General features: G+C 52.3%; 32 protein-coding genes across 32 annotated transcripts; 16 read left to right on the top strand and 16 right to left on the bottom strand.

The window, feature by feature from the left end:
• Positions 1-1,811: 1,811 nt before the first annotated feature.
• Positions 1,812-2,210, top strand: SMAC4_02756 (uncharacterized protein; the record flags this gene model as incomplete). The annotated part of the gene is made up of 1 exon (XM_003352274.1): positions 1,812-2,210. The coding sequence occupies one exon, from the start codon at positions 1,812-1,814 to the stop codon at positions 2,208-2,210; it is 399 nt and encodes a 132-aa protein (XP_003352322.1).
• A 93-nt stretch (positions 2,211-2,303) lies between these two features.
• On the top strand, positions 2,304-3,376 carry SMAC4_02757 (uncharacterized protein). Its single transcript, XM_003352275.2, has one exon. It carries the CDS (start codon positions 2,422-2,424, stop codon positions 3,214-3,216), a length of 795 nt encoding a protein of 264 aa, XP_003352323.1. The 5' UTR covers positions 2,304-2,421; the 3' UTR covers positions 3,217-3,376.
• Positions 3,377-3,504: 128 nt separating this feature from the next.
• SMAC4_02758 (uncharacterized protein) lies at positions 3,505-6,122 on the bottom strand (the record flags this gene model as incomplete). The annotated part of the gene is made up of 2 exons (XM_003352276.1): positions 3,505-5,293; positions 5,347-6,122. 2 exons carry the CDS (start codon positions 6,120-6,122, stop codon positions 3,505-3,507), a joined length of 2,565 nt encoding a protein of 854 aa, XP_003352324.1.
• A 202-nt stretch (positions 6,123-6,324) lies between these two features.
• Positions 6,325-7,798, top strand: SMAC4_02759 (uncharacterized protein). Its single transcript, XM_024655501.2, has 3 exons — positions 6,325-6,578; positions 6,719-7,236; positions 7,320-7,798. The coding sequence occupies exons 1-3, from the start codon at positions 6,492-6,494 to the stop codon at positions 7,399-7,401; spliced, it is 687 nt and encodes a 228-aa protein (XP_024511380.1). The 5' UTR covers positions 6,325-6,491; the 3' UTR covers positions 7,402-7,798.
• Positions 7,799-12,477: 4,679 nt separating this feature from the next.
• SMAC4_02760 (uncharacterized protein) lies at positions 12,478-14,812 on the top strand. Its single transcript, XM_066089837.1, has 4 exons — positions 12,478-12,938; positions 12,995-13,140; positions 13,191-14,339; positions 14,417-14,812. The coding sequence occupies exons 1-4, from the start codon at positions 12,600-12,602 to the stop codon at positions 14,553-14,555; spliced, it is 1,773 nt and encodes a 590-aa protein (XP_065946147.1). The 5' UTR covers positions 12,478-12,599; the 3' UTR covers positions 14,556-14,812.
• Positions 14,813-15,089: 277 nt separating this feature from the next.
• On the bottom strand, positions 15,090-16,774 carry SMAC4_02761 (uncharacterized protein). Its single transcript, XM_003352279.2, has 2 exons — positions 16,619-16,774; positions 15,090-16,512 (listed from the first exon to the last, which is right to left on the bottom strand). The coding sequence occupies exon 2, from the start codon at positions 16,118-16,120 to the stop codon at positions 15,218-15,220; it is 903 nt and encodes a 300-aa protein (XP_003352327.1). The 5' UTR covers positions 16,121-16,512; positions 16,619-16,774; the 3' UTR covers positions 15,090-15,217.
• A 451-nt stretch (positions 16,775-17,225) lies between these two features.
• SMAC4_02762 (uncharacterized protein) lies at positions 17,226-19,790 on the bottom strand (the record flags this gene model as incomplete). The annotated part of the gene is made up of 1 exon (XM_003352280.2): positions 17,226-19,790. The coding sequence occupies exon 1, from the start codon at positions 19,197-19,199 to the stop codon at positions 17,226-17,228; it is 1,974 nt and encodes a 657-aa protein (XP_003352328.1). The 5' UTR covers positions 19,200-19,790.
• A 932-nt stretch (positions 19,791-20,722) lies between these two features.
• On the top strand, positions 20,723-23,454 carry SMAC4_02763 (uncharacterized protein). The gene is made up of 2 exons (XM_003352281.2): positions 20,723-21,260; positions 21,677-23,454. Exons 1-2 carry the CDS (start codon positions 21,179-21,181, stop codon positions 22,897-22,899), a joined length of 1,305 nt encoding a protein of 434 aa, XP_003352329.1. The 5' UTR covers positions 20,723-21,178; the 3' UTR covers positions 22,900-23,454.
• A 322-nt stretch (positions 23,455-23,776) lies between these two features.
• On the top strand, positions 23,777-26,059 carry SMAC4_02764 (uncharacterized protein; the record flags this gene model as incomplete). The annotated part of the gene is made up of 1 exon (XM_003352282.1): positions 23,777-26,059. One exon carries the CDS (start codon positions 23,777-23,779, stop codon positions 26,057-26,059), a length of 2,283 nt encoding a protein of 760 aa, XP_003352330.1.
• Positions 26,060-27,346: 1,287 nt separating this feature from the next.
• On the top strand, positions 27,347-32,727 carry SMAC4_12967 (uncharacterized protein). The gene is made up of 3 exons (XM_066091192.1): positions 27,347-27,805; positions 27,870-30,245; positions 30,297-32,727. Exons 2-3 carry the CDS (start codon positions 27,975-27,977, stop codon positions 32,586-32,588), a joined length of 4,563 nt encoding a protein of 1,520 aa, XP_065946146.1. The 5' UTR covers positions 27,347-27,805; positions 27,870-27,974; the 3' UTR covers positions 32,589-32,727.
• A 658-nt stretch (positions 32,728-33,385) lies between these two features.
• Positions 33,386-34,708, bottom strand: SMAC4_13264 (uncharacterized protein). Its single transcript, XM_066091343.1, has one exon. The coding sequence runs from the start codon at positions 34,639-34,641 to the stop codon at positions 33,502-33,504; it is 1,140 nt and encodes a 379-aa protein (XP_065946145.1). The 5' UTR covers positions 34,642-34,708; the 3' UTR covers positions 33,386-33,501.
• A 2,167-nt stretch (positions 34,709-36,875) lies between these two features.
• Positions 36,876-39,121, bottom strand: SMAC4_06508 (uncharacterized protein; the record flags this gene model as incomplete). The annotated part of the gene is made up of 3 exons (XM_003345906.2): positions 36,876-37,458; positions 37,544-37,702; positions 37,829-39,121. The coding sequence occupies 3 exons, from the start codon at positions 39,119-39,121 to the stop codon at positions 37,279-37,281; spliced, it is 1,632 nt and encodes a 543-aa protein (XP_003345954.1). The 3' UTR covers positions 36,876-37,278.
• Positions 39,122-40,325: 1,204 nt separating this feature from the next.
• Positions 40,326-42,200, bottom strand: SMAC4_06509 (uncharacterized protein). The gene is made up of 3 exons (XM_003345907.3): positions 41,086-42,200; positions 40,698-40,743; positions 40,326-40,637 (listed from the first exon to the last, which is right to left on the bottom strand). Exons 1-3 carry the CDS (start codon positions 42,049-42,051, stop codon positions 40,594-40,596), a joined length of 1,056 nt encoding a protein of 351 aa, XP_003345955.3. The 5' UTR covers positions 42,052-42,200; the 3' UTR covers positions 40,326-40,593.
• A 900-nt stretch (positions 42,201-43,100) lies between these two features.
• Positions 43,101-44,424, top strand: SMAC4_06510 (uncharacterized protein; the record flags this gene model as incomplete). Its single annotated transcript, XM_003345908.2, has 1 exon — positions 43,101-44,424. One exon carries the CDS (start codon positions 43,101-43,103, stop codon positions 44,205-44,207), a length of 1,107 nt encoding a protein of 368 aa, XP_003345956.1. The 3' UTR covers positions 44,208-44,424.
• A 117-nt stretch (positions 44,425-44,541) lies between these two features.
• On the bottom strand, positions 44,542-46,457 carry SMAC4_06511 (uncharacterized protein; the record flags this gene model as incomplete). Its single annotated transcript, XM_003345909.2, has 3 exons — positions 46,095-46,457; positions 45,706-45,942; positions 44,542-45,532 (listed from the first exon to the last, which is right to left on the bottom strand). Exons 2-3 carry the CDS (start codon positions 45,729-45,731, stop codon positions 44,542-44,544), a joined length of 1,017 nt encoding a protein of 338 aa, XP_003345957.1. The 5' UTR covers positions 45,732-45,942; positions 46,095-46,457.
• Positions 46,458-46,867: 410 nt separating this feature from the next.
• Positions 46,868-48,410, top strand: SMAC4_06512 (uncharacterized protein). Its single transcript, XM_066090463.1, has 5 exons — positions 46,868-47,013; positions 47,080-47,113; positions 47,198-47,315; positions 47,380-47,654; positions 47,807-48,410. The coding sequence occupies exons 1-5, from the start codon at positions 47,003-47,005 to the stop codon at positions 47,834-47,836; spliced, it is 468 nt and encodes a 155-aa protein (XP_065946144.1). The 5' UTR covers positions 46,868-47,002; the 3' UTR covers positions 47,837-48,410.
• A 1,251-nt stretch (positions 48,411-49,661) lies between these two features.
• Positions 49,662-51,411, top strand: SMAC4_06513 (uncharacterized protein). The gene is made up of 2 exons (XM_003345911.2): positions 49,662-50,066; positions 50,178-51,411. The coding sequence occupies exons 1-2, from the start codon at positions 50,057-50,059 to the stop codon at positions 51,329-51,331; spliced, it is 1,164 nt and encodes a 387-aa protein (XP_003345959.1). The 5' UTR covers positions 49,662-50,056; the 3' UTR covers positions 51,332-51,411.
• Positions 51,412-52,475: 1,064 nt separating this feature from the next.
• On the top strand, positions 52,476-57,918 carry SMAC4_06514 (uncharacterized protein). Its single transcript, XM_066090464.1, has 2 exons — positions 52,476-53,833; positions 53,933-57,918. Exons 1-2 carry the CDS (start codon positions 53,402-53,404, stop codon positions 56,942-56,944), a joined length of 3,444 nt encoding a protein of 1,147 aa, XP_065946143.1. The 5' UTR covers positions 52,476-53,401; the 3' UTR covers positions 56,945-57,918.
• A 357-nt stretch (positions 57,919-58,275) lies between these two features.
• SMAC4_06516 (uncharacterized protein) lies at positions 58,276-62,377 on the bottom strand. Its single transcript, XM_003345914.2, has 7 exons — positions 61,285-62,377; positions 60,487-60,796; positions 60,296-60,369; positions 60,132-60,216; positions 59,845-60,051; positions 59,522-59,782; positions 58,276-59,310 (listed from the first exon to the last, which is right to left on the bottom strand). The coding sequence occupies exons 1-7, from the start codon at positions 61,318-61,320 to the stop codon at positions 58,934-58,936; spliced, it is 1,350 nt and encodes a 449-aa protein (XP_003345962.1). The 5' UTR covers positions 61,321-62,377; the 3' UTR covers positions 58,276-58,933.
• Positions 62,378-64,396: 2,019 nt separating this feature from the next.
• SMAC4_06517 (uncharacterized protein) lies at positions 64,397-68,060 on the bottom strand (the record flags this gene model as incomplete). Its single annotated transcript, XM_003345915.2, has 4 exons — positions 64,397-65,500; positions 65,608-66,944; positions 67,022-67,550; positions 67,916-68,060. 4 exons carry the CDS (start codon positions 68,058-68,060, stop codon positions 64,545-64,547), a joined length of 2,967 nt encoding a protein of 988 aa, XP_003345963.1. The 3' UTR covers positions 64,397-64,544.
• Positions 68,061-68,671: 611 nt separating this feature from the next.
• On the top strand, positions 68,672-70,567 carry SMAC4_06518 (uncharacterized protein). Its single transcript, XM_003345916.2, has 3 exons — positions 68,672-68,989; positions 69,078-69,245; positions 69,420-70,567. Exons 1-3 carry the CDS (start codon positions 68,742-68,744, stop codon positions 69,706-69,708), a joined length of 705 nt encoding a protein of 234 aa, XP_003345964.1. The 5' UTR covers positions 68,672-68,741; the 3' UTR covers positions 69,709-70,567.
• Positions 70,568-71,736: 1,169 nt separating this feature from the next.
• Positions 71,737-73,495, top strand: SMAC4_06519 (uncharacterized protein). The gene has a single exon (XM_003345917.2). It carries the CDS (start codon positions 72,012-72,014, stop codon positions 72,810-72,812), a length of 801 nt encoding a protein of 266 aa, XP_003345965.1. The 5' UTR covers positions 71,737-72,011; the 3' UTR covers positions 72,813-73,495.
• A 4,520-nt stretch (positions 73,496-78,015) lies between these two features.
• Positions 78,016-79,332, top strand: SMAC4_13263 (uncharacterized protein). Its single transcript, XM_066091342.1, has one exon. The coding sequence runs from the start codon at positions 78,083-78,085 to the stop codon at positions 79,214-79,216; it is 1,134 nt and encodes a 377-aa protein (XP_065946142.1). The 5' UTR covers positions 78,016-78,082; the 3' UTR covers positions 79,217-79,332.
• A 3,155-nt stretch (positions 79,333-82,487) lies between these two features.
• On the bottom strand, positions 82,488-85,344 carry SMAC4_13262 (uncharacterized protein). Its single transcript, XM_066091341.1, has 3 exons — positions 84,558-85,344; positions 83,897-84,512; positions 82,488-83,874 (listed from the first exon to the last, which is right to left on the bottom strand). Exons 1-3 carry the CDS (start codon positions 85,251-85,253, stop codon positions 83,753-83,755), a joined length of 1,434 nt encoding a protein of 477 aa, XP_065946141.1. The 5' UTR covers positions 85,254-85,344; the 3' UTR covers positions 82,488-83,752.
• A 974-nt stretch (positions 85,345-86,318) lies between these two features.
• On the bottom strand, positions 86,319-89,114 carry SMAC4_06520 (uncharacterized protein). The gene is made up of 2 exons (XM_003345918.2): positions 88,139-89,114; positions 86,319-88,043 (listed from the first exon to the last, which is right to left on the bottom strand). The coding sequence occupies exons 1-2, from the start codon at positions 88,482-88,484 to the stop codon at positions 86,734-86,736; spliced, it is 1,656 nt and encodes a 551-aa protein (XP_003345966.1). The 5' UTR covers positions 88,485-89,114; the 3' UTR covers positions 86,319-86,733.
• A 319-nt stretch (positions 89,115-89,433) lies between these two features.
• SMAC4_06521 (uncharacterized protein) lies at positions 89,434-90,587 on the top strand. The gene is made up of 3 exons (XM_003345919.2): positions 89,434-89,872; positions 89,949-90,067; positions 90,147-90,587. The coding sequence occupies exons 1-3, from the start codon at positions 89,761-89,763 to the stop codon at positions 90,321-90,323; spliced, it is 408 nt and encodes a 135-aa protein (XP_003345967.1). The 5' UTR covers positions 89,434-89,760; the 3' UTR covers positions 90,324-90,587.
• Positions 90,588-90,593: 6 nt separating this feature from the next.
• On the bottom strand, positions 90,594-93,949 carry SMAC4_06522 (uncharacterized protein). Its single transcript, XM_066090465.1, has 2 exons — positions 93,487-93,949; positions 90,594-93,330 (listed from the first exon to the last, which is right to left on the bottom strand). Exons 1-2 carry the CDS (start codon positions 93,819-93,821, stop codon positions 90,912-90,914), a joined length of 2,754 nt encoding a protein of 917 aa, XP_065946140.1. The 5' UTR covers positions 93,822-93,949; the 3' UTR covers positions 90,594-90,911.
• Positions 93,950-95,434: 1,485 nt separating this feature from the next.
• On the top strand, positions 95,435-97,506 carry SMAC4_06523 (uncharacterized protein). Its single transcript, XM_003345921.2, has 4 exons — positions 95,435-95,757; positions 96,162-96,493; positions 96,569-96,876; positions 96,961-97,506. The coding sequence occupies exons 1-4, from the start codon at positions 95,548-95,550 to the stop codon at positions 97,470-97,472; spliced, it is 1,362 nt and encodes a 453-aa protein (XP_003345969.2). The 5' UTR covers positions 95,435-95,547; the 3' UTR covers positions 97,473-97,506.
• A 678-nt stretch (positions 97,507-98,184) lies between these two features.
• On the bottom strand, positions 98,185-98,436 carry SMAC4_13261 (uncharacterized protein; the record flags this gene model as incomplete). Its single annotated transcript, XM_066091340.1, has 1 exon — positions 98,185-98,436. One exon carries the CDS (start codon positions 98,434-98,436, stop codon positions 98,185-98,187), a length of 252 nt encoding a protein of 83 aa, XP_065946139.1.
• A 356-nt stretch (positions 98,437-98,792) lies between these two features.
• SMAC4_13260 (uncharacterized protein) lies at positions 98,793-102,668 on the bottom strand (the record flags this gene model as incomplete). The annotated part of the gene is made up of 1 exon (XM_066091339.1): positions 98,793-102,668. One exon carries the CDS (start codon positions 102,666-102,668, stop codon positions 98,793-98,795), a length of 3,876 nt encoding a protein of 1,291 aa, XP_065946138.1.
• A 134-nt stretch (positions 102,669-102,802) lies between these two features.
• SMAC4_13259 (uncharacterized protein) lies at positions 102,803-105,160 on the bottom strand (the record flags this gene model as incomplete). The annotated part of the gene is made up of 2 exons (XM_066091338.1): positions 102,803-104,277; positions 104,404-105,160. 2 exons carry the CDS (start codon positions 105,158-105,160, stop codon positions 102,803-102,805), a joined length of 2,232 nt encoding a protein of 743 aa, XP_065946137.1.
• Positions 105,161-105,416: 256 nt separating this feature from the next.
• SMAC4_13258 (uncharacterized protein) lies at positions 105,417-106,630 on the bottom strand. The gene has a single exon (XM_066091337.1). The coding sequence runs from the start codon at positions 106,561-106,563 to the stop codon at positions 105,430-105,432; it is 1,134 nt and encodes a 377-aa protein (XP_065946136.1). The 5' UTR covers positions 106,564-106,630; the 3' UTR covers positions 105,417-105,429.
• Positions 106,631-106,892: the final 262 nt, after the last annotated feature.

The raw sequence follows: 106,892 nt of genomic DNA, 5'->3' as shown, positions 1-106,892 counted from the left end.
CATGTTTCCTGTGCAATTGTCTGCTATATACCTTGGCTACTCAGGAAGGCGGCAGTTTTGCAGCTCTGTGCCTTACCCTCCCCCCCGTCTTTGCTTACCTACCTAGTACTGTAGAAACTGGAGTTGTTCGCAATTGACAATCTCCTCTTTGAACGCTGAGTAGGGGGCGGAAATTTGGCAGCTGTATGCTCGGTCTGCTAGCATATGCGTCTTCCAGTTAGTGGAACCAAAGGCCATTGCCTTCAACGTTACCTACCGTAACTTACACACATTCGAATGCACAGCGGCCGACCTGATCCTGCCAGCTACCTGCACAGATCTGCTCCCCGTCGGGTGCCTAGAAAGGGAAAATTAATTGCGAACGACTCGAGTTTCTACGGTAGGTACCTGTGAATAGACATGTTGTGTCGGATGCCTTATGTGCACGTGTTATGGAAGACATACAACGAACGCTACCTCTCCGTGTTATCTTTGGTTCTCAGCCCTTAAAATGCTATTCTCTAGGTAGGAATCACTCATCTCTTGAGACCTCACCCTCAAACGATGACCGGGTCGTACAGCAGAAGGGACCTACCTGAGAGTCCAGGTCCGACCCTTAGAATTGTGATTGACTCGTCTCTGAAAGTTAGCATACGACGGTAGTCGGTGCAGTAACGAGCGAGTCACAACGGTCATCACGTCTGGCAAGTCCAGACTGACCCGTCCCAAATCTCTGCGGAAACCTTACCGAATAATCTCGGGAGATCCGGCTTTGTAAAATACCCTTTGAACGCTGGGCAGGGCATACACAAAGCCCAGTCAGCCAGCATACACCAACATATGTGCCCGATCAAACAATTAGTAATGCCACACAGTGGTGATGGCCGGCATGCGGTGTTGGGGTTGACATGTGCTTGTTCCACTCGCTTCTCATATCCCGATTATCCTGTTTCTTCCCGCTCATTCAGGGTCGTCGTCGTCGTTATGCCCCCGCTCGAGCACACAGTCAACGAGGCTCAATTGAACAGTCCCCAGCTCAAAAATACAGCCCTCCAGTTTAACTCACATACATTCGCATGTACAACTACCGGACATGCCTTATACTTGCCCTATCCTGCCCAGCGCTCAGAGAGGAGATTTACAAAAACGGATCCCCCAAGATTATTCGGTAGACTTATGGCACACAATCGAGGGCTAAGGCTTGGAACCCTGAAATCAATACCCCGAGTCTTTGCGGTACGTAAGATGATAATTTCGAGCGCCGTATCTCGTACCGCGTAGATTCGAGCTATCGGATTTCAAGAAACCTAGGAACCTCTTTCTAAATCTTGAACTAGCTGCCTTAGGGTCGGGCTTAAGATGAGAATTCCCAAGGTTGTTAAAACCTGTCATGGGGCTACCGCCCGGGCACTATAGCTCTGGTCGTGGACCAGAGCTGGCATGTACGCTCGTATCCCTCCGCCCCTCCTAAGGTACCTTTTCTTTCCTCTTTCAACACAAGCTTGAAGCTTCTGTCACAATCATATCCAAACGTGCCTTACCTACACGATACAACCGCTCAGAAAGTATTCGCAAGAACCAAAACTGCATAACGAGTGAGAGCACTCCAACCATCCAGTCAGGAACTTTCGAAGCTACCTCTACTCTTCATCCGCAACATCATTTGAAGTCCCTGGGAGCATTGGGAGAAGTAAGTGTCTTACTAACCTGGCACCTTTCAGTACCCAGCAATCAAGCTAACAAATGTTTTCGGCATTGGACCACAAATCCTACCACATCGCTACCCGCATTATATCAACTACTTTTGCGGCTCAGTCGACAATACCGTAGCGATGTCGACTTCGGTGCACTCCGGAAACACTACACGCCTTCCCTGCGATCAGTCTGCCCTACATACCTCCAAGCATTTGCTTACCGACTCCGAGTTGGCATTAATGCGAGTAAGCGAAGCAAGGCGCAAGATGCATCAAATGAGCATCCACAATCGCAGGGCATGGGGGACAGCGGTCGAATTTGCAAACAGCAAGATCAAGGCAGCAGAGGCCGAGACCAAGTACTTTCGATATCTGGCCGAGACGAACCAGGCCGAGGATGCCGATGTGATGGAGGAAGTAAGGGATGCTTCCCTATTGGTTGAGAAGGCAAACGCCACTATGCTCGAGAAGCGTCTTTACCAGAGACAAGTCAACAAGATCACACGCGGAGAAGCTGTCTCAACATCACTTGCCTAGTTAAGCGCGTGTCATCTCGGAATGGGCAGAGTCACCCAAGTCGAACACTCCCAATTCAGAAGGTCTCTCCTCAAGGCATATGACGCGGGGATTAGCAGGCCAGGCCTGCCGGAAATAATCGATCTCGTCTTCGATTGTGCAACCGGCAGCTATCAAGTGGCGTTCTCCATGGTTGCAACATACCTCGTACCCCCTTCAGTTTGGCCCTGAAATGATGGCCGCTCTTTTTGGACAGGAGGCCCGGTCAGACCTACTCTCTGCACGCAACTGCCTCATCCTACTACACGAAGCAGAGCGTGCCCTCATCTATGGGGCCATAGCGATCGTCCCTGACATCGAGGATGGTGCGTCAGCCGACGAAGGGGCGTTGGCGGGATGGGCAGCCGCATGCGGTCACATACGAGGATATAAGTGGAAGGTCATTGATCCGGAGGCCGAGGACTTTCTGGATATGCCTTTCGTGCCCACCCCTACAGACGACAATCCTGGAATGACCATTCAGGAATTGGACGGGAAGGCACTCCATTTTCGCCCAGAGTCCACTGTCCGCCCAAGCGTGGACTACATGTACTTTTTCTTTGTACTTTCCATCCTGAAGATGGCAGGGCGGAACCATATCGACAGGGACAACCGGTCGCGGATTGAAGATATCGACTCACTTAGGCTACTGGTTGGGAAGAAGGCGTGGACTGCAGAGAGTCAATACCTGCATCGGGCAATGGTAGAGGCCTTGGGGCTGAAAGAGGAGCTAGGCAGTGCCAACGACGATGAAAATAAGTACAAGCAAGAGGTTGCACTTTTGGCAATCATTAGGACGTTTGAGATTCAGAAGACGAGGTTTGAAGAGGAATGCGAGTTGGATTTGGGGGAAGGAGAAGATGATGTGGCCGATGTAGACGAAGATGGATACGATTATTGGGACGTCGTGGAAGAAGCTCCTTCGAACCTGGAGCTACAAGATTGGGAGGACATCGAAGAATACGATGTAGATGAGGATGCTAGCTGATGATGATCACCCGGCAACTTGCCGTCCAACACAAGAAGGAGAGATGAAGAAAATAGGAAGAAAGAACTTGATAATGCCAGATATGCCAACCGTGTTTGGGTTTCGATTCTGTTCTGCCACCACAGTGTCTATTCATTGAGCAATGCAAACTACCAATCCTTTGATCGCCTTTACCGAGCCGATAGTACCAATCCCAAGCCCCGACCTAATACCCAAACTTCCCAGCACAGCCCCGTGACAAGCCCAGGGTCCAGGCCAGATTTTCCTCCAGACAATCAAATGCGAAGCCTAGAACGTACACTCCCTCACCCTCCCTCCACCTGTCCCTGTTCCTCCCACTCCCGGCAGTTCATACTCAACCCACCTCGCCGCGCCCTTCCTCCCCGGCACCAATATGCTTCCCGGGTTCATAACATGACACCCCTCATACGTCACGCAAAACGGCGGCGCCGTGGTATCCACTAACACCATGGCCGTCGGCAGCGGGTAGAGGTACATAGCGGAGGTATAATCCCAATGTACCGGGCGGATGGCTTGCCGGAAGGGAGCGAGGTATCCTTGATCGAGAATCGTCTTCACTAGCTTGCGGGCGGCAAGAACGTCGTATGGTATGGATGGGGGTGGGAGCATAGTGGTAGCCTTCTGGTTAGGGGCCGGGGCCGGATCAACGTCCATAGCGTCGGTCATGGTCGTGTCTGCCATGTCTTCGTCGTCGGCGTCCGGAGCGTCGGGGAGGGAGGAGGGTGGGCATTGGTTATCCATCGCCGAGTCGTCGTTGTCGTTGTTAGTTGATGGTTCCGGCTCGACAGTGGCAGCAGCTTTGTTCGTGTTCTTAAGACGGACGGAAGCTCGTCGTAGCCGGGCCGAGATGTCATCTCTGAACAAAACCATTTCGTGACTGGGTCCGAAGAGGGTTATCCTGCTTGGGTTGGTTGTCCAGACGGCTTCGCCACCTTTTCTCTTGCCAGCGTCCTTTTCTGTCTCTTTGCCTGGGTTGGCAAGCCCGGCTTCGGCATTCGCTGCTGCGAATACCCTCCTGATACGGGAAGTGAAGAGATCTGGCACGGGTTTCCTGGGTAGGGGAGTTGCCGCACCGCCGGAGAAGGCAGACACCCACCCGTCGTTGTCGCCCGGCACGAAGACAAAGGTGGCCGTCGTTAGCAGACTGGGGAAATCTGCTAGTGTCGACGCCAACGCGTCGAAAAACTCCTTGTATTCGATGCTCCCACCACTACCGCCCCTCGCCATAACAGCATGCTGTGTGAAGTTACCCGCTAGCACGAACGTCATGGGTGTACACCCTTCGGGATCACTAGCATAGAGACCCAAGATCTTCCTCAGCGCCTGCAAACTCCTCGGTTGATCTAGGTTCAGTTCGCCAATGATCACCGCCCTACCTCTCGACGGCCTGCCATCCTCCAACAGAGCCGACTGCCGAAGGATTCTGTGCTCCAGCTTGCGCATCTTGGACCCGACTGCCCTCTCGCTGCCTACCCCCAGGAAGTCGATCCAGCCGAACCCGCCGCCAATGGTGTGATCAGCGCCGCTGCCGTCGGGTCCACTAACCCCGAGGGTAACACGGCGCTTTTCGCATGGCGGCTGGCCGATGAAGAAACCCTGGAATCGACCGCCGATGGTACCACCTACACCGCTGCTTCCACTGAGACCATTGCCCATGGTCATGGTTTCCTCCTCTTCTTCATAGACGCCGTCGATGAGTACCATCATTCCCGGTGTGAACCAGGCAGAATCTTCGGGGATGGCGACAGCGTGGGAGAGGTCGAGAACGATGGTACCCGTCAGGTCGCTGATGGCGAGGGAGCCAGTAGGAAGAACAACGAGCATGCCCAGCAGCATGTGGTGGGTGCCATGGCGACCGAGCAGGTTGGCGATCGGGGTGATCTTGTGGGAGGAGAGGCCGTTGGCGTTGGTTTTTTGACGCAGGCTGGAGCCTTGGACGGAGGAGGATTGGAAGGCTTCGTTGCGGAGGATACGCTGATGGATGACGTTGTAGCGGTTGCGGAAGGCATCGGTTTTGTGGGAGGCGGCTGGTAATAACGAGGGTTTAGAAGGGTCCCTACAAAGGTTAGCTGTAATTTCTATGTGCAGGTGGTAATAACCGGGACATACCTCTCAAAGTGTTTCTTTCCAACATTATATGTCAACCGTGGTTGGTCAAACGCATGTATAACCTTGAGCCACCTCCTAACATCCCTCACCGAGTCGTCTTCCGGCTCTTCTGCGAACTCTAACCCAGACATGCCAAAGCTGGCGTTGCTATCATCTCGGGTTAATGACTGCACAGGTCTGAGTCCCAATCGAGTATGCGCATGTTGTTCGTCTTGCTCGGGCTCCAGCAAAAGACTGTTTTGTCTGCTCAAGCTTCGTGGCCCGGTCAGAATCTTTCCTCCGCTCATGTTACCCTCGAGGTTCTTGAGAATGTCCTTCAGCTCGGGGCTGTTTCCTTCGACAATGACGCCGCCGTTGCGGTTCTTCCAACTCCTTGCCACCTCCTCTAGCACCTTTTCGGCTAGGCCTTCTTCTCTCCATCCTGAACCACAGTGTCTACCGATAAAGGTTGCGAGTTCTTGTAGGGCCGTCGAGGTAAGTGTCAGGCTGTGCTTCTTGGTAAACGTTCGGAAGGCGAGTGGTCGTAGTGTCGCTGGAGGAAGAATGATGGGGAGGATTGCGGCTTTTGTGAGAACTGGAGGTTGGAACGGCTTCAGAGGGTGCACTGGAGTAGCGAAGGCGGGCGAAGAGGAAGGTATCGGGTTGTATGGGCCTGCTGCTGGGTTCTTGGGCGCAAAGAAGCCGGCGGCTGGTTGTGGTTGTGGTCGAGGTGTTCTCTCTTCGGCATTCGTCTGGCCGGATTTCGACCGTTTTGGGCGGGGACTTTGGACGATCATGTTAACTCTGATTTGTGTGCTTCAACGAGACTTCAATAAGACAAGAGACAGGTACAATTGAACATGTGTCAATGTACATATGATGGTGATATTGCCGTCATATGTCACTGTTCTGGAAGACGCGTAAATTGAGAAACGAAGCAGGGGACCAGACGCGTTCTGGTGGGGCTCTCCCCAGATTTCAGCCAATACAATCTCCACAATGTCAGGAAGAAGGCCATCAAGGGCCACCCTAGTTGCCGCCGGCAGCACTAAAGAGGTACTTAGAGCAGGTACCTAGACGCACTAACACCACCAGAGTGACATCAACTAACTTTTGACGCCATCACTAACCAACTCATCCTCGATTTCAGGAAGAAGTCAATCAACATGTTGCTAGCTACAAGATTCCGTTTGGCTTTTAAGTTACCAGAAGCATTCCGATCGTTTACAACTTTGGCGTCGAACCCCAACATCGTAAGCCATCCACCTCCACCAACAACCCCACCCCTCACTTACACCACTATCACCATCATCACTCCATGCTCATCCTCATCTGTCCCTTCCGACATCACCAAATCTCACAAATCACACTCCCTACTAACACACCACCACAGAAAGTCTTCCCCCTCCCCAACAAAACAGGCCACCTCCTAACCCTCCTCCCCACATCACCCCCCTCACCAACCCTCTCAATCGGCACCACCACCACCCTCCCTCCAACCCCGCAATCCTTCACCACAAACCCGCACTTCCTTTCGATCCTAAACTCCGTCCTCTCGGAACACGCCTACTCCGACCCCGGTCTGCAATCCCAAGCCCAAGCCTTCGCTTCCCCAGCCGGTTTTTCGTTTCTTCCCGGATCAGCGGGTGCCAAAGCAGGCGGTGCCGGAAGAAGGACAGGCAAAAAGGGCAACGACACTGGCGCCGGCGGTGCCTCAGCGGAGGGAGGAGCCGGAGGGGCAGGGAGAGGAGGATGGGTGCATCTGAGCGATGAGCGGACGCCGGTGGATTTTGGAAGGATTGCCTGGCCGGAGGATATCTTTGGGAGTGTGGAGGTTGATGGCCGGGGAAAGGTTCTGGAGGGCACGTTTCAGGGGAGTGGGACTTATAGGGTTGTTACTAATCAGGGGATGTGAGTATTTCCATGATCTGGAGGTGATGTGAGGAGGCGGTATATTGACTGATGTGTTGCTAACTTTTGGGGAATGTTTACAGCTTGGGACTTGGCCCGTTTTTGATGGAGAAGTTGGTTGCGAGATTGAGGGAGGAGGAGGCGAAGGAGAAGCAAAAGGCTTGAAGTGTGCTCTCACAGTAACTACGAGGATTGTGAATGATAAGGACGGCGAGGTCATGAGGGTGGGTGTACGATGAGCGAGCGGCCATTGCATTGTGTCACTATTCTTCACACTGTTGGTCCCAAAATGGGAAGACGTATGTCTTGAGCCCTGGTCCAAATTGATGAGGAATGCACAAGGCCGTTACTATCAAATAATCAACCGGAAAGACCTAACATCTTCATTTTGGCAATTGTGAAGGGCAGAAGGGATGTGAGCGGCAAAGAGATTCAAAGTTGATTGACATGTCTTGAGTAGGTGGAGGTTCCACGCCCGGCCTGATGTGGAAGGTAAAAAAAAACGGGCGAAAATGAAGAACAAGAAAGATGAAGACAGATATGATCACGGCAAGAATATTTCAAGTGCAAAGTCCAAGAAAGAACTCAAGACAAAAAAGAAGCGAAAAAAAACATACAACACCAGGGATTCGCTGGTCGTCACCGACCCAACTACTAGTCTGGCCCTCACTGGCTTATCTATGGGAGAGCGGACGGGATCCCGAGTTTTCCAGTGGGTATGGTCGTATGTGCTTGTTCCTTAGGAACACTGCCCTTATAAAATCAGGGCAAAAGGTAGGGGTCTAGGGGTCGTAGTCTTGGGTGTATTGTCCATGTGCTGGCTCTGTTCCCATTTGGGCTTACAACTCCCCAGTTTTGCGAAAATGCTTTCGTTTTGATTCTTCACCTTGAAGTACGTGGATCCCGCCAATCTGCTTCTCAAACCGCTACACTCCCGTAAGAAAGCAACCTTCTTCCGCAGCAGTTAAATATTATGGTGTCGACACTTCCCGGTGGCCGCTGACGATATCGAATTGTAGCTTGGCGATATCATGCTTTTGCTCCCCCTTTTGCCTTTTGTTGTGAGATATGTACGTCTAAGCCCGGTGATAAGGCAAGGCAGAGGCAGCAGGAAGAAGAGGCAGTGTGATATGGTACAGCATCAGACTATTTTCAGCTTGCTGCCGAGCTACGCGTTGGTGGGATCTCTTTTGGGACTGACTGTGGACAGTAAGAGATTGGTGCTGTATTTGGACTGGATTTTCCATACTCGTCAACGTTGAAGTGTCGTCTCCATATCTGGATCCTAGCGTATCTGCTGGGAAATGTGAAACGTTCCGTGGCTGAATATTTCTCGCGATTTTGAGCATGCGCCTGAAATTTGACACTCTGCATATTCATACATCAAATGTGGTGGTATACTTTCCATTCCTGGGAAGATAGGTCCTTTCTAGTTCCCGATGTTCGGAATCAGGATATGCAAAGAAAATGGGTACCTGCGTTTGACGGTTATTGTGGCTCAAAAGGGAGATGTGTTATCAGCTGCTTCGGCTGTCAAAGAGGGAACACGAGGCAGTATCGGTTAGGGCTCTTTCAACGCCAGACTTACTGTCATCGTCAGTAGCTCAAAGGTCTTGGATGTCTAGTGAGCTCCATGCGAGGCAATGGAATGCCACAGTCAGCCAGCTCGGGTTGAGAAGTTGCACGCTGCTGCCCCCACTTCCCTTTAATCTCCTCCATCCTCAGTCCTTCATCTGCGCCTCGTTGAGCTGTAGAAAGGTTCAGTATCCGCAGGTAGACGATAAGTATGGTACATAGACGTAGTGTAACATATCAAACGGCGCTTTCTGTCAGTATCGGGCACAGCTAGGCTGAGCTACAGCAGCTGAATGCATCACCGGTAGTAAGGTAGGTAATAGTCAGTTCTTGGCCTACCTTAGATAGTCGAGTGGCACGACCTCTCGGGACCTAATGTAAGGTACTGGAGGATTTCGCGCAACCTCAAGATGCATTAACGTTGGCGTTAAGGCTGATTTCCATCGTTTACGGGGTATGCATGAGAGGCGCTCGCGCGGTAATGATCTCCTCGGGTCCCGACTCCTCTTAAAGGGATAGCCTTCTGCATCAGAGGCCCGTTGATGCGAGTCTCAACTGCTGGACGGGTATGCATGAGGGTTTCCGAGACACCACGACTGCTCGCTCGAGTCAAGTCCCTTGGTGTTTATCCTGTCAGGAGAAGCGAGTTGTGTAAGTCTCGATCCATACAGGTGCTTTTAGCACAAAGCTGCGGAGACTCTAATTGAGATACTGGACGTGCTGGTTTGTTCATTCGGAGATTGACCCCTTTGATGGACCGGACAGCACGATACGAGCCTATCATTCAACGATGTGTAGGGGAGACCCGAGATCCGGTAAATATTCTGTGTCTAGTTAGCCATCGGCTTGATAATCAAGATTGTAGCCACATTCCATGTAAAGTATCAGCATCGGGTAGGAATTCTGCAACAGCAAACCGAGTGGCTAATGAAATGAATTGGATTTTTGTTAACCCTTTGCAAACCTGAGAAGTTTACCATCACTTGACGGTGTTTCGCTATGTCCCCGCTAGGGCCTGCTGCTGTAGTAAGGTTAGAGTTAAGATCTCGGGAAAGTTTATTCCTCGGAGATTTTGAGTGAGACAAGGAAAGAACCAAGTCTCTGGGCCCAATGCCCAGACCCAACAACCCGTACCACCAGAGCAAAACATCATGGAGTGATTCAGGGCAAATCTTTCCATGTCATCCAAATTGACCAATCCAGATATTTTCATAATGAGATACGGCTGACTGATACCAAGCCCTAAAGGCTGAGCCATGAAGAACAGCCAAGTCCGAAAAACGAACGGGAAGCAAATGTTCTCCGGGTAGTCGCTCGCCTTTGCTGAACGGTTACACACCCGCCCTGGATCAGGAATCTCTCCGTGGTGATTTATCTTTCGTATCCGAGTCCGGCATCGTGAGATGTCTCGCGCGCGCCGCTCCTGTGGCTGAACCCCCTCTTTGGAATCCTCAAGGCAACTGTCCTCTTCGGTTTCCGAGCCGCTGGAAGCGACGGAGTCTCAGAAGTCAAGCCAACAAAACACTCCCCAAGTCAGCCACATTGGAGGGTCGGTGGCCAAAGAACCCCGTCTCTAGTTGAGCGAGATGCCGGTCTGAATGCCGGTGCCCGAGACACTTGGTTATTCTGTCCACTGATTTCGCTCCTCAATATCCATGGCGAACGCCTCCCAATATCCCATTCCCTGCCGGCGAAGGGAACAAGCTTTCCCATGGTCTCTGTTTCTGCCTTGCCTGGGTAGATTATTGATCGCCTCCTGATCGAATTTGGGGGGTTATAGGCAGTCGAGCTTGACGTTGGAACCCGCGGATCACAAAGTCCGGTATTGTCGAAGTCGAAGTCGAAGGTGAAGGTGAAAATCCCCGACGGGCCCGAGTCTCTGAAGCGCACGTAGAGCAACGTGTTCCTGAATTCTTGACAGGGTCGATGCGTTGGGAGCACTGTATGACTGCTTGAAGCGGCTTCGTTGGTTATTATTTCGTGTCTTCTCGTTGAGAGATGTTTATGTTTGGGTGAAAAATCACGAGATTCACGAGCCTCACGAATTGGCGGAAACTTGGCAGGACCGGGCATCTCCCGCTTCCGCATTCCAGTTGAAGAGCGCTGTCTTTGTCGTGCCCACAGTGCGATTATTTGGCTTATTATAGGGTCCGATAAGCGATACCACTCATGCAGCTACGGCGATCCACAGGGGTCTCCCAGCAGGGTGACATTAACAGACATGGTATCGCGCCAAGCAACGCCCAATGAAACTCTTCCCGAGCCTCCAACTCAACCTCACCTCATCTTTTCCTCTTTTCTCTCTCTTCCACATTCTCATGTCCTTCTGCATCGACAACACTGCAACGTGGCAACGGTTCTACAGACCACCTATTCCCAATATACAGACCCCTGCTTGGAGTGACTGTTCACGGCTCTTTTCAGGCAATAACCCTCGGATTCACGTCGTCGAAAAAGAACAGCAGCCCCCCCCTCAGGTCGAAGCATTTCCCACCGGCATGTTTGTGCAAACGACCTTCCCGTAAAGCTCGAGGATCGCCTTGAACCTGGCAAGCACATGATACTAAGCTTAACTGGACATCAGTCAATGATTCTTACAGAAATATGTACTATCGATGACAAGCTCGCCCCAGTTTGGTTTGCTTCTCATCCTCCTTTCCCCTCATCTGATGAGCCCTGCAGCCACCACCATTCTTTCCATATACCAGACACCCTGACAGATGGCTGATACGTTTATAGACCTCACGTGTAGTTTTGTATCTTCCTCTTTGACTATACAGTTCCCCTCTGTATGTATCCGAGCGACCTATTGGTGTCACCCTAAACCAGGTCTTACACACCACATGCCATACGCCTCCGAAGCTTGTACAACTTCGCCTTTCTGTCTTCTTTCGTATGTGAGCTGTCCAAGCGCCCGCCCCTAAAGCTGGCATGGAGTTTCCGCCGCTACCCGGGTGCTCGAAATTGTCAAGGCGAGCAGTTCAAACGAAGCAGACAAAGAAGTGCTAAGCTGTCTGTTTACCGCCAGTCTTCAACCTCTTCACCCCGAACTGGAACAGACTACAGATTTTACATGGTTCTCCCCAGTTCCAGAACCATTTTTGGGTACTGTTTCCACGAGCGAAGTTGTCCTATATGGGTTGATCTCTTCCACAAACAGGATATCAAGTGTGAGCCGGGATGTGGGAGCATCAAATTTGCGACTATACTGTAGTCCTCACTCCTGCACATCTTCTGATCTTTCGCGTAGTCACGCCTCTTCCTACAAGCTTCAGATTCAACACCCAATCAATGATAGGTGATCGTGCCAGGTACGGAGACCCGTCCTGCAGCCATTCAATATTCTGATGCCTCTCAGCCTGGAGCCGCTCACAATCACTGAGCTGACAGCTTGGCTTTGGCTCTTCGGATCTAGAGCCGCATCCTGCACACCCTCCTTGGGACAGTATGGACTGCAAGTGCAGCTATCATGTGGGCAACCCTCCTGATTAGGAAACTTCCGATTATCCTTCGTACCATACCCCTGTGGTCGAATCCATCATGAGCCACCATGCCAACGAAACACAACTCGACTATCTTGTCGTTGTCGGTTCCAGCAAGGCCTCTACCACTCGTCGCTGTTACTTATATACGGAGGTTTCTCTCGTTCCTGAATCATGTATTTGTCCAGTCCCTTTCATCCTCACCCTCTTCGTCGAGCTCTAGGTTCACCTTTGCTTGTCACTTTCCAATACCCTCCTCCTTTCACTGCCACTTTTTTGGCTTGACTCTGATTTCCAACCCGGACCATGATTTGGTCACCCTTCTTTTCCCTGGCATTGTTGTGCTTTGGCACAGTTGCCAGGGCAGCAGTTATCACCGTCAACTGGAACGTCACATGGGTTTGGGCTTCTCCCGATGGTTTTGGTAGACCTGTCATTGGTATCGACAACCAGTGGCCATGCCCCAAGCTCGAAGCGACTGTTGGCGATACCCTCATTGTGAATCTCCACAATGGTCTTGGCAACCAAACAACTGGTCTTCACTGGCACGGTATCAACCAGTTGCAAACCCCTGAGATGGATGGACCTAGTGGTGTCGTCCAGTGTCCCACCCCTCCCGGATCCACGGTTCAGTACAAGTTCTTGGTAAGACATATGTCTCTTCTAGATTCCGGATCGAACCGAGGCTTACATGATTCTAGCTCGATGAGCCCGGCACCTTCTGGTATCACTCCCACGAAAAGGGACAATACCCGGATGGCCTGCGCGGCCCCCTTATTGTCCAAGATCCCAATGACCCCTACAAGGGCAAGTACGACGAGGAGATTGTCTTGACTGTATCCGATTGGTAAGTCTTCCTCTTAAATCTAGGTTAGAAACCATCTAACAACGGCATAGGTACCATCAACAAAGCATCCCGCTTGTGCAGAGCATGCTCAATCCTTCCAACACGCGGTTTGCTCCACCATTGCCGGATACCATCTTGGTTAACGACAAGAAGGATGTCAAGTTCAACTTCGTCAAAGGCAAAACCTACCGCGTCCGTCTCATCAACATGTCCGCCTTTGCCTCGGCCTTCCTCTGGATCGACTCCCACCCGCTCACCATGATTATGAGCGATGCCACATACATCCAAACCGAAACCGCCTACCATCTACACGCCAGCTCCGCCCAGCGGTACGACTTCCTCATCTCCGCCATCGACCGTGACTCCGGCAACTACCCAATTCTGCTTGCTCTCGACATCAACCGGGACTTTCGTAACGCAACCCTGGCCCCCAACTTCCCCCACAACCAAACCGCCTGGCTAGTGATGGACGAAAATGCTCCGTTCACCCGTCTAACCAACAACATCGACGTGTGGCGTCCCGCCGACGACACACACTTCAAGCCGCTCGACAACCTCGCCATGATCCCGTCCTACGACCACCTCGTGCAGTTCGACTTCCGCTTCTGCCGTGACGCCAACGGCTACCCGCGCGCCTGCTTCAACGGCAAGCCCTTCATTGGCCAAAAGGTTCCCTCCCTTTATACGGCGGCAACAGTGGGAGAAAACAACACCAACCCCGTCGTCTACGGCCAAATTAACCCCGTCGTGGTGAAAAAAGGCGACATCGTCCAGCTGGTGATTAACAACCAAGACGCCGGCACCCATCCTTTCCACTTACACGGGCACCGGTTTCAAATCCTTGACCGTGCCCGGCCGTACGCGGGTGACTGGCCCGGTCGCGACGTGAACTACATTTCTACCCCCAACAGGCGTGATACCGTCACCGTATGGTCGTGGAGTCACGCCGTGCTGAGGTTCAGGGCGACGAACCCCGGCGTGTGGCTGTTCCATTGCCATGTCGAGTGGCATGTGGAAATGGGGCTGACGGCGACCTTCATTGAGGGCCCTGAGGAGCTTAGGGGTCATCAGTTCCCTGCGGATCACTTGGAGAATTGTAGGATTGGAGGGGTGCCGACGAGGGGAAATGCTGTGGGGAATACGGTCAATCCGTTGGATACGACGGGGATGTTGACCATTTCGCCGACGGTTTATACTGGGTATGCTTTGCTCTTTCTGGTTTTTGCCCCATTGAGGGTTGATAAGAGTGATTGATGGCTAACTATCTTACTTGCAGCGCCACATGGATCCCTCCTGCCGGAAATACCACCACACCTGCCCGCGATGGCTCGATTTCTTCTCCTGCCCGGAGGAGAGCGGCGTCGAGGCTTCAGGGTCGCGATGCTGTGTTTGGAGATAGCGAGCTGATGATCTAGACGGCTGGGTTTCGTTGGATGTGGCCCCCTTGACCTGTAGCCTCTCGGTTTCGTAGATTGGGTGGTTGCTAGGTGAAATGGAGAAGTCACAAGAGGGATCATGGAATGAATTATAGGCTTATGGAAGGTATATATGGGGTGATTTGGAAGATCACGGCGTTTTTTGTGTATATGTTGTTTTGGTTGGCATTTGTTTTCTTCATCGTTTACGCCTTTTTGAATAATGTTTATACTACTTCTTGGCTACCAGTATTGTGCTTCATCGTTCGAGAGTAATGTGGTTGCTGTGAACGTTGGGTACCCCACCCGGTTTCGGATGTGAGCATGCGTGGTATTCATTTCTCTCGAGTTGCGCCTTCATCGTCTTCAATCCTTCCCTTCCACTTGCCTTAAGCCCTTCTGGCCCTAAAAGTTACATTAGCTGCCAGCACCGAAAAGCACCCATCTGACGCCCCTTTTATCTATAATAATCATCACCGCCAGGCGCCCCCTAAAGCCCCCGTTTAAAAAAAAAAAAAAAAAAAGTAAGGTAGATGTATTAATAATTCATTACAATCATTACCCTAATCCAACATATGCATGGTATGATTTTCCTTTGATCCTCCGGTCTGATCCAGTCCTCCCGCTTAAAAAACCCCCATCGTTTCCCTTCCTGGTTTCCCTTACTCAGTGAAATCTGTACCCGTGCACTCAGCCCTCCACTCCTCCATCTGCTTCCTCTGCTTCTCCTGTACCGCCGCCCAGATGCCATACGCGTCCTTGCCAATGAGCAACCTCGCAGGCAACGTACGGCCAGCATACACGCCATTGCCGCTAAGCGCATCAACAACCACATCCGCGAGCTTGGCTGGGTCGCCAGGCTGCTTGTTGTTAGCGGCCTCCCACATGGCCAGCGTCGTGGCCATCTCCTGGCTGCCGTTCTCGCCCCTGAGCTCGTCGATCTTCTTGGCCGGGTGCAACATGTGGCCCTGGTCGAGGACGGAAGTCCTAAAGTAGCCGGGCTCAATGCAGGTAACCTGCACACCAAGGTGCTTGACCTCACCCGTCAAGGCCTCGGAAAGAATCGAGCACGCCGCCTTGGTGGCGCTATAGAGACCGGCGCCCGCGGGACCGAGGTAAGAAAGGATAGAACCAAAGTTGGCGAGGATACCGGCCTTTTGCGCGCGGAGAACGGGCAAAACGGCGCGACCGACGGACAGCTGGCCCAAAACGTTGGTGTTGAACTGCGCGAGCGCCTCCTCGCCGGAAACTTCCTCGCAGCCGCCGGCGAGCACGTAGCCCGCGGCATTGACGACGATGTCGATGCGGCCCGTGACGTTCTTGGGGTGCGAGACGATGCGGGAGACGGTTTCGGCGAGGACGGCGTCGGGAGAGGTCACGTCGAAGGTCTCGGCCACGCAGGTCTCGGTGTAAGAGGTGAGGACCTCGGGGATGCGGGCGGGGTTGCGGGCGGTGGCGAAGACGATGTCGCCTTGGCCGAGGGCGCGACGGGCGATCTCACGGCCGAGGCCGGAGGAGGCACCGGTAATGAGCCAGACCTTGGGAGTGGTGGTGGTGGAGGCCATTTTGATGATTTTTGTTTTGGAGGGAAGGGTTGAGATTTGAGTTTGAGTTGTGATTGTTGTTGATGAATGAGAAGAGAAGGGAAGGGAAAAGAGATGTTACAAAGTTGAGACACACGAAGAAACGGGGATGTGGCTTTTTATAATTCCCGTATTTCTAGCACAAAAAGGCCATGGGCATGATGAACCCCCGCCATCGAGATCTCCATCAAAAAGCTAGGTGCCCGTAATTCCGCACTTTCAAAACACATACACGGCCCGGCCGTTGTCGTTCCGGGTCGGGGTCCCGTAACGGTGGGTTCTGTGTTAACAGAATTTCCCCGATCTTCTCCGGTGAACCAATTGGTCAGAAAGAGCGCCCCTATTCGCTGCTGTTCGCTACTGTATAGGGGCTCCTGTCAAGTGTCAGCACCTCAAGCTGCGGGAACTGGCCCCACGGCGGTCTAGGGGGACAAGCTAGGAGACTCCTTGTTTGTGCGGTGTCAATGGATTTCCACTCACCGTTATCCACGTGGTGTGGACCTATGTAGGCGCCAGTTTGGATAATATTATTATGGATGCTGTGTTGGATTCCGGGTGAATCATATTCATCAGATGTGATGCAGTTTTCCTGTCCGTCCTGTGATGTCCATATCTTTTTTTTCGTTGCTGCATGTAGGGTGTCCGAAGGATTGCAGGTGGGCACGGATGCTGGGAAACAGATGGGGACTCTTCGCTTCTCCTGGTCACACTTGCGAGACTTTTCTTTACCCCCAATTCAATCTTCAAAAGTTCATGATCAAAATGTTGGCCCAAATTTGGGTTTCGGGCTTCTCTGGTTTAAACACGTCAAGGGACTGGTGGAGAAAGATAGGCGTCGGTAGGGCACTCAGGGGGATGGTCCCAAACACTAAACTTGGTGCCAAAACCCCTTTTCTCCCATTCCCGGCGGTATAGAAAGTTATGTAGCGATAGAGGTAAGTTGAGCGGAGAGGATGATGGGAGAGTCGGAGAGAATGACTCCTCACGGGAAAGCGGCGAAGAAAACAAACAAAAGGATAAAGAAGGAAAGGAAAAGGATAAATGCGAGTCAGTAACAAATATGAAAACCCCCACGATCACCTGTTTTTCAAATACGAACTTGTGACTCCCACTCCTTCACAAAGTCGTGCAGTGACGACAGATATCCAATGTGAGAAACATAACCGTCAGGTCTCACCATCACAAACCCGCCATGACCATTGTCCAATCCAAGGAGACCATGGACCCGACCACCCGGGTCCGCATATGAAGCAACGCCGCTGTCCCCTGTAACCACCTGCAGCTCACCATCGCCCAGCGGACGCAATCGCCCCTGCCCCGCGCTATCACCACGATCCTGATCCTCTGCAACGTGGTAGAAGAAATGAAGTGAGCACTCCCTTTTGACGACCGCCAATACTCTTTCGCCCGCCAGTGTTAACCCCTCAACCGTCACCGCATTGCTATCACCAGTTCCTGTCCCGGAGAACAGCAACAAGTGCCAAGATGCACCTCGACAGATTCGATGCAGGCTCGTTTCTGTTCTCTCCTCCAACAGGGGCAGGTCCGGAACTCTTCTCCCTTCATCACCAGGGGCATATCGCCCATCTGTTCGTCCTACCTCTGCCCGTCCTGGGGTTAGCTCAATCACCTTCCCATCCGGCAACCTATCACCACCTCTTATCTTCATCGATGACGATTCCGAAGACATGATGTTCATCCCAACCACACAGCTCTCCCCCGCACCACCACCATTCCCCTTCCCCGAATAACGATAACTCGTTCCAAACCCCGAAATAAACCCATAAAACCTCCTCCTAACCCACTTCACCGCAACCAGCCACGGCAAAACCCACGGCAACACCGCATTCCTCACCTTCAAAATCCACGGACTCGCCGCCGCCGTGAAGCTAAACATCCTATCCGTTCCCTGCAGCAGCGCCCTGCCCACGGGGTAGCGTTCAGCATGATAGCTATCCAGCAAGGCCTCCCTCGCTTCCTCGGTGAGCTTGTTGTGGTGTTTAAGGACAGAGGCTAGTTTCCATCCCAAGTTGATGGCATCTTGGATTCCAACGTTCATCCCCTGTCCACCGGCCGGACTGTGGATGTGCGCGGCGTCGCCGGCGAGAAAAAGTCGGCTAGAGCGGTAGCTGTTGACGCCCCGGTGGTGGAGGCGGAAGCGGGCTAGCCAGATGGGAGAGTGCACGGTTCCGGAGCCGGGAGGGGCGAAGGAATCTAGGAGGTGTTGGAAGTGGGAGAGGGTGGGGGGTTCGTCGGGTTGTTCGCCGTGTTGATGCTGCGGCTGGGATCCAGGAGAGCCGGGAGCAGTGGGCTGAGATGGTGGTTGCTTGGTGACTGAGCGGCCACCTGATGCGATAAGGCGGATGAGACCGTCTTCGTTGTTGTCATTGCTGTGGGGTGAGATGGGGAAGAAGGCTAGTAAGCCGGTGTCGCCGAAGCAGATGGTGAAGCGGTCTCTCGCGACGTTGGAGTTGCGGAGGCGGGCATCGCAGAGGATGAAATCTTGTGGGTAGGTGTCTCCGTCGAAGGTAACGTCCGAAGCAGAATGTCGAACCACGCTATGGGCGCCATCACAGCCGACGACATACTTGGATCGGATCGTTGTATGACTACCATTTGGTGTCTTAAGAGTTGTGGTAACCCCCTTGTCATTTTGAACGATATTCGTGGCGGTATAACCCCGTTCAACGGCTTTGCCATACTCGGCCAGGGCCTCTTCCATGAACTTCTCCGTCTCGGCTTGGGAAACCATCAAAGGCAAGGGGAAGTTGGTATCGGTGATGTCAAGATCGTCCATATCTACTCTGGCTACTAGCTTTCGGTTGATGTTCATCACGGCGCCACGGGCAATGGTGCCTTTGGACATGAGCTTGTCGACGACGGGTCCATGGCGGTCTAGCAGTTCCAGAGTACGAGGGTGGACGATCAAGGCTCTGCTGTGTTCTGATCGGGTTGGGCTTTTGTCGATGATGCGAAAGGATACGCCTTGTAGAGCCAGTTCGAGGGCTAGAGTTGTCCCTACTGGGCCGGCTCCGACTATGAGGACGTCGCAGTGGTCCATTTGGAGGTAAGGCGGTGCGTTGCAGTGAATGATGTGTAAAGGTCAGAGACATTGATCGATGATGATGATGATAATAATATGTTGTCAATGCTTGGGGTTGAATAAGCTCCCTATACGACTTGCTGGTAGTAGACATGATACGATTAGACCATTTATAGGAGGTGACTTCGTGATATCAAGGATGTGTGAAGTCATCGCCATGGGGCAGCTGACTCTCACGGACATGTACGGAATGAGACTTGTGTTCGTCGCCAATGGTGTTCTCTTCGTGACTGTCAGCCGGATAGATTTCCCTCCGAGCAGTATTCTGCATAGGAAGATGTCGCATCTCCCGTCGTTGCTATTACTGGTGATCACAGAACACTTCCTTGGAGAGTAGTCATCATTGGTCTTGGCGATGGCTGAGTACGGAAATCCCAGGAGGTGGTCGAGTCCGACATTTCCCGCGGCAATTCTTTGTAAGTGATTTAGGTAGGAATCGAGTTCTCGTACAGCTGTCACTATTCCCAGTTTTCTGAATCCAGTGGTTGGAAATGGCAAGTGACAAGATGGGAGGTCGGAATAAGGCGAAACATTCGTGCGATGATTTTGCCAAAATTTGATGATATAAATGGTTCCCGTGAACAAATGATCACTGATCCGATATTCATGTGTTACTGGTAAATCCGAAAATATGTGTAGAAAATGACCATTGAGAAAGCACAACACCAGATATCGAGGGTTGACGACAAGATGGCAACAGGCGAAGGTGCTCCACGTGTCAAAAGGTGCCTGCCGGAAGCGAGCTACGCTGGAGTGGAGACTTGCCGCCGGCAACCTGTCAAGCAAGCAACCGCCGCCGCTTGCAGCCTACATTGGCAGTTTGGCGGGCAGTGACTGGCTTGACGGCTGTCCTGCAGCTGCACATGAGGGACCCCACTTAGAATTTCGCAGCTTGCACTCGTGCACAGACCATGCCCTTCCCAGCACAGGCCACTTCCCAACACCTATTTAACCTCGTCCATCCCGTTAAATTTTTACCTGGTTTTTTCTTCTTTTTTTCTTTAGCTCTCTTTGCCTTTTGGCTTAGATCAAGTGTAGTATCTGTTCTTTTCAGTTTAATCTCTGAAAGTGCTCTACGGAGTACAATCGTGATTATTCTAATTTTTGCAACTCGGTCGGTTTTCCTCTAGGCTTGCCTATGATTACCGGCCACTGTGTCCCTGGTATTACACTGTCTCCAGGTGACGCGAACTACATCTTGCTTGTGCTCAACTTTTCTTCATTGCAATCTCAGGCCAAGTGCTTGGGGTGTGAGGAAGAAATCTGTTGCTTCGTGTCTTTGTCGTCGCGAACTTGTAGTGTAAGGTGAAGATCTTGATTGTTTGGACTTGCATGTGCCCAGGACAAGCGCTGTGTTGCAGATGGCATCCCTCCATGCTGTGATGACATTTTGAACATGTCGTTGGTCGCGCCGGGCCGCAATGTGACGCAACCTCCACGGATAATGATTTTGGAACCAACTCGTAGTCTCGAACCAATGTTGGCGATGCGACAAGTGTTCTTTATATTGTGTACAACGCATCTAGCATCCTTTTCCCCCTTCCAGCCGAAATGGCCGAGGCATGTTTGGCGACGGATGGAGACCTCAAATTGATGGCACTAGGCGACTGAATTATGCAGGGAACAGCGGTCCATGATGCAAGTTTCATCCAAACCACTCTCACTCTCAGAGAGCTGGACGGAGCAAGCAAATCAGACAACTCATTGTCAAAGTGTCCAACTCGGCTGTGGAACCGTCATCATCCTCTGAACCTCAACACCACCATCTTTAGCATCACAGCTCTTCCTCAGTCGGCATCGCTTTATTTCCATTGTTGAAAAATTGTATATCCTTGCTATTGTTCAGCCGCATTCGCTTTCAATCCCCTGACCGCACCCGACCAGCCAACAACATACGACCATCATATCGCCACATATAAACGCAACCGCACTTCACCATGGCAGGAGGCTTAATGAACTCAATCCATGCCCCGAAGGCGCATCAACCACCGCCTTCCTCATCGCAACCCCAATCTCACCGTGAGTCACCCAGCACCTGATCCGAGCCCACTCCACATCCTCCTATCCCATCTTGGCCTCATCTCCAAGAGTCACGGCCCGGCACGCATGGCCTTCAGGATACGGACAATAAACCTGTGACAGACCAATCGGTGGACTGCCGATGGGGTTATAGAAGGTTATTCCGCGTATGGACGGCGAAAGGCACTATGATGTCGGTCGTTGAAGCTATTCCAGCTCCCGGACATGCATGTCCTCAGGGGTCGCCAAATATGACCTGAACAGATATGTGGTACTATGGAGACCATATACCGCATTAACGGGGGATGTCTATAGGCTTCAGGTCTCTCATACCAGTTGCCGGAGACGTCCCATCAGTGGCCCTTCCACTGCATCTTATACCATGACCTAATGACCCGTAGCTAACCTCTCTTCAGATTCTCATGACGAGGGCGACTCCTTCCACGATGGTCCAGGCCCAAAGTCCAAGAGGAACCGGCCACCACGCAAGAAGCAACTCATGAAATACATCCCAAAGCCGGACCCCGAGCCTCAGCAGCAATCACCACCAGCAGCGGCGGCGGCAGCAGCAGCATCAGCGCCCGTTAAGCCTCCTTCTCCACCAAGGAAGACATCGCCTAAACGACAGACGCAGGCTCAAGCTCAACCAAAGCCACCCGTCACCGTCGCTCCCAATCCTCCACCTCCCATCACCACGACCACCTCCATCCCCATCAGGACCAACACCTCTCCCATCGCGAAATCACCCACCACTCCCAAATCCCCCGTCCGCGTTAGCCCCTCCGCCAAACACGAACTGATTCGCTACACCAAGATCGTCCGCCGCCTCAAATGGAAGCTGCCCTTCCTAGCATCTGGCTACGCCCTCGCGCTTAAGGGGCGCGATCCCAAGCACGGCGACGCCGTCATCAGCGGCGTCGTGCTCAACGAGGGGGAGATCATGTTCAAGCTTGATTTCTTTGAGTACTACATGCTTATCGAGCGCGCACTGGTGCATTTGTTGGGGGTGTTTGGGATTACAGTTAGTGGAGATGGGATTCGCGGAAAGGGGTTGGCGGGGAGTCGGTTTAGTGGGCAAGGTTGTCAGGCTGGAGGAGGAGGAGGAGGAGGAAGGGAGAGTAAGGGGGGTAGCCGTGGGGGAAGTCCTAAGGAGGGTTCACCTAATCGTGCTGTTGCGGCGGGGGAAGCGGCTTCTGGGAATGGGGGAAAGTTCCAGCATCGGTATCACGCCCATGTGCTGGAAGCGTTCGATTCGCCTGTTCACCCACTACATGACATCTTGGGCAAGGGGGAAGTGCGCAAGCAACTGCAGCGGGCAAAGGACTTGCGTAACCGGTGGAAGACGGCTGATTCGGAGGCGGAGGAGGATGAGCGGCGGAAGCTGACAGCGCCGCTGGAGAGTTATGATGTGGAGAAGATGCTGGAGACGATCTTCCAGGGGTTTGACGCGGCGTTCTTGATTGCCGAGTGGCATGTCAGAGACAAGGAGGGTGGTTTGGAGAAGGGCGCGCAGTCCAAGTCGCTGAACTGGGCAGATGATGATGATGAGGATGGTGATGCGACCATGATGGATTGGGCGGCGCAGGAGGCTGATCAGTGGGAGTTTATGGTGGATGCTATGGATTGGGAAGCTGTCTGAGCTCCCTCGTGGTTACCTAATTTGTGATGTAGTGTTGGGAAAGCTAACGGGCTATATAGGACTACTAAAAGCTTTTTGTATAATTATCTTTATGGAACTGAGAGCGTCAATTTTATAGCATTCTGGGCAGGGTGGGATCTCGGTCTTGATGAGGTGGCGATTATATCAGATGAAATGGGTCTGGAAGAGAAGGATCTAGTCACCGGGTAAGCTCAACATTCGTCCGTGGAAGAAAAAGAAGACACTAACAATTCCCATCTTCCGACGAGTGAGCGAAAACACCTTGGCGCTCGGAGTATTTTCCAACAACTTCCTCTCGCATCGAGTCGTTTGTTCGGATATCTCCCCACACTTCAAGCTTAAATCTTACCACGACGGTGGGCAGCGAATGGGATGCCTCAATTGCGCGCTTACTTGACCACTATGAACACTACAGTCCAATACTGGTTGGTTTGTTAGCTCGAGACTTCTGGTCAACTTTCCGAGGCGTTTCATCATCTCATTGAACCGTTTTGCTCTATGGCTAAAGGGTAATCTTGCCTTGCATATGCTGTTTGGGAATCTAATAAACTATATAGAAACTTGTTGATAGAGTTTGGGACAGTCCGACTTTGATCTTGTCCAGTCTAATAGAGGTACCAAGCTAACAAACAAACCAGCATTAGATTGTACACTCCCCTCCTCGGCCAGAACTCCTTCCTCTTGCCGTCAACTTCTTTCCACAACAATATCTGCTCTATCGAATCATCCACTCATTTTTCATCTCGCCGGTCTGCTTTGCCTCCGACCATATCTGACGCCTTTATATCTGATCGGGTGTACTGGCCCATGGTATCACCACTGCCTATACCCATGCCATCCATACCCAGGCAAAAAGATGGCCACAACCAATGAACCTCACTTCAGCTACGACTTGGTGCCCCTCGCCGATGCCGCGACTCACATTCGCCTGCTTGAGCTTTGCCCGGTTCCTGACAATAACGATGAGCTCTACTGCAAACTGTACTCTGCGCCCATCACGGACTTGCCAAGGTACAGCGCTGTGTCATACGCATGGGGCGAGAACACCAAAACCCACAGCATCCGGATCGTGGACTACGACCGGGCAAAAACATCGACGGAAGAGGGTCTTCAACACAAGCACGTACACACGTCTATCCTCCCCATCACATCGTCACTAGATACCTGTCTACGCCAATTCCGTACATACAAGGAACTTCGCTTAACACCTCTCTGGATCGACCAAGTCTGCATCAACCAAGATGATGATGAAGAGAAGTCATGTCAGATTCAACTTATGAAACAGATCTACTCGTCGTCAAATGAAGTTTACGCCTGGCTCGGTCTAGATGCTGATGGCTCTGACGAGGTCATCCAAGCCTTCTGCCAGGTTGCCGAGTGCATGTGGGACTCCGGACTCTTTGGCGGCAAACGCTCGACGAAATGGTTTCCTGCCCCTCGCGCCATCTTTTACAACCGGATAGAGACCCCCGAGGTCCAAGCTTTGTTACGAAAGGTTATACCGATCGTCGTCCCGCTGTTGGCTGAGAAGAAGATATTGGCTTGGTATAAGAGACGCTGGTTTTCCCGGATATGGACCATCCAGGAATTTTGTCTCAACCAGTACACCTTCTTTGTCTGCGGCGACAGGGCAGTCCTGGATGAGATAGTCCTGCTGGTTTGGGAACTCTTTCTCGTTCTTCCCGACTTCAATAATGACAGAAGATTCCGGAACGCCTTCAAAGACAACCATCCCGAAATTCTTTCTCTGAAAGATTCGCTACCGGCAAGCCTGATCCCGCCTCCGATGCAGCATCTGTTCGGAACAAAAGGGTCGTGGAAGCGTGGGAAACAGACCACGCTACGAGAACTACTCGAAGATGTATCCACGCGGCTTGATCTAGGCGACAGCCGCGTCGACATTCTCTCTACCAAATACCGTGACAGAGTATACGGGCTGCTTGGTCTAGCGAGCGATGCCGAGGAGCTCGACATTCGGCCGGATTACAGCAAAACGACCACGACGGCGCAGGTGCTCACTCAGACAGCACGCAGTATCATCAAAAAGGAAGGTAGCGTTTACATTCTCCGCTTTGCACAATTTCCCAAACACAACGTCGAGGATGCGGACGAGGATGGACATCAACAACACCCGGAACAACTACCGTCATGGGTCCCCGACTGGGCCAACGGGACGCACTACAGCTACCATTTCATCGACAACATCTACTCAGCCTGCGGCAAGTTCTCGAACCAAGTTGACCTGATCCCTACACCTACCTCCACCCCTTCGATCCTCGGACTCCGGGGCTTGGTGGTCGACGAGATCGAGGCCGTATGCCGGCCATGGCGTCAAGAGTGGGGTTTGGAGGGATATCACCGCTACATCCTGCAGTACTTTTCCATTATCAGGGACATGATGCGTCGCTCGGCAGAAAAGATTTCTAGCTCCGGTGACGACGAGATATACCCCGACAACCCGACAAGACGCAACCAAGCCTTCTGGCGCGTACCCTTAGGTGACTTGTACATTAACGGCCCCAGGAAAAGAGGAAGGGCAAGCGCGGAGGATGTTGTCCCGGTATTTAGGGAGTTGATTGATCATTGCAAATTTTGCTTTGAAGTGGATGAGGAACAGCAAGAACTACGAGAACAGCAACAACAGCAGCAGCAGCAGCAACAGCAAAGTGACAACGACAAAGACAACGACAACCCTAGCGACAACAAGCCACCATCACCCGAACTAGACCAGGAAACCCTCGACTTCCTGTCCAACCGGTGGGAAGACCTTCGCGCCAAAGGATCCTACCTCCACAACATGATGCACATGGACAGGAAACGCCCCTTTCTTACGGGGAAAAAGGGGTACCTGGGAATGGCTCCCGGACATGCGCAACCTGGTGATGTTGTGGTTTTGTTGTGTGGGGATAGTATTCCTTATGTGCTTAGGCCTGTCGCGACCGGAGCCGGTGACGGGGATGGAGGTGGAGACGGGCATGGAGACGGGCATGGAGATGAAGATGGAAGGAATAACGGAAGGTACTACACTATTGTAGGCGAGGCATATTGTGATGGGATCATGGCTGGGGAGTTGGAGGGGATGTTGGAGGAGGAGGAGGAGGACGATAGGGGAAAGAGGCAGGATTTCTTTTTGGTTTAATGCACATGACATTGGGGTGGGTTTATAGGCATATCTGAGGCACACAATAAGCACATACGACCATACCCACTGGAAAACTCGGGATCCCGTCCGCTCTCCCATAGATAAGCTAGTGAGGGGTAGCTTATCTATGGGAGCGGGAAAGACAGGAAACGGGTCCTGACACTGCGGCTAGATCTTTTACACGGGTAACACCAAGATTGCACTCGGTCAGAAGACCATTCCTGGTTGGTTCTTTGTACTCCTCGGCCCAGTTACGTGTATGCAGATGAGAGCGTGGCAAGGGAGTCTCTCGCTGTTGTCTTGTTGGATCACGATGGACCTCCTTCATGTACCTACCTTAACCTACCTTCATCTGCCTGCATCAGCCTACCTCTTCCCTTCCATCCTGGCATATCATAAACCATAGCGGTTGGCTTACAACACACTGCTGGCGCAGCCGCCAACACCTTTTTAGACGAATCGATTGGCTGAGAGAGCTGCATGCCAGGGGTGCGAAACAAGGTGACGGCGGCGTTGAGAACAACAAGGCAACCACAGCTCTAGCTCAGAATACTGTACCCGAAGCTCAAAGGCCAACTCGCGTATCACAACTTCAAATTATGATATTTTCTCGGACGATTTCAGATGAATGTCATCTCGATATATTGAACACTGACAGCGTTTATTATTGTCGGTAGGGCTAACATTGCCGGTTTACCAAGCAAGCCCCTGACATCTGACCCAAACCAGTTCGATGTTAACACAAAGCATTTGAATCTGAAGTTTGACAACAAAATTGCCCTCCAGACAGGATAAGATACACTAACTCCACACTGAGTTGCGTTCTGGGACAGCAGCAAACTCCCTTCGACATATCTCGGGTCTTCCTCTCCTCGATCCCACCGTCCAGCACATTCTATCTGGGCCTTGAGGGCAAAAGCCTCAGCCGCAATGAAACCCTCTCCCTCTTGACGGTACTCGTCCTTCCCACGTAAGCAACAAGCAATGTCGATGTCCAAACCCTCGGCGACTCTGCTTTCACCACTCCCTGCGTAGGCGGAAATACCCTCAAAGCCATCCTCGAGGCCTTCCTCTGTTGTTCCTTGCGTCTGATTCTCTTCGTTGAGGCGTCATCTTCAAGGGTTGGTGGTGGAATGAGACGGTTGCGAGGACGCGGCGGGCCGCTGCGGGGCGCCACGCCGAATTGAGCCCACCCTGGGCCCGGCAGTTCTACGTTCCTGGGCAAAACTTTCTCGGTGCTCGCCGGTAACCTAACCCGCTGTGTTAATGTTGGGATTTCGTTTTGAAGCTTAACATTCGAAAAGTTCGTCTATGCCCACACCTTCCTTTCCTCACCTCATCGTTCCTGAATGTACCTTCTTCCCTGAAGCTCACCGTGACTTCAACCACGTGATATGGAGGGCATCAGAGCGAGCAAGCATCCAATCAAGACCATCTTTCCAGAGCAGCTCTCCATTACAGTAAAGGCTGACCAACGCCTTTCCTTTCCGGGCTCCTAATCATCTATGCCCAACCATGTACCCAACGCGATATTGGCGAGTCTTCTGCTTGCAAGACAGCTGTGCCGAAGAGGCTGTGCCCGATACCTCTGCTCAGTTCGCGTTGGGCATGGTGGAAGTCCTGCGGGATTGGTGATCCAGGCAAAGGCAGCGCCTTGAAACAAAGACAACAACAGCAACCACCTTCAAGGCTCCCAATCAAACCCACCGAGATATATGCTACGAATTTTGTCAGTCACTTGTAGTAAGTATTTCTCGTCTTTCGAGCAATTTCCCTAGTTTCAACTGCTGATTTACTATACCTACAGTCCCACCAACATAAGCCGTCCGCTCGCGAAGCCTGCGAGCCTTTTCCCGTTATCGAACATTTGTAGGATTAGCTGCCGAGGGAGCTGAGGCTGGCGGACTCTACAATGCGACTTCTGGAGCGTGACGATACCGGCGGGGTCCGACTGACGGAGGACCTACCCAACGACAAGATTCCACCGTATGCGATACTTTCACACACATGGGGTCCCGATGAGGTCCTCTTCAGAGACATGACGGACGGTACAGGCAAGAACAAAGCAGGCTACGCTAAGATTCGTTTTTGCGGAGACCAAGCTTGGCGCGATGGGCTGAAATTCTTCTGGGTCGACACATGCTGCATCGACAAGTCTGACAGCGTTAAGGTTCAGCACGCTCTCAACTCCATGTTCCATTGGTACCGCAGCGCGGTGAAATGTTACGTGTACTTGGAAGACGTCTCAACCCATCAACACAGCGACGGCCCCGGTTGGCAACCGGCCTTTCGAGAGAGCAGATGGTTTTCCCGAGGATGGACCCTCCAAGAGCTCATTGCCCCAACGATCGTCGAATTCTTCTCTAAAGAGGGCGAGCGCCTGGGAGATAAACAGTCTCTGGAACAAGAAATCCACAGTATAACCGGAATTCCGCGAAAAGCCTTCCAAGGTGTCCCTCTACCTGATTTCAGCGTCGCCGAACGGATGCGATGGATCGAGAAGCGTGACACGCAATACGAGGAAGACAAGGTGTACTCTCTATTCGGCATCTTCAATGTGCACATACCGGTTCTCTACGGTGAAGGAAGGGAGAAAGCATTGAAGCGGCTGCAGGACAAGATTCACGAGGATTACCTCTGTCTGGCAAAATTGTGGCCCACAAACCCGCGTGACCCGCACGTCGAAAAAAAGCGGATTGAGCTGGCAAAGGGTGGTCTGCTGGCTGATGCTTACTGCTGGGTCTTCGACAACCCCGACTTTAAGCGATGGCGCCAGCTGCAGGAGAGTCGCCTGCTCTGGATCAAGGGAGATCCAGGCAAAGGCAAGACCATGTTGCTATGCGGTATCGTCGACGAGCTAGAGCGGCGTGTTGTCGCTGACGGCGGCAACTTGGCGTATTTCTTCTGCCAAGCTACCGACTCGCGCATCAATAACGCAACTGCTGTGCTACGAGGCTTAATCTACCTACTTGCCCACCGGCAACCACGCCTGCTCTCACATTTACCGGAGAACACATACCCTTCCGATGATGCAATGGCATGGATCGTCCTGTCTAAGGTTTTGCGCGAGATGCTAGAAGACCCAAACTTGAAGGTCACCTATCTGGTAATTGATGCTCTGGACGAATGTGTGACAGACCAACCGCGGCTTCTCAAGTTGATCGTCCAGATATCATCTGTGTCTGCTCGTGTCAAGTGGCTTGTATCTAGTCGCAACTGGGTGCAGATCGAAGAACAGTTGGCGATCGTCGCGCAGCAGTCCAGACTCAGCCTCGAGCTAAACGCTGAATCCGTCACCACTGCCGTCAGTGCATATATCCGCCACAAAGTCCTTCACTTGTCGCAGCAGAAACAGTACGACAGCACAATGCAGACGGTTGTATATGACTATCTCTCTTCTAATGCGAATGGGACTTTTCTTTGGGTGGCCTTGGTCTGCCAAGTACTTGCGGACCCGAGAGTTCAGAAGTGGCAGACACTAACAAAGTTACGGGCATTCCCCCCCGGATTGGATTCCCTGTATGTGCGGATGATGGAGCAGATTATTCAGTCCGATGATGCGGATCTGTGCAGGCAAATTCTTGCCATCTCCTCTATTGTTCGCCGACCCATCAGCCTTCAAGAACTGACCACTCTCGTCGAGATGTCAAACGATATCTCAGATGATCCGCAGTCCCTGCAAAAGCTTATAGGGCTTTGCGGCTCGTTTTTGACATTTCGAGACCAGACTGTTTATTTTGTCCACCAATCCGCCAAGGACTTTTTACTTGGCAATGCCTCTGATAAAGCTGGCAACCAAGCTTCTCAGGAGACGTTCAAGTGGATTTTTCCTTCTGGGAAAGAAGATGTGCATTATACCATCTTCTCGAGGTCACTTGATGCCATGTCTACAACACTGCGACGCGACATATACGGCTTAAGCGCACCGGGATTTCCGAGAGATAAGGTCCAAGTACCGGATCTGGACCCGCTAGCGACGGTGCGGTACTCGTGCGTCTACTGGGTTGATCACTTGTGTGACTCAGTTTCTGACACGAACACAAAATGGCATGATCATTTACAGGATAATGGGGTTGTCTGTACATTCCTCAAGACAAAGTATCTTTACTGGCTGGAAGCTCTAAGTCTACTCCAAGCTATGCCTGCGGGCGTTGTTGCTATTAGAAAGCTCGAGAGCCTACTAGTAAGTACAAGTCTAACTCCGCCTAAGGAACTTGGTCTAACTGAAATACAGGGAGATAATGATCAGTCGCAGTTGTCAAAGCTTGTTTGGGATGCTTACCGGTTTGCTCTATCAAATAAGTCAATAATAGAGCAAGCTCCACTTCAAGCATACATATCAGCGCTTGTATTTGCTCCAAGGAATAGCTTGATAAAGAGAAATTTCAGAGCAGAAGAACCTGAATGGATTCGAACTAAGCCGGCTGTGGAATTAGATTGGAATGCATGCCTTCAGACCCTAGAAGGCCATCACGACTACGTTAGTTCCGTGGCCTTCTCGCCGGATGGCCAGCGGCTTGCGTCCGGTTCAGAGGACAACACGATCAAGATCTGGGATCCGGCATCGGGGAGCTGCCTCCAGACCCTAGAAGGCCATCGCGACTACGTTCTTTCCGTGGCCTTCTCGCCGGATGGCCAGCGGCTTGCGTCCGGTTCAGAGGACAACACGATCAAGATCTGGGATCCGGCATCGGGGAGCTGCCTCCAGACCCTAGAAGGCCATCGCGACTACGTTCTTTCCGTGGCCTTCTCGCCGGATGGCCAGCGGCTTGCGTCCGGTTCGGATGACCACACGATCAAGATCTGGGATCCGGCATCGGGGAGCTGCCTCCAGACCCTAGAAGGCCATCGCGACTACGTTCTTTCCGTGGCCTTCTCGCCGGATGGCCAGCGGCTTGCGTCCGGTTCAGGGGAAAACACGATCAAGATCTGGGATCCGGCATCGGGGAGCTGCCTCCAGACCCTAGAAGGCCATCGCCGCTACGTTCGTTCCGTGGCCTTCTCGCCGGATGGCCAGCGGCTTGCGTCCGGTTCGGAGGACAAAACGATCAAGATCTGGGATCCGGCGTCGGGGAGCTGCCTCCAGACCCTAGAAGGCCATCACGACTCCGTTGGTTCCGTGGCCTTCTCGCCGGATGGCCAGCGGCTTGCGTCCGGTTCGGAGGACAACACGATCAAGATCTGGGATCCGGCATCGGGGAGCTGCCTCCAGACCCTCGAAGGCCATCGCGACTCCGTTCTTTCCGTGGCCTTCTCGCCGGATGGCCAGCGGCTTGCGTCCGGTTCGGATGACCACACGATCAAGATCTGGGATCCGGCGTCGGGGAGCTGCCTCCAGACCCTAGAAGGCCATCGCAGCTACGTTCGTTCCGTGGCCTTCTCGCCGGATGGCCAGCGGCTTGCGTCCGGTTCAGGGGACAACACGATCAAGATCTGGGATCCGGCATCGGGGAGCTGCCTCCAGACCCTAGAAGGCCATCGCCGCTACGTTCGTTCCGTGGCCTTCTCGCCGGATGGCCAGCGGCTTGCGTCCGGTTCGGAGGACAAAACGATCAAGATCTGGGATCCGGCGTCGGGGAGCTGCCTCCAGACCCTAGAAGGCCATCACGACTCCGTTGGTTCCGTGGCCTTCTCGCCGGATGGCCAGCGGCTTGCGTCCGGTTCGGAGGACAACACGATCAAGATCTGGGATCCGGCATCGGGGAGCTGCCTCCAGACCCTCGAAGGCCATCGCGACTCCGTTCTTTCCGTGGCCTTCTCGCCGGATGGCCAGCGGCTTGCGTCCGGTTCGGATGACCACACGATCAAGATCTGGGATCCGGCGTCGGGGAGCTGCCTCCAGACCCTAGAAGGCCATCGCAGCTACGTTCGTTCCGTGGCCTTCTCGCCGGATGGCCAGCGGCTTGCGTCCGGTTCAGGGGACAACACGATCAAGATCTGGGATCCGGCATCGGGGAGCTGCCTCCAGACCCTAGAAGGCCATCGCCGCTACGTTCGTTCCGTGGCCTTCTCGCCGGATGGCCAGCGGCTTGCGTCCGGTTCGGAGGACTGCACGATCAAGATCTGGGATCCGGCGTCGGGGAGCTGCCTCCAGACCCTAGAAGGCCATCGCGACTCCGTTCTTTCCGTGGCCTTCTCGCCGGATGGCCAGCGGCTTGCGTCCGGTTCGTATGACAAAACGATCAAGATCTGGGATCCGGCATCGGGGAGCTGCCTCCAAACGATTCCTACTAGTACTCTGATAACCGATATCTTGTTTGACCCTACCAGTCGCTACGTACTTACCAATATTGGACGTATTAACATAGTTACAGAAACTACCGAAAGCGAAGTTGTACTAGAAATTCCAGAGAGCCATGGCTATGGCTTGGAAGAAGATAGGTCTTGGATTACTTGCAACGGCCAGAACGTACTTTGGCTGCCACCAAATTACCGACCGTCTAGTTGTTATGTCCAGGGACAGATGATATGCTTCATCTGCAAATCGGGACTGATTTGGTTTATTGGCGTCTCGCAAGATATATAATGTATTCCATGCCGTTCTTAATTTCTTTCTCTTTATTTCTTTTTTCTAGCGTGCCACCAGAAGGGTTTGGGAGGACCGGTAAATTTATAGGAATTATGTAGATTCTGGTATCATCTGCTGTTGTCAAGATGACGTATTTTATTTTGAAGAATCAAGGCTATTCCATCCTTTGACTCTCCTTTTGCAGGTGCCTGTGCGGTCCAGGTGCCACGTTATCACCGGGTTAGCCTGTGACATTGTCGCACTGCACGTCCGCGCACACGGACAAGTTGTGCCAGTGGCTAAGAGTCTGACCGAGGTGAGTTTCGCGGCCGGAGGCCGCCAGTCAACTTACCGTGGAGCAGGAGGAAGAGATCCTGTTCATTTGTGAGATCGTGAGATGAGGGTATCGGACCAGTCGATAGCGTGCCTCACTTGAGTACTATCCGTGCTCTATGTGCTTTGTGACATGCCCGTCCAAGACTTTCCACCATCATCACCGCACGCCGCCCTCATTATCGCCTGCACCATATCCTTGAACAGCTCTGTCTTGACCTCTGCCACCAACTCCCATCTCATTTCGGCTATCAGTTCCTTCTTGATCTCCCACCGCATCTTCTCCATCAAGTCGTCCTGCATGTCGGCCCACAACTGCGACTGCTGCTCCTCCGTCTTCTCCATCACAAGCTCCCTCGCCTCGCCAAACAATTTGTCTTCCAATTCCCATCACACATCATCCATGTCCTGGTCGATTTTACCCTCCACATGACCGATGATGTGCTCCGGTTCCTCCGTATCGTATCGACATGAAGTGTGATCACATGCGGGTCATGCCCTTTGCTCCGGAGGCACCTTCTCGGTTCTTTCTGACAGCAAGGTCTAGGTCAAAATTAACCACCCGTTCTATCGCCTTTCTCCCTATCTGTTGTAATCTCTATAGCTCGCTGATGGCCTCATCATAAGCTGCTATGATAGGCTTGTAGAGTTGGTCTGGCTCTCCTGCAGGGGTTCCAATGTTTACACTTGCATCTTTGTCGTAAGGAAAAAGAATCTTCCTGATCCTCATACAAAGCGGTTTAACCTTGTCCAATTTCTCTGGGAATTCGTTCACAATCCTTTGAAGCCCACTTACATACATGTCGCCTTCCTTATTCATAGCAATCTGACTGAAACTTCCGATCTCCCATCGTTGAAAAACGCTCTCCTGAGGCGCCTTCTTGTTGCCAGAAAATCCGTTATACCACGATTGGCGCGCACACATCCAAAGAAGGACATAGAAAAATGATTCGAGGTCATGACGATATGTGTGGTCGATGTTGCGCAATACTTCAATCGCCATGAACTGGATCGTGCCAGTTATTTGTCGCGCTCCGCTTGGGCCGCTACTTTGTGCTTTAGCCATGTCAAGGTCGATCAGCATGCCCTTGAAGCCATCTGCTGTTTCAGGGTCCGTGATGATGATGTTGTTTGGAGAGATATCGCGGTGGAGAATATTGCCAGCGACGAAGAGAGATTGGTGCGCCTTGATCGCATCTCGCATCGATTCTAGCAGTTGCTTGATATCGGTAAACTCGCTGATGACGCGACCGGCAGGTGAGATGACGAGGCAGGAATAGATCCGATCTTCCCACAGGTCCTCGCTAGGCGTAGATAGGGCCGGCTTGGTCTTGCTTGTCGACGACGACGGCTGGATGCTCAGCTTTCGATTTAGCTTCTGGCTATCGGATCGCTGCCTCTTATTGGATCTGGATACGGTGTCGGTGGCGCTAGATGACGACTTGCGCTTATTGCCCGATATACTAGTGCTTGTTGAAGCCAATGAAGGGTCGTCCGCCCCGTTCTGAAACCGGTGAGCCGTTGGGAACTTCAGTTTCTTCCGTATTTCTGCAATGGTAGCGATTCGATGATGCGCTACTATTCCAGCTACCCCTTTAACACCCTTTTCCTTTGCTTGCGTTAGGTGGTCTACCTCCGCCGTCCGTTTACCCGATGCCCAAGCGAATTTGACAACGCTGTTGTTTTCGGTCGTATAACAGGTAGTTCCGCGACTTACAATGGCCTTCTGGCTATACATCGCCCTATCCAACCTGATCCTCGTTGCTTGACCGCCTGTGTCGTTTAGCGTAATGTAGCGTTTTTTTTTTCCTCCCTCGATAACTCGCTCAATGAAGGTATCCAGGCCCATCGCCTTAGCATCCATCGTAGCATAGCCGACAAGAGCGCGCGCAAACATGTCCGTGTTTTGGTGAATATCGAAGAACCCGGAACTATACGCCCCAGCCCGATCGAAAATCCAGAGCTCCATCTTGGAGGCGCAGAGAAGGAAGGCGTGGACGAATCGACGGGTCGGCTGGTCGGCGAATACCTTGCGCACGTAGCGGGAGAGTTGCAGGAAATCCGTCTTAAACCTGCGTTCACTGTGTGACTTCTTTTGCTCCCCAACAACCAGAATGTTTTTGTATTCATAAAGGGTACCCGCTTCTGTAGTTGACGCTTGGAAGAATATATCCATCTGGTCTTTCCCTTCTTTAAACTGGTGGGCAGATGCGGTGGTATGGAGCTTGTTCGGTGCCCCGGCTAGGAAGCGCTCTTCCAGGGAGCAAAGCCATTCCCAGACCGGCTTTTCATCAGGAGTGGCCGGGAAGCCCGTCCATTTCGTTCCGTTATGGGCTGTCTTGATCTTCTCTAACATTGCCTTCTGTTCGTTGCGCCAGTTTTCGAGGTCGAAGAACTTGTCCAAAAAACCCCCTACACCGCGGAAGGTGCAGTTTTTGATCTCGTGGAACAGTTCCTTTTCCACCACCTCGCACGTTGCACTATCAGCAAGCCGATTCGAACTGGTCTTGACAGGCGTTCCTTTGAACGTAGACGGAACTGTGGGGCGAAGACGGGGAGTGCGGGGAGTCAAGGTGTCGAGGAGACTGAAGACGGCAGCCCAAATGGCAGTGTCGTTGGAGTTGTCGACGACAAGGCGGACGAGAGGGCGAAATGGGTCGAGATTCGCTATCTTCCCTCCTTGGAGATCCTGTTGTATAGGGAAAAGTCTGGCTGCCACATTACTGTTTCCGTCGGAAGAGGGTAGTTTGAATGCTGCGGAGGATCCGACAAGCGCCAGTAAAAGGGATGCAATAGATTCCCGGTACGCATCGTCGGCTTCGTTGGCGTCGCGCAATTTGTCTCGAACGCGGTCAAGTGTATCACCGAGCGGGCGTTCGGAAATGATCTCCTTCTGTTCTTCTAAAAGAGTCATTTTGAGAAAGGACGTGCTGGGAATTGCTAATTGTGTGGAAAATGGATGGGCAATGAAGATGGTAAACAAACAATGCTGGTTATTGAAAGGAGAGTTGGAGTAAACAAAGACCCACTAATTATGGACCCAGACATTGGCGTGATAGACCACGTGATGCTGGAAACTATTGGGTTCCCTAGTTAGCTAGCTCAGGTCCGTGAATGAGATGTTCAGATTACTAATAAGAATAGGTGCAATTTTCACCAAAATCTGTTACGGTTCTGCACATGACATTAACACCACTGCAGTAGTCCAAAATAAGGTGATTGGGACCGCTAATATTGATGGAAGATGGCCAGAGGTGCCAGACTCACCTTTTGAAATCTGACAGGTTGCGGAGGCAGCGAAGAAAATCTCCGGACTGTAGGCAGCTGCAGAGCGTAGCAAGGCCAAGGAGTCATTGGAACCAATCAGATCCACATGAAGACCGCCAGATAGGTACCTTATGACAGGCTGGGGTGCATATGCCCAGACGGCCAAACCTACAAAAGATAGGACGATGTTCTGCTTGCAAGGCAGAACTTGGAATGCACACTATATAGCCAATGTCAACCTGTGACATACCTCGAGGCATTCGGAACAAGGCTCGGTACGTACCTCAAAACGTACCACACCTCTTTGGCAGAAGACAACCTTCCTTCTACAACCAAAAGCCTTGGCGCCAAGTGTTAGTCTTAACGCTTGGTTGCCCGCAAAATTCTTAACACGTCTGGGGTAGACAGGGTTGGAGATGCAGAGCTTTTCTGCAGGGCGCAGTCCGGGCTCTCTTGGCCGACTGCGCCGTCGTGGAGGGCGAGGCTCTCTTGGCCGACTTTTCTCGTAATCCGCCCAATTGTATTCGTTGTTTTAGCGCCGCCTCTCCATTCCACCGTTTTGCCTCCGTCCGAACGATATGGATATGGGAGCTGGTGGTTCAGTCTTTTGACCCTACCACGTGATGAAAAGACCCGTTTCCTGACCTTCCCGCTCCCATAGATAAGAGCAGTGAGGGCCAGACTAGTAGTTGGGTCGCTGACGACCAGCGAATCCCTGGTGTTGTATGTTTTTCTCTGCTTTTTTTTCGCCTTTAATTTGAACTTTTTGTCCATTTTGTTCGCCTTCAATCCTCTCTTTCTCTCTTAGTTTTTTTAATCCACTCTCGTATTTGCTTTCCCTGATCTGTCTTGTGTAAAAACTCTAACAAGCCGCCAAAAGATGTACCTAACACAAACCACAAAGGTTCAATCACTACTGACTCTCCAACCTTCGATATACCAACTTTTGGGTGCACAGAATCGTATCGTTCGTTCATTGGCATCACGGCTGTCTAGCTGTCGACAGGAAGAAAGAGAAATAAACAGCGCAATCCCTTGACCCAAGTTCTCATATCCCATCCATCCCTTTGTTAGTAAGGTTGTTTGTTTCCTCAGCTCGCCCACTCACTCATTGCTGCTCCCTCAGCTTATACTTCAACCTCACCGGCGTATCCGGTCCACTAGACGTATGGTTGCTCCTGTTCGTCTCCGGGGCTTCAGACATGTGTCTTCCCTTTGCGTCACACAGTAAGAAGTCAAACATCCCGACGAAGTTGGCGACGAGGATGGTGATTTCGAGTTTTGCCAGCTGTTTTAATAGAAAAATCATGTTAGGTCCCCTTCACTAACACCGGAGAGGAAGAGAGGGAAAGAGAAAAAGGAAGAAGTCTTACCCTCATGCCCAAGCACGGGTGTCTTCCCGCTCCCCAGCCCAGGAAAGCCAGCGGCTCCTTCTTATCCTCAGCACGATCGGGCAGGTAGCGGCCTGGATCCCAGCGGAGAGGGTCAGGGTAGATGGATGGGTTGACGTGGACGTCGTCTAGGAGGTAGGTCTGTTGTGGTCAGTTAGTTTGTCGTGTTCTTAGAAAGGATGAAAAAGAAAGAAAGGAAAAAAAAGACAAGGAATTGTAAAAAAAAAAAAAAAATTAAAAAAAATAAACGGGAGAAAAAAAACTCACAGCAAAACCCCCATGCGGCACCACCTCCCCCTTACTCCCCAGTACCACATCCTTCCCACTCACATTTCTCCTAAACGAAGTTCCCACAACTTGTAGTCTCGTCGTCTCCTTCAGACACAACTGAATCACGGGGAACTCAGCCTCCCACTCATCCAGCGTCAGACCAGCCAATACTTCCCCAACACTCTGTTTCTCGCCGTTCTGTCTATGTCTCCTCAACGCCCCATCAATCTCTTCCCTCACCCTCCCAACCCACTCCCCATTTTCTTCCGCAGCCAAATAAACAACCAACCAACAAACCATAGTGCTCGTATTCAGATGTGCCGCATACAAACTCGCAATGATAAAAATAAGCACCTTCATCGCGTCCTCGCCGTTATCCATAAGATATTGCATTGCATCATCATCATCACCTTCTTCTTCTTCTTCCTTTCTTTGTTGTCCTCCCACAGTCTCCCTTTGTCCGCGGCGGTGTTCAAACTCATTCTTGACAGCAAAATACAGCTGCGCGGAAGCGGTCATTCTTCGAAAATGGTTTGGCGTCGGCAGCCATGGAAAAATAATCCGGATGGGAGAGGTGGATTTGTCGATTATTTCGAACCACTTCAGCGATTTGGAAAGCATGGGTGAAGAAGAAGAGGCCCACGAGGAGATACCCAGCGTGCGCATGGTTAGTTGGAAGATTAGGCGGTTGATTGTGTCGAATGGGTCTGTCATGGCCTCGTTGGTGCCGGCTGGGGAATTAGAGGAGGCGAGGGCTAGCTGTTCGAGAGTTGCGCGGACGTCGGTAACCACCAACGGGAGGGATTTCTCGAGAGACTCGCTCTTCATGAAATTGAACAGGTACTTGGCGAACCACTTATCTTGCAAATCGTAGTGCATCTCTTTTACCGGTTTGCTATCCTCGGGCGTGGGCGGGGTCACGGTCAGGAAGACTGCGTACCCTTTCGTCATGTTGAGCGCTTTGTTCTCGAAGAAGGCGCGGCGGGCTTCCACACCGGAAAGCCCGACGAGGTGATGCCTGCCAAAAAAAAAGCTGAAGTTGCCGGTTTTGGAAGATAGGATGCCTTCGTTGTAAAAACGGTAGCGGTCCGTGAAGAACCGGAGGGAGCCGAGAATGGGCCAGTCCGATGCTTTGAAGAGGGGAGGGGTGTTGGAGGGGAGGTGAGGGCGCCGTTTGGTGAGTGAGGTGAGAGCGTAAAGGAGGAGGAGGATGGAGAGGAAGGTGAGGATGGTGGGCCAGTCACGGAGGGTTTGGGTGTCCAGCTTGGTGAGAAGGCGGATGGAATCCATGATTGAGGTTTGGCCGAGGGCCAGGTGTGAGGTTCTTGTGGTGTGAGGTTTTGGATATTCCTCAGATGTAATGAGGATTAACAAGGTTGCAAAGAGCTTCACTCTCTGGTTGGAAGAGAGATAGCCTGAAGAACTGCAGATTTGATATCGACATGGAAGCTGCCCGTGATGCCTCCTTTTATGTTCGTTGAGTTCGCTTAGAGGAATAAGCGAGTATCTGTGCCGCCCGCTCATTCACTTGGAAGTCCGCCAGCACACACCATCACAAGTATGGATGTGCTTCTCATTCGCGAGGAACAATTTCCCCTCTCCTCTTGTCAACATGTCGTTGGCACCTCTTTTCCTCCCGAGTCTGCACCATTTCGGAGTGAAGTTCTACCTCGTGCTCTGTCGATACTGAAGTTGGTTCTTCATCACCCCCCTCTTCTTCTCTTCGTGGCGTTGCTACCCCCCTCAGCGCTTGATAGTTGCTGTATCGAGGTCTTAAAACCAACGAAGACTCGTGGCGTTGCTCTTGGTCTCGGCGCTTGATGAAAGCAGAGCTGAGGTGGTGAATCCAAGGAAGACGCTCCACCAAAAAGATATCACGCCTTCCCGATTTGGCAAAGGGTTTGAAGGGAAGAAGAAACGTGGAATTGGCTGTCTCTTGGGTGTTCGTCTCGGTCAGTGACTGGAGGTAGGACCAAGACAGCAAGCGTGATATCGTCTGGGCGCAGAATGTGTGCTTTGTCTTTTGAGCCACGCTGTTTCCTATAGTGGGGACGATCGTATGTGTGTTCTCACAACTGGACATCATCTTTTGTGACTCTTTTACAGAGGTGGTTGCTTTCGGTAAGACAGGTAATTGTGGATCAGGTAAACTCGTCGGCGTGGTGTATACACCTTCTTCCTTCTTTGTAGTCTCGTGGGCTAGAAGCCATCTTATGATAAGTCTCCGAGTTCGTTATATACGCACTATGCTCACAGCACGTCAACTAACATGGCGTTTTGTCATGCAACGGCGGCGAAGAATGGGCTAGCCATAAGCGTCGAGCACGTCATGAGGCTCCTCTCCACGCCTAGATCGTGCTTGCTCATAGCCAAACAATGTAATCACCCGGTAGATCGACATGGACCCCAACTCCCGAGGAATGTTCATGCGAGAAATTACATCTACGATGGGAACCAAGATGCGCCGCACCAATGAGCTCAGCCTGAAAAGAGACGGCGCTCGGCCGAAAGGGAAAGTATTCGTCTCAAACTCGGAGGCTCACCTATTCTTTAACCGATTTGTGGACTTCAGAAGTCCGAGGCCGATAGATTTCAGCCACAGAAGGAGTTAGTGACTTAAAGAGAAGAGGAAGCCCAGAGACACCATAGGTCTGTTTGCGAGAAAGAAACCGTATGTAACGTTAACTGAGCTTGAAGTTCAACCTCTTGTTCGATTTGTACTGTTCTGGAAGCACTATCATCACCATGACATATCGCCCCTATCAGTGAGCAGCATCGTCCGGTCCAGTACCGTTCCTCTCTCCAACTGCACGACATAGTCAGTATCAAATCGAAATCGGCAAAAAGCCACGAGATAAAGACTTACCATCCAGCGCAACAAGGAAGCGGCTCACGCAGTTGTAGCAGGCGATCTGTTCGAGTCAAGGTCAGCTCTCTGAGCACTCCTCTAGGAACTTCTTGCCCGTCACCCGCCCAGGTTGTTTTCAGTCTTCCAAACTGGATCAAATTTCCCGTCCTCTGCTCCTTCCTCAATCTTTCATCGCTCCCTCCCCATTCTTTCCCCACACTTGCCTCACCCTTTTCCTCGCTCTTTCCTGACTTTCCCCACACTCTTTCCCTACCCCGTCACTTCCTTCTCTTCCATCGGTCTTTCCACTTCTCACCCATTCGCCCTCTACCTCTTTCCCAGCCCATCAACCCACGCCAAACACAAACTCCAAAAGACCTCCCGAACTCGAAGGGGATAAACTCACAATAGCAGTCAACTCCACCACCTCCCTCTCGCTAAACAGCCCCCTAACCTTCTCAAACGTCTCATCCCTAACCTTCACATTCCTCGTCATCTCATCCGTAAAGCACACGGCCGCCCACTGCCTCTCATTCAGCCCACCCTTCTTCTGGTCCCCCTCCTCAATGAGCAGCGGTTCCTGCCTCTTGACCACACCCAGACCATCCTCGCCCTCGCTAACGCCCGCCTGAACGGCAAGGGGCGCATGGTGGTGCCACTCGTACCAGGCGCCGTTGCAGACGGCCACGCGGGAGATGGCCAGCTCGCGCTCGTCGGCAGGCAAGATGGTTTGCGTGCGGATGGCGCCGAGAAAGGAGTTCCAGCCGTCGGCGACGGGCGGGGAGTGCAAGAGGGTCAGGTCAAGCGGTTGGAGAGGACGAGGGGCACGGCGGGCGGTGATGCGGTCGACGATGGCTTGTTCGGCTTCCGAAGAGGTGGGCGGGGGGTTAGCGACGTAGGGGAGACGCATTTTGGTGGTTGGGGTGGTGGTGAATAGTCTGGTGTTGTTGATGAGTGGCCGTGTAAGTCGTGAGTACGAGGATACCCGGTGTTGTTGTAGTGAGCCGCGGAGGTGATGTCTTAACGTGAAGGACATTGGGTTTGAGATGTAAGAGGGAAGGAGAGTGAGAAGACAGAACGGATGAAAGGAAATAGCTTGATGGGTTGACAGCTGCAATGCATGAGTACTGTAGGTATCATCGGCTTCGCTTGAAGCCGGTGACGCAGGTCCGTCACACACCCACAGATCCGGGCCATAGCCGGCATCCCGCACCCCGCCTTTCCTCCACAATGATCTCCGCCAACTCCCCACATCTGGGGGCCGGCGGTCGGCAGCGGGGGGTTGCGGGGAATCTCTTGCCCGCTTGTCCGCCGTCCGGAAGGAGGGGTCGGCAAGTGGACGTGGGCCCGGAGCTTCAACGTCAACGGCCATTTCACCGACCTAGCGAAATTCAACCTGTATTCATCTCCAGAAAATGAGTGCCGTTGTCGACAGCTCTTACCGTCAAGAATACCTGGTAAAACTACGACAATAACAGTGCATGCACCTGAATGAAAGACAGAGGTGTAGCATCCTATCTCGCGAAGAACAGAGGCAAGCTGCTCAATCTAGGTACTCAACACCGATGATGCTCGGCTTGATCTTCACCACATATATATATATTCTCTTCACACAGACAGACATGACAGCCGTTTCCATACAAAACCAGAAAATCACATACGACCATAGGCACCCGGGAAACTCGGGATCCCGTCTGATCTCCCACGGATATGCCAGTGACCGCCAGGCCAGTAGAGGTAGCCAGACCGGCGACGACCGGCGAATAACCTGGTGTTGTATGTTGCTTCCTTTTTCGTCTTTTGGTCTATGGAAAGCTTGAGGATGCCGAGGGCAGATTCGAGCTCTTGGGTACGCCCAGGAGGGTAAGATGGGAAATGTGCGGTTGATGTGCGAGCATCGAAGCATGCAGTCTTTCTGACTTCAACTCGCAACATCCGGACTGGCCATAAACGACCCGTTGAAATAATCTAGCCATTTGACCGATCGAACCAACATCTTCTAAAGTCCATGTTGAAGTTTCCCCTGATGCTTTAGAGACCGAAATGATCTCATGGCAGACAATATCGAGGTCGAAACTTCAGGTTCTCCCTTTACATAGTCGACAGGCAACTGCGTTGGCAGGAGGATGAAGCCTTTCAGCGCGAATGGTCTTGCAGAGGATCCGATGCCTAACGCGAAACGAGTAACTTCTAAAACTGAGGTTAAATATTAAGACGCTTGAGGGAAACGATAGTTGATGACATTTGCGAAAGTTGCGAGGTTGATCAATGTTGATATGGGGATGTTCAGGGTTTAGTCGAGATCACTCACCGGGCAACGGGCCGCTCTTGGTGTTGGCTTTCAGCGGCACAGTGTTAACAATATTGCCTCGTGCTTATCCTGTCTCGCCTGTGTGGGATAGTACCTTGGGTCTTGGCGCCATGCCTTTCCCAGCGAATGTGCCCCTCCATCCGTCGCAATTGCAGACAACTGAAGCCAACGGAAAACAAAAGTTCGCGAAAATCAACAACCACCACCACAATTCCACGCGCAACCACATCACCGACTCCGATCGCACATTCAAACCAGCACAAAATCCCGAAAATACCATTACCAAATTGATGGACACCTCCCCCCAATCACCCCCCACCAAAAAGCGCAAAATGGCGACCGACACGATCGCCGCCGCTGCCCCCGCGGCCATCGAAGACCAACAAGAGCACCAATTCCCCCTCCCCACAATCCTCACCCACCCCTCCGCCACCCCTCCCATCCTCATAACCCAAGGCGCCGAAGGCCGCCTCTACAAGACAACCTTCTTCAGTCCCAACATCCCGTGCGCGCTCAAATACCGACCCCCCAAACCCTACCGGCACCCGATCCTCGACGCGCGGCTGACCAAAGCGCGGCTAGCCTTCGAAGCCAAAGTTCTCGAGCGGTGTCGGCGCGAGGGCGTGCCCGTGCCCGCTGTGTACGCACAGAACGCCGCGGCGGGCTGGATCGCGGTGGAGTGGATTGAGGGCGCGCCCGTGCGGGTGAAGATCAACGAGTGGCTTGGCCAGCGGCCCCGAAACGAGGAGGAGGAAAAAGAGGCAGACGCAAAAGAGAAGGGCCCGCTCGTGGAGCTGATGAAGAGGATTGGTGCGGCGATAGCGGGACTGCACAGGACGGGCGTGGTGCATGGGGATTTGACTACCAGTAATATGATGTTGAGGCCACCTGCCAAGTCTACGACGGACCAGGGGAAGGAGACGAATGGGGTGAATGGGGTGGGAAGTGAGGAAGCACAGGAAAAGGCGAAGCTGTTGGAGGGAGATGTGGTGATTATCGACTTTGGTTTGGCGAACCAGAGCCAGTCAGACGAGGATAGGGCGACAGATCTGTATGTCCTTGAGAGGGCGTTCGCGAGCACACATCCCCGCGCGGAGAACCTGTTTGAGCATCTGCTGGAGAGTTATAAGCAGACGTTTGGCAAGAAGGGAGTGTCGGTACTGCATAAGTTGGAGGATGTGAGGATGCGTGGAAGGAAGAGGAGCATGATTGGTTGAGGGTGTAGACTTTCTTTGCACGATATGGCGAGAAAAAAGATACCCAGGGGTTTATACTCAATACACATAAACGAACGATTGCCATGATGGTTTGTCCGTAAAAAGGACCTTGATCGCTGAAGCTGTCAGTCAACTTGCTGCGAAACGTGCAAAACCAGAATCCCATTCGTTCCAAGAAAAATGAAGACAACGCAATTGGTATCAATATCAATAGAATCAAAATGCCTGCCTGCCTGCCGCCGCCATCCAAAAACTCCCTTTCGACCCCGAGCTTTGCTACGTTGGGTCCGTCTTGTATCTTCTATTACCCTAGCCCCTACCATACTAAAGTGCCTCAATTCAACTCAGCACCAGCGAAGTATCCCTTATTCTCAATCACGCCCCTATTCCTCACCACAGCTGTATACTTAATCACCCATTGTGGCGTAAGGTTTCCGCTTAGGCCCTCGCTGCTCGTCGCCTTAGGATCAGCCAGCAGACCCGCTCCCTGAGGGCCGAGGAGCTCCCTCAGCGTCCCCTCAGGCAAGATATCCGTGCAATCGCTATGCACCAACAGTTCCACGTTCTGTTCCTTGGCCAGCTTCGCCAGCGGCGGCGGCACGTTGCAGCAATTCTTGATGTTGATCTGGTCCACGGCGGGCGGGACCTGCACTCTTTTAATGAACCTCGCCAGCTTCTCGGTGCCGAACTCGGAGATACCTAGCCTCTTGACACGGCCCTGGGCGTAAAGCGCCTCCTCGACAGCCGCCTGCCAGGTCGCGATCTCGGCCTCGTCGTCGCCTTGCGAAGCGTTCCTCTTGTCGGCTTCCCACTCGCAGTCGCCGTCGAAGGACATGCCCGGGAACGAGACGACGAGCAAATCAACATCTGAGATCCCGCCAAGCTCTTTTTGCACTAGTGACAGCGCTTCCGATGTGTAGGCCGCCCGCCGCGAAACGTCGGGCGTGGTGGTGGGCAGGAAGAAGATCTTGACGGTGATGTCGTACTGCGACCGCTCTTCGAGCAGACCGGCGGTTTCCCAATCGATGCGCGGGACATAGATTGTGTTCTTCGTCTGGTCTTGCGCAGTCCAGTAGAGGGGGCCTGCGACGGGCTCGGGGTTGCTGCTGTTGCTGCTATCGCCATTTGTGGCTTCGTGGACGCCATTGTTTGTGCCATTGGTCGTTGTAGTTGTCGTCGTCCCGTTCACGTCCACGTTTAGGTTCTCGATCTCGTCGGCATAGTCTAATTGCGCATCTTGAAAGCTGACTTTCAAAGAGTTTATGAGTTCGAGGTTGGATGCGCCGGGCTTGCGGACGATGGAGGGGCCGCCGGAAACGATGTTTCTGAAAAAAGTTTGAGCACACAATTAGCGATTGGGTCCAAACGGCGGCATAGTATTTTCCCTAGTTTCTCTCTCGAGGTCGCACACGTAAAGAGACAAGAGACAAACACATGCCCTGCCACACGCCATCTTGCCTGACACTGGAACCACACAATGGGAGAGGGAGGGACGTACCCGGTAGAAAGTATTAACTTGGCCATGGCTGCTGAATCTGAGGAGCCCTTTTCTTTCGGGAATGAGTTAAAAAAAAGTAAAGGTTCGCCTGGCGCAAGACGAATCTATCTGCCTCTTGAACTTTAGACTTCTGACTAGTGGGGTCCGACTTGTTATGGTTCAATGGAGCCTAGAACCGATTATTAATGATTCATGGGCATGGGTCCGGGGTTTGGTGTTCCGATATGGGAGTTGCTTCTGTTGTTTGTAAGCTTGTGATGCCGATGGTAGGGGAATGTAACTGGAGATAGGAAAGGTTAAAGATACAGATGAAGGTCGAAAATGGCGAGGAGATAAAAAACATTGTTGAGAAACTGAGCGTGTATCAAGCAGAAAGACAAGTAGAGTACCTTATCAATGTGGGATATCTGTAGGATATAAATCGGGGATCTTCATCCGACTCTCGGACCTTGACCTTGTGCTAGGTGAAGCATGCCTCTACCTAAGGAAGGCGCCAGGAGCAAGCACAAGTGCATACAGTCCAGTCGAACTTGTCAAGGCCGGAAATGCACATCGCGAGCATTTCCCAGAATACCGGCAGCTAAGCCAGCTTCGGCATCTGATGACTGCCGGTTGCGTTCTCAAGCACACTTCGGTGTATATAAACGCGGGATGCCGTTGAAGGAGAAGAGGGCGACAACCAACCAGATGTTTGACAATGTCTTGTTGTGGGAGAGAAAGGCGAAGAGAACGTGGGGAGCCTTGTACTTCTCCCACGCTGCTGTTCGCTTGTTACAACCACTAACACTGAGGAAGAGAACTATTTGAGTCATGCCGGCCGAAGATGACATAAAATCAACCAAACACCGCTGAAAACTGAGAAATAAACAACTAGAGATATTGTATCTTCAACCTGGTTGTTGAGGCATTGTTGCGCTGAGAGGTTTATCCAACAATGGCAACAGGAGGTATCGAGTCCAACTCCCAACCCTTGTCTTGTCACAGGCAATCATCGAACTAACGCTTCTGTTAAGTGTTGGCGCACTAAAGCACACAATACGCACTGTAGTGCCGCCTAATAGTACTCTGAAACTGAGCAGTAGCAGATACACTAACAGCGTCCGTACCATGCAGAGCCCCACTTGCCTTCGCACATTGGACGGCCGTCGTCCCGCCCCTTTGGACAGCTCCAAGGAGTCCAGGCTGTCGGCGGCGTGGTGTCCTTGTCCAAATTTCCCGCCCGTGACAACACCTCCATGATCACTTTGTTGACTCCCGCTCAACGTGATCCTGGGTAGTTCGAGGAATCATCGTCATCATGGCTATCCAGTATGTACCCCGTTTGCCGCGATTTTGCTATTCGCATGGAACCCAAGCTAACCCAAAGCTCTGCAGCTATCTAATCCTCCTTTCGCGCCAGGGCAAAGTGGTGCGTCTAACCCGCCGCGGGCGTTGCTCTCGTCCCCAACCACGGTGTCCTTCCCCCAGCTGACCGCTCACCTCAAATATCCAGCGCCTGGCCAAATGGTTCACCACTCTGTCTCCCAAGGACAAGGCCAAGATCGTCAAGGACGTTTCCCAGCTTGTCCTGGCTAGGAGGACTCGCATGTGCAATTTTCTCGAGTACAAAGGCAAGAAGCTCCGCCAGTTCTCCTGAGTCGCCGGATGTGGCTAACTGTCTTTGCTCGTTTGCAGATACCAAGATTGTCTACCGCCGATATGCCTCGCTTTTCTTCATCGCCGGATGCTCCTCCGAGGACAACGAGCTGATCACCCTCGAGATCATCCATCGCTACGTCGAACAGATGGACAAGTACTACGGCAACGTCTGCGAGCTCGACATCATCTTCTCCTTTACCAAGGCCTACTACATCCTTGACGAACTCCTGCTGGCGGGAGAGTTGCAGGAAAGCAGCAAGAAGAACGTCCTACGATGCATATCGCAACAAGACTCGTTAGAGGACATGGAGGTGCGTACAACTATTTCATTTGGAGCCGTGACCGCTTGCCCGGACAGAAGCCTCATTCTTCCTGCGTTGCTATGCCTACACGCTCCCCACCCTGTTACGACCCCTAATGGCAAACCACTGAACTCACTGACACATTTATTGCACTTCCTCAGGTCGAGGATGAAGTTACAAAGATCATGTAAAGGCTGAACAGGCCTTGTGGTGTCTTTTTCTCCATAATCATCACCGACCAGGACCGAAGTCTCGCAAAACACTCGCGATTGCCACCCACTGGTCGAGTTCTACTTACCCTGGCAGCACACGCTAATGCATACTGAATCCCTGATGCAGGATGTGGAACAGGTTGAGAACGCGCTCAAGAAGGTTGGAATTCTCTGAAGCAGTGGCAGCAACCACATTCCCTCCGATAGGTGACGGCACCGGATGGATAGACGAAGAGGGGCGACCCGAAAGCACAAGAACACGACATATGCAATCAGGGAGGACAATAATAATCGCGCCGAGGGAAGAGAAGGGTGTGGCGTGGTGGCAGGACGTCTGGGCTACAGTCACCCATTAGGAGGGAGCAAACTCCCTTTCCTTAATCATATAGATATGGGCATTGTAGATTAATGAGCTTGCCAAAGCTGAGCCACTCGGAGGCCGGATACACCACTGATGTCCTGGTCATGGACGATGGCGGGAGGAATCAAGTGGTTGCATATCCGGTACACTGGGCATGGGCTCGGCGTTGTGCTAATTGACAACAACGATTCAACGGCGCGTTGCCAATACCGATCCATCCGTTCTAACCTCGCACGCAGTCGGGTACATGCGCAGAAACAGGTCGACTCACTCGGGGGACGTTGGGTTGGCATTATCTTGATGCCCACCAAAGGTTTGTCCACATCAGCGTCGCAAGCAACGCTCGTGGCGGGTCGAGAATACTCTATTCGTCAGGTGGTTGTGGTCGATGATTAACATGAACAGCGTTCAGGCCGGGACACACACCAAACATTGACACACATTGACACACATTGACACACAGGAACTCGTTACGATGACTGGAGGTTTCCAGGCGGAACGGCGGAGTGGGAATGGAGACATTGTGGTGACAAGGGAACGCCGATCATTTAGGGGGTGCGACTCCACCCGACTCGAGGAGCCAGCAGGCGCATGACCGGGGTTTTGGCGGGTCGACCCCAGCGTCACCCCAGCAATCCCCAGCGAGCCAAGGCCAACGTGGGCTGGCGCAAGCAGGCCACTCACCCGAAAGGTCACCCACCTGTTACCGTCAGCGTCAGCGAACTGGCTCTGGCCCTGATGGCACGGCTTGAAACGTCAGATACCTAACGAGGGCCCCCGCGTGAGGACACTGGCTGGAGGGAGTGGAAGGAGCGAGACCGCAACCGGGCGGGCACCAGCATTGGATGATGAGGCCCTGATTTCAATGACCAACAAGAGGAGCCAAGCTGAACATCCACGGAAGCGTCAGTGTGCCATGGCCGTATGCCGAACCGATACCCGGCCGTTCCCCTTGGTTTGACTCGGTTTGGAAGGAAACGTTAACATCACATGGGATTCATCTTTCCAAAGATGTCCCTCCTCCCACCTTTCCCACCTCTTGTTTGCCAAACTGATCTCAACCTCACTTCAACCAAGCAGCAGGACATCACCCAGTGATTCCTCAGATATCTGACGATATCATCACCCTATTCCATATCAGGCCAACTTACAACAACAACCCCACTTCTAACGTTCTACCTACACCACATCTACCCTTTCATTATCTGGACTCGACATTGCGCTAGACATCATACATCCCGTGTCTCTGCCTTTGTTCACATTCTGGACTTAGTCAGTGAACTGATAGGCACGATTTCCATTATCCCAGCTTAACCGCTTTCCCCCGAACTCACGGACTCGTCGGAGGACCTAGATAGGTCACATCATCCCCCGTTCACCACCAACCCTGTTCCCACTTCCTCCGCACCGCCTTTTCCGACAACAATAATAACACCTATTTCCAACATCAACGTTTCGCATCAATCTGTTGCGCCATCACGGATCGACCCGGGATCAAGAATCACTGGTTGAAAATTCCTACAAACAATAATAAAGCGGGTATATCTCCCAATATCCTTGCGGTAACTCACTCTACCTTACATTCAAACAACTCCCATCTGGCGATCATTCGACCCCTCCCACTTCCAACCAACGACCACAACGATTGCGGAGCTGGGTCTGCCACTTGTTCATCGCCCTTGTTACGACTCTCACCGTCTCCTATTATTCGTCGCACCACATCGCGAATATAATACATACACCACCTGCAATCACCGCACTTTCCCCAGGTTCTTCCATCACCTAACCCTTACATCAATCACGTTTACAAGTCGCATGCCAGCGCAACCACCGACAAAATGAAGGCAAGTATACGTCGTACCGGTTGGACCGGGCACCGCTACCCTCCAAATACCAGAAGCGGTTGATCGTCGAAAGCAATATTGACCCTTTCACAGTTTCTATCTCTTCCTGCGATAGATGTTGTGACGAGCGCTCTCAACTTCGACACACCAGACTGTCACATCACTGGCAGCTGCGATCTCTACACAACAAAGGCTGCGGGTTCCGATAAGCGTCTTTACAAGAACATCCAACAGTCTCTCCAAACCCAACATGACAACCTCATCAAGTTTGGCAAGTCACTGTCACCACCTCAGCGCGAATCAATCGCTGAGACAATCAACTTCGAGCGGTCGTCACCGTTCGGCTCCCTCAACGAAAAGGCGAACCGCAACACCTACGCCTACCTAATAGCCACCCTCAATGCGTCGCATCCCGACTACGACTTCTCGAATGTCCTGCGACCCGACGACTTCAAGCGCGAGAAGGAGTTGCGCCGTGTTATGGCCCACATCGATAGTACCCTTCAAAGCGTGCGGCCCAACTCGTCCTACTTGGACGTTACAATACCTCGCATGGGCTCCTCGCCCGCTGCCGCCTCCAGCTTTGGCTCCTCGGGCCTCGCTATGTCACCGGTCTGGGGCCCCGCCATGTGGGCGTCCATCGACAAAGAGATGGACCTCAAGGACTGCTCCATCTTCTCATACCAACCCGTCGACGCCCCCTTTGACGAGGAAGAAGGTGCCATCTGGGCGCTCCACTACTTCTTCTTCAACAAAACTCTCAAGCGCGTCTGCTACCTCTACGTGCGCGGGATGCCGGTCATGTCCCATAGTCCGAGAATACCGGGTCACCACGCCATCATCTCCGCAAAGGGAGGACTCGTGCGACCCCGTCGGGTCCTCTACGGGATCGACGAGGAGCTCGATGACGCCGGAGCCAACAAGCGCGCTCGGTACTGGCTCGGAGACCAGTTCGCCGAGCGCGTCATGGCGGATGACGACGAGATGGAGGCCGATGACGGTCTAATATGGAACCGCGATGCTGATGGCGATTTCAACCATAACTATCACGATGATGTCGATTACGACTATGATGACGAAAGTCTGGGGGATTTCGAAGAGGACGAAGAAGACCTCGAAGACGGTGCGAATGCAGATGACAACGCCAATGACACTAAACAAACGACTTCGGCCGCCACCAATAAGGGGGGCTCAAGTTGGCGCTCTCAGAATGTTCCGTACCGGGGGGTCAGTGAGGATATCGCGTCGAGGATGGAGATTGATGTCTAGACCATGTCAATCCCAATCCGCACCTTGCGACGCTGATGATGACAGTCATCGACGGGACTGTCACCTCATGTTTCTTCTTGTTTTCTTTTTGGTATTGTTTTTTTTTTTTGATCTTTTTGTTTTTGATGACAAACCTCATTGCGCGCGGGCCTATGGGAGCGTGAGAGGCTCCTGAATTTTCGAAGATACCATGGTGTTGGTTGGTTCGCGCGCGCTCGCATTGTCTTTCTTTTCTTGGGTGTTTTCATCTCCTTATCATTTGTCGTATCTTTATTTTGCGTGTACATGGGTTTGTTTTTGCGTTGATCTGTTCTCTCCTTGGTTTTTTTATTTCTTTTTGACAGCACCTGTGCTGTATCACTACTGCTTCAACGCATGACACAATGGAATGGGTATTCGCTGGCTGGCTAGCTTATGCAACAATACATGGGAAGCTCTTTTTTGGGTTAAGACATGGGTGGGAGGCATGTTGATTGACTCAAAACATTCCCTCGGAGTATGGAAGTTGGCCAGCAATGCATTTGGAGAGCGAGAGAGATTTCACGACGGCGTATTCGTGGAACTATGGGAATTTGGGATATGGTTACGTTTTTACTACTGCTACTGATATCTGCGCGCGGAGTATTTCACAACTCTACTCTTTACTCTATCTACAACCACTAAGAGCAACAACCGGGGTTTTCACAAACGGACTTCTTCTGTGTGAACGGAACGGAAACAGGGTTTAACTCAAACAAACAAGTTTATATAATGGCTACTGATTCAGAGGTCTTCTTCGCCTTTCAGATTGCTACAGACGGACGGGGAGCATCTACAAGAATGGAGAAGGACAAGCCTGCCTAATAAAGGGAAAAGTGTCCTTAACGTGGCATGGCATGGCAGTACATGCCGGAATGACTACGCCCTCTGCTGTATTAGTTTTAATTATCAAGTTATTCTCGAATTGAATGACTGTAAAAAGTATGTTCAATACCAAATAAACATGAAAACACGAAGCATGAAAATAGCTTCTCTGGTAAATGTTTCGAACATGGTTGTGGTGAAACTGTAAATCGAGACATGGGAAAAAGGGGGTTTGTTGGCTGAACGATAGTGGTGACGCCTGTGAGGTACCCGTTGTGTACCCCACCATTCGCACAAGCAAGCAGCAGTTAAGGTGCCACTAAAGAAACGGCCCTTGTCCCAGTCAGAGAGAAGAGCGATGACGACAGTGGCCCCCCATCGGACATCGGATTCGTACTGGTATTCCGGCAGTATCTTCGTCCTTTTCCAATCCACTCCATTTTGCTCAGCTTCCACCCCCCCAAGCCCAAAGGCTCCATCGCTAACGAGGTCGGGACCTGCGTGGGATCTTAACTTATCCACCAGACCACCAGAAGCGTGTCCAAATCAGGTCATCTCGATCGCCATCGATTGTGAAAAGGTCCCCGAGATCGTTTGGATGAACGTGTCTGGTCTTCTTCAGCTGAAATTATTAAACTGGCAACCCATCGTCACAAAATTCAAAGACGAGACAACTTTGAAAGCAACACTTCAGTTGACACTTCGATGATAGTGTCTTTTCCTTTGTCATCTGGGTTGTAGGGTAGTGACGAGTACGAAACACCAACGGGTTGAACCATCCCTTCTCACTCTTTCCCAAAGCTCTTTAACAAGTGCCGTGCGTGTAGGTGGAGCATTACCCATCACACAGCCTCCGACATCATCACGCGCCCGAGAGTCTGGCTCTTGACAGCCTTTGTCAAACTCACCGCTCCCCGATCAAAACCCACACCCCGACCTGTCTGAAGGGTCCTCTCTCCGCTCCGTAGCTTCGTTCCGTTTTCGGTTACGGATCCATACCAGACCACCGATCGGAGCCAGTCATCGGTACCCGCACCGACTACCGACCCCGTACCCCGTACCCCCGCCTCTACAGCCAGCCTCCGCCGCCGCACGCACGCCCGCACTTCTGCCGACAGACATCCCCGCCCCGAAGGGCATACCACCGATCGATATCCACACTTTCAATTCTTCCGTTCCGAGCCCGGTCGGTAGATTAGCGGTACCTAACCCAGGTCACCGGGCATCATGGCATCGGCCACCTCTACGGGGCCGTCCGGAGGACCAAAAACCAACAGCATCGTCCCCGCCCAGCTTGGTTTCCTAGCCATCTACAACCCCAGTCTTGGCACTACGGACGAGACGCTCGAAGACCAGATCGTCTACTACGCCTCGGTCACGACACTGAAGGACCAGCAGCGCAGAAGACATCGGTCGGACCGATCATCACGCTCCCGCCGTCATCATGCGCCAACAAGTTCTGTATCCGGAACAACAGCCCCTGGCACGGAAGCCGTTTCGCAAGAGGAGAAGAATGAGCGCCTCAGGCAGATAGGACTGGCCCAGGGCATGGTTGAGTTTGGCAAGAGTTTCTCGGGCGGGAAGGCGGTTAATACGATTGATACCGAGAAGAGTAGGGTGGTGCTCCATGAGTTGGAGCCGGGGTGGTGGATTTTGGCTGTAAGTTTGTTTTCGGTGTTATCCCAAACCACCATGACCTACAACATCAAAGTAAGATAGGATCGCATGAAAACTCACTGACACATCCGAAATGAACAGTCTATAGACCTCACCCGTCTTCCCCTCCCCAACCAGTCCTCGGGAAGCAGCAAAACCCCGGCCTCCCCTACCCAGTCGCCCATCCCTGGCAGCCCTCGCAAAGGAGGAGCCGGCGCATCATCGACAACAGCAACTGAAGAACACCAAAAAGCCGAATACTCCTCTCGCGAACTCAAGCCCGCCGCCCTGTTATTGAGGGACCTGCTCCGTGCCCACGCCTGCTTCCTCCTCCATCACGACAGCTCCCTCTCGTCCTTGTTCGTGCGCGCCCAAAGGCCTAAATTTGTCACCTTGCTCAGCCGCTACTGGGATTTGTTCCTGTCCACCTGGAACGTGCTTCTACATGGCAACCCGGCTTGCAACATCTATGGTGGGATCAAGGTTGCTGCTAGCGGGGAACTTGGTGTGGGCGTGGGAGAAGAGGATCGGGGCTCGGGAGAGAGGGAGGTGCTGGAGGGGATGGTGGACAGAGTCGAGGGACTAGTAGATCTGGTGGTGGGCAAATTTGGAGAACCGGGTGAAGAAGGGAAAGAGCCGACGGAGTGGCTTGGTACCGGAGCGGAACCCGGAGCAGACGATGGTGCAATTTTCTTGGGCACAGGGGCGCTGTCGAGGCAGTCGTTGCGGTCGATCATCTGGTGGATGGAGGATATGTATACGTGGGGAGAGAACGCGTACGGGGTTATTGAGAGCCCCACAGCGACGAGAGTACCACCGAGGAGGCAGCATAGACAAAAGGAAAGCAGGACGAAGATTGCACCGCTTGGGGAGGTCATGTCGCCGGGGTTGAAGGTGTCGGATCTGAGGCTGCCGCCGCCGAAACCAAAGGCAACACCGCCGTCAGAGGCAGAGCAGAGCAAGACGACTTCCGATACAGATGGCAGGCCGTCCGGACCGCCAAGGCCGGTTACTTCGCTGCACCCTTCGACTAAAGGCAAGGATCTGGCAAGTCACACGGGTACGGGGACACCAGCTAGCCCGACGACGACGGATGAGCATGGAGGCGTGGGCCATCTGTTCAGTTACCTGAAAATGGGCTACGGAACCCATTGGAGTTTGGGAATGGGTGGCAGCTCTCAGCCCGCCGAAAGGCAGAAGGACAAGGTCGAGGATCAGAAGCCAAAGAAGCCGCCCAAGGACTCCCAGTTCTTGATCGGTCTTATGGGTGACTTGGACGGTACACCTGCTACTAGTCCCGACGCCCAGCCCATCGATCCCTTTGATATGGAAGATTCGAACTCGCGCCTGCTCTTGCGCACTTTGACCGTCGAGATTGAAAGTGAAGGCGAAAACTGTCGCGCTTCACAGTTTCAACAGGACTTTGGCAGTCATGACACCGAGCTTGCTGAGACCCAGCCCCAGGGTACCAGCACTGGCACAGTGACTGTCACTAATGATGATGGCCATCGCCGCGTCACGACTGTTACAACAGCCAACAGCCCCACGCCGACCCCTAGAACGGGCTCCGTAACCTCTCGTTCCGTGAACCAAACCGGCTTCGGAAACGGGTCATCGCTGGGTAGCAAAGGAAGCGTCGGTACTACGGGTATCACCTCCGCGTCCACCAGCTTCGACAGCCAAGACCGCAACAAGACCAAGAAGCTGCGCGTGGTGGTCTACGTCATGCGTCCCTTCATTTTTGTGTTCCTCTTCCAGCTGCGCACCGACTCGCTCGCTTTCGAAGGCTTCTACAGGAATTTGCACCAGCAGATGGCTCCTCTGCGAAAGTCGCTGTTGCGAGCTACGGCTTACAGGCCAGAACGTCCCTTTGATTCGGTAGCGGGAGGAAGTGGGCAGATCTACGATCTTGTCTGGGACCCGAAGGAGTTAACTGTTCACTCAACGATCCCCAACATCCCTGAACCTCCCGTTCCCGTGGCTGCCGGTGTCGTCGGTGGTGGTGGCGCGGAGACGGCACCGGCTAAGACGGCTAAAGCACCCTGGAGCCGCATCGAAGCGTTGAACACACATAATCAGATTCTCAACATGTTCGTTAATACCCGCGATGATAACCTCACCGGTTATGAGAGGACCTGCAAGACGAGTAGAGGGTGGTGGGTGGTTTGGAACCGGATTTTGGAACGGACTGCTGCTGCTGAGTCTCAAGGACATCACCAGCATATTCTGTCCGTCTCTTCGTCAGGTTCTGGCACGAGGACTGCTTCCCCAGTAGGGGCTTCAGGGTCACCTACAGTTGCCAACAATAACTCCAACAACAACACAGACGAGATGTTCTTCTCCAACGTCAATAAACCCCGGCGCGAAAGAAGAGCGAGCGATCAGACTCTGAGGAGAAGGCGGAGGACGCCTGTTTCTTCTTCTGCTTCCGCTTCGCCTAATCCGGAGGCTTCTGGTCCTTCTTCCACTGCTCCATCTGGCTCTTCCGATCCCACCGGTACTTCTGCTGCATCGGCATCCGCATCTGCATCAGACGACTCCATCTCCAGCATTCCTACAGACCATTCACAACTACCCGAACCTGGCCACGAAGCCGACAACGAGGGACAAGGCGAGGACGCAGAAGAAGAAGAATATGACCACGACGAACATAATTCAAGTGAAACCGCCATGCCCCCCGCCTCCATGCATCCTTCTGCTGCTAGCGGCACTAGTAACACGTCATCATCATCATCTTCGAGAAGAAGGAGGAGGGATGATATGGTTGAGGTTTCTAAAGAAATCTTTTTGATTAGGAAGGCTACTGCGGGAGAAAGTGGGACTGGATTATCTGTTGGTGTTGCTGAGAGACAGCTTGGTCATTTGGGGCATACGAGGGGGGTTAGTAGTGTTGGGAGTTTTGTGAGTGCTGTTGCTGGTGGTAGCACCGGAAAGCCTGAGGCAGACGATGTTGGTGGTTCTGCTGCTGGTGCTGGTAGTTCTGCTGCTGCTAGTAATGAAGCGGGTACTGGTGCTGGAGGTGGCAGTTGGGCAGACGGAGCGACCAAGTTGGCTCAGGGGTTTGGTGTGGATACTAGGAGGTATATTGAGGGGTTGTTGACTTTGAATCGTTGATTGCAAAGGCGAAGGGAAAAGACACAAGGTACGGAAAGGGAAGTGAACGGTGGTGGTGGTAATGACAGAAGAGAGCAGAGCAAAAGTAAGGCACACAAGATACGAACGAACAATCACTATAGTACAGTACAGTACGATACAAAGGTTTAGGCCTAGGTTAGGTTTTATACAACGGTAATGAAAATCAATGGGTATTGGGTATATCTGCAAGTCCAGGCGGTACTGGTCACTTTCCAAGTTCTCTCGCGAAACTCTTATGATCTGAAGCAAATTCCCAAGTGTCGAACAGTCATTGATCCTTCGTCTTGTCTTACGGTCACAAAGCACCCGATCGGTAATCTCTGCCAAAGCCGCGAGTGCCGGCTATTTTGAATCATGGTAACGCCGCAATCCAAGATGAAGGCCGTTCCGCCCAAAGAATCAACCTAGGTGTTGTTTAAGCAGCGGGATGGCGTACGCACGTAACACCTTTGATCCAAACGATCCAACTACCTAGCCAGGGGCAAAGCCTGGTGTATTCCGTCTGGGTGGTTCTTCCATGGGAGCCAGATAGATAGGCAGATGGATAGATAGATAGTTGGGTAGTTGAGTTAGGCATCAAGTATGAAAAGCCCTTCATTCAAAAGTTCAGATCAAGCTGCTGACTGAGTGATCCGGGCTCCGGGTTGGTGTGTCGTATTGGGTTTGATTTTGGGTTTGATCTGAGTTCCTTTGGGCTCGCTCTTTCGGTTGCCCACGGCTGAGGCTGACTGATGGACAGTTGGGACGAAGTCGGATGACGGAGAGGCTCAGAGGCTCAGAGGCTGGCAGGTAGGCAAAATGGGAGGTGGTGGGACTGATTGATTGATTGATGGCTTGTGGCACTGACGACGCCGGGATTGGCGCAAGAGTCTAGGTAAGTCAGTAGGAACGTGTTCTTTAGGTAGGTGGGCACGGTAGACTGAAGAGTCGGTTCAAACAAAGAGAAAGTGGACGGAAAGTGAATAAAGGTGAATAAAGGTTGAATAAAAAGGGAACAAAAATCAAACAAAAAGTGAATAATATAGAAAGTGAAGTGACGGTTCAACGAAAGAGAAGTTGAAGTGGTGAACAGAAATGAAGTAACAGTAGAGACTACTAAAGCTAAAAGAAAAGAGCAAACACTAACCCCAGGGGTACTAATATGTCTGTCTGTAAGCCTCAAGTTATGTGACAAGTCTCTCTCTGCCTCGACGTTTTCCAAGTCTCCTCTCAGTCTCTCTCAGGACCCTTCCGAGCCTCTTCTCACATATGTGAAGCCTACAATTAAGATAACCAAGATGAGGCAGGGAGTATAGTAACTATGATCTTCGTCTAGTTTTCCGGTATGGAAAGGGTTAGTTTACATTGACAGCGATGTTCACTACCCATACAAGCGTGCAGCACCTGAACCTTCCCATGGCATTACACGACATGCTCTGCTCCGCGTAGACTCGCGTAGACGATACAAACATTACGCAGTACACTGAGTACAAGAAATCCACAGGTTCCAGACAAGGGAGGTAACGTAATCGTCATAAAAAGCATCATCTTCTGGCGTGACTTGACTTGACTTTGCTTGAGTTTGGTATCTCCATCATCCCCTTTGTGAAGCAACAACAACAACCGATCGACCGACCCGTCCTTCTCCTCTCCACCCACACTGTCTTGGTCCAATAGCCCAATAACCCACCACCCGCTTCACCAGGCTTCGTGCTGCAAAAACCCATACTTCCATAAAACAGTATACTACTAACTTGCATTCATGAGAATCTCTTTGACAACAACAAAACTTCAACAACTTCATCATAAGGCGTTCGTGCCCAATCCCGTCATCCCGTGCAGCGCAGGGGAATGCGTGCGCCTGCCTGCTATATCAAACTTCATCATCAAAGATGCCATCAATCAACAGGGAAAACATCCCCGAGGGATCGTCACCTTCAGCTCCTTGGGTTCCTCTTCGCTGCTACCGCTTTCAGCTGTTGGGTCTACCTAAGCCTTAGCCGGCGAGCTTCCCTCCTCCTTCTTGGCGTTTTGCTGTGTGCTGTTATCCGCCGCCGCCGCGGCAATGGCAGCCTGCTCCTTCTGGTCCTGGTCGGCAGCCGACGTCTGGGCGGCCTTATCGTTCGCTGATGTGCTTGAGGGGGACTTGGAGACCTGGCTGGCAAGATCCTTGTCCTCCTCTGCGTTGTCAAACATCTCGGTGTCGTCGGCGTCGGTCAGGACCTCAGTTCCGTCGCCGAGGAAGATGATGCGACCCTTGTAGCCACCCATGCCGAAGGGCTTGCCCTTGTTTCCGTTGTCCTCGAGATCATACCCGCTGTCACTATCATCAAAGTTGTGATGCACACCGGGACCGCGGAACTCAGCTATAACGTGGGGAACAAACAGACATGGTATTAGTGTCAAGCTCATAAGAATGGTAGAGAAGTAGAGCGTATGTGCCATCGAAAACGAGCTGGGTTATATGAAGTACACGTAAGGTTTAAGAGGGAGATATAGGGAAATACGGGGAAGTTATGATATGGTGGAGTTTGTGTTATGATGATGAGATCAGTCAGGGGGATGGTGTTTCCCTACCATATTCGGGAGGAGCGCAAGGGCCGTCACCGTTGGCAACGCGCTTGGCAATCTCCTCATACCACTCCTCCTTAGTCCGTCCCCTGAGGAAACCAACAATGATCATGGTCATGTTGTCACAGCCAACGCCACCCGTCTCCGAGTTGGAGGCCAGGCAGTTGTCCATCATGTTTTCACAGATCTTGTCCAAATCCTGCTTGGCGGCAATGCCTCGCCTGACGAACTCGACAACCGCTTGGGAAGACTGGCAATCCCAGATACCTGCAGGGAAAACGTGTGTTAGCTAAACGCGCGGCTGTACACAGGATCTGGCCTTCTCTTACCGTCGCAAGCAAGTACGAGGAACTCGTCATCATCGGAAAAGTCGTGGACCATAACGTCGGGGTATGCGGTAACGATTTGCTGCTCGGGCGCCAGCTCGGCGCTCTTCTTGAACTCAAAATCGCCAATAGCTCGAGAGAGAGCCAAGTTTCCGTTCACGCGACCAAAGTCGACGAAACCGCCAGCGGCAGTGATACGAGCCTTCTCGCCTAGAAAATCACAAACAAGCACTGGTTAGCATGGGCCCTTGTCCTCCCAAGAATCAGCGAGCGCGCGCGCAACTGCGTACCTTCATTCTGAGGCTTGTGGTCGAAAGACAAAGGTTTCGCGCGGCCCTTTACGCCCAGTACGGATCTCGAATCGCCAGCATTGGCCTAAAGTAAACAAATAGGGTTAGGGAGAGCGGTTCGCCAGCCGGGGGGGGGGGTTCGTTTTCTTCCGAGTACAACTCACCACATAGATTTTATCATCGCTGATAAGACCGACGCATGCGGTGCACCCAGAGACTTCCTCCTCGTATTTGGGATCTGCAACATAAGGGGGGCGAATATTAGTTTCCTCGTTTTTTCTCTTGTTTCGCACCGTACACAGCCCGCAGCACACAGCCCACAGCTTGCCAAGAAAAGGGGTTTTCAATATCGTACCGTTCAAAATTGCCCGGTCAGTCGCCAAAAAGCCGTCCTTGAGAGCCTGCTCGTAGTTGCCGGTCTTAAATGTGTCCTGCTTCGCAATGATGTCGTGGATGTTGGCGCCCGCGAATAATGCCACCTTGTCGCCGCCGTGGCCGTCAAAGACGCCGAAGAAGGAGAGCCTTTGGCTGTGTTCCTTGGCCTCCTTGGGGTTGTTGGCTAGTAGGTCGAGGACTGTCGTGTGCGCGTCCTCCATGCTGATACGCCAGCCCTGCATGGCCGACACGCCGTAGATGAGGCGTTCATCGCCGCCAGTTGCCGACGCCTATGGTTCAGAGAAAGACAATCAATCGAGTTAGCCAACTGGTTCTTGTAGCGAAGTGCGTTTGTGCTTCACGTGGTACTTCCGTCCGGCTTGGTCAGCCCAGCGCGCGGGGCAAAGGCGGGGTGGCGGCGTAGGTAGGATTCAGGGCAGCAGCCGATGGCGGTCAGCGGCGCGCGTGTAGGAGCCAGCTAGCATGGGTGCGTGAGGAGGGGGAAGAGAGCAGGACCAAGGCCACGGCGTCTTGTTCGCGAGGACCTGACGGTTGGGCGATCCGAAGGCAGGCGGCAATGAGCAGGACAAACAGGGAGGCAGCTCGGTCGCGCGATTGCGATGTGGTAGAGGAGTGGTTCGACGTGTGTTTGTGCTTGTCTTGTAGCAGGGAGGAAAGATGATGGAGGCAGTACTACTCGTCAAGAGTAGGTAGACCAGGCGCGGGGGACGGACGGCATTCACACGATGAACGAGTGGTCACGATGATTGCCACGCACCTTTTCGACGACGGGCTCAGAAAGTGTCTGGCCCATGATGAGATGTGGAGTGGTGGTTTGGGAGTAGATGTTGGTAGTTTGGTATTAGTCGGCGACGAGGCTCGTGACAAAGTTAAACTTTAATCGTGTTACTTTTGCGGAGGAGAAGCTCGAATATCGAAAGGGGTGGAGGTCTGGTGGTGGTTTGCTGTTCGGGAGTGGATTGCAGCAGATTGTTGGCAAGATTGGGTTCTTTGGCTGGAGGGAAGATGGATGTGCAGCAGCCAGGTCTCTCCTCTCTCCCAGTCTGGTAGTATGGCAGCAAGGCCCTGCCCGTCCGGGTTGACAGGTGTGGGTGGGCTGGTGGGTTGTGGATTGGAGAGCTACGGGTCCAGAACAGCCCCAGATGGCAATCGATAACGGAGACTAACTGCTTTGTAGTACCTGCCGGGTTGCGAGATGTTACTGCACGCTAGAACTAGCAACGATAGTAGCTCTTTCTGCAGATATGATGTTGGGTCGGGTATCCGCGCGTAGGTGCGTAGGGTTCACGAACAGTCTGATTGCTATGTAGGCAGGTAGTGTATGGCGACGGCGACTGTTGGAAAGGCTATGTAATCGCCCGGATGCGAGTCTAGAGGAGTTGCCCTTGTTTTTCTCAGTGGCAGCCTGTGATGGTGACTCTTCTCTTTTGGTTGGATCTGATTTTTCCTTGGCCCGTCTTGGTGCTAGGAGTCAACAGAGTCTAGGTCACTCCACAAAGTAACCAAAAATACCTTTTGACGGGACTGTCGAATAAGGGTAGGGTGTCCGGTACGGTGATGATTAGGGTTTCGGACGGTATGGGATTTTGGGATGTGCCGTCAATTCAAGCAAGATGATCAGGTCTAGAAGCGTAAAGAGCTTTAGGCAGAGATAAAAGGTCGGGTACGATGGGGTTTAGGTATATCTTGCGCGGATCACAGGTTTGGGGTCCAAGTTCAATCTCATCTTGAGACGTACCGATAGGACCCTCTGGTCAGCCTTGCGTTCCCGCGCCCCGGTGAGGCCGACCGGTGGGCAGCTAAAGAGGAACCTAAGTCGTCACCACCTGAGCTCTACAGATAAATCCCCCTGCCCTGCAGAGAAGAAACTGCTGCTGGTCGTGAAGCGGGGTTCCCCGGCTGTTTCATCCCGCAAAAGCCCAGCTGAGCTTTTATGGTAGGTGCCGCGCCGCGCCGCGCTGCTGCGGGTGGACGTTGCCCCAAAGCTGTGAACTATTCTTTCTCGAGATTGTCACGGCATTATTGTCACAGGAGTATTGTTGTTCAGTCTGGACAAGAAGTAAAATGCCTTGTTTGAGTTTTTAATTTGAATATAAGCATTGCAGCAAAGCTCAATGGAAATCTTTGGAGCTTGCGATGTTTCAACCACGAACCCTTCAGTTGATGCTCCTCTCCCCTCTGGCAGCAGCGAGACCCCTAACCTGAGTCCAGTCCTGCACGAAAACTCACCAACCCCGAGCCGCCGAGAGACAGAGACCCAATGTGGGGTAATGAGCTGCAGGGGTGCGGATGCCTCCGCGGTTGGTAGGTGTATTTCTTGTACAGGACCTGGAGGCATTTTGGCAGGCTTCAGCTGAAAGTGGAAAAAAGCATTTTTAACTTCAACTCGGACGGCATTCGACGAGATCAAACGATGCAGACACGGGCGCAGTTCGAGACAGTTTTCCATCGTTGGTCACGCGATGAATTAACCAATCTGGCTCTTTAAGTATTTCGATGCCGAAGTTCGTTGTGGGAAAGGCGCGCGGGTAGCTGGGAATGTTGTGCGACTTTGAGTCGAACGAGACGACTCTCAGAGAGGATAATGCTCAAGGCAGTCAGCGCTTCGTTGCCCGTTTGCTGTCGTTGTTTTCTTCGTCAGATCAGTGAATTTTACTGATCTCTTTTACCTACCAGGGCCTTTGAGCCTTAGAGCCTGGGAAGGCATGGTTGTTACTTGAGAAAGGAAAGGCGATGTTTCCTCTTTGGAGGAACAACACGCAGTACAGTGCCTGACTATGAGATGATGACACGGAGGAAGATACTTTGGAATGAATGAAAGTTGCTACGTTGGTCAAAGTCTTGAGCTTATCGGGTGGTCGAAAGGCACACTGTGACTCCGCCTCAAGATGGCAGTTCACCCCGCGGATCGCTATTCCCAAAAAGACACCGCTCGACTCTAGGCCGCAAGGCCTAGGTAGCCTAGGTAAGAGCCAGGAGTCATTGCCAGTTACGTACAGCAGAGTGCCGTTCTTGCCAGTGACGGCGGGATAGGTAGCGGTGTCCTCTTTCTGTTGAGGTTCAGTTCTCACCAGGGAAGGCGAAAAGGAAGACGGGATGTCCAAGGCTCCCGAACACAAGATTGGGTTGGCGTCATCGAACCTACAAAATCAAATCCATAATTCCCGAGCCAGAGCCGTCCAAATTCAATCCACTATCCACACTTTCCGGCTTGGGATGGAATTGAAGTTCCAAATTTCGTCATCAGTTCAGTCAGGGACAAAAACTCGCTATCCATCGCATTCCACACGGGCGACACTAACTCTTTCTCTCTCTCTCTCTCTCGCGCGCGTCGCATTCTTATTTTTCGTTCCAAATCCCGTTTTGTTTCATCATTTATTTGTAGCTATCTATGTGGTTTAACGATGAGAGGAGCCGGCAAGCACAAGCGCAGGAATACTAGGGATGAAAAATTGAAGCCCTAAAGCCCAGACAGCTGGGAATACACTACTTTGAGACCGACTGTGCGGTCAAACGATGACGACACACACACCCACCCGGCATTTGGGTTCAGGCTTTTCTTTCATCCCTGACTTCCCTATTTTTCCATTTTCCATGCTTTGGATTCCCATTGCCACATTGCGAGACACTGGAAAGCGGAAACCAATCTCTCTCGTGACCTGTTGACCTGGGCCTTGTGCTACTTGGTAAAAATTGTTATGGGATTGGGTTTCGAACTGAAACCAAGGGAGGGAACACAGCATGAGATTGCATTGGGCTGCTGGCGGCTGATATCATACTGTAGCACCATTTTTCGCCGCCACTGGTTCGTGATGACGGCATTCTTTGGAACTAAGAACTAAAATTTGGGGCTGTGGTAAAAGTAAAAGTATCACAGGTGGGTTGTACAATTCGAGCTGGCTAGGCCTGCTAGGCAAAACAACGGTCACGCCTAAACATTGAACTTGATATCCATACTCGCACAAGAGCAGAGATTGAGGAAGATCACAAAAGGGTAACCAAAACGGGGTATTAAACTCAAATGTAAACCGCAAAATCCGAACTCGCCTTGCTCTGGGAAGTCACCAATGCTATCGGCTGCGGTGGCCGAAACCTCGGGTTTCCACTCCTCGTCGCACTTGCCCACTTGTTTTCCTTATCTCCATCTCCATGCGCATCCCCGTCCAACCAAAACGATGAAGGAGCCTTGGGAAATCCAACAGATCCAAGCGTAGGAGCTCGCGCAGACAAGCCCTGCGACGCGATGGAGGACGCAACACCAAGAGGCTGGGGCCGCGGAATAGGGGCAAACGACCATTGACTCTGTGGGTATACAGAGCTTGCGGCGTCGTTGATGTTGGAGAGCAAGTCCTTGTATGGTGCCCAATTTGGTTGTGATGCTGACCTTGAGCGTCTGTGACTGGGACTTGGTAACAAGCTGTCGCCATTCTCGAGGCTCTGTATCGTCTCATCATGCCATTCGTGACTGGAGGGTATTGTTGACCATGTGCTTGACTGGTGGAAGGGTGAGTCGGATGCTATGTCTGCATACGAGATCCCAAGTGAGTTCCGGGTAGGGCGGTCGAAGCTAGGGGTCGGTGGAGCTTGCTTCCTGTCCTCTGATGGTTTGTGGCTGTTATCATCCGGGCGTCCCACTACTTCAACCTTTGTCGACACTAGCCTCTGTCGTGGGATAACGATACGCCCTGTGCCGACTGCTCTTCTCGTTACCGGTCTTTCATACTTGGGCATTATGGCTCGCTTCGTCGTTTGTGGCGGTGATGGGAAGTCGGGAATGCCTGAGCTGTTAGACTGCTTATTTGATACCAGCGATGTGTCTGGTGTCTTTTCGTGTAAAGACACCTGAATGCTTGATAGACTGGGCAGACCGGCCTGTGTTGTCTTCGCTGCCCTCCCGAACTTCTCGGCAACGCCTTTGATGCTGATGACACGACCCTTGAACCAAGGCCATACCAGCTTTCTCGCAAGCATGGCTGGTTGGAGCCGGAAGTGCCTGAAGGGTCATCGTGAACCGAGCCTATCGCAGGAGATCTGTTGTGGACAGATGGGCCGGAGCCTAGTTTGCTCCAGGATGACTCACCCGTGTATGCAGAGTTAGGCGTGGGCTGGATGCTAGAGATATCACCAAGGCACGGAATGTCGACTTCGACACCGTCCCGAAACGAGTCTCTCGTGTTGCTGTTGCCGAGGAACTCCAAAGTGTTGTCAATGGTAAATCCGGCGGAGTGTTCCTCATAGTAGCTAGTCTCCGATATGTGACTGAGGAGTGTCTGTGTTCTCTCGTGTCGCCGATTCCGTGGGGTTCTGGTAATAGCACCACTCATGAGAGGTGAATCTGTGACATCCAGAAGACTGCTGCTCGCCGGTAGCAGTTCTTCGTTGGTAGGCAGCATCCGGATGGTGCTAAGCGGGCGAGGCACGTCGCCATCGAAGCTATGTTCGCGGCTGGTACCCGATTCAGGGTCACTCTTCCGGTCCTGTTCAGCCAGTGACATCCGACCTATCGTGCTTTGCGTGTTGTATGGTCCCGTTATCTGCTCCATGGAGCTCTGCCCATCCGGGCTTGTGACATTGATGGTGAAAGTTCCCGGGAGAGGGCCCGATACATCACGGGTACTGAGCTTCGGCCGCTTGGCTTCTCTCCGTCGCCTAAGGCAACAGATAAGCATGCCCATGAGGGCGCCGAGAAGCAAGAGCCCGGGAAGGATAGTGCAGAGCAAAATAAGTCCGATAGGAGTGGGTGCATGTTTCCGACCTGGCTTCGTACCGCCCGGATCCTCAGTCGATGTCGCACCCGAATCTGAGTCAGTACCTGTGGTGTCTGCCGTGTCCCCGGAAGCCGCCAGCATGTGCACATTTAGCAAGACTGACTCTGATGCTTCCGAAATTTTGGAGGTCAACCTTATTGTGGCGCTCATGATGGAATTTTTTGACGAGTTTGGCACGTCCCCGAAAATGGTTCCTTCGCGGACATGGATCCATGAGGGCGAGGCATTGTCATCGATAGCTATCTCCGTGTTGTTGGGGTCCTCTAAGTAGGGGCCAAGATCGAAGGATATGTGCTCCCCTGCTTGTCCCTTGATAACAGGCAACTCATCCTTCAACATGCTGGAGCCCTGGGCTTGAGTGCCCCTGACCTGAACCATGCCAGTCAAGTTGAATCTGTCCGCAAAGCTGTCCTTGAGCGCAATGGTAAAGTTTGTTGATTTTTCTGTCATTGGAGGGGTTCCGGTCATGCGCAAATTGTCCTTCTCGAGGGTGAGCCAAGGCGGGATATTGAAGGTAGAGGCCACGGTCAAACCGTCGCCGGAAGTCATGGGTTGGCCATCAACATTGATGCTGTTCCGCAGCCCATCGTATGAAAAGGGCTCCCCGGCAGTTGCGTTGATGACGACTGTCGTCTGATTGGCCGTAACTCTGTGGTTCCCGACCACAATGTTAACCTCAGAGAGGCACCGGCGAACCCAGGTGCGTCAGTGGCCAGGAGTTGGAACTCGAAGGTTTGGGGTGGGTCGATGAGAGCCTCGAAAGCTGGAGTCTGTCCCGAGAAAGCAAGCCGGCCAGCATCAAACGATATCCAGGCCGGAAGAGGAGTGTTGCCCGACATGACTGCATAGTAGGTCAATGGCTTGTCCGAAGATACTGAGAAGGTTTCTGGGTCCAGCACGAAAGAGAACTGGTTCCTCGGCGGCGACAGGATGGTGTGGGGTTTGGAGAAGAAGCCAAATTCTGGTATCTGCTGGTTGAGAGGAATATCGAGTTCAATACCGGTCTTTCTTGAAACGATCAGAGTGAAGTCAAGAGTTGTTGAGCCCGCCTCATCGGTTGCCACCAGGCCAACTGGTATATCCACCACCTCTCCCGGCCCAATATCCGCCTCCTTTGGTGTACCATAGAGTCTCCGAGCACCGCTGTCGATCAAGAGCCATTTGGGGGAGTTTGTAGGCGAGTAAGTGATAGTCGATGGTGATGTAAAGGTTGACTTGGAGAATACAAACGAGAAGGGCTCCCCGATTCTGGCGACTGGGGGGATCTGGGGCCGATACGGAAGTAGACTGAAAGGACAGCACTAGATACTGCAACGAAAAGTAATAAGGTGAGAAGATGCGTGAAAGATGCCATGGTGACGACAAAAATGGCGAGCAAACCGCTGCCTAGGGTATCAAGTCGTAGTAACAGAGGCGACAACAATATTCACAAAGACTGTAAGGAAGAAGAAATCATCATGGACACCAGAGCTGCCTGCTCTGAGGGCATCAAGCTAGACATAAGAGACAGTGAAACGCGAATCTTCAAAGTAGGGAGGCTGACCCTAAATTTCTTCACGAGGCATGTTCCCTTGCGTCATGCTCTTGGGGGATTGCTGAGGGGGGCAAGTCGCGACTCACCAGCCGCCCACTGGGCTTTAAACGCGACATAGATATTGAGAAGAGTGCCGTAGTGAAACTCTATAGTGGTGTCGCGAGCCCACTTGAGAAATGTGGGATTGGCATTGAGACCTCTGAGATGGGGTTGGTGAAGTGGTTGAAGCATTCCAGTCGGGCCTCGGAGTGAACACCGGCTACCACATGAAGGCACATGAGACGCGTGCTTCAGGGAGGCGCTCCATCGTGACACATTTCCGAGGGGGAATTAGGTAAAGACGGAAATGTCATGATCGAAGTTGAATTCGAGCATCAAGGTTGAGAGGCCACTTGGTGTTGATGCAAGATATCGCCGATCAAATGACAGTCGCATGCAAGCGGAGGTGTTGAGCATTTCCTCCAAGTGCCCTGGTGGTGGAAGCGAGACACTCGATCACGCTCGCGCGGCTCGACAATATTCCGGTGCGGAGAAGCCCGGCTTCATTCTACTCTTGACTATAATGGCAAGAGCGACCACAATCCCGATGGTCCCGTCAACGTCTTGTTCGGTTGCTCAATGATCGTGCCTTCCCGTTGTGTCATGTCGAAAGCTTCGTTCTTATCGGTGGTGTCTCTGCAACCCCGCAAAATGGAAGGGAGGGGATTTTTGGTGGAGACTTTTTGTGCGCTTGCCCGAGCGTCTAGACCACCGCAGGGCAACGACGACGATGATACCAGATAACGATTTCTGCCCAACAACATCTTTCGCTTGAAAAACACACAACAGTCGGCATAATTTCATCGACTTCTTCGAATCATTAAATTTGCTCTGTCAGCATTATCCCGAGAGAAAATATCAAAAACACCAACTATGAGCGCCCGATCCCGATCATTGTCACCGGAGTTTGATCCATTGGCCTTCGACCAGGATTTCACTCCTCTCCCAGAGTACAAAGCTGCTACCGATACGGCTCTTGACTTTAATGGACTCCTGCCAGAGCCTTTGAAGCTCCACCAAGATTTAAGGACAGGATGCGGAGGGCAACTTTGGCCGGCCGGAATGACCCTCGCCAAGCATATGCTGCGCTACCACGCTGATAAGCTGCAAAAGGCTCGGATGTAGGTGCCTTTTATGCCGGCTCTTCATCCAACATGAAGCCACGAAAAACAACAGCCACATGGCATGACACTGACATATCTCCCCCAGACTCGAGATTGGCGCCGGCGGTGGCCTTGTCGGGCTTGCAGTCGCCAAAGCCTGCAGCTATGAAACTCCCATGTATATCACAGACCAACTGGAGATGGAAGAGCTCATGGCACACAACATCACCCTGAATGGCCTCGACGATAAGGTCAAATCCATGATTCTCAACTGGTGAGCAAATCTGTCCTGTGTGACGGCTTTCCCCGCTCTCCCTCCTGCTGTGGCCTTTTCCACAACATCGGAGTCTTGTTCTTCCACGGTCCCGACCAGGATGGGGTTACTCGGGCTCGGGTTCTGAATGCTTACGCTCATGCTTATTCTGACAACCTCTTGTGATGCAAATAGGGGCGAGCCACTCCCAGCGGAAATCGTTGCTCTCAAGCCCAATACTATTCTGGCTGCTGATTGCGTCTACTTCGAACCCGCCTTCCCGCTCCTCCTCCAGACCCTGAAGGGTCTATTGGCCCTTGAACCCAACGCCACCGTTTACTTCTGTTTCAAGAAGAGACGCCGCGCAGACATGCAGTTTTTCAAGGCTGCCAGAAAGACCTTCAAGATCACCGAGCTTGAGGACGAAGACCAGCCCGTGTTCACCAGACAAGGCTTGTTCCTGTACGCGATTACCCGCAAATAAGAAATGAACAAGTTTCAGCACCTCCAAGTCCAGCCAGCATCGCCAAAGAAGGATCTTCAGAAAAGCCTGCCCCGCACCTGAAGGATTCAAGAGAGGCATTTTGTCGAAAAGAAACATCTCCAATCAATCGAAGATGGCAACCAAAGTGGGACGCGGAGTCGACGTTTTTGCCAGAGTCTGGCCATGACAGGCACCATTGCATGTCCAAAGACACCATACATATTGCAAGGCGAATGTGCATCTTGCCGACCTCTGGAGACGCCAACGTAAGACGAGCCTGCCGAGCCCGCATATCAACTGCGAGAACGACATGCCCCACATCTTATCAGTTATTCGCATGCATGACAAACAACTGTGGAAATCGAACACCGGATACCGGTCAGCCTTGGTTGCTCAACCTTCATCACATCATTCTGGTCGTCCAGTCGTTTTGAACCGAGAGCTTGCGGAACCAGGCCAGACGTCCGAGGCCGGCCAAAAGGAGGGGGAAGAGTATGCATCTCTATTCAGAACCGCAGGTCTGTGGCATCATATTGGTGAGTGACCATTGCTTTTACGAAAAGCTTTTGGCCTGTCAAAGAGGCTTTTTTCTTTATCCAAGTCCCACTGTGGCAAGTCGCAAATGGGCCTTTTTCTCTACCGGTATGCAATACATCGACGATGCTTTGGGGGTAGGTATACTTGCAGCTTTCTATCACATCAGCACATTTATACCGTGGATCTTTGCTTCCGTCTCTATCCGTGCCCGTTCGCACCATACGGACGAACATGTCGTTCATCCTTAATCTAACAACTTTTCGTTTTTATACTTCTCCTTTCAATTAGCAGTGAAGCACTAAAGGCATATTGTCCCACCACGCGTCGGTCCTCAGCCGACTCCTCACAGGGCGCCACGGTATTTGGCATTGCAAATGCCTTTCAAGTTCCCCTCATCCAGCGATGCGCCGTGGAACAACGTACGGGACGGACGGCCCCAGTCTGACAAGCTGTCGGGCCTGTGGGCGACAAGGACATCCAGGCACGCGGAGCACGGCAGAATAAAGAATTTTCGATGAGCGGGGCGGATCGCCGGAGGTGTTCAGCGGCGCGCAGGAGCCCAGCCAGGCCTCGGGATCGCCATGGATCATGATTGGTTAGAATCATCCCGGTTCAGTTGGTTCCTGGCTGTTCCTGAACCAAGAAAACAGGGGCCCGGCTTTGGTTCCGCGTCAGTGCCTTGCAGGTCAGCTGCAAGGGCCAAGTCTCCCGCGTCGCTTCTGGTCAAGTTTTTCAATTTCAGCGTCATTGACCTTCTTTGGTGCCATGCTACGCCGCCACATTGCGAGATTTGTTAGGTCGCTACATGTCTTGGGTCGAAGGAGCTGGGCTTGGATGCGGTTCCCCTTCCTCAGCGGTAATATCAGCGGTAACTCTTCGCGGCCCTACGAAACCACGGGCACGTCAAAGAAGCTTTGTGGGACAAATGCAGGATATCTGCAAACATCGGGTAAAAGCAAGGGTCAAGGTCTCCGGTTGGGCTTGATAGCATGTCGAAAGCAACCGCCAATTCCTTTGTCCAAGGCGCGGCCCACGATGATTTGTTTGATTGCCCGCACTGTCACAATGCTGTTTGGCACTCGGCAAGCCAGCGGTCTGCTCCTCGTCGCCGAAACAAGGACTTCACTAACAACTGATTGAGCTTTGGATGGTATCAAACACGTGGTGAATGGGGTTGTTTGACAACTCGGTTGGGACGATCGAGTCGGGCCTGGCTAGGCATCTTCGGGATGATGGGGCCCACTCGCGTGGAGGCATTCAGACGTCCAAGCAGGGGCAGGGGTGAGAAAAAAACAAGGGAAATGGCTGAGCATTGCTTGCCTCCAGCCGGATCATCAGCCTTTTTGGGCCATCCCAGGCGTTGCCATACTCGCCCGGACCACCCGTCCCCCCTTCATTTTGTTTCCCCCAGCCCTAAGATCGAACTGGTCCTTTTCCTTATAAAGGTTCACGCCCGTTTTCCCTCCTCCATCTCATCTTTTCGCTACTCACAAGCTCCCCTGCTCTTTGCTGATCGAACCTTTTGGGAACATCAGCTGTACATTCCTTCCTCGAGCCGGCTACGAGAATCACCTTCCTTGAATATCAACCTCGATATTGGCGATCCTTCACATTCCAACAGCTTATACAGCACGGACAATCCCAAGGATCCTTCTGCCTACCTATACCCTCCCTTTACGGTAGCCAAGACAACCAAGACACAACCATCAGTTTCTCGTTGACGAGAGACATATCACAATCCTTTTCGAACTTCAACAATCATCAACATGAAGTCGGCCACCGTTATTATCAGCCTTTTGGCTTCAGTTGCTCTTGCCCAGCCTCGCCACGGCCACAACCACCAGAAGAAGGACCATGGTCACCACAACAAGCGTGCCCTTGTCACGGAGTGGGTGACCGAAACCGTCTATGAGACCGTCACCAAGGTCATTGACGCGACCACCACCCAGGTGATCGTTCCTCCAAAGGCCACCTCAACCCTCATCACCTCCGTTTCGCAGGCACACTCTAGCGCTGCGCCCGTGGTTCCAGTGGTTCCCGCCTCTTCTCCCAAGGTTGAGGCTCCTGCTCCTGCTCCTATCACCAGCTCTAGCCAGCCCGCCCCTCCGGTTCAGACCGTGGCTCCTGCCCCTCCTCCTCCTCCTGTGGAGAGCTCGTCTGCCCCGGCCCCTGTTGTCCAGCCCGCCGCCAACACCGTTGCCTCCCCACCGGCCGTCGAGACTGTCAAGATAGAGTCTTCTTCCACCACTAGCAGCTCCCACACTGGTGACCTCACCTACTACGATGTCGGCTTGGGCGCCTGCGGTTTCGATGACAATGGCTTGGACGAGTCCGAAAACATCGTGGCCCTTTCCCACGAGATGATGGGTACCCAATCCAACGGCAACCCCTACTGCAACAGGAAGGTTGTCATCAAGGCCAACGGCAAGTCTGTTACCGCCACTGTCCGTGACAAGTGCATGGGATGCGCCTTCAACGACATCGACGTCTCCAAGAAGGCCTTCCTCGACGTCTTTGGTGCCCTTACCGACGGCCGCAAGAAGGTCGAATGGGCTTTCACCGACTAAAGGATTGGTCACACTATCAAGTGCCTTCACAGCAAGGCACTCTTCTCATTTTTGCTTCTCACACAGGCGCGTAAACTTGTTTACCGCGCATTGACAAAAAATTGGTTCACGCGAATCTTCTCCAGCGTCTCTTTTTGGACAAAGGACGGAACGACCTCGCAGGGCGATGATGACTTTTATGACCCTTTCTTCCTTCACACCCCTTTATTGCATGCTTTCTTCTTCTTCAACGTCAATTCTTTCTTGGCAAGGGAACATAGGAACAACACACAACAAAGGGGACAGAGGGACAACCACTTAGAAAGATACCACACACAAAGATACAGGACGGAACGGCGACTGGCGCGTGCGGGAACGGATTGGAAAAGAAAATTTTCAAAGGGGGCGCGCAAGGCGAAAAAGATTGGCGCCGGAACTGGTATGACTGTGGTTTTTTTACGAACGATTTGATGACAAACCTTTCTTCGGTTGTTGGTGCAAGGAGCACACAGCCTACCAGGTACATAGTCCTAAATCTCAGACAACTGGATCCCTTCACCATCCCATGGGTGGTGACAGGTGAAAGTGGGCTGAGAGCAGCAGGGTAGCTATCTATCTGTTTCACTCTCTGATGTAGATGCTTTTTAGAAAAACATTGGCGGGGGATTTTGGGCAAATGACAAATTGAGACATTCGCTCTCTTTGACTCAACTTTTGTTACCAATCGCTGCTTCTCCTGTGACATTGACCTGTGCAATCCGTGAATCGCTTCATTTGACGTAGCCATCAATTGACCGTGTTCGGTCTATTCAATTACTGGCTGGAAGCTCTAAGTCTACTCCAAGCTATGCCTGCGGGCGTTGTTGCTATTAGAAAGCTCGAGGGCCTGCTAGTAAGTATAAGTCTAACTCCGCACTAGGAACTAGTCTAACTAAAGATATAGGGAGGTAATGATCAGTCGCAGTTATCAAAGCTTGTTTGGGATGCTTACCGGTTTGCTCTAGCTTATAAGTCAATAATAGAGCAAGCTCCACTTCAAGCATACATATCAGCGCTTGTATTTGCCCCAAGGAATAGCTTGATAAAGAGGAATTTCAGAGCAGAGGAACCTGAATGGATTCGAACTAAGCCGGCTGTGGAATTAGATTGGAATGCATGCCTCCGGACCCTAGAAGGCTATCGCGGCTCCGCTTACTCCGTGACCTTCTCGCTAGATGGCCAGCGGCTTGTGTCCGGTTCGGATGACGAAACGATCAAGATCTGGGATCCGGCGTCGGGGAGCTGCCTCCAAACGATCCCTACTACTACTAGGATAACCGATATCTCGTTTGATCCTACCAATCGCTACCTATGTACCAACGTTGAACGTATTAAAATATTTACAAAAACTACCAAAAGCCAAGTTGTACTAGATAATTCAGAGAGCTATGGCTATAGCTTGGGACAAGATAAGTCTTGGATTACTTACAACGGCCAGAACGTACTCTGGCTACCACCGAATTACCGACTGGTTGTATATAATGTCCAGGGACGGATGATATCCATTGGCTGCGCATCGGGGCTGGTTTGGTTTATTGGCTTCTCATAAGATATATAATGTATTCCATGTCGTCTTTAATTCCTTTCTCTTTATTTCTTTTTTCTAGCGTGCCACCAGAAGGGTCTGGGAGGACAGGTAAATTTATAGGAATTTTGTCCGGTGGAGCTGCATCTTTCAACCTCAGCGCATCGACAGCCGATACAAACTAGTTATGTGTGCGCAGATGCGAGCGTGGCAAGGGAATCTCTCGCTCTTATCTTGTTGGATCACGGTTTAGTAATTTTATAAATCACAATAACCTCCATCATATACCTGCCTTAACCTACCTTCTTCATCTGCCTACATCAGCCTATCTCTTCCCTTCCATCCTGGCATGTCATAACCATGGTGTTCTGATACTGCGGCTAGATCTTTTACATAGGTAACACCAAGATTGCACTCCGTCAGAAGACTATTTCTAATTAGTTCTTTGTACTCCTCGGCCCAGTAGTTATATGTATGCAGATGAAAGCGTGGCAAGGGAATCTCTCGCTCTTGTCTTGTTGGATCACGGTTTGCTGATCCACTACGACAAACTGATCACAATCGACCTCCTTTATGGACCTGTCTTAACCTATCTCCTTCATCTGCCTGCATTAGCCCACATTTTCACTTCCATTCTGACATTTCATAACATAGTGGTATGAGCAAGTTAGAGGAAGAGCAAGTAAAGAAAGGAGGAGGAAGAAGGAGCGAGGGAAAAAAAGGGAGGAAGAGTAAGGAAGAAGGAGGAAGAAGAAGGAAGAGGGAGGAAGAGGGAGAAAGGACATCCCCCAATTCTTGGTTGCCTTATTCTCATCACACCCTATCTTTGTATCATCAAGTCGATTGCTGAGAGCTGCATGCCAGGGCTTCGACTCCTCGATGGAACGATAACTGCACACAACGTCTCAAGAAAGCACGGCTATCAGACACGGTCTACATGGAGCAGTACAACAAGGAGGAGCTCAAGAAAGACTATGAGAAGCTCGACGATCTGCTGTACCAGAATGTTACGAACTTAAGCAACTACGCGGGCCAACCAGGCTGTTGGGATGTGACAGCCCCGCTTACGATAAGATAGTGTAACCTCGGACCAGGGCAGGAAACAGGGAAACACTGGAAGGGCGCTCACCAGGACAGGCGCTCACGGTGAGCAATGCTCACGACGAGCAACGCTCACAGTGAGCAGCGCTCACAATGAGCAAAATACCATCGTGAGCCACCACACACTAGATAGACCTATGGGGCTCGACAAGAGCATCCGGAAACAGATATCTCGCAGAGGGCGAGCAGGTATAAAGGGACTACGGGAGAACTCAGATTGTCAGATAGTTCGACAGTAGTCAACAGATCACAGTTATCACCATTGTTCATTGAGACCAGTACCACGCGCATACTTGTTGTGAACCTTTTGGCTTCACCGAACGACTCTGATAGTGTTTACCTTCAGCTATCTCATTTAGGCAGATCAGACTGCCGTTCGTCACACAGAAGAACCGCCTCTGGGTCCCAGAATCGCTGAAAATGGAAGTCATCATCTCCGAGCATGACACCAAGGTTGCTGGCTCCATGGGAATGGATAAAACCATGGAGTTTATTACCCGGAACATCTGGTGGCCCAAAATGTGTATCTGTTACGGTTCTGCACATGGTATTAACACCACTGCACTAGTCCAAAATAAGGTAATTGGGACCGCTAATCTCGATGGAAGATGGCCAGAGGTGCCAGACTCCACCTTTTGAAAACTGACAGGTTGCGGGAGCAGCAAAGGAAACCTCCGGACTTAGGCAGCTGCAGAGCCCAGTAAGGCTAAAGAATCATTTGAATCAATCAGTAGTGGTTCTCCCCCTCCCCTCTTCTCCCAAAAAAAATTAAAAAATTTTATTTATTTATTAAGAGCAAGTGCCTAATTCAATGCAGGTTTGTTTGATTGTGGTTTGGTTCTTCGGCGTCTTCCTGTTCCGCAGCTTTGCCCCGTATGCATTAACTAGTATACAAAGATGTTGGCGGCTGCGCCAACCGTGTTGCAAGCTAACTACTATGAATGGTTACGACATGCCAAAACAAACAAACCTGCATTGAATCGCAAGGCACTCGGGTCTTTTTCGGGAGAACCACCACTGATTGATTCCAATGACTCCTTGGCCTTGCTGTCCGGAGATTTTCTTCGCTGCCTCCGCAACCTGTCAGATTTCAAAAGGTGAGTCTGGCACCTCTGGCCATCTTCCATCAATATTAGCGGTCCCAATCACCTTATTTTGGACTACTGCAGTGGTGTTAATGTCATGTGCAGAACCGTAACAGATTTTGGTGAAAATTGCACCTATTCTTATTAGTAATCTGAACATCTCATTCACGGACCTGAGCTAGCTAACTAGGGAACCCAATAGTTTCCAGCATCACGTGGTCTATCACGCCAATGTCTGGGTCCATAATTAGTGGGTCTTTGTTTACTCCAACTCTCCTTTCAATAACCAGCATTGTTTGTTTACCATCTTCATTGCCCATCCATTTCCCACACAATCAGCAATTCCCAGCACGCCCTTTCTCAAAATGACTCTTTCAGAAGAACAGAAGGAGATCATTTCAGATCATCCGCTCGGTGATTCACTTGACCGCGTTCGAGATAAATTGCGCGACGCCAACGAAGCCGACGATGCGTACCGGGAATCTATTGCATCCCTTTTAGGGGCGCTTGTCTTGTCTCCCGCAGCGTTCAAACTACCCTCTTCTGATGGAAACGGTAGCGTGGCACTCAGACTATTGGACCTGCGACAAAATGTCCAAGGAGGGAAGACAGCGAACCTCGACCCATTTCGCCCTCTCGTCCGCCTTGTCGTCGACAACTCCAACGACACTGCCATTTGGGCTGCCGTCTTCAGTCTCCTCGACACCTTGACTCCCCGCACTCCCCGTCTTCGCCCCACAGTTCCGTCTACGTTCAAAGGAACGCCTGTCAAGACCAGTTCGAATCGGCTTGCTGATAGTGCAACGTGCGAGGTGGTGGAAAAGGAACTGTTCCACGAGATCAAAAACTGCACCTTCCGCGGTGTAGGGGGTTTTTTGGACAAGTTCTTCGACCTCGAAAACTGGCGCAACGAACAGAAGGCAATGTTAGAGAAGATCAAGACAGCGCATAACGGAACGAAATGGACGGGCTTCCCGGCCACTCCTGATGAAAAGCCGGTCTGGGAATGGCTTTGCTCCCTGGAAGAGCGCTTCCTAGCCGGGGCACCGAACAAGCTCCATACCACCGCATCTGCCCACCAGTTTAAAGAAGGGAAAGACCAGATGGATATATTCTTCCAAGCGTCAACTACAGAAGCGGGTACCCTTCATGAATACAAAAACATTCTGGTTGTTGGGGAGCAAAAGAAGTCACACAGTGAACGCAGGTTTAAGACGGATTTCCTGCAACTCTCCCGCTACGTGCGCAAGGTATTCGCCGACCAGCCGACCCGTCGATTCGTCCACGCCTTCCTTCTCTGCGCCTCCAAGATGGAGCTCTGGATTTTCGATCGGGCTGGGGCGTATAGTTCCGGGTTCTTCGATATTCACCAAAACACGGACATGTTTGCGCGCGCTCTTGTCGGCTATGCTACGATGGATGCTAAGGCGATGGGCCTGGATACCTTCATTGAGCGAGTTATCGAGGGAGGAAAAAAAAAACGCTACATTACGCTAAACGACACAGGCGGTCAAGCAACGAGGATCAGGTTGGATAGGGCGATGTATAGCCAGAAGGCCATTGTAAGTCGCGGAACTACCTGTTATACGACCGAAAACAACAGCGTTGTCAAATTCGCTTGGGCATCGGGTAAACGGACGGCGGAGGTAGACCACCTAACGCAAGCAAAGGAAAAGGGTGTTAAAGGGGTAGCTGGAATAGTAGCGCATCATCGAATCGCTACCATTGCAGAAATACGGAAGAAACTGAAGTTCCCAACGGCTCACCGGTTTCAGAACGGGGCGGACGACCCTTCATTGGCTTCAACAAGCACTAGTATATCGGGCAATAAGCGCAAGTCGTCATCTAGCGCCACCGACACCGTATCCGGATCTAATAAGAGGCAGCGATCCGATAGCCAGAAGCTAAATCGAAAGCTGAGCACCCAGCCGTCGTCGTCGACAAGCAAGACCAAGCCGGCCCTATCTGCGCCTAGCGAGGACCTGTGGGAGGATCGGATCTATTCCTGCCTCGTCATCTCACCTGCCGGTCGCGTCATCAGCGAGTTTACTGATATCAAGCAACTGTTAGAATCAATGCGAGATGCGATCAAGGCGCACCAATCTCTCTTCGTCACTGGCAACATTCTCCATCGCGATATCTCTCCAAACAACATCATCATCACGGACCCTGAAACAGCAGATGGCTTCAAGGGCATGCTGATCGACCTTGACATGGCTAAAGCACAAAATAGCGGCCCAAGCGGAGCGCGACAAATAACTGGCACGATCCAGTTCATGGCGATTGAAGTATTGCGCAACATCGACCACACATATCGTCATGACCTCGAATCGTTTTTCTATGTCCTTCTTTGGATGTGTGGGCGCCAGTCATGGCATAACGGATTTTCCGGCAACAAGAAGGCGCCTCAGGAGAGCGTTTTTCAGCAATGGGAGATCGGAAGTTTCAGTCAGATTGCTAGAGCGAAGGAAGGCGACATGTCCGGTACTTTTAGAAGGATTCTGGAGGAGTTTCCAGAGAAGCTCAAAGTTTTGGAACCGCTTTGTTGGAAGATTAGGGATATTCTTTTTCCTTATCACGAAAAAGGAATCATTATCGGAACCCCCGAAAGAGATCCAGAGCAGCTCTACAGACCTATCATAGCAGCTTATGATGAGACCATCAGCGAGCTATAGAGATTACAACAGATAGGGAGAAAGGCGATAGAACGGGTGGTTAATTTTGACCTAGACCTTGCTGTCAGAAAGAACTGAGAAGGTGCCTCCGGAGCAAAGGGCATGACCCGCATGTGATCACACTTCATGTCGATACAATACGGAGGAAGCGGAGCACATCATCGGTCATGTGGAGGGTAAAATCGACCAGGAAATGGATGATGTGTGATGGGAATTGGAAGACAAATTGTTTGGCGAGGCGCAGGAGCTTGTGATGGAGAAGACGGAGGAGCAGCAGTCGCAGTTGTGGGCCGACATGTAGGACGACGATGGAGGAGATGCGGCGGGAGATCAAAGAGAAACTGATGGCCGAACTGAGACAGGAGTTGGTAACAGAGGTCAAGACGGAGCTGTTCAAGGACATGGTGCAGGCGATGATGAGGGCGGCGTGCAACAAGAAGGCGCCTCAGGAGAGCATTTTTCAATGATGGGAGACCGGAAGTTTCAGTCAGATTGCTATGAATAAGGAAGGCGACATGTCCGTTACTTTTAGAATGGTGCTGGAGGAGTTTCCAGAGAAGCTTAAAAGTTTTGGAACCGCTTTTGTATGAGGATCAGGAAAATTCTTTTTCCTTACGGCAAAGATGCAAGTGTAAACATTGGAGCCCCTGCAGGAGAGCCAGACCAACTCTACAAGCCTATCATAGCAGCTTATTATGAGATCATCAGCAAGCTCTAGAGATTATTGTTGTGGGGGAAGAAATGCGATGAAAAGAGTGGTTTGGTTGTTATTCTAGTTGTAGAAGGTAGGAGCGACATTTGCAAGTTTGTCAAGCCTTGTCGTTGGATTCTTTGCTTCACTCTCTTCACATCAACACAATCTCCCCATCTTCCCACTACATACAACCATCGTCCTTTCTTCCGTTCTTGATTCCAGCCGTTTCAAAATTGAGGTGCTTAAGAGCGAAATTGAATCAATCAAACGCCAAATCCAACACTGTTACGAACTGATAGGCGACGGACACGGGCCAACCAAGCCACCGAAGGGCTGGGTCGTGTAATCATGACAGGGGAAGCGGCAGGCACAGGCTCACGAGTCGAGTCAACACCCTAAAGGGGGTTCACGACTTCGTGAACCACCGGAGCCAGATATCTCGCAGAGGGCGAGGAGGTATAAAGGGACGACTGAGGAACTTAGATTGTCTTATTCCACGTGACCCTTCCTTCTGTTGGTCCTTATCTACGTGTGGCCATGTGACAAGGGTAGTATTCTGGGCTTGGAACAAAGAGTTCAATTGAGCTGATCTGCTTTGGTCTCGAAGGCCTTGATGATCTTCTCAACCTCCAAGAGAGGGTTAGACTTCAAGGCCTTCTTATGCCAAAGGGAATTGGTACGTCCTTGAAGTACGTATCGAGCCTTGTCGCGTTTGTTTGTTTGCTTGTTATTTTTTACATCTACTTCCGCCTCCCGTAGGGCATGAGACGTGCAATATCGGTGAATCTAGCGTACAAAAATTGACCACCAAAACCATTAATCCGAGGGCAACCCGAGGTCTATTGCCAGTGTAAATCATGTGTTGTCCGTAGCGTAAATGCGGCCCAACACCTCCAATCGAATCGCCCAGTGAGCGAGCCGCTAGTATATGGCGGGACCTGTAGAACAAAGGAAAAGAAATAAGAAAGGGCAAAATCACTCCTCTCCGCTCACGCTCTCACTCTCCTCCTCCTGCAAAGCCTCCTCCCGTCTCCTTGCACGGTGAACTAGCCTGTCCAAGTCCACCGTAACCCTCTCGATGTCGTGGCCGTGGCCAACCTCCACCCCTTCACTCCGTAAAAACCCCGTAAGGTTGTCAGCGATGCCCCCGTTGTCAATGTGCTGTTGCCAGAGTGACTGGCGCCATGCCTTTCTCGTGCAAGTCCATGAAAAGAAGTGCAAGGTCTGGATCCTAGCGATGAAGCGCTGCCAGTAAATTCCAATAGCAAGGGAGAGATTCTCCCGCGTAGCTGCTTCGCCTGTGACTGGGGAAATCGCATATGCCTTCCTACAGTGGAAGGGGTGAAAGGGGGTCTTCCAGCTGCCACAATAGCATGTCCGCAGCGCGTCCTCTTGCTCGAACCTTTCATGATAGTTCTTGAAATCACCGTGGCCAGATCTGGCCGCGAGGAGGTGTGTGTAAAGACCTTCTGTCCAACTCTTTTAGTTCGTCGTTAGGCTTGAGGGAGACCCCCAGCCGGTAGTCTGCATAAGACTCTGGCTTGTTCGCGGCCCACCATGCCTTGAAATCCGTACGCGCCTCCCTCTTAGCAAGCCGCCTTGGGTGCGCAAGGGTAGCCAAGCCTTCATTGTCTACCTCCCCCTTCAGCACCTGCCTTAGCAAGCTCGTCAGCAATCTCGTTGCCCGTGATGCCTTTGTGGCCAGGAACCCAGCGGGGCAAATGTCCGTGTGACAAAGAAAAGGAGGATGTGCGTGGAGGACTGGCTATATGGGCAAGAGCCCAGACAAGCCCAGTCCGTGTGCGCGGACGTGCATTGTGACAATCACAGGGTAACCCGGTGACAACTGGGCAGTCACGGTTAATCCCGTAGCATCTGGACCGCACAGGACCTGCAAAAGGAGAGTCAAAGGATGGAATAGTCTTGCTTCTTCAAAATGGCATATGTCATCTTGACAACAGCAGAAGGTACCAGAATCTACAGAATTCCTATAAATTTACCTGTCCTCCCAAACCCTTCTGGTGGCACGCTAGAAAAAAGAAATAAAGAGAAAGGAATTAAAGACGACATGGAATACATTATATGTCTTGTGAGAAGCTAATAAACCAAACCAGTCCCGATGCGCAGCCATTGGATATTATCCATCTTTGAACATTATAATGAAACAGTCGGTAATTCGGTGGTAGCCAAAGTACGTTCTGGCCGTTGCAAGTAATCCAAGACTTATCTTGTCCTAAGCTATAGCCATGGCTCTTTGAATTACCTACCAAGCCATAGCCATCCGGCGAGAAGGCCACGGAGTCAACCGAGCCGCTATGGCCTTCGAGGGTTTGGAGGCAGGCATTCCAATCCAATTCTACAGCCGGCTTAGTTCGAATCCATTCAGGTTCTTCTGCCCTGAAATTCCTCTTTATCAAACTACCGCTTGGAGCAAATACAAGCGCTGAGATGTATGCCTGCAGTGGAGCTTGCTCTATTATTGACTTATTCGATAGAGCAAACCGGTAAGCATCCCAAACAAGCTTAGATAACTGCGATGGATTGTTACCTCCCTATATCTTTAATTAGACCAAGTTTCTAGTGCGGGGTTAGACTTGTACTCACTAGCAGGCCCTCGAGTTTTCTAATAGCAACAACGCCCGCAGGCATAGCTTGGAGTAGACTTAGAGCTTCCAGCCAGTAAAGGTACTTCGTCTCAAGAAATTCATGGACAACCTTCTCATCCCGTAAAGGATCATACCTTTTTGTGTTCGTGCCAGAAACCGAGTCACACAAGTGATCAACCCAGTAGACGCACGAGTACCGCACCGTCGCTAGCGGGTCCGGATCTGGTACTTCGACCTCGTCGCTCGGAAATCCCGGTGCCCTTAAGTTGTATATATCGCGTTGCAGTGTTGTAGACATGGCTTTAAGTGACCTTGAGGAGATGGTGTAGCTCACATCTTCTTTCCCAGAAGGAAAAATCCACTTAAACGCCTCCTGAGAAGCTTCGTTGCCAGCTTTATCAGAAGCATTGCCCAATAGAAAGTCCTTGGCTGATTGATGAACAAAATAGACGGTTTGTTCTCGTACAGTTAAAAATGAACCGCAAAGTCTTATAATCTCTTCTAGAGATTCAAGATCGCCGCAAATAACATCAGGCACCGCGACGAGAGTGGTTAGTTCTTGAAGGTTTACTGGTCGACGAACAATTGCGGCAACGGCAAGAATGCGCTTGTAGAGATCAGAATCCTCGGACCGGCTCATGTTCTCTCTCATCCGCGCATATAGAGCATCCAGTCCGGACGGAAATTTGCGTAGCATTTCTTTGGTATGCCATTTCTTAACCTCCGGGCCTGCAAGTACTTGGCAGACCAACGCCACCCAGAGGAACGTGTCCTGCGCGTTGGAGCACAGGTAGTCTTGAACGGTCTCTTTTGTTGTTGAATCATACTTCTTCAGCCTTGCTAGGTTATCCACCTTGTGCAGGATATATGCATTGACAGCCGCCGCGACGGATTCCGCATTTAGCTCCAGGGAGACCTTCACTTTATCTTCCGCTTTCTCCAACCGTTCCTCAATTTCCGGCCAATTACGGCTTGAGATGATCCATTTGACTCGAGATTCAGATGATGATTGCTGAGCAATGAAGTCAAGAAGCTGTAACTGATCTTCAACACACTCATCAAGTGCATCGATGATTAGGTAGGTCGTTCGGAGGCTTGGGTGTCGTAGGATGTTGGTGAAGATTCTCGACAGGGCGTCCCACGTATTTGCATCTTTGAAGAGGCCTTCGCCTGCACGGTCGTACTCACTGCGCACGTGTGAGAGGATAGATGGCTGCTGGTCACTAAGTACGTAGATTAGGCCGCGCAGTACAGCGGCTGCCTTGTTGATGCGAGAGTCGGTAGCTTGGCAGAAGAAGTAGGCCACATTGCAGTGGCGCGCGTTGTCAGTATCGGTTTGATCCAGCTCATTGATGATGCTGTACAGCTCATCGATAATACCGCACAGCAACATAGTCTTCCCTTTGCCGGGGTCGCCCTTGATCCAGAGCAGTCGGTGCTGTGGGTCATCACGCCATTGTTGAAAGTCAGCGTTATTGAGGACCCAACGATATGAGTCCCGCAAAAGGCCGCCTTTGGTCCGTTCGATGCGGGCTTTATCATCGCGAGGATTGGTAAGGCGTAAGTGCTTCAGGCATTGCTGGCCCTTTTCTGACATTTGTTGTATTTCTTGGTGCCTTATATAGCTGACGAGCTGCTCGAGATAAGATGTTCCTTTCTGAGTGATGTATGTTTTGGCGTCTGTGTCAAAGCGCTTCTCAGCGTCTTGAATAGCCGCCAAATAAGCATTCCAGTCGTCAAGCTTGACTATATCTTGGAGAAAGGCTAGGCCGCGGTTGCTATAATAAGCACAAACACTCTTAATCTGGTAAGAGAGGAACGCCTTGTAGAGGCCAACAATTTGGATCTTCAATTCGCCTCTCATTCCATCGAGCTCGCTGATGTTGGTGGGTTTGAGAAAGCTGTTCGACGAATTCCAGTACCAGTCCATTCTCTTAATAACGTAGTCGATCCCTTTGCGGTTGGCTTCGGTCGCTTTTATAGGGTTGGCAAGCATCTGCAAAAGTTAGCATGAGAAATATTATCCTCCAGATAAACGTACCTCTAAAGCGATACAAATGCCAGTCCAAGCGAGCGCGGCTTGGGGCGCAGCCTGGATTGCCGTACTTATAATGTTCTTAACGGATAGAACAACGTCCATAACTTCACCACAGCTCTCTTTCACTTTAGCTTCTCTCTCAGTCTTGGCTAGACCAGCATTGATAAGCTGAATCATTTGGCGGTGCCTGTCCGAGTTGTTTTGGGCGATGATGTTCGGCTGAGACTCGAGCACCATTGAGTTGGAGCCATTTTGTAGCTGTCGGGACAGTATCTTCTCATATGCGTCCACCAATTTGACTTCTTCTTGTTTAAGCTCGTTATAGGCACGCTCCCAGAGTCGTGCAGGTAAGCTGGTAGTGGTGTCATCCGTGCTGGCGGACGTCTCTGTATTGGCAGAACTAGTAGCCGGAGCGGCTGGGGGTCGTGGGGTGGACGTCTCTATGTTGATGGAACCGGTAGCCGGAGCGACTCGAAGCCGTGAGGTGGACGTCTCTACGTCGGTAGAACCGGTAGCCAGAGCGGCCGTGAGGGGGAGGGAGGACGTAGAGGGAGTGACGGGAGTGTGCTGTGTAGACGTCGGCAACTCGAGCAGAGGTCTAGGGCGAGACTGCTCTTGGTCCTTAGAAGCTTTCCTATCCTCTGTATTTCCGTGTTGCTTGAAATGCGTCTGGAACAACGAGCGCAGTCGTCGACGCATCGTAACTTTGAGGAAGGAACGTCTTGACTGCAGTGAGGATGCTATGGTTGATGATTAATAAATCGAATTTATGAAAGTGCCGGGGATTCCTCTCCCCTGCCATCTAGGACAAATCAAGGAAAAGAAACTAGAACACTGTGTTTTCTCGAGGTTATGAGGGAGCATAGGGCTCTGTGTTGTCACCTTGTCAGGCGCGAGATGGCTGGCAGGTTCCTCCCAATTACACGCCAATTACCCAAACGATATTTCTTTTTTGAGGCTGGGCATTCATGGACCCGGAAGGTTCAGGGCGCCAAATCAATTGCCTGGGTTGGGTCGTAGCTTTCCGTCACGGGTCTACAGGATTGGCTCTCTACCCAGATGTTCTGACAGTATGGACACCTAGTCGACGGCTCCAGCGCCATCTACGTGGCTAATGCTGACAGCGTAGGGTAACGCCTCAGGGGGCGCAGGCGACGCATGGGTGTCGTACAAACAGACTCGAGCAAGTCTTCCTCGCGATGCGAGCTAGTTTTGTCTCCTTCGTAGAACCTTATCCATTCATTACACATAACTGGGCCGAGGGTACTAGGAACCAACCAGGAATGGTCTTCTGACCGAGTGCAATTTTGGAAAATCTAGCCGCAGTTTCAGGACGGTCAACTTTTCTCGTAACCCATCCGATTATATTCATCTTTTTAGCGCCGGCTCCCTACTCACTGTCTTGCCTCCGTCCGACGATATGGATATGTGAGGTGGTCTTTCAGTTTTTTGACCTACCACATGATTAAAAGACCCGTTTCCTGTCCCTCCCGCTCCCATAGATAAGCCACCCCTCACTGGCTTATCTATGGGAGAGCGGACGGGATCCCGAGTTTTCCAGTGGGTATGGTCGTATGTGTTTGTTGTCTGTAGAAAAAGTGTTTATAAAGGGCTAAGAAGAAACGAAGAAACAATGCGAGGGAGGTGTTGATGTCTTGGGTCCGTCATCGACCTGAGTGAGGTATATGAACAATCTGAAAACCAGTGTAAGCGATATAATATGTCCAACAGACCACCAAACTTCACGCAACGCAGCATTGCAAGCTGCCACTCTCAGTTATGGAACCGAATGCGAAGGAGGATGATATTGATGCATGATGGATAATGAATGAATGCCAAGAAAACCTATAGGAGAAGAAGAAAGAATCGAATACACCCCATGCCATCCCATTCCCAGCCAAACCCAACTATCCAACAACCCAGCCAACCCAAACAGTATATAAAGGTGATGCTTATCGACGACGAAACGCAACGCATGCATGCTTTTTCCTTTAAAAACACAACACCGACCGCCGCAAAAAACCAAAGAAATGAAGTATAAACAATACTGTGTCCGTAAACCCTGTTCGTGTACGTGTGTTTAGTCCAAACTTTCTTCCGCCCCTCTTGTTATCATGCCCGAGGGTACTGTTACCGGGTCTGTTCTTCCTCCGGACTTATGAATTAGGATGTAGCCAGCCTACTTCGACTGAGCATCCTCATGCATCGGCGCTGGTGGCTGTGCTGGTCCCGAATTATCCACGCCCTGCCAGCTAGGATCCCAACCCTTATCGGTATCGACGCCGCCCTTGGTCTCTCCCTCAATGACCATCTCCTTGACATCGCTCCAGAACTCAAGACGTCTAACTTCCTCGTCGGCTCTCTTAACGGCCTGGTGGAGGTTCTCTTCTCGTCGGGACTTTTTCTCTTCGAGTTCTTCGGGGCTGAGGGGTGGTGATCCTGGCGAGGACATCGCTCCGTCTGTTGGAGAAGTGGCATTCTCCTCGGCGGATTTGCCCTTGTTCTTCTTTTCCTTCTCTTGCCTCTCTTCCTGTTCCTTCTCCTTCCGCTCCCGCTCCTCGACAGCCTTGTCATAGACCTCCGTAAGTCTCGCCAAGAGCGTCCGTCTCGAAGCTTGGAAGATGAACATGGACATGATATCGTGCATAACGCCTGTCAGCCCTTCCAGGTTGTCATCGGCGTGCGCCAGGTAATTATCAACCGCCTCGATCTTTTCCCGATCAATCCTGCACTCCCTCAGCACAGCAAGCAGCTGTTCCACATCCTCAATATCCTCCACCATCTCATCCCTCTCATCAAGCGCCTCCGAAATACTCCGCATACTCGCCCGGCTCCGGCGCGAGTTCATCAGCGTGCTAGCCCGACTGGGACTGCGGCTCTTGCTGCGCGTCCTGCTCTTGCTCCGACTGCGGCTCCTCTCCCTGTTCATTTCTGCCGAAGCCCGGACAGTGAAGTACTCCGGGTTGAGCATGGAGGGGTCCTGTCCCTCACGCAGAGCATCATACCCGGCTGCCTTTTTCACCCGTTTTCGTATCCAGGCCCTCCTTCTTACGAACGAGTTCCACCATTTTGGCCGGTGCCATGAGAATTTCTTCCAGAACGCAAAGCTGTACTCCCACCCTTCTTCGTCGGCGTAGTCCTTTTCATGGTTTATGTGCCACTCGGCCCACACCCACTCCCAGGACGGATCGGGAACCTGCGCGTTGGTGATGTCTGTTGGGGAGGCCTTGTGTGCAAAGTTGGTCCACGCTGGCGGATCGAGGTTGCCGAGAGCTTTGGAGGAGAAGAGGGGTATGCCGCAGAGGAAACCGCCCCGCTGGTTTTCGTAGAGGATGTCGATGGCGGATTCGGGGGTGGTTAGGGATTTTCGACGGGTGCTGCCATTGGTCTCGCGGGAGGCCCTAGAGACCTTCGAAGCCTTGGAGGGCTTGGACTTGAGGGATGGGAAGGATAGTTTCCGTTCGACTTCGTTAGGGTCAGGAGTGGGTTCTGATTCGGTGATGTTAGTATCGTCATGGGACCCGACGGTGACTCGACTGTACGAGGTCAAAGTTGGTGAAGTTGGATAGAGTTGATGGACTCACGTTGGACGTAGACGGATGGACCATCCGGCGGTGCCGTAGCCTTCACGTCATTGTCTGCGATTGCGGTACCCTCGCTTGTTTCGATGCGATGTGGAGTAGCATCTCCGTCCTCTACTCCGGATCGGGAGTCGGTAGAGACGGAGAGCCGTTTCTGTCGGCGGGAACCGGAAGGCTCTGGGGCTGTTCGAGTGTCCCCGTTTGTGTTTGTGTGCGCAAGAGATTCCCTGGAGCTGGTTGGCGAGACGTCTTCCTTGTTTACCAAGGTGATTTCATGGTCGAAGTCGCTATCTTTTGGCGGAGATACGCGACGAGATGAACGACGGTTATGACGACGGATTTTGGGCATGGCTACTCGGTCACAACAAGCAACATAGCCGAGCTGTATGTAACAATGTGGACGAGGACAAAGACATCAAAGGACTTGGTTGACCCGATGGACCTGGCTAATGGCGTAGGGGTCGTGCCAATCGCCGTGGAGACCAGACGCGCTCTCTCTCTGGGGTCAGCGTCGTGTGTTTCTTTTTTCGTCTACCTGCTGCTCATAGACACGGACATCCGGATTGGAGCATGTAGATCTCAATGGAAGACTCGGGGTCCAGGGGTTCGAGAGTGGACGGCAGCAAGCAAGCAGGCAGCCAGGCAGGGCGTTTGGCTTGCAGACGGGATTGATGCAGGTTTGGATGGTCGACTGGAACGCCGACTGCCCGTGGAACTGTGAGGAGAAGTCAGTCAGGCCACACTGCCACGATAACATGTTCCAAGACGCTGGGCTAGACTCTGGAGGCTGGTACCAAGAGTCTCTAGCAAGCGCAACCGAAAGGGCCTGTAACTTTTGGGTTCATGTGCTCAGTCGAGCGCGTCCACCCAATGATGTAATTTAGCTAGGCAGGTGTCCACAGTGGCTCCAGTGAGCTTCAGGGCTGAGTATCGTGCATTAACATTTTCGAAGAAGCATTCTTGAAGTTCTCAAAGACAGTTGAATGGATTCTTCGAATGCGGCAGTAAATCACCCATGAGATGCTGAGCCTAAAGGGTATCGAATATTTCCAGACGTCCAAATTGCTTTGCTGGACAACGCATGAGTCTCATTTCTTTGATCAATCAACACGTAGCATTCATAACTGTTAACAATTGCCTGCCAGAAAGCCAGAAACAACATCCCTGCCCTTACCTTAACCGTACAAGTGGGTCCAAATCTGGTCTTGGCATCCACACGTTTCCCCATTCTATCAACGGCCCCGCTCAGGGACAGAGCGACACTACGTCATGAATTGATGATTGAATGAAGTGGATGGACGGAAGGCACCGCCGGCTTGCTTGACACAAGCAGCCGCTTGAAGCAAGAACGCAAGCAAGAAGTAGCTCCAACTTGGAATTAATTGGAGAAAGTTGACGGGACGGGAAAATAGAAACATGAAGGATGACATATGCATTTTGGAGTACTGCCCGCATGTGTAATACAAGTATATAATGTCGTCCACCTCACCCAGACCACTTACACACATCAACATCACAACACAACAACAACAACACAACCAAACCATCACTCGAAAAACCAGCTATCGCGATAATCACTCAACAACCTACACAAACTAAAGTTTAATACCACAACAACATCCAAAATGTCTCAGTCTCGCGTTCTCCCCATGCTCGGTGCCGGCGTTGTCGGTCTCGGCGGTTACTACATCTGGAAGTCCGGCGGCAGCCCCTCCGCTGCTGAGAAGAAGTTTGAGGGTACGTTCTTCTGTCACCATCACCACCACGCAATTCCCAACAATCGCGCAACGAAGCTAACTCAACTCTTAAACAGCCGACCTCCACCGCGGCGCTGCCAAGCTCAAGTCCGAGATCCCTCGCACTTCGCAGACCGACGCTCGCTCAGAGGGCGCCGAGTACGGCAAGCAGATCGGTAGTAAGATTGATGAGGCTGTACGTGTCCTACTATCCACTACCAAACCACAACCGCCATCCGCAAGTAAACAGACGCTGACAGAGATAATGCAAACAGGTCTCCCAAGCAGACAAGACCTACTCATCAACCAAGTCCCAAGCCGAAGCGCTCGCCAAGGACACCAAGGCCGAAGCGCTCAAGAGGGTTGACCAGTTCGACCGCACCGTGGAGCAGAAGGCTGCCGAGGTCAAGTCTGGCGTTTCCGGCTGGTTCGGTAGCGGCAACTCCAAGTAAACGGACGACACTTTTTTCTTCGAGTAAACGGCCGAAGCCACAACAGCAACAAGTGCGCGGGAGGAAGGAAGGAAAGCATATCAGGCGTTTTCACTCTTGCTTTGATAATGATGAAGGGTTTATGATATCATGAATGAAAGCGAGTTCAGTTCCGGGTTGGAACTTACTCGGTTTAGGGTTTCCTACCATGGGGTTTTCTAGGACTTCTTTCTAGGAACATTTAGTTTAAGAAGGAAGTTAATTCGAATAATGCGAACCACTGCCAAACAAAACAAACACAATCCAATGGCGGTGATATTTGTTGACTTGGACTGTGACTGAATCAATTGTTCTTTGCGCTGCTCTATAAAATGTCCACCTGGTCCAGTGCTGACAGATCACGCTTCCAGCCTCAACACCACGTCGAACATTATAAAGTTAACAATAGCCCCTCGATATTCTTCACCTTCCAGTGCTTTCAGACTATGACTCATCGAATGGATATTTGTGCTCTAGAGTATTTACTCATTCCAGAGCTGCCCGCCCAACCCATCATAAACAACACCGCATTAACATCACACAAACTCTCCCTATTGCCATCGAGCCATCCTAAGACAACGTCTCCGCAACCATCTTCAACACCTCGTCCGTCTTCTTCCCCGCATTCCTCGGATCCTTGGCCACTCGCGTCCACTCTTCACCATGCCTAGGATCGTTAAGAACACACTTGGCCACCAAATCCGCCCTCTTCTCCTCCGTCCCATGCTGCACCAAGAACTTGTAATACCACGCCCACGTATCGCCCACATCGCGATCCAGCAACAGCGCCTTCTCGAACCAGTTCTGCGCCCTGTCAAGCTTGCGTTCCGCCCACAAGATTCGCGCGGCAGTTACTAACAAAATCGGGTCGTCTTCCACCTTCTTGACGGCTTCTGCGAGCAACGACTTGCGCTGCGTGCGCGGCTCAAGATTCAAAATCCTTTCGGCCCATAGCAAACCGCTCTTGGGCATCTGCTGCAGCGCTTGCGCCATGAGCGACTTGGCTTGGTTGAGGTTACCGGCGCGCCGCTCGACGCGGATGAGTTCCGTCCAGAGCTCCGGAGACTTGGGCACGGCTTGGCGGGCACGGTCGAGGACCGAGCGTGCTTTCACCACGTTGCCGGCCTTTTCTTCTAGACGGGAATACAATAGCCAGAGCGGGATGGAGGAGGGAACGGCGCGCACGCCGGTACTATAAGCTTCGCGCGCAGGACCAGGTTGGGAGAGGTCTTCGTAGATTTGCCCCTTTATCATCCAGAGCTTGGGCTTGGCAGGGAAGAGTGGAAGCGCTTGTTGGACCAAGTCCAAGGCAGCTTCGTTGTCTCCCTGCTGGCGCTCGAAGGCAACGGAACGCATCCAGACGCGGTCGGTGGGCGCGTTTTGGCGCGCCGTCTTGAGGAGTTCGCGCGCCTTGTCGATGAAGCCGTTGTCGGCTTCCAGCTTGACGGCCGCGAGCCAGATGTCTTCGGAGTCGGGGTTCTGCTTGAAGGCGCGGGCCAGGACGAGACGGGCTTCGTCGACGCCCGCGTCGGCGGCCTTTTCGCGCGCGAGCATGAGCCAGAAGACTTCGTAGTGGGGGCAGGCCTCGACGGCCTTTTCGAGCGCGTGCCAGAGGTCTTCTTTGCTGCCGTGGTTGCGCTCCAGGTCGATGGCGGCCGTGTAGAGGGATTTGCTGTTGGGGAAGACGCGGATGGCGTAGGCGTAGATGGCGCGCGCCGTGGCGAATTTGTCCCGGTTGATGGAGGCACGCGCATCTTCCATCCATAGCTCCTTGCGGTCGTCGTCCTCGTCTAGACCCCAGCCGAGCGTCTCCTCGATGATGTTGCTGCAGGTAATGACGGCGCCTTCCTCTTCGCACTTTTCCGCTTCGGCGATCCATTCCTCGCGCTTGGGCATGGCGTTTTTCTTGGCGAGGAACTTGACGGCGTTCTTCATCACTGGGCGCCTCTTGCCTTCGCCTAGCTGTTCTTCCAAGCGCGCGGCGGCAATCCAGAGTTCATGCGAGTTGGGAAGCTTCTTGACGGCCTTGTTGAGAACCTTCCGGGCGTTTTCCGGGGTCTCGAGACGGGCCAGTGCCAACCAGAGGTCGAGCGACTCCGGGATGAGCTCGGTCGCCTTAGCTAGTAGAATGCGGGCATCTTCGACGTCCTCCTCCAGGTTGACAGCCTCCTTCCATAGTGCTTCGGACTCCTGGTTATGATCGAGAGCTCTCCTGATGACCTTCTTCTTTGACCTTGGATCATTCTCCAACTTCATAGCCTCCACCCATAGCTTGACTGAGTGTGGGTTTGCCTGAATAGCCTGTGCCGCAATGACCTTGGCGTTCCGGTTATCGTTCAGATGAATGTTTTCCAGCCAGATATCCTCGCTCTTGGGACAGTGTTCGCAGCCCTTTGCGATTAAGCTACGGGCAGCACCAGGCTTTCCAGCCGCAATCTCCAATCTAGCCGCAGCAATCCAACTGGCTGCCTGTTTCGGGTTCGAGTCGACAGCTGACTTAAGCATCTTCCGGAACTGTTCAATGTCGCCAATGCTCTGTTCCGCACCCTGCATGCTCGACAAGGAGGTCAAGTAGCCCTTGGGGTCGATACTTGTCGCGCTTCCCGCCGTTGCCACGGTACTTGACTGTGATTGCTGTTCCAAACGCGCCCTCAACACCTTGTCGCGGGCCGCGCCAATCTTCGCGAAATCTGTAACTGCGCCATCCTTGTTGACGCCCTCGGTAGCGGTGCCGTCTTCTGCAACGGTGGTTCCGAATTGGCCGGCATCTCTCGCGGCAGCTAGGACACTGTCGGGAACGGCGTAGAAGCGTTCCATGCGGGCCTGGCGTGCCCTCTTGGTCCGGCCGGTAAGGTCCTTGGGGTCTGGTAGGTTCGCCCATTCTTCGTCGGTAACCGTCTCGAGCGCTCGTTTAAGGCCGGCAAATTGCTGTTGGATCTTTGGGTTCTTTCGTTCGTATTCTTGTCGTTCGGCTTCTTCTCGTGCTTCCCTGTGAAAATGCGATTTCTGGTCGGTACTCTGCTTTTCATCTATCTTGACCGATAAACCACATGCTTGCTTGACTGGGAGAGTGTATTGTGGCAGGGAAGGGGCGGCTTGTGAATGGATGTAGATGTCAAGTGAGGTATAGGAGGTGATAACTAACCTTTGCTTCTGTCGCCGCTTTGCCATTCTGTCGTCTACCTCTTTCCATATCCGGTCTGCCTCTTCGTCGTCCTTCTCGTAGATGCCGCCGGCAAACAAACCAACTTCGTTGTCGGGATCCTGATATCGACCATCGTCTTCGTTGTCGTCGTCCTTGGCCTCAGTAAGACCCAGCTGCGCAGATCTCTTCGCGACGGCCGCCTTGATCTGGTCTTCACTAGGACCCTCGCGCGCGGGGCCAAGATCGGATCGTGTCGTGAAACCTGTCGCACCACGACCGAGACCGGCGACGTAGTTCTCGGGTGCGGGCTGGCTAAGGAAATCCCGTCTCGACATGGTGACGGTTTTCTAAGAAAATGTGGTTGTAAAAGGTATTGTAGACACGCGGTGCCTGGAGTTGTGACCGTGTTGGCCGTAGAGGTAGCTCCAAACATTTGAGTTGGCGGCAAAATACCGGCAGGCTGCAAGTCGAACTCCACTGAAGCCTGCCCCCAGCACAGTGTTAATTATGGAGTCTATGACTCCACTTTTCGTCGCTTTACACTGTCGGCGACTGTTTGTTTACTTTCCTCCTTTCACGGTCTTTCCCGACCATCACCATGAGCTGACGATAGCGAGTTCCTCTTCGGACTTATCACAAGCGATAACGATACCTATGACCTCAAGGTGGTCACTGCCGCAACGCTTTCTTGTCCGTAACCTAGTTGTGCGGAATTTATGTAGACTTTTGTCTTCCAGATTTTCTTCCCATTTTCGACTTGATGGCCAACCCAGGGGCACTTGTTGCCCAATTACCGTTCTCGATACCGTTCTCTTTTCCATTTCCTCAACGTTCTCGTATTGACTTAAGGCCATCGATTTTGTCCTCCGTTACTGCGAATTGGTTACCGAAATAGTTTTCCAAAGAGCCGATAACCGTCCATGCAACTTATGTACTCAACCTGGTTGCTCAAGCTATTGTGAATGAACACATTGCTCAAGACAATAATTCTCAGCCGCCATGGCTTTTTAAGGTAGAGACCGGAAGTGCTCCATGCGAGAATCCGAACTTTGTGCAACTGCCTGCTAATTCGATTTGCTTAGATATTCACAGCGTTGTCTGGCCATCTGATGTATGGTTGACCATGATCAAGCGAACTACAACGAACGTGCTTCGAAGTGTGTACTCGGACCAGGTCCGCCAAAAATAAGCCCTACACATGATCGTAAAGCAGACATGAACGTTGTCTGGCTTTTGATCATGGCTTCTTCGTCAGGTCACCTTGCGATTTTAAGATAACCCTTGGAGCACGCGCTTACGGGAAAATGTCTAGGGCTCGCTAGGGCATGGCACACCCACTTCCACCACGACGCTCGCCACCCTTTTATGCCATATTGAGCACAACGCCCAATGACAAGATAAACGCTATGAGATCTGCAGTTGAAGAGCGACTTCAGCAATTCACCCGGGTGTTTCAAAATAGGGACTAGTTTAGACTATAAGCCTTTACATCATGTGGGGGTTTGGATGATAGGACTCCACGGCTCTCCCCAAGTCGGAAACTATATGTATGCCCCATGAGCAGCATTGGTGGCACCTACATTCCTTTTATTGCCTTCTCCAGTTGTTCCTTTGTCTCTACTTTTTGTTGAGATTGTCGACCCTGTATACACCTCATCCAAGATGGAAAAGCAGAGCAAAAGCCACATTATCCAATACACCAAACAACCACGACTACACAATATCTATGATGTGTCTTGGAGGCCAAGCGGTCTCAGGCGGTTCCCATGATCTGGAGTTGTTCCATTAGTCCTTAGTGTCTGCTGTAAGTCCTTATTACTCTCTTTGATCACTCTTGCACAACTCCAGCTATGGCAGTCTTGAAGAGGTCAACCTTACCTTGCGGCTGACACGATGGCTTAGGTACAGGAGTCGCGATAGGCATAGTCCTCGGGAGTAATGGTAGACTGGAGAAGAACTGGTCCGGATTCAAGCAACCTGGGGTCCTGTTGGCTTACACATCGACTCTTGCAAATTTGTTGATGGGGCTTGCATTCGCTCAAGCAACTGTGATATTCTTTTATGTCCAAGCGATGGCACCTTCACCAGTTGAGTCTCACCATATATCAACAATCTATAAAGCATTCACTCACAGAGTATCAGATGAGCAATCTTCACTACAACTGGGCAGGCTCCTCTGGCATCTTAGGAGTACTCAAGGCTATATCGCATGGAAGGGCCATTCCTGTCAGTCTCGGTAGGTGCCTTTATTATCTTTGCTCTGTTCATTTCGTAATCTTAGTCGACAAGGTACAATGCTGGTCCTAACATATGCAGTGACCATTCTCGTCACAGTCACAAGTCTCCTTCGTGGTCCTCTAATGCAACGAGCCTCTTCCGTCCAAGTTACCGAAGAATCACGTAACGGTGTCATCACTTTGCCCGTTGCTTACAACGCCATCAATTTCTGCGGTGGTACGCTGAATTCCGCGGACGATAATCGGATTGTCGGTTAGTTTTCGCCCGGACTCTCTGATGTGACTCGGGACTTTCTAGACAAAGCACCTATTCGAATTCCCAAAGCTCAATGCGATAACTGCACGTTGACCATCAAGGTAAGGGCTCGTGAGGAAAATGAAATACAAGCGACTACCTCTAGGTACTTCAGAAGTGACTAATCACGAGTCAAGCATTAGGCATTCGGCTTCGATGTTGTAAACTGCACACAAACAAGGGCCGAGGCGTACGACTACGGTTATCACTACCTTCCTGAGAAAATCAGGGACGATCAACAATCTGAGAAAAGACTCATGTTCGAATCCTGGGTCGGCATATCGAATGGTGGAAATTCAGGGATATCGCTGGTGGTCGCCACAAGCCGGAAAGACTCGAGCGGATGCACTGGTAACATCCTCAACCATACCTGTTATCTGAGCCCTTCAGCAATGCTCTATGACAACAGTCTTCAGGGTGAAATTGCAACTCTGCGGTCGAAAAGCTGGCGAGACGACTCTCTTGCGGAATCCGTGTAAGTTGCTACAAAACCCCTACCCAACCTACATACCTATCCGTCTACCGGGTAGGTTTAGCTGACATATCATAGGTCCTTTTACGCCGACAGCGTGGGCAACGAGGTTTCCTCTGGGACCATTTGGCTGCCCCTTTACCAAATAGGGCGCCTACTCTTCACCTCGAGCGCATGGGTGACATACAGCTTCGGTTTCTATCAACACTTGTACAATGAAGGACTTATCGCCAACCTCTACGCGGCAAACTGGAGCAGCACTGACCCGAACGATGGGTGCGCTCAGCACTTTCACGATCCCATGGATTGCATCATCAACAGTTACCGCGACATAGCCTTTCGCATGTCCGTCCGCTCTGCCGCCGACCCTATCTACGATTCCATGGGTAAACAGCTACCCCAGCCTGTGCAGACATGAATTCCTTATACCTGCCATTTCACTCAAGTACAATACACCTCTCACATTCCAGCACTCATTCTCGCAACCCTCGTCGGCCTCGCCGGCCCCCTGCCTACACTCGTGCTTTTCTGGGGCTGGTGGAAACTAGGCAGAGACTTCACAACGAGCCCTCTGGAACTCGCAAACGCGATTCTTCAGCCACAACAGCCAAGGTTCGAGCTAGGCGCGAGCGGTGGCATGGCGGAACAGAATAAAACGGTGACCGAAGAAACGTTAACGGCTGTCGGATACACGAGCAGTAGTGGTGAAGGATACCCTTATTATCGCCATCAATGTGGTGGTCAACACCTGGCCAGTGTCTTCACCAGCTGTAGCGGCAACGCCTCGGCCGACCGACTGGCCGAGCATTTCAGATGCCTCGGTCGAACTGGGAATACCGACAGCGTTGTGAACGAAGGGGAACCAATGGTGCAATACCATACGGTCCAAAGTGACGCTGGGGAGCGTCTTGGTTTTGCCGTGGTGTCTGGTCCACAGGGGGCTGATGCTCTTCATCATCCCAAAAATGGGTGGTTGTTTTGAAACATTCAAGCATCCTTTTTGCATTGTTGATTTCTGGTTTATAGGGATACAGAGAAGCGTAGATAATCACATACGACCATACCCACCGGAAAACTCGGGATCCCGTCCGCTCTCCCATAGATAAGCCAGTGAGGGGAAGATTATCTATTGGAGCTATGGGAGCCGTTTTTTTGACAGGGGTTTGGATGACTCAGCTGAAAACGCCGCTCCCGTTTCTGGAACCGTTTTTCCATTGCCTTCGCCGTCGAGTGCACCGTTCCACTTACGCCATGCCCAGCTGAGTAGGCTAGGCTTTTTGTTGTTGTTGTTGTTATTTTTAACGTCTACTTCCGCCTCCCGTAGGGCATGAGACGTGCCACATCGGTGAGTCTAGCGTACAAAAAGTAGGAGCAGTCCCTTAATTGTCCACCAGAACCATTAACCCGAGGGCAAACCGAGGCCTATTGCCAGTGTAAGTCATGTGTTGCCCATAGCGTAAACGCGGCCCAACACTTCCAGTCTAATCGCCCGATGAGCGAGCCGCCAGTCCATGGCGAGACCTGTATAACAAAGGAAAAGACATAAGAAAGGGCAAAATCACTCCTCCCCGTTCTCTCTCTCCCTCTCCTCCTCCTCCCACAAAGCCTCCCCGCGTCTCCTTACTCGGTGAACTAGCTCGTCCAAGTCCACCGTACACCTCTCAATATCGTGGCCGTGGCCAACTTCCACCTCATCAGCCAGTGGCCCTCTTGGAGGGCGTTTTGTGGCGGCTAGAGCGGCGGACTGCGTCGGGGGAGGACGTGTGCTCGCTCAACTGAACCATTATTGTGTCCTCATCAACTGAGAGCTGGCCCTGGTCAGAGCTGTCGGAGTTCTCGGGACTAGAAGGTGCGGAACTAAGACTGGGCAGCTCGTTGGAAGACGTGGTGGTACTTTCCTGGCTGCCGGGAGAGGCGTCGCGGTCATATTTCCTAGTGAAAAGCATGTCGCCTTCACGTCGAATCTGCTTCTGTTGTAGAGGGGTCGGGCGGATGACGGTATCTCTTTGGCTTTTTTTTTTTTTTTTTTTGTTGTTGTTATTTTTAACGTCTACTTCCGCCTCCCGTAGGGCATGAGACGTGCCGCACCGGTGAGTCTAGCATACAAAATTAAGAGCAGTGCCCTAATTGTCCACCAAAACCATTAATCCGAGGGCAAACCGAGGCCTATTGCCAGTATAAATCATGTGTTGCCCATAGCGTAAACGCGGCCCAACACTTAAAATCGAATCGCCCAGTGGGCGAGCCGCCAGTATATGACGGAACCTGTAGCACAAAGGAAAAGGTAAAAGAAATGACAAAATCACTCCTCTCCGCTCTCGCTCTCGCTCTCCTCCTCCCGCAAGGCCTCCTCCCGTCTCCTTGCACGGTGAACCAGCCTGTCCAAGTCCACCGTAACCCTCTCAATATCGTGGCCATGGCCAACCTCCACCCCTCTATTCCGTAAAAACCTCGTAAGGTTGTCAGCGGCGCCACCGCCGTCAGTGTGCTGTTGCCAGAGTGTCTGGCGCCATGCCTTTCTCGTGCAAGTCCACGAAAAGAAGTGCGAGGTCTGGATCCTAGCGATGAAGCGCTGCCAGTAAACTCCAATAGCAAGGGAGAGATTCTCCCGCGTAGCCGCTTCGCCCGTGACCGGGGAAACTGCATATGCCTTCCTGCAGAAAAAGGGATGGAAGGGATTCTTCCAGCTTCCACAGAAGCATGTCAGCAGGGCGTCCTCGTGCTCGAAGCGCTCGTGGTAGTCCTTGAAATCCCCGTGGCCAGACCTGGCCGCGAGGAGGTGGTGTAAAGAGCGTCTGTCCAGCTCTTTTAGTTCGTCGTTAGGCTGGATAGAGACCCCCAACCGGTAGTCTGCATAAGACTCTGGCTTGTTCGCGGCCCACCATGCCTTGAAATCCGTATGCGCCTCCCTCTTAGCAAGCCGCCTTGAGTGCGCAAGGGTAGCCAAGCCTTCATTGACTACCTCTCCTCCTTCGGCGCCCGCCTTAGCGAGCTCGTCAGCAATCTCGTTGCCCGTGATGCCCTTGTGGCCGGGTACCCAGCGGACATCCACCAAACTGGGGCCGTAGCCCTTTCGGATGGCGCGGAAATCGAGGAAAGCCGCTTGTGACGACGCAGCTGGGGTTCCTCGGAGTCCTCTAATGACGGACGTGTTATCAAGGCATATCGTAATGCGTGGTCGGGCCTGTGCCTCCGGGAAGAGCGCCACAGCGGCCTTGAGACCATGCCGCGCGCCTTCGGCCTCCGCATCGAAAACTTCCGCTTGTTCTAGCTGACCGCATCCGCGGCCGAGTTCTGTTTGTCCTTGAAAGATTACGTAGCCAAAGCCTACGCACTCGCCCTCTGGTCTTTCTTCGGCGTCGGGGTCCTCCGCGTGCGCTGGGGGGCCCATCTGCTTAGCTATCATAGAGCCGTCGGTGTAAACGACAATCTCCGAGGGATCTCGTTGGAGAAGCCATTCTTTGAAATCCTTGGCAGCCCTGTCCTTAGACGTGGGCGCTGGATCTTGGTGAGTGTCTCCGTTATAGACGGGCGGCTGTAGAACAGGTCGCGGGAAAGGCAAGGCGAGCTGTGCAGCCGTCTGTAGAGTTGTAGGGCGGCGAGGCAGGCCGCGCGGCGTCATTCGGGGTTCCGAAAGACGCGGGACGAGCGGGTGGGCAGGATCTAAGGTGAGGAGGCGCACAGCGTGCCGCCGCCGGGCCGCTTCTAGAAGAAGGGGGACGGGAGGCAGGCTAGCTTCGCGGTAGAGAATGGCAAGGCGCGTCGTTCTCCACACTGGTAAGCTGGCGCGGATGGCAATGTTAACCGCAGTCTGGACTTTATGGACGAGGTCCGCCAGTCCATTGCTAACAAGCGGAAACTCCCCTTGTTTACGATGAAGGGCGTGCTTCTTATGGCCTGGCCACCAGATTTCAGAGCCAAATAGGGCCTTTGGCAGGACGACAGCCTTCATAGCCTTCACCATGGAGCCTGGAGGGGCGCCGTGGTAGACTCTGTTGAGACCGCGTATGTGGCGGACTACCTGCTTGGCGGAGGCGAGCCTGTGCTCAATGTGGTGCTTCCAGTTCAGCTTGCTGTGGAGCCAAATCCCCAGCCAGCGCATTGCCGGCTGTGCAGCCACCTCGACTCCTCCGTGTGTAATGGTTGGGAAAGGCGCAGTTTGTCTTTTCCTGGAGAAAAACTGAATTTCGGTCTTGTCCGGCGAGAAGTCAACAGCGTTGTCTACTCCCCATTGAACCATGGCGTCCAGCTCTCGTTGGGCCTTCTCTGCGACCTCTTCGTTCGAAGTGCCAGTAACAAGAACTGCACAGTCGTCTGCATATCCAAAATGCTGTGCTTCGCTCTCTCCAAGGCGATGGACCGGCTCTGTGTAGAGCAAGTAGATGATGGGCGAGGCAGGGGAGCCCTGAGGGAGCCCGCATCTGAGACGGCGCATAGGAGTGGTCACCCCTGGGTATCGCACGCAGGCCATGCGGTCCGTCATAAAAGACTCAACCCAGCGAACCACGCAGTCCGGCCACCCTTGCTCCCGCAAACGTAAGACCAGCCTATTCACTAGGACAGCATCAAAGGCGCCTTTGACATCCATGGCTACAAGTGCAGCAACGAGTCCCTTGTCGAGTGCAGCTTCGATATCGTGAAACAGAGCTTCCACAATGTCAACGGCCGAACGCCTTGGAAGGGCGCCAGCCTGCTGGGGATTCAAGACCCCGTTAGAAATAGCCGTCCAAGCAATCCGCCTGCCAATAAGGCGTTCGATGCCTTTTCCAAGGCAGGACAGGAGTGAGATGGGCCGCCATCCCTTGGCCGTCGTTTGGTCTTTCCCAGGTTTCGGTATCATAACCACTTCCGCCTGTCGGAAGACTTGGGGGTGGTAGCCGGTAGCGACGCAGCCCTGATAGAGCCGCAGGACAGGGTCTTTGATCGCTTCCCAGGATGCTTTCAACATACGGACGGTAATACCGTCGGTGCCGGGGGACGTGTTGCCAGAGCCGCAAAGTGTTTTGTAGACTTCATCCGCGTGTACGACGGACGACCAGGGTAGGCGACGGCGTGGTACTGTGGGTACCCAGCCAGTTTCGAGGTCTTCCTCTTCGCTGTTCCTTTCTAGAAGGGCCGTGCGGAGTGCCTCCGCTTTGGCTTCTGGCTCGATCACGGTCTGCCCATTGATGACTAGTGGGGGGGCCTCCATCCGGTCGCGGGGCTCGTGCCACGCCACGATCCGAAAAATGTCCTTGTCGTCTCGCGCTTTCGTGATAAGGTCATCGAAGAACAGCTGCTTTGCTTCTCTGACTATCCTCTTAAACTCCTGCCGAAGAGCTTCTATCCGCTGGGGGATGGGATTCGGATTGTTGTGCCGATAGTTGCGGAACATTCTGGAGGCCTGCGCGCACGTTTTATTCCACCACTTTGCGTTTTTCTCAGGTCTTGATGGCCTGCAAGAGATTTGGAGGGCCTCTGTAAGGACGTTGCAGAGGGCCTCGGCGAGCTCGTCGAGCCTTTCCGGGGAGTTCTCGCCTGCAGGGAGGAGCGGGACCAGACCCATGAGAAACGAGACGTTTTCGGCAAATAGTTTAATAGCCTCTGGGTCTTCACGAAGGACCAGTCGACGGCGAGGAGGCTCTACCGGTTGGATAGGAATGTCCGTAATGCAGACTTGGTGGTCAGAGCCGCAGTCCGCCTCTGGGGCAATTCTTGTTGAGCAGAGTGGTATGTTCGAGAAGGTAAGGTCGATAGTATTACCGCAGTTGTGGGTAGGAACACCAGGGGCCGTCAGCAAATCCAGGCCATGCTCTGTAACGTAGTCCACAATTCGCGTGGCACTCTCTGATGTTTCCGCACCAGGTTGCCAGGAGTGGTGTTTGGCATTGAAGTCGCCAGCGAGGAGTGTCCTTGTCGTTGGTTGCCAATTTTGCAGTAGCTCGAGGGCCGAAGTATCGTTTGACCGGCGGTAGATGTTAACGAAAGTGACACCCTGCGTCTCTACCCATAGCAGATCTCTGGTATGGCCGAGAGTGAACCCTCCTGCTGCCATTTCCCTACGAACGTACGTGGCGACGCGTGGGTGGGTAGTAGTCTCACTTGTCCATGTGCGGACAGGTGTGTAAAGAGCGTAGAGGGAATGCCCGGGAATACCAAAGCGGCCCTCGTGGAACCACACTCGTGGCTCTTGGATCATAATCACGTCCGCTCCAGCCTCACTAGCAGCTTGGAGGGAAATTTCGTGCGTGTCGCGTGCTCGTGCTACATTAGCCTGAAGGACACGCAGTCTGGAATTGTTCAGGCTATCACGAGAGGGGGTTGAGTGTCTACTCATTGGCCGTCGGCCCTCTTGGAGGGCGTTTTGTGGCGGCTAGAACGACGGACTGCGTTATCCGAGGAGGCGTACTCGCTCAACTGGACTACTATCATGTCCTCATCAGCTGGGGGCTGGCTTTGGTCAGAGCTGTTGGATTTGGACAGCTCGTCGGGAGACGTGGGGGTATTTTCCTGGTTGTTGGAGGGGGCGGCGCGGTTGTGTTTCTCGGTGAAGAGAGTGCCACCTTTCTGGCGAATCTCTCGCTGCTGATGAGGTGTTGGGCGGATGATGGTATCTCTTTGGCGTCTCGGGCGCATAGGACACTCGACGTGGGTGGACTCAAAAGGGCCACAGCAGTTGGCGCATTGAGTGTGACGGTCACATTCTCCGTGAGCAGTACGTCCGCATTGTGGGCATTTAGCAGCGCGAGCGCACCCTCTACGTCCATGCCACCCAAAGCATTCGGTGCATTGGTCCAGTGGGCGGCGTTTCTGGACGAGGCGGCTGACGTTGCTAGCGTCGAAAAGGCGGAAGGGAGAGACAGGCCTATCAAAGGAGATAAGCCAGGTAGCATAGGCCTCGCCAGGGTGGTAGGACTGGGAGGGACGGAGGGCGACGGGCTCTTGGCCGGTTTGGACGAGAACCTCGTCCTTGATGGCGGTAGTTGTGTCTACAGGGACCATGCCGAGTCGCATCGTCATAGGCACGTTCGGGACGGCATAGGTGACCCATTTCTTGGGCACTTCGACTTGGATGCAACCAAAAAGAGAACTAATCTCATCCTTGTGGGCCATGAGGGTCTGGCGGGCAGCGTCATCCTTGGGCACGAGGGCAAAACCAGTAGGGACCTTGTGGCAGCCAGGGATGTCGGTGGGGGCGAGGCGGAGGAACGTTTGCACTTCTTTGCGAATAGCAAAGGCATCTGTGTTGACGAAAGGGGAATCCCTATCTAGTCGGAGGAAGACGCGGCCGTCACTCTGGGGTACGGCAGCCTTGCGGGTAAGGCTGGGGCGGGGAGTGGAGCGGGAAGCCGAGGCGGAGGTGGAATCTGTACCGCGGGCGGCAGCATCCGCGTAGGAGATGGGTCCCTTTCCCTTGCTGGCAGAGGGAGTGGAGACATTTTTGGCGGCTGGGTCAGACGTAACCGGGGTGGGCGAGGGAGATGAGGCAGAGTTTTTCTGTAGAGCGGCCGTGATGGTCCGTGCGAGACGGTCAGCTTCACGTGCGTGAGCGGGCGAGACGGCGGAGAAGCGGGCGAGTTCGGTGTCAAGAAAGGCGGCGAAGGAGCGATAGACCTCCGCTTTGGCGAGAGCTTCAGAGATGAGGGTCTCAGCGAAAGACGTGATGGGGCCGGAAGCAGCAGAGGTGGCGGTGGTGGCGTGGGCAGGACGGGCTTCCTCGTCCGCAGTTCGGGCTCTCTTGGCCGACTGCGCCGTCGTGGAGGGCGGGGGCAGGACGAAAATGGAGTCCGGCAGAGGTGTAACCGGTACTATAGCCGGCGGCGGTGGTTGGGGGGGCCCAGAGGGCGAAGGCGTAGACATTTTGATGTTGTGAATGTTTGGATATCGACCGTGAAAACGGCGATTTAGGTGGTGTTAGTGATTTTGCGGGCAACCAAGAGTTAGCACTAACACTTGGCGCCAAGGGTTTTTGTTGTAGGAGGAAGATGGGGCAGCGTCGTCCTTGGGCACGAGGGCAAAACCCGTCGGGACCTTATGACAACCCGGGATGTCGGTGGGGGCGAGGCGGATGAGTGTCTGAACCTCTTTGCGGATAGCGAAGGTATCTGCATTGGCGAAGGGAGAGTCTTTATCCAGTCGAAGGAAGACACGGCCGTCACTCTGGGGTGTAGGAGGCGGGGCAGCCTTGCGGATTGGGCTGGAGCGGGGAGTGGAGCGGGAGGCCGAGGCGGAGTTTGCGCCCTTGGCGGCTATTTGTGCGAAAGTGGCGGGCCTTTTTGGGGCGGTGGAGGTGTCTGGGGTAGACAGGGTTGGAGATGCAGAGCTTTTCTGCAGGGCGGCGGTCATGGTTCGTGCGAGGTGTTTGGCCTCGCGGGCGTGGGCAGGTGAGATGACGGAGAAGCGGGCGAGCTCAGCATCGAGGAGAGTGACAAAGGAGCGGTAGACTTCCGCTTTTGCGAGAGCTTCGGAGATGAAGGTCTCGGCGATGGACGAGATGGGTCCAGTGGTGATGTCTGTGTTGGTGGTGGTGTGGGCATGACGGACTTCCTCGTCCGCAGTCCGGGCTCTTTTGGCCGACTGCGCCGTCGTGGAGGGCGGGGGCGGGACGCAAAGGGAGTCCGGCAAGGGGGCAACCGGTATTATGGCCGCCGGCGGTAGTTTGGGGGCTCCGGAGGGCGAAGGCGTAGACATTTTGTCGTTATGGTTATTGAGATATCGACCGTGGAAACGGCGATTTTGGTGGTGTTAGGTATTTTGCGGGCAACCAAGCTTTAATACTAACACTTGGCGCTAAGACCTTTTGTTGTAGGAGGAAGGAAGAAAAAAAAAAAAACCGGGCTTGTGTATATTATAAAACGAGAACAATTCAACACAGCTCTAAGTTTTATTCAATTTCTATTCCATTTGTGATACGTACATCAAGCTATGCTTTGAGACTGACATCACCTGTGTTGTAATCTCTATAGCTCGCTGATGGCCTCATCATAAGCTGCTATGATAGGTCTGTAGAGCTGCTCTGGATCTCCTTCGGGAGTTCCGATAATGATTCCCTTTTCGTGATAGGGAAAAAGAATATCCCTAATCTTCCAACAAAGCGGTTCCAAAACTTTAAGCTTTTCTGGAATCTCCTCCAGAACCATTCTAAAAGTAACGGACATGTCGCCTTCCTTATTCATAGCAATCTGACTGAAACTTCCGATCTCCCATCGTTGAAAAACGCTCTCCTGAGGCGCCTTCTTGTTGCCAGAAAATCCGTTATACCACGATTGGCGCGCACACATCCAAAGAAGGACATAGAAAAATGATTCGAGGTCATGACGATATGTGTGTTCGATGTTGCGCAATACTTCAATCGCCATGAACTGGATCGTGCCAGTTATTTGTCGCGCTCCGCTTGGGCCGCTACTTTGTGCTTTAGCCATGTCAAGGTCGATCAGCATGCCCTTGAAGCCATCTGCTGTTTCAGGGTCCGTGATGATGATGTTGTTTGGAGAGATATCGCGGTGGAGAATATTGCCAGCGACGAAGAGAGATTGGTGCGCCTTGATCGCATCTCGCATCGATTCTAGCAGTTGCTTGATATCGGTAAACTCGCTGATGACGCGACCGGCAGGTGAGATGACGAGGCAGGAATAGATCCGATCTTCCCACAGGTCCTCGCTAGGCGTAGATAGGGCCGGCTTGGTCTTGCTTGTCGACGACGACGGCTGGATGCTCAGCTTTCGATTTAGCTTCTGGCTATCGGATCGCTGCCTCTTATTGGATCTGGATACGGTGTCGGTGGCGCTAGATGACGACTTGCGCTTATTGCCCGATATACTAGTGCTTGTTGAAGCCAATGAAGGGTCGTCCGCCCCGTTCTGAAACCGGTGAGCCGTTGGGAACTTCAGTTTCTTCCGTATTTCTGCAATGGTAGCGATTCGATGATGCGCTACTATTCCAGCTACCCCTTTAACACCCTTTTCCTTTGCTTGCGTTAGGTGGTCTACCTCCGCCGTCCGTTTACCCGATGCCCAAGCGAATTTGACAACGCTGTTGTTTTCGGTCGTATAACAGGTAGTTCCGCGACTTACAATGGCCTTCTGCCTATACATCGCCCTATCCAACCTGATCCTCGTTGCTTGACCGCCTGTGTCGTTTAGCGTAATGTAGCGTTTTTTTCCTCCCTCGATAACTCGCTCAATGAAGGTATCCAGGCCCATCGCCTTAGCATCCATCGTAGCATAGCCGACAAGAGCGCGCGCAAACATGTCCGTGTTTTGGTGAATATCGAAGAACCCGGAACTATACGCCCCAGCCCGATCGAAAATCCAGAGCTCCATCTTGGAGGCGCAGAGAAGGAAGGCGTGGACGAATCGACGGGTCGGCTGGTCGGCGAATACCTTGCGCACGTAGCGGGAGAGTTGCAGGAAATCCGTCTTAA

Source organism: Sordaria macrospora, chromosome 2, assembly GCF_033870435.1.
Source record: "Sordaria macrospora chromosome 2, complete sequence".
In the NCBI taxonomy this organism is placed as follows: domain Eukaryota; kingdom Fungi; phylum Ascomycota; class Sordariomycetes; order Sordariales; family Sordariaceae; genus Sordaria; species Sordaria macrospora.
This window is presented reverse-complemented; position numbering and strand designations above follow the sequence as displayed.

Bases quoted from the DNA above. Each gene is read 5' to 3' on its own strand.
- SMAC4_06520 (XM_003345918.2), bottom strand. From the start codon at position 88,484: ATGCCCAAAATCCGTCGTCATAACCGTCGTTCATCTCGTCGCGTATCT. The intron at 88,044-88,138 runs GTGAGTCCATCA...TCACCGAATCAG, and splicing joins TCCATCCGTCTACGTCCAAC to AACCCACTCCTGACCCTAAC.
- SMAC4_02761 (XM_003352279.2), bottom strand. From the start codon at position 16,120: ATGGCCTCCACCACCACCACTCCCAAGGTCTGGCTCATTACCGGTGCC.
- SMAC4_06523 (XM_003345921.2), top strand. From the start codon at position 95,548: ATGTCCAAGCGATGGCACCTTCACCAGTTGAGTCTCACCATATATCAA. The intron at 96,494-96,568 runs GTAAGTTGCTAC...GACATATCATAG, and splicing joins GACTCTCTTGCGGAATCCGT to GTCCTTTTACGCCGACAGCG. The intron at 96,877-96,960 runs GTAAACAGCTAC...CTCACATTCCAG, and splicing joins CCCTATCTACGATTCCATGG to CACTCATTCTCGCAACCCTC.
- SMAC4_13264 (XM_066091343.1), bottom strand. From the start codon at position 34,641: ATGTATAGCCAGAAGGCCATTGTAAGTCGCGGAACTACCTGTTATACG.
- SMAC4_06519 (XM_003345917.2), top strand. From the start codon at position 72,012: ATGAAGTCGGCCACCGTTATTATCAGCCTTTTGGCTTCAGTTGCTCTT.
- SMAC4_02757 (XM_003352275.2), top strand. From the start codon at position 2,422: ATGATGGCCGCTCTTTTTGGACAGGAGGCCCGGTCAGACCTACTCTCT.
- SMAC4_06521 (XM_003345919.2), top strand. From the start codon at position 89,761: ATGTCTCAGTCTCGCGTTCTCCCCATGCTCGGTGCCGGCGTTGTCGGT. The intron at 89,873-89,948 runs GTACGTTCTTCT...ACTCTTAAACAG, and splicing joins TGCTGAGAAGAAGTTTGAGG to CCGACCTCCACCGCGGCGCT. The intron at 90,068-90,146 runs GTACGTGTCCTA...TAATGCAAACAG, and splicing joins GTAGTAAGATTGATGAGGCT to GTCTCCCAAGCAGACAAGAC.
- SMAC4_02760 (XM_066089837.1), top strand. From the start codon at position 12,600: ATGATTTGGTCACCCTTCTTTTCCCTGGCATTGTTGTGCTTTGGCACA. The intron at 13,141-13,190 runs GTAAGTCTTCCT...ACAACGGCATAG, and splicing joins GTCTTGACTGTATCCGATTG to GTACCATCAACAAAGCATCC. The intron at 14,340-14,416 runs GTATGCTTTGCT...TCTTACTTGCAG, and splicing joins TCGCCGACGGTTTATACTGG to CGCCACATGGATCCCTCCTG.
- SMAC4_06512 (XM_066090463.1), top strand. The intron at 47,114-47,197 runs GTGCGTCTAACC...TCAAATATCCAG, and splicing joins TTTCGCGCCAGGGCAAAGTG to CGCCTGGCCAAATGGTTCAC. The intron at 47,655-47,806 runs GTGCGTACAACT...GCACTTCCTCAG, and splicing joins ACTCGTTAGAGGACATGGAG to GTCGAGGATGAAGTTACAAA.
- SMAC4_02763 (XM_003352281.2), top strand. From the start codon at position 21,179: ATGGCAGGAGGCTTAATGAACTCAATCCATGCCCCGAAGGCGCATCAA. The intron at 21,261-21,676 runs GTGAGTCACCCA...ACCTCTCTTCAG, and splicing joins ATCGCAACCCCAATCTCACC to ATTCTCATGACGAGGGCGAC.
- SMAC4_06514 (XM_066090464.1), top strand. From the start codon at position 53,402: ATGGCATCGGCCACCTCTACGGGGCCGTCCGGAGGACCAAAAACCAAC. The intron at 53,834-53,932 runs GTAAGTTTGTTT...CGAAATGAACAG, and splicing joins CGGGGTGGTGGATTTTGGCT to TCTATAGACCTCACCCGTCT.
- SMAC4_13263 (XM_066091342.1), top strand. From the start codon at position 78,083: ATGTATAGCCAGAAGGCCATTGTAAGTCGCGGAACTACCTGTTATACG.
- SMAC4_13262 (XM_066091341.1), bottom strand. From the start codon at position 85,253: ATGCGTCGACGACTGCGCTCGTTGTTCCAGACGCATTTCAAGCAACAC. The intron at 84,513-84,557 runs GTACGTTTATCT...TAACTTTTGCAG, and splicing joins GCATTTGTATCGCTTTAGAG to ATGCTTGCCAACCCTATAAA.
- SMAC4_06518 (XM_003345916.2), top strand. From the start codon at position 68,742: ATGAGCGCCCGATCCCGATCATTGTCACCGGAGTTTGATCCATTGGCC. The intron at 68,990-69,077 runs GTAGGTGCCTTT...TATCTCCCCCAG, and splicing joins AAGCTGCAAAAGGCTCGGAT to ACTCGAGATTGGCGCCGGCG. The intron at 69,246-69,419 runs GTGAGCAAATCT...TGATGCAAATAG, and splicing joins AAATCCATGATTCTCAACTG to GGGCGAGCCACTCCCAGCGG.
- SMAC4_06522 (XM_066090465.1), bottom strand. From the start codon at position 93,821: ATGTCGAGACGGGATTTCCTTAGCCAGCCCGCACCCGAGAACTACGTC. The intron at 93,331-93,486 runs GTTAGTTATCAC...GCATTTTCACAG, and splicing joins AAGCGGCGACAGAAGCAAAG to GGAAGCACGAGAAGAAGCCG.
- SMAC4_06516 (XM_003345914.2), bottom strand. From the start codon at position 61,320: ATGGGCCAGACACTTTCTGAGCCCGTCGTCGAAAAG. The intron at 60,217-60,295 runs GTGAGTTGTACT...TGTTTACTTTAG, and splicing joins GCGATGATAAAATCTATGTG to GCCAATGCTGGCGATTCGAG. The intron at 59,783-59,844 runs GTAAGAGAAGGC...TTTTCCCTGCAG, and splicing joins CCTCGTACTTGCTTGCGACG to GTATCTGGGATTGCCAGTCT.
- SMAC4_13258 (XM_066091337.1), bottom strand. From the start codon at position 106,563: ATGTATAGGCAGAAGGCCATTGTAAGTCGCGGAACTACCTGTTATACG.
- SMAC4_06509 (XM_003345907.3), bottom strand. From the start codon at position 42,051: ATGGCCGTTGACGTTGAAGCTCCGGGCCCACGTCCACTTGCCGACCCC. The intron at 40,744-41,085 runs GTGAGTTTATCC...TGACTCGAACAG, and splicing joins TGGTGGAGTTGACTGCTATT to ATCGCCTGCTACAACTGCGT. The intron at 40,638-40,697 runs GTAAGTCTTTAT...TATGTCGTGCAG, and splicing joins CTTCCTTGTTGCGCTGGATG to TTGGAGAGAGGAACGGTACT.
- SMAC4_12967 (XM_066091192.1), top strand. From the start codon at position 27,975: ATGCGACTTCTGGAGCGTGACGATACCGGCGGGGTCCGACTGACGGAG. The intron at 30,246-30,296 runs GTAAGTACAAGT...ACTGAAATACAG, and splicing joins GAAAGCTCGAGAGCCTACTA to GGAGATAATGATCAGTCGCA.
- SMAC4_02759 (XM_024655501.2), top strand. From the start codon at position 6,492: ATGTTGCTAGCTACAAGATTCCGTTTGGCTTTTAAGTTACCAGAAGCA. The intron at 6,579-6,718 runs GTAAGCCATCCA...ACACCACCACAG, and splicing joins TGGCGTCGAACCCCAACATC to AAAGTCTTCCCCCTCCCCAA. The intron at 7,237-7,319 runs GTGAGTATTTCC...GAATGTTTACAG, and splicing joins GTTGTTACTAATCAGGGGAT to CTTGGGACTTGGCCCGTTTT.